The sequence below is a fragment of the Lethenteron reissneri genome, chromosome 9, assembly GCF_015708825.2.
Source record: "Lethenteron reissneri isolate LAM-NWPU_2019-01 chromosome 9, ASM1570882v1, whole genome shotgun sequence".
Lineage (NCBI taxonomy): Eukaryota > Metazoa > Chordata > Hyperoartia > Petromyzontiformes > Petromyzontidae > Lethenteron > Lethenteron reissneri.
In genome coordinates this window covers 13,186,941-13,327,947 of record NC_083787.1, presented here as the reverse complement: position 1 = coordinate 13,327,947, position 141,007 = coordinate 13,186,941, and the positions used below count along the sequence as shown (strand labels likewise).

The window sequence follows — 141,007 nt, the reverse complement described above, 5'->3', positions numbered from 1 at the left end:
AGATTACAACCAAACGCTGCTCCAAACAGTGGCCAGGAACGCGGTGGCGCGCGTCTCGCCACGGAGACTGTGCCTTCAATTTGTGTGACCAGCAAGGCGCCCCACACGCCTCCACGCGGAGCGAAAATGAGCAAAACGCAACACAATTTGTATTTGCAAATGTGCAGCCCCCCCTTTTATCACAATCCACTGCTGAATAAAAACACTTCCCCTGGGAATAACTGATCGTGCCTCACCGCGCCATGACGGTGTGGTGTTCTAGATGGAAAGGGGAGCACAGACGCAGGAGCAACGGAAGTAGAGGACAACAATAACGTTTGCTGCACTGCCTATTGCCGATCACTAACACAGCACAGCACTCGCAAGCAGCTTGCGGCAATAGCTGGCGTGCGTGGTGGGCGCCCGTCCAAGCTCCACCCAGCATGGATACCAACACCTGGTGAGATTTGGTGCACGCAGGAGGATTTGGTCGTCGGCCAATTTGTATCTTCTCGTTGTGTGGGAGACATGTTATGGACGGGAGACAGTCAGTCGGAGTCAGAGGAGAAGAGGAAGGGGGTCTTGAGCCTGGACTTGAGTTTTGGCATAATCATTGCCAGGGAGGCAGACAGCCAGGCAGCCAGACCCATAGAGGGAGAGAGAGGCACACAGACAAGGGCACGAGAAGGAAGCTGCAAGGGAGTTGTATATTGCTTGATGCGTTGACGTCTTGCTTCTTGTTATTGTATTTTCACTGGATACCGCACGACGATTGCCAAAACAAGCAGAAGGCCAGCGGGTGACACCGTCTCCGCCTGGGTGGGTGGGGGAACCGTGCGGTTCCCACCACCGAAGCCTGAGCTGGGCCCGCGTCTCGCCATCTCGCCGTCACCGTGGGCGAGCCATGCCTTCTGTTGTCACCCCACCGAGCATCTCGCACAACGGCGACGGCTCGCAAGATTCACACAGTGGCGAAAACAAAATTCAGACTTTTAGATAATCCCCCAGGCATTACGTTGAAATGCTTCAAAAGGCGAATGCTTTGCAGGAGTGGGTCTCAAACACTTCTGCCTCTTATTTCATCAGGGCTCTGTTACAGCACACAGATGTCATTTTCCTCACCAGAAAACCCGAGATGCCGTTTTGTTTTCTCGCTTTTAACGTTATAACCCACCGCGCCCCCCCCCCCCCCCCCCCCACCGCGTTCTAAACCTGCCCAGGCCTGGTTTGCATCAGCGCGGTCGTACACGTTCCTGTATGCTTTAATCAATCAGCGTGCCGTATCCCCGGGCCCTCCCCTTTCCTCCTCCCTTCGCGCATCGTGCCCACACTGAGCCGGCGCCCCGGGGCCACAACGCCTCGGCCCGCTGCGAAACGATGACGTGCGCGCGTCGTGGGCAAGCTTTGAACCTGAGTGCCAAATTCAGGAGGGCCGGATTGTAGGAGGCAAAGCGATCGCTGACAAGGCTTAAATCCCGCACGCCTACCCCCGCGTTCGTGCCAACGCCCACACGGAGGAGGGGGGGGGGGTACCCGTGGCAAACGGCCTGCGCTGTCCGATTACTGGAAACTGTTACTGGCAATCATTACTGACAATAGTTGCTTACATTTTCTACAATAGAACGCCGGAGGTGCCCCCCGTGTGAATGAACAAATCTGGTCGTCGCTCCCCCTAGTGGGCAAGTGGGATGGCAGTTTCCAATCAGATCAAAGACAAATGTCACATGGCCACGCGAGGTTTTATTCTCTGTAGACTGATTATTGTTCATTAAATAACAAAATAAATAAGTAGACAGTATGTCCACTTCACATATCCATCTCTGGACATGAACAATAAAGGAGCTTCTTCCACGGCCTTCTGGGAGCACGTAATTTCAGCAGCATGGTTTCAAGATGAGCAAAAACTATGTTTACGTGGAGAGACGGAAGTGCAGGAGACCGCCACCTTATTAATGTTGTTATTTATATTTCCCCCAAAGTACGTGTATGTTGAACTTCTTTCGCACCGTACGTAGCCAACTGTGCTAATTGGAGGTGCGGGGCAAGGACAATAAACAACGACGCCAATGATGACTATTATTGAGAGCCTCCGTCGTTCTATGAAACTGCCATGCCAGGCTGCAACTCATGTCAAGGACAATGACCGCCCTAAAAAGTTACTCGAGTGCCATCACGGCCGCGAGGTCTCTCTCGCCCTCCTTGCCCTTTCCGATCTCCCATTCCTGCCTCTTGCCCTTCTGTCCCCTTTTCTCTCAGATCACAGCCAGGGGGGCACTTGGTTTCCGATGCTTATCCCCAATTGCTTTGATATTATTGCGAACCCTGGTTCTGCTCTTCCGCGTCTATGTTGTTGTTGAAACCAGTTTTATTTTTAAATGAGTGTGGGGCTCAGGTGAACAAAAGCATCCTCCCCATTGTTAAAGACCCTGGTTTTGATCTTCCACCCTAAATCGCATCCACTGCACAAACCATGGCAGATGCGGATACCTGATGCGGATACCTGATGCACAAATGGAAAAACTCTCCAGTGTGCGACTGCAGTCATCCAGAACAGGACCGGACAACGTACAATGACGCAATGCCCGATCCACAAATACGAAGGAGACATCGCAGCGATCCACTCCGCTGATGCGGTTATCTGGCTTGACCAACTGAATGTGAAATCATAATTGTTTCTCTGCATATACATCAGCAGCCGTACTAAAAAAGACTCAACCTCTCACCACCTCCCGTGGGTTATTGCGATCTGCACAACATCCGCCGCTGACCTCCCCCTCTCTCCAACGCGCTCCTCGAAGTAGCAGCAGCCAAATACTCTAATTCCATGTTTCTAAATGTGGAGGGAAAAAACCGGAGGACCCGTAGAAAATTCCACGTGACCACGGAGAGAACAAACAAACTCCAAATATACGGGCGTCAGGGTTGGGATCGAACCTCCGACCTACTACATACCAGGAGAGGTAGTTAACATCTCGCCACCGTGGCACCCCTATATATATGTAAAGTACACGCCACTGTGGCATATATGTAAAAATATCCCAAGTGTCCATGCGTCCGTCACGCACTGCATCTCACAATCGGATCGTGGGAGGGAAAAACGAAAAGCAAAAAATGTTCCCCTTGCCGAGGACATTCTCAGAAAATTGGCGGCTTTCAGCATTTCCAACACTTTGACCCCAAACTTTCCAAAAAAATCACCTCGGAACTTCCAACGGCCAGTAACTTATAAACGATGACGTCATTGGAACGTACCTTCTACTTAACTGCTCAAACCGGATGAAATGATTAATAATGGGGTGCTGGCAAGTAGCTCAACAAATGTCACTGGCAAACGGATTGCACTTTCGATTAGATTTCTGCGGAACGTGTCAAGAGGTTATACACCTTTGTGCAATGCATTTGGTTGTAATAATGGAGAACGATTAGCACAGTTGGCTACATGCGGTGCGAAAGAAGTTTAACGTACATGCATAAGCACGCACTCTTTTTTTCCTCCTCCTCTCATTTGCCAATTCAGAACCTACCACTTACAACTTTTCGTCTCCATTTATAGGTCCGCGTGAAACAAAGTTTTCCAGAACCAGAGTCCATCACGATTTCGTTAATATGCCGCTGCAGGCAGATTCCGAGCGAGGGTAACTCGGACTTCAGTTACATCCCAAGCAAATGAGCGGGCACGGTGAGAGCCATCGCTGAATGCGTCCGACCATTTCCAATTGTAGAAACTCAGCCGGTTTTAGGCCTGGTTGGAAGGTGGCTTCTGAACACCAGGTGTCGTAGGCTTGGGCTGGGAAGGGGCCAGAAGGCAGCGGTACAGCAATGGAACCCTAAACCTATCTGTGTGGAGCTCTCAGTATGTACGTGTGTTTTTAGTGGGCAGCGGTAGTGTAACGGTTAGCGCATTGTGCTACGAAACCGGTAACCCGAGTTCGATTCCCGCTCACGATCAACACCAGTGACGATTATTGGAACTGGTTCTGGGCCTCCCCTAGGCCGCCTCAAATGAGTAGCTGGTGTTGTGTGTAAACATCGCCACTGGGGAGACAAAGGAGGCCGGGTGTGCTGCTGGCCACCCACCCCCTCATGTGCCGTGCCGGCTTTCATAGGTGCTCGCAAATAGCGCTTGCCCCAACAAGCTGTTTTGGCTATACGGGGTGTCTTTGTCTTTATGAGAGCACCACGAGCCCAAACCCTCAAGTGACGTGGTCCCTCCCCCCCCTCCTGAAAGAGCGTCGCGAGGACTCTGGGGGGTGCTCCCGGGGTGAAGGAAGCAACGACCGCGCACCGTTCGTTTGTCTCCTCCCCGCCGCTTCTCCCCCTCCACGTTGCGAATGTTCGAAATGCGCGACCATCGATTAAAACAGACTCTTTTTTACACCGTGCACACACGGGGGCACTTTTGTCGACGGACAAACGATACCCTTAAACAAAAAAATTCAAATCACGAAGGGCTCCGGGGGCCCAATCTCGAGATCACAAACAGCTCTCGTCCCCCCCCCTCCGCGCTCCCCCCCGCCGCCCCCCCGCCGAGCCGGGGCCACCCCCCCGCCACCCCCCCCGCCACCCCCCCGCCGCCCCCCCGCCGAGCCGGGGCCACCCCCCCGCCGCCCCCCCGCCGCCCCCCCGCCACCCCCCCGCCGCCCCCCCGCCGAGCCGGGGCCACCCCCCCGCCACCCCCCCGCCGAGCCGGGGCCACCCCCCCGCCACCCCCCCGCCGCCCCCCCGCCGAGCCGGGGCCACGCTCCATCGACCCAAGACAAGGCTGCTGCCACGTGTCAACAACAACCAAAGTGAGACCAGTGAAGAATTCTAATAGAAGTATATATTTGTATACTCACCGCTAAAATAAACAATGCTGCAATGGAGGACCAGGATAGTCAAACAACCCCAATGATCACGATCAGCGTCTCATGGGCATGCCTTCATCCAGTAGATGATTGACAACGGCTGTGCATGTTACGGAAATCTTACATGTAAAAAAACTAGACAAAGATCCCCCGTTTAACCTCAACAGACTGTTAGGGCATGTGCCGTACGCGAGCACCTATGAAAGACGGCACAGCACACAAGGGAGTGGGTGTCAACACCACTCATGGCCGCCTTTGTCTCCCCCCGTGATGATTTTTACGCACTATACGAGGTACTCATTTGAAGCCTGCCACGACCTAGTGGAGGGCTCAGGACCGGTTCAAATATTCATCAATGCAACTGGTTGGGCGTGGAAATCGAACTCGGGTCGCTGGGTTCGTAGCAGTGCGCAAATCGCAAAACATTACCGCTCCCTAAAATCATTATTAGTAAGACAACGAATACACACACACATGCATCTGTCAAGATGCAGTTCTGTCAGGGCCTTCCATAACACAGACTTCCATAAGCCATACGAATAATAATTAATGGCATCTTCATGCATACACTATTTACATTGTAGGTGGCTTGTGTAACTCCTGCTTTCATAAACCATGACAATAGCTCATGATCACATTTTATTTAATATTAAAAACACACGCGCATATGCGCTGACTTGAGGCATTCGTCATCACACTGATAGTGGCTTGTGTAACTTCCATAAGCTGTACCCCATAACAAGCTTTTTATTGGTCACGGTCACGCCAATTCAACCTCCAAAAGCTGAACAGGACTAGCGTTGTGCCAACGGCAAATGGCTGAACAGTAGAGGCGCGTGGCTGGGAGACACGGCAAGCGGCTCGGTTCTGATGGCGTGGCCCACACAGGGCCCAGCGCTCGCTTCACTGGTGGGGGTTCCCTCTACCACGTGCCGCCACCACCACCATGAGGAGCCAGGGTTGCCAACTGTCCTGATTTTCCCCAGGATGGTCTTCTTATTGAGAGAGGCAGTGTTCCTGAAAAATCTGTGAGACTTTCTGGAACATGAAATAACCTGACAATTGTCAGTTGTGCAATAGCAACGATGCACCACTCGGGACGATGCAGTCGCACGGAGTTCGCCCCTTTTATAGTATTGCGAGATCTTGTATATCCGAGTTTTTTTTACCTCAGAAGTGGCCACCCAATGTGTGTGATTGGTGTTAGCGTTGGGCTATGGTCAGAGGTGGTAACTCTACATGAAGCCAGTCATTAGGATACCGCTTCTAAGAACGGTGGGCACGGTTGAGCACGGCGGAGAAAACAGAGAGGACCCCATACCACCGAGAAATTGTCACTCAAATATTCTGACGCAGGGAGAGGGAGTGGATAGGGTGCCGGGGAGGACCCATCCGCACGGGGCGCTGTGCCCGGCACCTGCTGGCACGGGAGCCGGCGTGCAGCCGTGATGGAGAAGCCATCAGCCGTAATGCATCGCCTGCGCGGCAGCCACGGCGGGCTTGTGGTTTAGGTCCTTAAAGAGCACCCGGTGGATTCTCGAGGGCGGCTAATCACCGGCCTCGGTGCTTAGCGGGCTCGCGAAATGGGCCGCACGTCCGTGCTGGGGATGCACGGCTGGGTTGCCCATGAGCTGCACTGCCACAACGGGTTTCCACAACTGATCAGGTGAGTTGGTTCAAAGCACAAACTGGGAAAGATGAATAAAATGTAAAATATTATGCACTCATGATAATACAATTTTAAGATAATAAAAAAATATCAATAGCTTGAAAATATCTTTTTTGCCTGCGTTGTTTAAACAATCCCAGCTGCTCCAAAACGTGCAAATGAGATTTATTCCACCGGCTCTATATATAAAATCAAGCCAGTCCGTGAGGTCGTTACCATGGCAACTGAAAACGAAGATGCTTAAAAAGTACTTTACCTGCATTTCACACCCAACAGCGCGTCTCGCGTGCGGAGCGAGTCACTCGACTGTTCCCCTGATTGAAGGTGTCAAATTAATGTTCCCATTCCACATGCAGCGCCACCCCTCCCCCACCCCCCAGCAGAGGTGCGAGTGTCGTAGCCACCACCACTACTGCTGCTACTGCTGCCCGAGCCCCTCCTGCAAGCGATACACTGCTGTCCCCGTGCCAGAGGCGATGGCAGAGAGGAGCTTGGGTGAGCGCGCTTGTCGACGACAGTGTCCAGGAGCGCGCACGCACACCATGCGCGCACGCATGCACACCATGTATTACACGCGCACACGCACACCACGGAGGCTAGGCCTAGATAACTAGAGGGGGTCGTAGTGGCAGTGGCGCAACAGGCCACTTGACGTTTTAGGCCACTGGGCCTGTGCTCAGCAACTGTATTTAAAATAAAGAAAAAGGAAACTTGGATACATTCTTTATCTGTGCACCACGGTGGTGAGATGTTAACTTCCTCGCCTGGTAGGCAGGAAGTTGTGGGTTCGATCCCGACCCTGACGCCTGTTGTATATTTGGATTTAAACCGACATACATTGAAAGTATTTGGCTGCTATAAATTTCCATTCAATACGCCAACAAGTTGAGCTATCATTTGTGCCCAAGTCGCTTCTGAAAATGAGCTTGATAGCTCAGTGGGCCTTACCTTTAAAACAAAATAGTTTTCAGTTCTCACCACTGACGAAATTAACGCACCCGGTGGCGACAGATCTCGGAAGCTAAGCGGGGTGTCGAGCCTGGATATGGTTTGCATGGGCGACCACCGTGAAGGTCGGATTGGCAGGCGGTGGTGGTGGGAATGTCGGGGAAGTGGCGGGAGGGACGCACAAAATGCAGCCGCTGTGAGGGTTAATTAAAGTAACGCTCTCGAAGCACGCGAAGGCTCTTTTGTAGCGGGCCGTCGGGGCATCTCAAGTATATTTCCCTCGTGTATGGAAACATTCGTTAACCGCGAGAATTAATCAATCCCGATTTCACGACATCAACGTGAATACATTAAAAAAAGGCAAGCCCTGTACGCATGCCAACGGACACATCCGGGCGGATGAAAGCTCATTCATTAACGAGCGAAATACGAAAAATATTTACATAACCTGATAAATGTGAAAATAAATACCACGTTGGCACGGTTTGCAAAGTACGATATTGTTCAATTACAGCCGGAGAAAGCCGCAATGATAAAAAAAAAAAACTTACATTCAGGCAACATATCAAAGTAAACATCAGTTCAAATTCTTCTTTAATAAAAGTTCCCCATGTACGACCTTTGCTTTGATTTTCCAGCCATTTCATACAATCTCAGAGTAAGCGCATCACTGCAAAGTGCAAATTAAGAAGGGATTTAAGGAATCCGGAGGACCTTTATACTCAGAATACGACAGATCCCTTTGGATTTAAAAATATTTCACAGAAGCCACTTTGAGCCAGATTACTAAAGCGTGCCATCGCGCGGCTCCGCAAGACAGTGGCAATATCGCGACGATAAAAAAAAACAACACGGACCATGGGCGAAACCGATGAGAGGCGAGCAAGGAGACGCTTAAAATTCGCAGCGCTCATTTCGGCTCCAACGCCGCTCGCCCAGCTTCGGTGGATCGCGTCCGCACCCGTTGGGGCAGGGTGCGGCGTGACGAGGGGGGGGGAAGCGCGTCCCCGCTCATTAGAGAGGCGCGAAAACAATAACGATTTCACGCGATCCACTCGGGCGCGTCACGCGCGGGGACTGGCGGCGAGGGCGACAAAACTGGGCAACAGTGACATCCCAAGGCGGCGCCACACACTGCAGCACGATCAACGGCGGCAGCGGCGGCGTAGCCACCACAGGGACTCGGTATACGGAGACCCAGCTTGGCGCTCAGACACCGACCTTGACGCTCAGTCCGTGAAGCTAGACTAAAACTATACTATTTGTATTTTACCAGGTCAGGCCCACTGAGCTGTCGCTCTTTTGCAGGAGCAACCTGGCTATCACAAACGATAGCTCAACGACGTGGCTTATCATTATGTGGAAATTTATATGTCAATTCTAAATGTGGAGGGAAAAACCGGAGGGCCCGGAGAAAAATACACGCGACCACGGGAAGAGACATGCAAACTCCAAATATATAGCAGGCGTCAAGGTCGGGATCGAAACCATGACTTCCTGTGTACCAGGCGAGGTAGTTAACATTTCGCCACCATGAGGCAGGCACTCAAACACAGACCAGCGCTCAGACACTGGAGCATCAAGACTGGCACACGGACGATGATCTGGGGCTCGGACACTTAGAATGATACTCGGACACTGGCACCAAATAGAGCCGGAAATTGGCACTCAGATAATGAGTCCGACACACAAACACCGAGACTGGCATTCGGACACCTAGACTGGCATTCGGACACCTAGACTGGCACTCAAGTGGGATGCAGACACTCAGACACCGAATGCGGCACTCAAGGCACTGATCCTCGCGCACAGACATAATCGCCAGCACTGGCACCGCAGTGTGACAGCTCTCGGACGTATTCGTTAAAAGCTACATTTAAAACGTAAATCTTTCAAGTTGGACGGACTAAGTCGAAATTCTTCAACCAAACTAATACATTTGCTGTGCTCACTCCGTGAAAATTCTCGTGGCTACTGATTTTTGTTTCTGTAATATTGCGGCATCTACAGACGGCATGACACGGCACAGCGACGCGCCCGTTGCTTGTGCAGCGGCGGCAGTAGCAGCCGGAAGGCCGTCACGGCTGTGGTGCGAGCACGTCACCAGTGCACCAGTTCAATTCGAAGCGTATACGTGGGGGACCGAGCAACTTTTATTTTTTGGAGGTATTGTGTTTTTTCCGGATGAGTTTTACTCTGCGACGTGCCCTTTCAAACGCAAATTATAGCAGCGGTGCAAGGAGCGTTATGACTCGGCGCGATCGCAAGCACGCGAAGTGCTCGCTCACGCGCTCGCTCACGCGCTCGCGCGACCCCAACTCTTGAACAAACACGGCCGGTGCTCGGCGGACCCCCCCCCCCCCCCCCCGTAGCCCGATCGCTGGACCAAACCCAACAGGAAATCAAAATGCCTCGGCCTTTATTACGCAATCGCACATTTGTAACAACGCGAGCGCTGTCGCCGGTAAGGCGGGTGGCGGCCGCCACTGCGAGCAAGCCCGCCCGAACATGTGACCCGCTTACCTCCTCGGAAGGGAGCTCCCCCCCCCCCCCCGCGCACGGCTTCGAGTATTTTCTAAGTTTCCTTTTTGAAATACAGTATTCCGCCGAGGTCTCACTGTAAAAAAAAAACACAAGGACAAAGCGAAATTAAACATTTGTGAATGAAAATATTGCGACAGAAATGTCACGTTTTTTTTGATGGGCAAACCGATACCAATCGCTCACATGTCTCTCCTTACTCAGAGGGTTATTTATTTATTTCCCCTCCAGAGACTTAGGTATAAAAAAAACGACCGCGAAGATATGACATGCATCACACAGGAACAACAACAAGAAAAACCCCGTACATACTGACCAGATGAATTATTTACGGCAGAGAGAGAGGTGCATGGCCTGCCGGGCCAAGACCCGCGCAAGGGAGGGGTTAAAATTGGATCTCTCGGGGGACAGGGAGCTCCCCGAGGAGTAAAAATTTTGGTGCGGCAGCGCGTCTCTGCAGAAATGGCGCCTTGTTAGTCATCGCCAGCGATTCCTTTCCCCGACCGCCCCCCCACCCCATGCGACTCCCTTCCAAACCCAACCCACGGCCCGAGCAACTCGGCCGAGCCGGCGCCGCCGCCACCGCCACCGCCGCCGTAGCGCGCACACCCGCGCTCGGAGTGCCGGCAGCGGTCGTACCGACGGCACAGTCGCCCTGCCCGATCCTCGCTCACGCCGCACCGATCGGGGCCGGTCCAGCCATGCGCCAGGTTTGACACGGCCACTATCGCAACAAAATAATAAAATAAGTAAAGGGCGGGGGGGGGAAAAAGAGATGAGACTGCTCGCCCGACAAAAAGCCAAACATCATCGGAATGGCAGCAGTGACCAACGTGGAGACGTTTAGATTTCACTTTGTGCGTTCCTTGCCATATTTATTTTGTTCTCAGAAAATAACTCTGTGAAATAGAAATTGCGTTGCCAAAATTTCCGGCATGGGTAGAAGGTGGTCGGGATTTAGATATTTTTATACTCCGTGTCAAAAGCATGTTGTTTCAGGATTTTTTACAAAACTTTCTTTCACAAATTATCGAGTCGCGGCGACCTGGGTTTCCCTTCATTACCAAACGCATCTCCCGAACATTTTCATCCCCGCCAGCATCCTTTCAACCCCCACCGCCAAAGCGGTCGCTCCTCAAATTTTATTTCATCGCTCATCGAGCGGGCACGACCTCAGCGAGAGACCGACACTGGCACGTCGGCGGCGTTGCGAGCTAAGTCCCATTCGCAGCGAGTCGCGCGGCGCGAGGGGCAGGACAGAACCTCGTCGGCATGCCAGAGCAAGCGAGCGGGCGAGCGAGCGAGCGAGCGAGCGGGGGGCGTCAGCCGCCGTCCCAGGCAGACCCCACGCCTCGTCGTCGCGCATCACCGAGGGTCGCGGCAGCGCACTAAGCAGAAGCAGACGGCCTACTCGCCGGCGCGGTTCGGGTTACCGCGGCGTGGAGGAGACACCGGTGGAGAGAGCGCGGCGAGGAATTAGCCCAGCGGGCCGCGGCAGAGAGAACCTCGCTCGGGTCGCGACCCGACACGGAGAAACATCGCGGCCCCTCTCCGACTTTATTCTTTCTCCACTCTAATCTCGCACGGCGCTCAGTTTGAGCTTTTGAAAGATATACATTACGTACCTATGCAAATCTACATGCCAAATAAAGACTTGCAAAGCATCGGCATGAAATCTTCGAGGCAAATTGTAAAGATGGCGTTTGGTATTACATGGTGCGCCAAGAAAGTAAATGAAATGCTGCACCGCAGGTGTGCTTAGGGGACAAAAAAATATAAACGTAGTAGGAGCATTAAACCCGTGAGAAGCTAGCGTTTAAATTCAACAGAACGTTTCGATATCGTGCGCGCGCCAACACGCATGCCGCCTGCCCGGTTGGGACTCGAGTCGCGGGAGTCCATTGCGACGAGGAGCGCGCGAGTGAGAGGGGGGAGCCATGCATCACGGCACCCGATTGACTCGTCGCGTCGCAGGTAAGTTTGTGATTTGATTTTTTTTTGTCAGCGCCGCCGCTCCACCGGCATGAGCGCGCTCCGCTCATCACTCACTCACTCGCCCTCGGCTGCTGCCATTTTACGATCAGTGCTTGACCCACTCCGCCATTTTCTCACGCCAAGACAAGCTCTAATATCGCACAAGAAATGTGCATCCGCGCGCCGCCAAGACCTTTGCCGCCTTCCAGCTTTAAGTTACAGGTGGGTCACGCTCAAAAGGTCTGCGATTTTTCTAAGCCGCATTAATATTTGATCAGGCGTTTGATGCCAAACCAAAGACAGGAGTCACGCACGCGGCGGCCGGAGGACGGGCGCGCAGGCGGTCAACGGAGGATTTGTTTATCGTTTATGATTGTTTTTCCCCTGCGTTTAAGGATGATGATGATGTCCGAAGCACGAGCCGAGCGAGTTGGGTCTGCGTGGAGAAACTTCCTTTAGGGCAGGCGCGGAGGCGCTGGGGGACAGAGGCAGGGCTGCCACCTCCGCCGCCGCTGCCGCCACTGCCGCCACTGCCGCCGCTGCCGCCTGTCCCCCAACACAAGTCCTGTGCATTAACTCTCCGCCACCGACCATCAGCAGAGTCTGCAAAGCTCACAGCCGGAATACAGCTGTCATTCATTTTTAAGCCACACGGAAAATCTCGGGGAAGCGTCAGTCACACCGCTAGGTTCACTACGAAGAGAGGTGCTGAACACCACGCATGCTGCGGCGAGGTGACCGCTCGCACCGTGCGAGCGTCAAAGAGCGATGAGGAAGAGCGGAGAAGAGTGATGAGGAGGAGCGATGAGTGATAAAGAACGATGAAGAGCGACGGTGCCGGATACTTGGGAACCATTTCAATCGCACCACGAAACTTCTCCATCCAAGCCACAACAAAAATTGACGTCTCAGAATTATAAAAGAAACTATAATAATTAAATGTTCTTCTGAGAGTGAATGTCCGAGTCGTTTGCATCGTACATGCACAGTGCGTGCGTGCGACACGTCCTTTGTGTCTAATCACTTGTGTAAAATGTTGCTAAAGTAGTTTGACCGAGAGAAGAGTTTCGATGAAAAATGATATCGGATATACTGATCAATTTGGCAACGCGCCGAACACTATTATGAGCTGTGTATTTTATGTATATGGAAATAACATTTGAAACAAATCTCAAGAAATGGTATCACATATGTTTTATTCATGCAGAAGTTTACATGCTTATACAATAAATGATATTTAATAACTTTTGAAATACGTATCATAATTTTTTTAGAACTGCTTTTTGCGTTCAGTTTGTTGTCCTTGCCCCACACCTCTGATTAGCACGGTTGGTTACGTACGGTGCAACGGAAATTCAACATACATACAAATGTTGAAGGATGTTAATAGTCCTACATGTCAACCAACTTGTGGAATCGACTAAGTATATTTTAGTTTAAGCGTCTTTGAGGAAAAATGACAAGCATTTGCACTGCTTCGCATTTTACTCAAAATCGGCATGAATCATGGCAGGAATCGTGACAAAGTATGCCTCAGTGGCTAGGAGATGTTAACTCCCTCGCCTGGTATTCAGGAGGTCATGGGTTTTATCCTGACCCTGACGTCTGCTGTATATTTGGAGTCTGTATGCCTCTCCCCGTGGTCATGGATTTTTCTCCGGATCATCCGGTTTTCCCCTACACATTTAGGGCCGCAAGTATGGGGGGGGGGGGGGTATGTGGCAGCATCATATGTGATGCATAGGGGCCCCGTCGGCCAGGAGTGGGCCCTGAATCAAAAGATAAACCAGTAAAACATTGTAAAAAAAAATACAAAAAGTATTAATTAAAAATGTACCTGCGGTCTACCATGGACCGAGGCCGACTAACGCATCTGGCGTCGTATCAAAAGAGTAGCATAAAGTAGCGCGATCCACCCACTGAGGAACTCCTTGACCAATGGGGCTGGCATGAAAGCAAGACGCACGATAACTTAATTGCAAGTATTGTACCTATAAATCTCATTATTAATACTGTCACTGTGAGACCGTCTTATTCTACACCCAATACATGGTGCAACTCAAATGATATATTATTGTATACGGGTTAAAAACATATGTAGCTATTTCAGGAAAAGTGAGTCGGGAGAAAGAAGGGGGGGGGGGGGGGCACAGTCGTATCTTGCATAGCCCCGTTGAAACAGGTAGTTCCGCCCCTGCATACATAAGTATAGTTTTTATTAGATAATATTGTTTTGGTCCATAAGCGTGTTGTTCTGGCATGTATGTTGAACTTCTTTCGCGCAGTACGTAGCCAACATGACAGCCATGCGTGTGAATATCACCACAGCCGCACTCTGCTAAAACGCATTTCTACCCTCGCCATGGCCTCCATTGTTTCCTCGGCCCTCCTCGCCAAACAGACCGCGGCAGTTACGCGGCTCTCCCGTGTCTCCAAATAAAGAGAGAACGAATGATCCACCGCTCAGAATTCAACCCCAGGGATATGATCGCGCGTCCCACCGTTGACGCGTTTACATTTCACAATTACGGTGCGACGCGACGGGCGCCGTGCCCGGCCAACGTCGGCGACAGGGCTCTTGGCCGCACCGTGCCGCTCCGTCCCGTCACGCCGACTCCCCGGGCGCTGTCGCAGGTAACACTCGCCGCTCCAGACGCCCCTGGGCCTCAAACGAGCGTCGCCCCCCGCGCCCCACGGATGTAAATGTCCGAGGTGGGCTCCGCAGCCCCGTCATTCCCTCGCGTGCGCGCAAAGACGCGCTGGCGACATTTTGCGAGTGCCGATCGCCGGTGTTTCACGAGCGCCCGGCTCGGAGGTGTGGCCCTGGGTGCGGCGAGGCAGAGAGAGTATTGTGGCTCTGGGTTTCGGAGCAAAAAGTGGGACCGTGGCTAACGCTGTAGCCGTGCAATCACACGGCAAGCATGGAGTGGCGGCGGAGCGGTTAGCGCAACACGCCGTGAAGCGTGACCAGGAATTCGTACCCAAGTTAAATCCCAGGCCACGGCTAACGTGAGCGGCGAGCTACGTCCGAACCGCTGCTGGGCCCTCCCCCCTCCCCCCCTTCGCCAACTCGCACTGCTGATTGGCAGCGAAGCATGACAAAATGACCCCCACGATTGACGCGGCATAAGTGCCCTTCATCCAGCAGTGGATTGACCAAAAGGGCTGTGCATCATTGTTATTACATAATCATGCAGCCAACGTCAACTACGCAGCTTAGTGTGAATTATGGAACATAAAACCCGGCACTTATGAGAGCACGAGCACATTCATTTCATTTCGGTTGAGTTTTTTTTATTTCGCTTTGGAATTCTTTTGTGCGAATATTGAGAATGGGGGCGGGGGTGGGGTGGGAGAGAGAAAGCAAAGCTACTTCTATTCCGGTTTTATTGCAGAGAACTCCGTTACCGAGCGCAACGTCTCAAGTCCGGCCACAAAAATAACAGGGCTGAGATTTTTAACAAACGGTTTCTAATTATCTCCACTGCGATTCCACGAGGCCGCAGCGACCCCGGCGAGGAGGCACGCGACACAACCGCAGCACCTGCATGGCTTTCCCTCGGGAAGAGCCGCCGAGCGGGCCACCTTGCCAAACGCAGAACACCGAGCAATGGGCGCAATTAATTTTAAAAAGGGAAAAGAGAAAAAATATTCAGGCCAGTTTCTTATCCCCACTGACATCCACACCACTGTTTTTCAGAGCCCATCCCATCCTGCATTTCTGCAAATTGAATCTCGCTGCAGGGAAACATTACCGAACAGCGATATTAAAAATCCAATTTGCTGGGCCCGGACCGCGGCGATCCTTCATCCCTTCTCCAGGACACTAAATTTATTATAAGAGAGAGCGCCCATCATAAAAACCTGCGTGAATTCAGTGGGCTGCACATATATGAAAAAGAAGGGGGAGGCGCTTGCCGAGCGGGCTCAGCCGCGGCTCCCCGCTGCTCCTATCTCTCAAGGTCATCCCAGATGCGCGCGGGGGCCAGCACGAGAGCCGTGCCCTGGCAGCCACGAGCTTTCCCTGCCGCCTGTTTGCGAGCCGCCATTTGTCCCGGCAATTAACCCTTTCCGCCGGCGCGTGCCCGCCGCTCCTCCCGGCTGAGCCACGGCGAGCGAGCGAGCGGAGCCGTTCGAGCCAGTTCCGCTCGCGACGACGACGACGACGAGGCCCCAGGGCGGACGGCGGGACGAGGGTGCGGCCGTTGCCGCGACGTGGCAGACGTGGGGCCGTGTTCCGGCTCGCGAGGCCACGCTGCCGCCCGCTCGCGTGCCCCTTCCCTGCGCTCGCCAGATTCGCGGCATCGGCGCGCCGAGGGTTAATGGCGGCTCGCGATCTGTATGACAGCACTGTCCGATCACATCACCTTTTTCCCCTCCTCCCCCCTCTTACCGCTACGCACAATTTTTTGGCAGGGGATGGCGGGGCGACGTGGGGGAGGCGCGGGGGCAGGGATGTTTGGGCGTCGTCAATCACTTGTGTTAGAGCGAAGGAGGAAAAAAAAACTTCTTGGGTTTGTCTCAAATGGCCTCAATCCATTTTATAGATATGAAATGTTAACTGCATGGACGCATAAATGGTATACAGTGTGAAATCACTAAGCAGAGATAACACAATATCCATAAACTTCACCGAGCCATACTTTACACTAGAATGCACCCAATAATGATAAACCTTAAATAGGACCGGCTTTGCATTTTTTTCGAACTTTATTTAAGACAATTTTAAAGGGAAAGCAGTAAAAAGAACATTTCGGGGCACGGTTATTAATAACATTTATGCCCCAATATAAAAGCTTATTGAAATGTGAGGAAATAAATTATTTATTACAAGAATACATGAATGCAATGACTGATTGTTGTAATTTCTTTGCATTAGGAATCGCCACTCTTTCAACTTCTGGGTGTAATTTTCCACGGGACCCTGCAGCAATTACATTCTGAATCGAGGAAATTACACCGTGAATTAGTGAGGCCGGAGAGGAGGAGGGGGGGCTGCCGCGGGCCAGGCCAGAGAGACCCCCTCCGACAAACACGCCAGGGTCGGAGGGCAAGACAAATTATCACCGGTAATTCCTGCGTCTTGAAAAGAAAAAAAACATTTGTTCAAATGAGGCAACCTTCGCGGTGACAGAGAAATATGTACACAGCCCCGCGCGCAGGCTTGAACGATGAATTCCATTGTTGTGAGATTTAAGTCTGGATTCTCAACAAGGGCTCTGCAAAACACACCCAATTCTGCCTTGCACACAAACCAGGAAAGAGTCCGACTATGTATGAAACGTTACACTTTAAAGGTGGCGTTTGTGTACGTTACGTAAAAAATATATTTAACGTTTTTTTAAAAAAAACGTAATGAGTGCGAGCTCACATTGTGTTATGCGTTTCGAAACGGTAACAATCGACCACGCGCACGCACAACACAAAAAGAAACGCCGCGCGATTAGCGCGCGCGGACACGTTGGGATTTCAATATCGACCACACATTAATCACACCGACGCACATTTTTCAGACAAATGTGATATATGGCGCGTACAATAACGCCAAATCTACAAAATCAAGTTACCGCCGCGTTATTGGTGGTCGTTTTAAAACGTGCAACATTTCGAGGCGATCTCGGGCCCCCCCACTGCGTGACGCCCTGCCCCAGTCGTGCCGCCTTCAACCCTTGCGACTACGCCGCCACCCGCTCCGAGCGGCCGTCGCTCGCGAGGCCGCACATCAGAGCGCTCGCCGCCTCGCTCAAAAGGATGTTCCCCCACCTGCGCTCCTCTTCCACTTTGGTTTAATTTTCCCCCTACCGAAAAAGCGCCGCTCTATTGGCACCAAACTCCACGTGCATCGCTCCCGAGAGCGATTGCATTTCAGGGGTCGTGGGGGTGAGACCCCGGTCAGAGCGCGGGGGTCAATAGGACTTAAATTCAAACAGCTCGAGCCGGTAACGCGAACCCACGCCTCCGCCGCCCACGTCAAGTTTAAGTGTGAAGTCAACGCGGCCGCAGCAGCGGCAGCTCGTGATCGGCCTCTCTCCCGTGCTTAACGAGGTCCGTCACCATCTGCATTCGCGTAAATAACCTTCGCCGGCACTAACGGCGCTTGGCCCCCCGATTCGCTCCATCAAAGACAAGCGCCGCGCGGTCTGAAGAGATCTCTCGCTCTCTCCTCGCTCCCTCTCCCAGCGCTGCACCAATGAACCCAGGTGCGCCGGCAGCCAATTTGGTGCGCAATCCACTCAGAGGCGGCCTCAAAGTGACACCCATCACCACCACCACAGCGACGTTTTGCATTCACTTTGCTCTACAGACAAACTACATACGTTTAACACGTAGGCTTTCGCGACCAATATCATCTATAATACTGTACAGGTTTTTTTTGGGTTAGATAGCGTATGTAATAATTTTAACCATTCAGGATAGCTACAAGCTTAGTGCTGCTTGGAAGCGAATTATAAAGTAACACATTGTGTAAATGCATGCCTATACAGGTCACCATACGTCAATGGGCAGACAAGAACAGGTACTGCTGCTTTATTGCACACAAATGACAGGAGGTACAAGAACAATGTGCACGCACAATGTGCACGCATAATGTGCAGGTTTATTACCATATGAATAACTCAACCGGTACTGGATGCCCATTATAATTTATATGCATTCATTAATTCCCCCCCCCCCCCCTTCGCACCTGAAGGAATCACAAGTGACGTCATCACATCTATCCCTCTAAGGAACAAAACAGGAGGATTTCTCCACAAATCTGGCTGTCCGCCTGATGATGCTCGTTGTAATTACTGGCAAAACATCGTTCTCAGATTGTAAACGTTGTGGGCTTACTCTGCAACACACAACCGGTGTGCTGTACTAGTAATGAATTGGCACGTTTTGTTTATGCGACAAACCTTACTAATTGGCTATGCCTGGTGGTGGCGGGTTTAACGATACATTTATATTTACGTGATCTATCTAAAAAAAAGAACCTGTATTATGGATTAAACTACATAAGGTATAACGTTATTCTACAAACAATCTATTAATTACATGTTATTCCGTGTACGCACAGGACACCGGGATATAACATTGTCATACATATATGTAATTCTACACACTATGTAGGGCATGATTTGGCGATACTGAGTCCGCAGTGGTGCAAGAGCACAAACGACTCGACACGTTAGTCAATAACACCACCTTAAGGAGGGTCATTGCCCAAAACATCACCTATTATACGTTTCCTTTCAACGCAGGTTCATTGACAAACGAGTTGAGTTTTTGTTAATATAGGCTAAAATGTGACTTTGATAATATATCCATAGGCGATAATGGTAATCTGCATACACGCGCACACTCTCTCTGTAGCATATGTTATTACACATACCATATATAGGATACATTATTCAGTTACACACCATATAGGTCGTACATGCCCCAGCTATTAAGCAGGGCCCTTACCAAACGTGGCATTGCTCGTTGTTTACATTCACTCTCGGGCTGTGGATGACGAGCAAAGTGGCATCCGTCACGGGTTCCCTTCGCTTGCTCCGCTCGCGCAGGTTCGGCGCTGGCCATTAGCAACGCGTTGTGGTCCATTCGACACGGGTTGGGCGACAGTGGTCAGCGTATCGTGCCACGAACCTCGTGGACCCAAGTTTGAGACGTGGCCGTGACACACGCGAGTGGCGAGTGATATCAAAATCGGTTCCGGACACCCCTCCATCATTAAATTGATATATCCTTACACGACCACTGCTTTGATGCTGTCCGATCTAAAATGTTGTACCTTAAGCATTACATATAAATACAAAATTGCTGCGAGCGGGCGTGAGAGAAGCCAGGCAGCCTGGTGCAGAGCAGACGTACACATCCACGTGACTTCAGAACACTCCGTCCGGCAACATGAAAAATATTCCCGCAACCCGGCACACCACGTCCCATCAATCGGTTCTCCTGACTACGGCTGCACGGCTACCAGTCACGGTGCCAACCCACCTACTCCACTTTACCGGTGACCCAGAAAACATCCGTCCAGAAGAGCAAGCTCCGTCGCATCGCACGAAACTTCCGGCTTTCACACTGAGGGCCCAAAAAACGACACCGAGGAGGGACGGCAGTGACGGATTAAGCTAGTGCGGGGCCTGTAGCATATGTTATAAAGGGGCCCTAAATAAAAAACACACGTAAATATTAAAACACAAATTTTTTACATGCATAGTAAAGTTATTGTATTTTTTTCATTATCTATACAGCCAGATAATCGCTAACCTTAAACACCCAGTCGATCATAAAAGTTTAAGGCAGTATAGTACTATAGGAATAGAGCAAGTGCAGAATCACTGAACAGGAATTGATAGCTTGAAAGCATTTAGCATGGGCCCTTGAAAGTGTGGGGACCATAGCATATGCTACTTTTGCCCCGAGGATAATCCGGCACTGAGGGACGGCAGTCAATCCCCCTCAGATCGAGGTCCATCGAGATCCCGAGCCAGAAACGCTTCCCATGCTGGGACCGTTTTCAGGGAAGCATCCAGAGCCGGAGGTGGGGGGGGGCAAAAGGTCCCAATTACTTCACCACAACACCACACGCACACTTAGCCTTTATACGTCAGACACTTTGAAATTTTTCAGAAATATAAAATGTAAAAAATATTCATGTTGGTTCAATCAAGAATAAGTCATTTGCCCCCACCTGCCCGTCTCCACCTGGACCCCCCCCTCCACACCACCGCCGCTTGTGAAGTATCAACGACGACGGTCACCTGCAAACAACCCCGCCGGACCCTGCAGGCCCAGGATCAACACTCGAGCGACCAGACTCGTAGTGACAATATTAACGAGAGCATCGAAAATGATATGATTATCGCTTCAATAAAATAGTCAAAATATATCTACATATTGCCATGCATTCATTGATATGAACAATACAATTTTGGGTTTACACATTTTTTTATTTTACATTTATATTAAGTACTAGTGGTGCAGCGGTTAGTGCAAGGCACTGCAATGTGATGTCCATATTGGTTTCTAACCCTCCCCCCCCCACTTTAGCAATCCATTCGCCAGTGTGGTGAAGTATGATGAAACAACTCGCATGGCTAACACAGTCTGGAGAGACATTCACTCAGCAGTGAATTGACAAGGGCTGAAATTATATACATGTATTTTGTTTATGTATGCATGCGCTTATTTGCTGACTAAAAGTGTACCATGATATTAAATCGTTTTACAAATTAAATAACACACAACGCTGCACTAGGGTTGATTATTCAGAGTGGGTCATCTATTGAAAGTACATTGTTACGGCAATTAAAATTTTTAACCCATTAATAACTATAAGCAAGCGCGCATTTTTTAAAATGTTCTGGCACATTTGTCTTAATTTTTACTGCTGCTGATTTACTAACATGCACTGACCCCACACTGTGGTTCCCTCTGGACCCTGGGCATACACGCACACACACACACCACACTGCAAGGCATTCCACACATTCCTTGTGGAAAATAAAAATGAAAAATTGGTTCTTCTTCATGTTTTCTACAATAATTGCTCCATACGAGTCGGCTCTTTTTTTACATTTTATATTAAATCCTCCGCACAGACCTTTTCTTACAAAACCAATTGTATACATTTCAAGAATATTAAAATGCATGCCTTTGAGACCACGAGCACAAGGATTACGCACGCGTAATGACAAGCAAAACTTTTCCAAATTTTAGTCCTGCCATTTATCGTACAACACGCATGCACATACACGCACACATTTGCGCATGCAGGATATTCCGAACACAAGCGGCGCCTGTTTTTAGGGGACCGCGACTGCCGGCCGATTAGGGCCAGGCCTGCAGAGGGATGCTGGCGGCATGCTAATGGGGCCGCGGCGGATAACCGCACCAGCGCGGCTTGCCGACTCGACGAGGCTCCGCGGAAAGCTTCATTACCGGGGCCCGTGTTTTGGGAGGCCTGGGGCGAGCCCAGGGCTCGAGCCACTCCTGCCGTTCGTCCCTTCAAAGGGCTGCCACCCTAAGCAAATCATACAGTTTTCCGCCATCAAAGGGCCCTCAATCTCGCTCGCTGACGTGCGGTTAAATGGGATACGAGTGTGAAAAATTAAAACTTAATTCGGTCGGCTATGGAAAGAGAAATACTTAAAAGGCAACGTGGTCAGACTTTGTTATGTCGAAGGTTCGCTCTCTCCGGATAAAATTTGACCTAAAAAAATCCATCAGAAATAAATTGAAAAAACCCCCTGCCCATCACACAAACCAAAATATCACGTTCACTTACGGAATCAGAAGATGAAAGAGCCCCTCCTAGTGTAGACTAGCAGTCCACGGAATAACTTTTAGAGGATCAAACAAGGTCGAGGCAAAAAAAATGAAATCTACGATGGCTGAGCGCCTGCTGAAAGTAGCTCATTTTAAAATATAAATTAAGGCCTAAAAGCAGACATTCCATGCAGTTATAAATTCCGAATTCAGCTCAAATAATTTTATTTTTCATGCTGAGGACCCACAGAGAACACGGTGCCAGATCTGAACAATGTATGGATTCACAAACGCTGAACGCCACAATGAACTTGCAATGTGCTTTCCGCATCCCTGCAATGCCACAAACAAGCGCTGTGGCCGGCCGTCAAAGAATCTGCAGCATTATTTATTTCATGGGACCGAGACACTCGGTGACCCCATAAGAGGGGAAAGGGATCAAAAAAATCCTTCACCAGCCCCAGAAGCAGCATTGGTCCAGGCCATCTTTAGGGGCCACCTCACTTCCCCGCTCCGTGCAATAGATGGTGCCGCCACAGAACCCGTCTCGTCTCATTACAGTTAATTCAACGGAGTTCTGCGTGCGGGTAAGCGGGGGTGCCCAGAGACGAATGCCTCCTTCCAAATGCCCTGCGCACAATAAGCACCCGTGCCGAGAAAAAACATGAATACTTCGGCCCTCACTGCTGCATCCGAGAAAGTATGCGTCCCTCCATCTGGAATGAATATTTTAAATGGCCTCCAGATTTTTTTTCAGCCTTTGAATCTATCTGTATCACATCCTCCTAATAACCTTTTAATAGAGATGTCAGTCAAGCACCTGGCGTTTGGAAACGCATTTTATTTCGCCACTGCGGCTAAAGCAAATAATGACACTGCAGTTCAAACAGGCGTTTGCAAGCAAGCAGAGGGCTGGCCGGGCTATTGAATTTGTGCGCTGCATTTAAATAGATAAGGGGCTTTTACAAAATAACGCGGGCGGCGAAAGGAGTGGTCGCAGGCAGAGATCATCTTAAAAGCACAGACTCGGAGTCGCCCGAGCGGATCAAGTTGTGGGGATCAGATTCCCGGGAAAACTGCTAAGTACACAAACCGTGTCACCGGAAAAAGCGGGACTCATCTCCGCACCCTGGCCTGCACGCTCGTGTATTAAAATGTCTAGACAAAAGTCATCTTTTACACAATAACACAAAGCTTTAATGGCAAAATAATATTGATCGATTGCAATCTGGCCCCTTTTATTTTTTCATAAAATTCCATTCGCCCACCCCCAGCATGAGGAATTTATCCCGCTTATCAATATGTAATCACGCCGTCAGGCGAAACAGAGTGCGTGCAGTTAAAGTGTCTGTGGGAATCCTTGGCGCTAATGCGATGACACAAGGCTGTACAGCTTACGGAATTGTATTTAATGAATGCACTTTGGCCATTTCGTTTGTTGTGCATGTGCACAGGGTTCGAGTGCGCACGTATACGTGCGTGCGTGCACGAGGCGAGGCGGAGGTACAGTGGGTAGTGCACCACGCTACAAACCCCGTCGCCCGAGTTCGATTCCCAACCGCGGTCAACATCAGTGGGGAATATTTGAACAGTTCTTGGGCCTCACCAAGTCCACTCAGCCTTAAATTACCACCTGTTCTGCGTGCGAACATCGGCACTGTGGAGATAAAGGTGGCCGGGCATGGTGCTGGCCACAACACCCCCCGTGCAATGTGCCAACATTAATATGTGCTCGCAAACAGTTCTTGCCCCAACCATCCATATGGGTACATACGGGGGATATTTGTCTTCCACGCGTGCGTGCACGTGCGTACGTGTGTGCTGCAGTCGCGTCACAGTGGGTCAGCCGCATGTGACAAAAACTATAAACACGAGACGGCGTTTCGGCGAATCGCTCCACAATTTTGTGCACAGACAAGTGACATCCACTGCACGCGCACCAAAATAACTGCAATCACCAGCAAACCTGCACGACACCACATACCTGTTTTCCGCACACACCTTTCGAGCGGTAACGCAGCTGCGCATTCACCCTGTTACTACCGCGCGAAGGATTCTCTCGGAGGGCGCGAACATCGCATCAGAGGCACAGCGCGTCCAGTTTAAGCCCGCATCAGGTTTCGCCTTAAAAATCCACTCCCGCGTGCAGTTATTCATTTCACGAAACCAAGCGCGGTGCTTTGGGACCACCCAGTGTCTGAGAATACAAACTGCAGGCATCGCTGCTCCGGCACCGCACTGCAGGGCCAGGCCTCATGTTTCCACCCGTGTAATCGAGCACACGCGGCGCTAGCCATCGCGTTGGCGGATGTCCTCTCTGGGCGGTTGTCAGTGGCCTGCGCTCACCGCGACGGGCTAACGGGCTCGGCGAGGCTGTCGTGAGGCCACCCAGCAATTCGTGGGCGTGCGTTTTGTTTTTTCAAGAAAGTGCGTAGCACGACGGAGCAAGATTTCAAATCACCTGATCGATGGAGATATATAGTTTCTTCAAGCTGCCAACATGTCACTTCTCTCGCGATGGAAATATAGACAATGTTAAGGCATGCCTCGTTGTCTCGTGCGCTCGTTCCCGAAGGGGCTCCCAGCGCGTGTGGTGAAACATCAAGACGCTGTGCCGAGCACCACGCGGTACGACCCCAAAACGCATCAGAGGGCCACGCGGCGGCAGCACATCCCCGAAAAACCGCACACGCGGTCACGAGGACGAGCTGCTCGGACACAGCCGTGTGAATTTCTAATGAGCACAGAAGTCGTAGTTTTTGTCCTCGCGCGATTACACGCGGTGTCAGGCGCTGCCGCGAGCACATTTCCGGCACCAACCTGAGAGCTGGGTTGTGAGCCACAAACGCTCCACAAGATGGAAGAGTCGACAGCATCGTTAACGAGCACTAAAGCCAAGGAGCGAAGCAATGTCCTGCAAGTGCGTAGTACGAACAACAAGCAAGGAACGTCCACACTACGGTACTGCCCATTATCGATATCAGCATTATAAGCCACGATCAATTCACTGTTGGATGAAGGCTTACCCTAAGCCATCGCAATCTCTCACAGTCCTGCGACGTAGCAACTACATTACAGCATGGTACTTTCCACAAAGTGACTATTAACGAATGACCCAGAACCGTGACTCCCAGCAGCAGAGAAACTCCCTCCCTTTTAAACGGAGTTGCCATTATTCTTCAGTGGTGGTTAGCCCAATTATAAGTAGTGGTTACTCACACTTTACCCCACCACACATGATTTTTGCTGCTCGGCTGATGGAGACAAAGTCTCGTGTTTCTAAGATTTCAGGCGTTTGCCCTCGAATTAAACTCTGCACCTCCCCACTGGGAGTCCACTTTCAGCCCCCTCGCTACAACTAGAATAATAAATAAATCTCTATTTATGCTTTGTTAAAAGCACTCACACGTACGCATACATTTCTTACGTTTGCCGTAATTTCTGCCGAGCACTTCGCATTTCACAAAAAATACGAGGAATGCCAACCGTATCTTCTGCCAGTAAGAACAGGACGTCGCCACGGCCACTGTTTGGGGCGTACGGTTTCAAACACAGACACCTCGCGGGCACCACACCCCCCCCGCGTCACTCACCGTTCTCACCTTCACTCGGCACAGCGAGCAACGCGCCGACAATCCAACGGTGCCGGAGAAACGTCTCGGCGCCGAGAGCTGCCATACCCGTCCGCGGCTTTGCCCGTCCGAGCCAGAATCTCGCTCCACGTAGCATCGCTACTCTCGCCGAGCCAACGGACGACGACGACAATGACTCTGTCCGGCGCCAGCTCACCGCTCAACAATAACCGCCGACTCTTCTCCCTCTTTTTTTTTTGTACTCCGTACCTCTGGGGGGAAAAGAGAACATACTGATGTAGCAGATTGCAATTGGTGAGCTGTTCGGCGCTGAGAATATAAGATTGTTCACCGAGGCCCACATGGGAGTTGCAGTAAGTGCATGCCCACTTGTTGGATTCACAGCCACTCAATGCCCTCCATCACAAATGCAAGCCAAGTGGCTAAAACCCGATTGAAAGGCTTCGGCGAAAAAACCAGAGTCAGGCAGACGCTGACCATTGCAAAGTGAGCGTAGAAGTCCGATACCATTAAGATCTCCCACAGGGCTTCGTTCGTTCGTTCGTTCGTCCGGGAGGGAGACGGTGGGTTTGGAAGCCGCGTGTTATTAACCCTAAACTACTTTGGCAAGCTGCTCTTTTTTTTTTTACTGTTTTGTTTTTTACGCCGAATCGGTCAACAAATTACAGAAATTAATATAGTGTAAAAAGTTAGCGCTGCATGAAGTCTGTTTTTTGCAATATTTCTCGTTGCAATGAAGCGAGATTCGTAGCACGTGCCGCCTCATAGCAAGCGCACGATTGCCACCCCTCGCCGGCACAACCACAGGGTGAGAGTCCGGTTCACGGCTCCACGAAGCGCGAGAACCCCCCGTGTGGCAAGAGGGACTGGCCCTGGTCCAGGGTCACTGGGAGGGCACCGCGTGCTCTTTGAGCATCGACGTAAAAGAGGTTGCCCCAATTCCCGAGCCACGGCGACACAGCATTGGGCGATTTTGTTGCGAGCCATTGAGTCGCTCGGTTCCATTGAGAAAATTCTGCCGCCACTCTTTAAGTGCTTGGGATAGATTTTTAGCTTTGTTTTTTCCCCCCTCCCCCAACTAACATCCCATGTCATGAAGACATTTCCACGTTGAACTTTCACAGTGAGCAGTATGTCCCCTTGCGTAAGAGAATGCCCTGCAAGACGAGGTGACAGGACGACGTACAACGTCACTTCGATAGCCCTCTTTAACCCACACGAGGAGCACACCTTTTATATGCCCCTGAAAATTGTTTTGTCACATGTCAACAGCTCCGAAGTTTTATTATTGGAGCTGGAAGATGGCAAATGAGGTGAATATCTAAATTCAATGTCATATTTTACTCTGCAGTCATCAGTAACTGGGCTCAGGCCATGAACTCGCTCAACTTGAGAACCCGTTTAAATCACTGGTGGCTGAAAGTCAGATTTCAAACCCAGGATCTCAGGGCTTGTCAGCTCGGTGTCTGTCCTGAGCTACTCAGCCGCCTCGCCATGAGATGGATTTCAAGCAGTGCTCATTTTTTTCTAAATTATTATTCCATCAGCAGTTTGTATATTTGGAGATTAAATAAAGCAATAGCTTTTACAAAACATATCTGAAGCAGTTTGCTTTGTCACTACGTTTCCAATAACATTAAATGTCATGGTAAAACACCCCCCCCCCCCCCCATCGTGGTTATTGTCCCCATTGTTGGTGATGTATACAATTGGCACAACATCCCAAAAAATAATATGGAGAGTAGCATTTGGCAGCATTTGAAAGAGACCGAGATGACCTTCCCTGCAGTGATGCAGAGCAAGAAAAGTGGTCTCCAGCACTCCTGTCCCAGATGTGGATCCCCCTAACACGAGATCCAAACATCAAGTCCTAACCCCCAACTCTGAAGCCGACCCTTACAGCTAACCTCTGTCCGCAACCCCTAAACTGAGACAATAGAAATTAAAGTGGCGGCGTCCCTTCATATTTCCTCAACCAAAAGCTCAACAAGGGGGAAATTGGAAAGGACCCTCACGAGTAAAAGCAAACCAAGGAAGGTCTCCGATTGGACAAAAAATATCATCTACAGTGGGCTAAAATTTTGTCGGGCCAGATGTCACTCCCCACGAAGCCCTGCACAGATTCCTCAAGCAGCAACTTGGGTTTTCCGTTGACTCAGCAGCAACAATTCTCATGGCAGCATCGCCCTTGCTGCTGTCACAACCCACACGGAGCACACGCTGCCTGGCAGCGCACGTGGGCAGAGGCAGCGCGAGACCGGACGATACGCGCCTGGGCATGTCTGACTTGGCCGATGATGCCCTCTGGGTGCCCCGCGCGGGAAGATGGGAACACGTGGACCCGCAGAGACTGGGATCACCAAACGCCCCACCTTGTGGTGCTGTCGTTCCCACGACAGCCAGAGAGCGGCACCTTCTTGTGCGGCCTGACTTCTCGGATATACGAGGGGGGCGGGGGACTTTGGGGCGGGTGGGGGGGTATAGTTACATCACCGTGGGAACAAATCTCGTCCCCGAACCTTCATGGGGTCGCAACCCCTGGGAAGCGATGCGAACGATTAGAGATAAAATTCACCGAGGGTCACGGGAGACGTCACGGCTCCGAGGCAAAGGGGACGCTTTAGTGGCACCATCCAATCAGACATTACGCAGGGCAGGAATGCAGGATCTCGACCGTGTAACCGTATATTTATATGTAAAAGAAAAATTAACTGCATGATACATGGGGCAATAATACACGGCACTTTAGAATGATCCAGCGGCAATCTCGAGTTACATGAAACATTAAGGAGCTACAAGCGCAGAGTCCCCACTTGCACGCAGCACGCTTTGGTGTGCGTTCCATAAATCCATCTGCTCCATGCATTAATGATGACTGCCTCAGCAGCAGCAGCAGTGGCGGCAGCGCCCTACCAGGACGTGCCACGGGCCCCACACCACCGCTCTGCACGTTCCGTGCACCACCAACATCGTCGCAAAGACTCAACGGCACTTCAGTTGTGCGCGTCAAATGCGGTGATGGGGCTAGGGGTCGGGGCAGGTCCGCGGTGATTAGTAGATGCAATAACGTGCCCAGCAGGGCACACTGATGGATTGTCAGTGTCAGATTAGGGTTTTTTTTAGGCCTGGTAATTTGGAACTGTTCGCACGATTGGAAGGTGAAGACGAAATTCTAAAAAACATGCCCGATCCAGTCGGATATCGAAAGCCAAGCGAGGTTTGGGCCTGGTTAATGCTTGGATGGGAAACTGCCTAAGAAATCCAGGCGTTGCAGACTTGGGCTGCAAGGAGATGACAGTACAGCAATGGATTGTTGAATCCATCTGTGTGGAGCTTTGGGTGTTATCCCCTCGTATATACGGTGCGTTAACTCCTGGCATTTAATTCTCCTCCTACGCACATTCATGGCCAAACATCCCGAAGTCTCAAGCCTTGCTAATACTTTCCTGGATAATAAAAGGGCATTTTTATCTCCACAGCAATTCCTCGACATCGCAGGGGTGAGGTTTCTGAAACTCCCCATTGGTCGGGAAATCGGGGGTTAGGTTCCACGGCCGCGGTTAACACTTTCATCGAAGCCTCACTACGCAATCCTATTCATTCTGTAAACATGAGGAAATATGTACAGTAACGTAGCAACGACAATACTTTTAATTACCTTTAATGTTGATAGTGAAGTCCCAGATGACAGTGACGATGATGTTAGGGGGGAGGCTGTCCTCATAACTGGCTGAACTAAAACTCATTCTTATTTGACCAGGCAAGGCCCCACTGAGCTACACAGCTCGTTTTAAGTGATAAGCTCAACCAAGTGGCGGATTATCATCACGTGGAAACGCATCGCGGCAAAATACTCTTAGACGCGTTTCGATTATTAACGTGGCGGGGGGGGGGCTTGAAGACGACGACCTCCTGCGAAATCGCAGGCACCCGAGATTTTGTTGACCGCTTCACCTCATCGGCGGACTCCTTCACGTCCGCGACGCGGCTCTCACATCTAAGAACCGAGAACTCTGCCGACCTTGCGGCGCCGTTGAGTCGCCATGGTGGGGGCCGCGTGCTGTCACGCCGCCCTTGAGAGGAGCACATCGGCGCACACGGCGCTCTCCTACTCACGACTGCCTGCACGTCGCTCAAGGACGCGGGCGGACATTTGAAATCGCGGGTGGCACAAAACCCCAAACCGTGGTCACGCGAAACTGTACGAAACCGTGGTTGGCAACAGGGTGCGTGTGTGGTAGATCACGGTGCGTGGATTCTCGAAACCTCGCATCCGCCGTGGTGGTGGTGGCTGGGCGAGGGGCTTCCGCGCGTTCTCAACTCGCTCAAAGCCTCCCGTGAACCACGTGACTCGTGTGTGGCCACGCCCCCTGTGAAAACAGACGCTGCTGCGTGCGCCTTCGTGCAGCTCGTTTCTATAATAATAATAAACTCCTGTTTTATATATAGTAGCGCAATTCCTACAAGGCCTCAAAGCGCTTTACATGAAACATTGAAGTTATGGTGAACTCTCTTTTACCTCTTTTTCTCCCGCTCCCCCCTCTCTCACCACCACCACCCTCTCACCACCGATTTCGCGGCCCGGTTATATCCCTTCTCCTCCTTCCTCCCCGGCCGCTCCTCCTCTCTTCCCGCTGTTCACCTTGAACCGGGCCCTCCAAGAGGCTTCGTCCGCCTTGGGAGTCTTCCGTCCCGGCAATCCCTTCCCTTCCCCCCTCGTCCTGCCCCCATGTCTGGCCGACCCTTCTGCACGAGTTTCCGCTCCGCCCAGTGGTGAGAATTTAGCGACTCAAGTTGCTGACCACCCCACTCGCCTGTGGGTTCCTCGCTCTTGGCGAGTGAGCGAATCCAACACGGCGCGTTACAAGTCGACATTGTTGTTCACACGTTCCTTCGGAGTGGGCGGCAGGTAGCAACTTGGTTGGACGGCGCGTCACGTGGTGCTGAGCCCGCCCGAAGCGCTCTACGAAATACAGATCGAGGGCGTGGCTATGCACGACAGACAGACAAATAATCCCTGGTGGGCAGTGTGGAGCTGTTGTTCCTACCTGTATAAGTTCCATTGCACCTCGGGAACTAAGCATGGTTAATGCAGTGTGATGATTGCGAATGATGTGACGGGCGAGTGGTGAGAAATGGTAGTGGATGAGAACATTGACGCCTTGACGTTTCGAGCAATGATCCTTCTCTAGAACACGTCCGTGACGAAATGCTATTAAGGGCCATTGCCCGGAAACGTCACTTGTTACATTTTCAGACCACAGCTGTTTGTTTGCGTGCTTGTGAGTCACAGCCACACGCAGCAGTAGTAGCAGCGGCGGCGTCACCAAATAGTTGACCTAACCTTGGGAGATGGCCGGGTTGCAAAGCTGAAAAAGTTCCATGGTTGTGCGAGTTCCCCCAACTCCGCAACTAATCATCGCGGCGCGCCCACGCCCCTGGGCGACCGGGAGCCGGTTCCATCCAGTCGCAACAGCTGTCGAGTGCGCAGGCGGTGCGACTGCGCGGGGCCCCACGGACCAACCACGTTGCTTCCCATCCGGCTCACGCACTCTTTACCAGGTCACGTGCTCATTGCCGGCTCCACGTGCTGGTTACCGCCTCTAGCTAATTACCAGGTCACGTGCTAATTACAGGGTCGATCGAACTGGATGCAGTGCGAATTATGGATTCCTGTTATCAGGTCGCGTGTCCTTTTGCTGGAAAGCAGCATGGTTATCAAACCTCATCCCCATGTTGATCTGACAAAAGTATTTGGCAAGGGCTGTGGTGGTTTATGCAGAACGGACACGAGTCATACAACCATTAGTTGTGCTCTTTATAAAACATCCCACAATCACACGTACAGTGCCAATGATCTAAAACACGTTTTATTTTGAAAAACCCGACAGTCTTTCTACCCACCACACCAAATGCGTGTTCTTTAGGTGCAAAGCGTTTGGATCTATACATGAATGCATGGCCTAAATTACGTTCAAGTGGAATAATCCAAGAGCCTTGTTATAAGTTAAGCTTATTCTTTTATGCATAAAAAGAATTCCCAATGTACTAGCTAATCAAACTCATTTGTGAAACTCAAGTCAATGAAAAATTATCAAATGCACATCAGTTAAGAATACTTGAGCATGTGAATATACAGCAAACATTATTATAGCCATCAACTGTACTGCATTCAATTAGTCCCAGATGTTATATGCAGGGCTTAATTTCTCACCGAATATATTCCTAGTCGCTGGTAGACTAAAGGTGATACGTGACGAGTAGGCACAGCCATGAGAGGTATACTGGATGTGGTGCACCGGGTGTGTTGAAATATTTTCTGGGTCACAGACCCGGACAGACCCAGCTGATGAGATTAGGGCCTGGTTAGATATTATGTAACTAAAATCATTACGCACACACACACTGGAGGCATACGACCGTTTTATACAACGAATGCAACACTCGAGACAAAACACATCCATGGACAGCACAGGCGTCAGACAGTGTCGAATGGCGGAGTCCAACGGGAGCCCACTGGGCTCAGATCTCACTTCTTCTCCTTCGCCTCACTCTTCTTGGCATCGGCCTTCTCCTTCTCCTCTTTCTCCTCTTTCTTCTCCTTTTCCTTCTTCTCCGCCTCCTCCTTCTTATCCTTGCGTGCGTCCTCCTTCTCCTGGCCCTCCTTGCGCTCCGCCTCCCGGTTCGCCAGCTTGTTGTTGATGAGGTTGTGCAGCGCCACCACGGAGCGGATGAGCGCCGCCAGGTACACCACCAGCATCTGGTCGTTGGTCTTCAGGTAGAAGGACTTGATGAACTCGCGCAGGTCCACGTCGGGCAGTAGGTTGAACACGTCCTGCAGCTGGTAGACAATCTGGTGGTTGATGGGCATGGAGCCGGCAGCCACACGGTCCAGGTAGGTGCGGATGTCACCCAAGCGTGACTGCAGCCCCCGCAGGCCATGCACCTGGTTGGTGATACGCTGCGACAGGCTGCCCACCGTTGTGTCCTTGATGTCCCTGCAGACACAACACAATTAAAACCTTCTCAAGAAACGTTCCTCGGCAATGTGTAGACACATAGTTGGAAAACAAAAATGTTAATGAACACTGCTAAAACATGGTAACAAAAATATATACGAACACAAATCATAATGTAAAGCCCTTGGTCGAGCTAATGCTGAGTGAAGGCTTCCCCACACCGTGTCGTTCACAGGGATTGTTTGAACATGTCACCACACTGGTTCGTGAACGTTAGTAAAGGCTGGGTGGCTCAGGAATGGTTTAGGAATCAATCTCTACAGACTAAAACGAAACAATTTTTTTTTACCCGGTAAGGCCCACTGAGTTCCATAGCTCTTTTTAAAAAGCGACCAGACCACAAATGATCTGTCAGCAAAGTGGCATATCACGTGGACATTTATAGCAGCCAAATACTCTTAAACGCACGCACGTTTCTAAATCTGGATTTAAAAACCAGAAGACCCAGATAAAAATTTACACGACCACGGGGAGAACATGCAAACTCCAAATATACATACATCAGGGTCGGGATTGAATCCACGACCTCCTGCATACAGGTGAGGGAGTTAACATCTCTCCACTGATGTTAGCCATGGATGGAAATCGGACTTAGGTATGCTGGGTTCATAGTGCAGTGTGCTGATCACTGCCACTGCAGCACCCCCACACCATCCATACAATATATTTAAACAAAACCTTGGTAATTACCTGAGCAGATGTTCTACGCCCACCTCCTCTGCCTCTTCTGCACCAATCTCACTGGGCACGTGTTCAAATGTTTTGGAAGTTGGAGTTCCATCCTGAACAAGAAAAACACTCATTTATATAACGTCTATAACTAAAATATTGGGGAAAATGTGCATTGATTCATGTATGAACTTTAAAAATGCAGCAGATGCACGAAAAAGAATCAGTGCGTGTACGACTAAAAACTGACTTGATAGTTAAAAGCCATTGGGATTCAAGACAGAATGACTTACATCATGCACTTCTTCAACTGCAATGTACGCTTCCGTTGGAAGACCAAGGTCCTTGGGTTTCGCGTCAATTATTACCAGCACCTGAGTTTGTTTGAGGCAGACAACAATTACGGTGTAACAACAAAGCACTAAATACGGTAATAACGAACAGGTTTATCATATATACAATCGACACACAAAAACGATACTTTGTGCATTATTTAATTACCGAGTTGCTGCAATATCGCTTCATGAGCTCATTGATGGCGATGTCATTCTTGTGAAGTTTTGGCCCCGTGTGGTACCACCCCACAATTCTTTCCCTGGCTGTAAAAATACAAATGCATCAAGGCTTAGAATAAAGATTTACAAGTATAACTGAGTTTCAAATTAGAAGATAAATTGCTTGACCTATACAAATAAACGTTAACTTTTCAATAGATTTCACAGCCAAGCAGCCGTGTAGCTGACTATATGCGACATGGTCTTCAATTAAATAATACAAGTGAGGAATATTTTACAACCATAATTTTAAAAAATCTTACTCAAAAACTAGTATCAACATTCCTCGGTGATCAGCGGTGTTACTCGTGAATGCATTGTACACGCGAGTTCACAGCACTGTCCTCACCATTCACTTTCTTGAACATCCCAGACATGTTCTCCAGGTAGTCGTGGTCAAGGAACCAAACCGAGTCATCTTTGTCGTCCTCGTCGAATGGAACTGCAGGTGCACATAGGCTCAGGGTAAGATACGGGTTTGACTCCAGGGGCCGAGTTGGTCCATGGGCTGCAACTTACATTGTTAGGTATTTGTCTCCAGCTCGTAACAGCAAGGGGAATTTGAAGTCCTTTACATGTAGTTGAATACAAACATTGTACCCATGCAAAGATCATAGCTGACAAATGATTCGGGCAAAGTGCTTTTAGCAAGCACTTATCAAGGCCGCCACTGTAATGCACACCGGACCAGGTACTAGTTTAAAGCTAGTCGACCAATGGAAAACAATACAAGTTAAGATACCGTTTGGTATATGAAGCTTATGGCGGGACCCCGGGGTCCCGAATAAACAGAAATCAAAATCGTAATTAATTTACTTTTGGCGACTCCGTCTCACCGCGCACATAGACGCCGCGACCCACCTGGCGCGGATCATTCTGTTGTCATGTCGTCCAAGCGCAGCGAGGACGAATGCGCAGAAGAAACACAACTTTGAAACTGTATTAGCGCATCGTGGAGAGCTCGTCGAGAGGAATAGATTGCCGTATCGTTCGTTTTCAACAGACATCAAATGACGTCGCAACGCAGTTTATGCGAGAGCCGGGGGCTTATAGGACCCCGGGGTCCCGCCATAAGGCTGGGAATCAAACTCAGGTTGTTGAGTTTGTAGAAGTGCCCTAAGACTGACCCGCCATTAAATGTAAGCTTCAAAGTCCGACTTAATTTACGTTATGCTTTTCCCTCACGTGACGAGACAAAGTGACACTATCTGTCAGAGAACGTCCATTAAAAATATTACGTATCAAATTTATCCACGGAAATATTAAATGACTTCAAGAGGCCTATATTTAAATTACTGGCATACTTTGTTGCGTTATTTTAAGTGGCATCTAATTTAAACCCACAGTTACAATCTAAAGGAGGTATGCTTATCAGAACTTGGTGAAGAAAACCCCTATAATTTAACTGTGGGTTTTTGTGCAGTCATCAACTCACGACACTTGACCGTACAGGACAAAAACAACGTTTTGCTACCTCGGATGGAGCTGACGTAAGCAATATCCCATTCACTGACAAAGTGGCGCCCGCTTTGAATGAAAAGGCACTCACCGGCAAAACTGTTGGATACGTCGAGCACTCCCTTGTACCAGGAGCCGAGCAGGACGCCCACCACTCGCTTCTGGTTTCCCACCTTCCCGATCCTGCAGGGCAGGAGACAAACGCGGCCCGGGAGATGAGGAGGCCCACGATGACTCGGCATTGACGGTATCGGTTTCCCCCACGCCCAACACATCGTGCCTCACTGCGCCCGCACGCGTGGCGGGTACCCGCCGACCCCGTGTGAGTAACCGAGAGGCAAGCCCCGGGGTCTCAGGGATCCTTGCGGACTCGGGGGGGTGGGGGGGGGGTCTCGGGATCCGGTGACCCGCGCGGTCCGGGCTTCGCCCGTCTCCCGAGCTTACTCCCCGGGCACCGAGGGCCAGGCAAGACGCAGGTCGCGTCCGGGGCCTCCTCGCACAACGCGCGAAGATCGCGACGACGCGCCAGCGGTACCTGTTGAAGTGGTCCACCACGCTCAGCAGCACCAACGGGTGCACCACCACCTTGTCCACCGTCTGTTCGGGCATGGCGAGGCGGTGGCGAGGCGGTGAGGAGTCGGCGGCGACGCGGAGACGGCGGCGAGGGGATGACGGGTGAGGACACCACGGAGACGGGTCTGCCTACAGTGACTGCGCATGCGCGACTGGAAGCCGCATCACACTTCCCAGAGCGGATAAGCGCGGGCCGGATCCTCTAGCCAATCGGACGCGAGCTCCGCGACACCACGTGGGAGCCTTTAGCCATCCCCCACGGACGAGAGTCGGCCCCGGTGCTTGTGCCGTGTAGCGAATGTAAGAGCCGGGCGCACGCCTACGGGTGCCGCGCAGCGACCAATGTCGATTGTTTAATCTGGGGGCGTGAGCACGTGGGCCCGGTGACAATGACTCGTCGGGTGGTGCATTGTTTTGACAGCTGCATTCAACTTCAAAACAAAAGCAACATTTTGGCCGGATACACACCCGTCAACCGCTTACCAGTGCCCTACCTCGTTACAGACCAATTCAGACCTCATTGGTCACCCCGTGCCCTTATAGATCTCAACGTCACCCTACAAAGTCCCATCACAAGGGGGCAACACAGACACAAGAGATGTTTTGTTGTTGTCGTATTGAAACTGTACACCGAATGGACCTGAACACTCAATTTTCCTGTACAAGACTACGGCTAAACCGCATGGGTTGACAGGTATTGGGATTATAAAGAGATAAGTGCAAGGGTGTAGACTGCGAGACATCTGCATGTTATAGTAGGGGTGCGGGGTAAACTGTACGACCCAGCAGTGTGCATCACTCACGTGTTCAGCAAAGTGCGATGTTCCTTGTACGCAGTTATAGATTACACGTTTATATCTGTGTCATTACGTGATTACTGTGTAAATTCAGACCGTGGACACTTTTGTAAACATGTTATACCTCAAGCGATTGTCTAGGTCATTTAAAAAATAAAAGATTGATCATGATGGCAGAGGTATTCCTACAGCAGTGGCTCGACCATGGCTGACGATGAATAAAGAATATGATGAGTCCGCAATGGTGGTTGAGTGAAACGATACTGAATGACAAGTGTTGAATTGTTTATTTTGAAGTAGTTTCTTGTGAACAAAACTGGTAACTAAACAAGTGATCAAATGCCATTCTTAAATATTCAATGTTATTTGACAACGCTTAGCTATTCCATTGCTGCTTAAACTCGTGACAGAATGGTTGCTATTCCAAAAAATGGTAAGGATTAAACTTAAAAAAATGACATTCCATCCATACAACACGAGCAACCAACAGCTACAAGAACTCACAAATCGCGGAGCGTTAACCAATCTTTACACACGGACATCCCAGCCGTGAATCTGCGCGTTGTTATGCACAAGGGTGGGCTCGGAACGGGGGTCCCAACGCGCTGGTCTCCATCACTTCTGTTCACGGAACTTGTACTGCAGTTCACTGACGTCGTCTTGAGAAACCTTAATCCAGCCGGTCTGACACATGTGGTACACTGCCAGGAAAAGAGCAACCACACACAACCAGCATGTATTAGCAGTGCAATTGTAAACACAGTCCTCTCGTATGCAAGACCTATAGAAGCTACAACTGACCAACCCGCATTAACAGTCCAAATGAGAAAACGGATATTCATGTCTGAAACTATATATATTTACATATATGTCATATACATATATATTTCTGTTCAATCATTAATAGTGGTGGGTTTTCTTGATTTATGTTCATGCATCGCTTCAAATGCAGTCCTTAGCACCATATGTGATTAAGAACACATCTCTATTACATTATTCATCTACATTACTTTGCACTATGCTTAATACAATTCTTGATTATGTGTAAGCAATAAAGTGGGGCCCTTACGGTTTACGACGCCACCAGAATAGGCATCACGGTGAGTGGCACTAGCGATGGCACGCCGACCCAGGTCGTAGGCCTCTTCCTTGGACAGGTCCTCGCGGTAACCGCTGTCCAGAACACCAAAGGCGTATGGCGAGCCAGAGCCCACCGCAAACATCGAGCCTGGCAGGCGCATACCCTCATCGTCCACGTAGTACAGACCCGGACCCTGCATTGACACACATTCAACATTAATTTATGTTGAACTTCTTTCGCTCTGTACGTAGCCAACCATGCTCATAGGAGGTGCGGGGAAAGGACAAACTAAACATAAAAAGCAGTTCTTATTAACTGTTTTCATTTCTTGAGACACCTTTTTTAATCAGACTGCAAAAAAATCAACAAGAAATTCCAGCTTTATTGCTGGCTTTCAAGTGATCGCATCTATGCCCGCTGAAAACATTGGAATCACAATGTGTGTCTCACCTTCTTGTCCCAGCCACAGATCATGGTGCCCATGGAGAGGCCCATGCCTTTGTACTGGTAAACCATGTTTGCCAGCAGCTTGGAGGCAGCTGCCACAGAGATGCGCTCCTTGTTCCTTAACTCGTAGATCCTAAAAGGGGACGAATAAAACATATTAAACACTTTCTCCCTTTAAAAAAAGACAGCTGGTCTCAGCGGCCTCATACCTGTTTATATATATATGAAAAAAATATGTTTTATATACATCTCCCCACATCAGATGGAGTAATAGGATTGTAGTAAGCACACTTTGCTTTAAATCAAGCCACCTGGGTTTGAGTCCTCACCACAGCTAACATATCTGAATTGGTTATGGATCCCTTTTTTCACCAACCTTCAATGACCAGTGTGTTAAAGTATGATCAAACAACCCATTCGACCAACATCGCTTGGGAAGGCCTTCATCCAGCAGTCGATTGACAAAACGATATAATCATTATATTCCACACAATTAAACCTAATTACTACTTGAAACGATGAAGGTAGTTTGACTGTCAATTATGATGAACACAAACCCACCTGCACTGCTTGGCAAGGACTCGCTCCCAGTACATGCAGTCAGCTGCTCCTCCAGCCATGGTGCCCAAGAGGTATGGATTAATCTCAATCACCTTCTTCACAGTCTGTGAAGCTGAGACGAGGAGGCACGGTCAATGTTTTACAAAGATACATACATATAATGCATTTCACTTTCATTTTAAATTATATGCTGGTTATTAGTTGGATAATCAATATGGATAAGAAATTATACAGCCTCCAAAAATATATATTCTGCTCACATTCAAGATACACATCTATTATATATTTTCAAACAATTCAAGCATCCGTGAATCGAAAATGCAGTATGCTTATTAAATAAGTGTAATATCTTCCCATATATCTATTGTTTTGTGTGCATTGGGCGCTTTCAGATGCGCTTCTGCGGGAGTCTGGAAAGGTCTTCCTTCCGATATAAGGAAGCCACCGGAGCTATGAACTTTTAAATCATCATCTAGATTGACAAACTCATTTCTTTGAACTGCTTGTTGTTAAGTTTGTTGTCCTTCCCCCGCACCTCTGATCAGCATGGTCGGCTACGTACGGTGTGAAAGAAGTTTAAAATACATCAACAGTTCTCAGATATGAAAGTTGCTGGTATTTATTTTTATACCAATACAAAAGCAGTGGCAATGTGAAGAAAGCTAACTAACACTCCATTTTTTTCAGAATATCCAAAAAGGGAACCCGAGTACACGATCACGTCTTTATAGGGGTTATACCATGTCAGAAATATAACCCAGAGCGCCCCGGTGAATGAGCCCTCACCGATGTAGGAGCCCGCGGTGGCTCGCGAGTCGACGGCCACGATGACCCCGTGCTGGAACTTGAAGGCCAGGGTGGTGGTGCCGTGCTGGAACTGAATCTTCACGTCGCTCTCGCCCGACGCGAAGGGCCGCAAGAATTCCACCGGCTGTAAACACGGGGACAGGGTCGAAACAATGTATGCGCAGCCCAGAGGAAAACACCAAATCCGGAGAAAAATATATAATCCATAGTACGGATATAGGCAGTCCAGAGGAAAAACATACATACTGTCCACAAAGTCCAGAAACTTTCAGATCATTGACAGTCAAGACTCATGCAGAGTCCACGGACAAATGCAAACCAACAAACACCCTGTCCAGAGAAATAGCTAGCCCAGAAAGACATAATATAATTAACAGATAGAACCATTGTCCACGGGCAACTTACACGGTCCACAGAAAATTCAAAACCCAGAGACAGACACACAGCACACAAAGAGTCCAGAGAGAGACGCGCGGCCCAAAGAGACCGAGTCCGGACACAGTCTCCACAGCTCGGAGACAGCCACTGAGGGTTCTAGCCACACGCCAAGAGGAGGAGGAGGCCACGTTGTGGAGAAGCCGGCAGCGGCAGACACAGCGGCCTGCTCAGAGCAGGACTATCCCAACAGAGGCCCCACCGATCTCCCGCACGTTAACTACAAGTCGTTAACTCGTAACAAATACACATTTGCCACGTGTTACTCCCCCCCCCGCCCCGCACAAATATCCACACTCGAGCCGCTGCAGCTAAGACACTGGGCGGCAAGAGATTCCCACCGCTCGTCACGCCACGCCGGCCGGGCCTCATCGGCCAGGCCCCAGGTTCCCCTCGCCCGCCCGCCCGCCCGCCCGCCCGCGTCGCGGGGACTCACGTCCTCCCCGGGCGGCATGGCGAAGCGCGGCTCCGAGAAGCAGCCCATGTCGAGCTCGTGGAGCTGCGTGCCACGGTCTCCGCCGCGGGCCCCGAGGCCCGGCAGGCTTTCTGCACACTCACGGTAGCCGCACACGTCCGCCAGCGCCATGACTACAGCAGTGAGTGGTGGCGGGGGCGGGGGGCTGACGACGCCGACTGCCCGGCGTGACCGCGAGGGGGCGCGCGCCTGGGCCCGACGTGGCCACGGGGAGGGGGGGGGGGTGCAGGGATGGTGGAGTTGCTGTGTTTACAGGGGCCACAGGGGACCGCACTGAAGGCCAACAGGGGCTACAGTGCTACACTGAAGGCCAACAGGGGCTACACTGAAGGCCACCAAGGGCCACACTGAAGGCCACCAGGGGCCACACTGAAGGCCACCAGGGGCCGCACTGAAGGCCACCAGGGGCCACCAGGGGCCACACTGAAGGCCACCAGGGGCCACACTGAAGGCCACCAGGGGCCGCACTGAAGGCCACCAGGGGCTACACTGAAGGCCACCAGGGGCCGCACTGAAGGCCACCAGGGGCCACACTGAAGGCCACCAGGGGCCACACTGAAGGCCACCAGGGGCTACACTGAAGGCCACCAGGGCCGCACTAAAGGCCACCAGGGGCCACACTGAAGGCCACCAGGGGCCACACTGAAGGCCACCAGGGGCCACACTGAAGGCCACCAGGGGCCACACTGAAGGCCACCAGGGGCCGCACTGAAGGCCACCAGGGGCTACACTGAAGGCCACCAGGGCCGCACTAAAGGCCACCAGGGGCCACACTGAAGGCCACCAGGGGCCACACTGAAGGCCACCAGGGGCCACACTGAAGGCCACCAGGGGCCACACTGAAGGCCACCAGGGGCCGCACTGAAGGCCACCAGGGGCTACACTGAAGGCCACCAGGGCCGCACTGAAGGCCACCAGGGGCCACACTGAAGGCCACCAGGGCCGCACTAAAGGCCACCAGGGGCCGCACTGAAGGCCACCAGGGCCGCACTAAAGGCCACCAGGGACCACACTGAAGGCCACCAGGGGCCACACTGAAGGCCACCAGGGCCACACTAAAGGCCACCAGGGGCCACACTGAAGGCCACCAGGGGCCACACTGAAGGCCACCAGGGCCACACTAAAGGTCACCAGGGGGCCAGACTGAAGGCCACCAGGGGCCGCGCTAAAGGCCCCCAGGGGCCAGACTGAAGGCCACCAGGGCCGCACTAAAGGCCACCAGGGGCTACACTGAAGGCCACCAGGGGCCGTACTGAAGGCCACCAGGGGCTACACTGAATGTTACCAGGGGCCGCACTAAAGGCCACCAGGGACCACACTGAAGGCCACCAGGGGCCACACTGAAGGCCACCAGGGGCCACACTGAAGGCCACCAGGGCCGCACTAAAGGCCACCAGGGGCTACACTGAAGGCCACCAGGGGCCGTACTGAAGGCTACCAGGGGCTACACTGAATGTTACCAGGGGCCGCACTAAAGGCCACCAGGGACCACACTGAAGGCCACCAGGGGCCACACTGAAGGCCACCAGGGGCCACACTGAAGGCCACCAGGGGCCACACTGAAGGCCACCAGGGACCACACTGAAGGCCACCAGGGGCCACACTGAAGGCCATCAGGGGCCACACTGAAGGCCACTCGGGGCCGCCAGTGGTCCCGCGAGCCTTGGAATGAAGAGCACTTAACTAATCTAAACTTTTAATTTATTTTACAAGGTAAGGTGTCCAAAGGCCCGAAATGTTAAGCGGACAGAAACACCCAACACTGTCAACACCGCACTGTTAACGTTGTGATATGTATGTGTGACTGAACGCGATTACAATATTTGAATTTAATCAGAATATTTATACTGGAGGAATCCGATGAGCTATAAAGCTCTTTTGCACAGACGTCCAGTAGGAGCGGGTCAGAACGTTAAAGAAACCAACAAAAAAAATACGATTAAAGTGAGAAGTACAAGAAAGATAAACGAATCACCCAAAATAATACAAAAAAAACTAAACTTTCCCCATCCTAACAGGCAAAGCCCACTGAGGTATAAACTTCTTTTTCAGAAGCGACCTGGCCACAAATGATAACTCAACAAAATGGCTTATCACGTGGAAATGTATAACTGCTAAACAAATCGAAATCATCTCAATGCATGTATCTAAATGTGGAAGAAAAACCCGGAGAACCCAGAGAAAATGAGAGCATGGTTATCATACGAGCAGTGTGGTGATTGTGGGTGAGTTTTAGTGAGTGGGTAAGTGGGTGACAGAGTGGATATAGTGAGGGTGTGAGTGGGTGACTGGACGTGTTGATGTGACCTGCAGTGTGGTGAGTGAGTTAGTGGGAAGGTGACTGAGTGTGTTGTTGTGACCTGCAGTGTGGTTAGTGTGTGAGTTAGTGAGAAGGTAAGTGAGTGAGTGTGTTGTTGTGACCTGCAGTGTGGTTAGTGTGTGAGTTAGTGAGAAGGTGAGTGAGTGTGTTGTTGTGACCTGCAGTGTGGTGAGTGAGTTAGTAAGAAGGTGAGAGAGTGTGTTGTTGTGACCTGCAGTGTGGTGAGTGAGTGAGTTAGTGGGAAGGTGACTGAGTGAGTGTGTTGTTGTGACCTGCAGTGTGGTTAGTGTGTGAGTTAGTGAGAAGGTGAGTGAGTGTGTTGTTGTGACCTGCAGTGTGGTTAGTGTGTGAGTTAGTGAGAAGGTGAGTGAGTTGTTGTGACCTGCAGTGTGGTTAGTGTGAGAGTTAGTGAGAAGGTGAGTGAGTGAGTTGTTGTGACCTGCAGTGTGGTGAGTGAGTGAGTTAGTGGGAAAGTGAGTGAATGAGTGTGTTGTTGTGACCTGCAGTGTGGTAAGTGTGTGAGTTAGTGAGAAGGTGAGTGAGTGAGTTGTTGTGACCTGCAGTGTGGTAAGTGTGTGAGTTAGTGAGAAGGTGAGTGAGTGAGTGTGTTGTTGTGACCTGCAGTGTGGTGTGTGTGTGAGTTAGTGAGAAGGTGAGTGAGTGTGTTGTTGTGACCTGCAGTGTGGTTAGTGTGTGAGTTAGTGAGGTGAGTGAGTGTGTTGTTGTGACCTGCAGTGTGGTAAGTGTGTGAGTTAGTGAGAAGGTGAGTGAGTGAGTTGTTGTGACCTGCAGTGTGGTAAGTGTGTGAATTAGTGAGAAGGTGAGTGAGTGAGTGTGTTGTTGTGACCTGCAGTGTGGTGTGTGTGTGAGTTAGCGAGAAGGTGAGTGAGTGTGTTGTTGTGACTTGCAGTGTGGTGTGTGAGTTAGTGAGAAGGTGAGTGAGTGAGTTGTTGTGACCTGCAGTGTGGTGAGTGTGTGAGTTAGTGAGAAGGAGAGTGAGTGTGTGGTTGTGAACTGCAGTAAGGTGAGTGTGTGAGTTAGTGAGAAGGTGAGTGAGTGAGTTGTTGTGACCTGCAGTGTGGTGAGTGTGTGAGTTAGTGAGAAAGTGAGTGGATGTATTGTTGTGACCTGCAGTGTGGCGAGTGTGTGAGTTAGTGAGAAGGTGAGTGAGTGTGTCGTTGTGACCTGCAGTGTGGTGAGTGTGTGAGTTAGTGAGAAGGTGAGTGAGTGTGTTGTTGTGACCTGCAGTGTGGTTAGTGTGTGAGTTAGTGAGAAGGTGAGTGGATGTATTGTTGTGACCTGCAGTGTGGTGAGTGTGAGTTAGTGAGAGGGAGACTGAGTGTGTTGTTGTGACCTGCAGTGTGGTGAGTGTGTGAGTTAGTGAGAAGGTGAGTGAGTGAGTTGTTGTGACCTGAAGTGTGGTAAGTGTGTGAGTTAGTGAGAAGGTGAGTGAGTGTGTTGTTGTGACCTGCAGTGTGGTGAGTGAGTGAGTTAGTGAGAAGGTGAGTGAGTGTGTTGTTGTGGCCTGCAGTGTGGTGAGTGTGTGAGTTAGTGAGACGGTGAGTGACTGAGTGTGTTGTTGTGACCTGCAGTGTGGTGTGTGTGTGAGTTAGTGAGAAGGTGAGTGGATGTATTGTTGTGACCTGCAGTGTGGTGAGTGTGTGAGTTAGTGAGAGGGAGAGTGAGTGTGTTGTTGTGACCTGCAGTGTGGTGAGTGTGTGAGTTGGTGAGAAGGTGAGTGAGTGAGTTGTTGTGACCTGCAGTGTGGTTAGTGTGTGAGTTAGTGAGAAGGTGAGTGGATGTATTGTTGTGACCTGCAGTGTGGTGAGTATGTGAGTTAGTGAGAGGGAGATTGAGTGTGTTGTTGTGACCTGCAGTGTGGTGAGTGGGTGAGTGTGTGAGTTAGTGAGAAGGAGAGTGAGTGTGTTGTTGTGACCTGCAGTGTGGTTAGTGTGTGAGTTAGTGAGAAGGTGAGTGAGTGTGTTGTTGTGACCTGCAGTGTGGTTAGTGTGTGAGTTAGTGAGAAGGTGAGTGGATGTATTGTTGTGACCTGCAGTGTGGTGAGTATGTGAGTTAGTGAGAGGGAGAGTGACTGTGTTTTTGTGACCTGCAGTGTGGTGAGTGTGTGAGTTAGTGAGAAGGTGAGTGAGTGAGTTGTTGTGACCTGCAGTGTGGGAGTGTGTGAGTTAGTGAGAGGGAGAGTGAGTGTGTGGTTGTGACCTGCAGTGTGGTTAGTGTGTGAGTTAGTGAGAGGGAGAGTGAGTGTGTTGTTGTGACCTGCAGTGTGGTATGTGAGTTCGTGAGAAGGTGAGTGAGTGTGTTGTTGTGACCTGCAGTGTGGTGAGTGTGTGAATTAGTGAGACGGTGAGTGACTGAGTGTGTTGTTGTGACTTGCTGTGTGGTGAGTGTGTGAGTTAGTGAGAAGGTGAGTGGATGTATTGTTGTGACCTGCAGTGTGGTGAGTGTGTGAGTTAGTGAGAGGGAAAGTGAGTGTGTTGTTGTGACCTGCAGTATGGTGAGTGTGTGAGTTAGTGAGAAGGTGAGTGAGTGTGTTGTTGTGACCTGCAGTGTGGTGAATGTGTGAGTTAGTGAGAAGGTGAGTGAGTGAGTTGTTGTGACCTGCAGTGTGGTGAGTGTGTGAGTTAGTGAGAGGGAGAGTGAGTGTGTGGTTGTGACCTGCAGTGTGGTGAGTGTGTGAGTTAGTGAGAGGGAGAGTGAGTGTGTTGTTGTGACCTGCAGTGTGGTGAGTATGTGAGTTAGTGAGAAGGTGAGTGAGTGAGTTGTTGTGACCTGCAGTGTGGTGAGTGTGTGAGTTAGTGAGAGGGAGAGTGTGTTGTTGTGACCTGCAGTGTGGTGAGTGTGTGAGTTAGTGAGAAGGTGAGTGAGTTAGTTGTTGTGACCTGCAGTGTGGTGAGTGTGTGAGTTAGTGAGAAGGTAAGTGAGTGTGTTGTTGTGACCTGCAGTGTGGTGAGTGTGTGAGTTAGTGAGAGGGAGAGTGAGTGAGTGAATTGTTGTGACCTGCAGTGTGGTGAGTGAGTGAGTTAGTGAGAAGGTGAGTGAGTGAGTTGTTGTGACCTGCAGTGTGGTTAGTGTGTGAGTTAGTGAGAAGGTGCGTGAGTGAGTGTGTTGTTGTGACTTGCAGTGTGGTGAGTGTGTGAGTTAGTGAGAAGGTGAGTGGATGTATTGTTGTGACCTGCAGTGTGGTGAGTGTGTGAGTTAGTGAGAGGGAGAGTGAGTGTGTTGTTGTGACCTGCAGTTTGGTGAGTGTGTGAGTTAGTGAGAAGGTGAGTGAGTGAGTTGTTGTGACCTGCAGTGTGGTTAGTGTGTGAGTTAGTGAGAAGGTGAGTGGATGTATTGTTGTGACCTGCAGTGTGGTGAGTATGTGAGTTAGTGAGAGGGAGAGTGAGTGAGTTGTTGTGACCTGCAGTGTGGTGAGTGTGTGAGTTAGTGAGAAGGTGAGTGAGTGTGTTGTTGTGACCTGCAGTGTGGTTAGTGTGTGAGTTAGTGAGAAGGTGAGTGGATGTATTGTTGTGACCTGCAATGTGGTGAGTATGTGAGTTAGTGAGAGGGAGAGTGAGTGTGTTGTTGTGACCTGCAGTGTGGTGAGTGTGTGAGTTAGTGAGAAGGTGAGTGGATGTATTGTTGTGATCTGCAGTGTGGTGAGTGTGTGAGTTAGTGAGAGGGAGAGTGAGTGTGTTGTTGTGACCTGCAGTATGGTGAGTGTGTGAGTTAGTGAGAAGGTGAGTGAGTGTCTTGTTGTGACCTGCAGTGTGGTGAGTGTGTGAGTTAGTGAGAATGTGAGTGAGTGAGTTGTTGTGACCTGCAGTGTGGTGAGTGTGTGAGTTAGTGAGAGGGAGAGTGAGTTAGTTGTTGTGACCTGCAGTGTGGTGAGTGTGTGAGTTAGCGAGAGGGAGAGTGGATGTATTGTTGTGACCTGCAGTGTGGTGAGTGTGTGAGTTAGCGAGAGGGAGAGTGTGTGTGTTGTTGTGACCTGCAGTATGGTGAGTGTGTGAGTTAGTGAGAGGGAGAGTGTGTGTGTTGTTGTGACCTGCAGTGTGGTGAGTGTGTGAGTTAGTGAGAGGGAGAGTGAGTGTGTTGTTGTGACCTGCAGTGTGGTGAGTGTGTGAGTTAGTGAGAGGGAGAGTGAGTGTGTTGTTGTGACCTGCAGTGTGGTGAGTGTGTGAGTTAGTGAGAGGGAGAGTGAGTGTGTTGTTGTGACCTGCAGTGTGGTGAGTGTGTGAGTTAGCGAGAGGGAGAATGAGTTGTTGTGACCTGCAGTGTGGTGAGTGTGTGAGTTAGTGAGAGGGAGAGTGAGTGTGTTGTTGTGACCTGCAGTGTGGTGAGTGTGTGAATTAGTGAGAGGGAGAGTGAGTGTGTTGTTGTGACCTGCAGTGTGGTGTGTGAGTTAGCGAGAGGGAGAGTGAGTGTGTTGTTGTGACCTGCAGTGTGGTGAGTGTGTGAGTTAGTGAGAAGGTGAGTGGATGTATTGTTGTGACCTGCAGTGTGGTGAGTATGTGAGTTAGTGAGAGGGAGAGTGAGTGTGTTGTTGTGACCTGCAGTGTGGTGAGTGTGTGAGTTAGTGAGAAGGTGAGTGGATGTATTGTTGTGATCTGCAGTGTGGTGAGTGTGTGAGTTAGTGAGAGGGAGAGTGAGTGTGTTGTTGTGACCTGCAGTATGGTGAGTGTGTGAGTTAGTGAGAAGGTGAGTGAGTGTCTTGTTGTGACCTGCAGTGTGGTGAGTGTGTGAGTTAGTGAGAAGGTGAGTGAGTGAGTTGTTGTGACCTGCAGTGTGGTGAGTGTGTGAGTTAGTGAGAGGGAGAGTGAGTTAGTTGTTGTGACCTGCAGTGTGGTGAGTGTGTGAGTTAGCGAGAGGGAGAGTGGATGTATTGTTGTGACCTGCAGTGTGGTGAGTGTGTGAGTTCGCGAGAGGGAGAGTGTGTGTGTTGTTGTGACCTGCAGTATGGTGAGTGTGTGAGTTAGTGAGAGGGAGAGTGTGTGTGTTGTTGTGACCTGCAGTGTGGTGAGTGTGTGAGTTAGTGAGAGGGAGAGTGAGTGTGTTGTTGTGACCTGCAGTGTGGTGAGTGTGTGAGTTAGTGAGAGGGAGAGTGAGTGTGTTGTTGTGACCTGCAGTGTGGTGAGTGTGTGAGTTAGTGAGAGGGAGAGTGAGTGTGTTGTTGTGACCTGCAGTGTGGTGAGTGTGTGAGTTAGCGAGAGGGAGAATGAGTTGTTGTGACCTGCAGTGTGGTGAGTGTGTGAGTTAGTGAGAGGGAGAGTGAGTGTGTTGTTGTGACCTGCAGTGTGGTGAGTGTGTGAATTAGTGAGAGGGAGAGTGAGTGTGTTGTTGTGACCTGCAGTGTGGTTAGTGTGTGAGTTAGTGAGAAGGTGAGTGAGTGTGTTGTTGTGACCTGCAGTGTGGTTAGTGTGTGAGTTAGTGAGAAGGTGAGTGAGTTGTTGTGACCTGCAGTGTGGTTAGTGTGAGAGTTAGTGAGAAGGTGAGTGAGTGAGTTGTTGTGACCTGCAGTGTGGTGAGTGAGTGAGTTAGTGGGAAAGTGAGTGAATGAGTGTGTTGTTGTGACCTGCAGTGTGGTAAGTGTGTGAGTTAGTGAGAAGGTGAGTGAGTGAGTTGTTGTGACCTGCAGTGTGGTTAAGTGTGTGAGTTAGTGAGAAGGTGAGTGAGTGAGTGTGTTGTTGTGACCTGCAGTGTGGTGTGTGTGTGAGTTAGTGAGAAGGTGAGTGAGTGTGTTGTTGTGACCTGCAGTGTGGTTAGTGTGTGAGTTAGTGAGGTGAGTGAGTGTGTTGTTGTGACCTGCAGTGTGGTAAGTGTGTGAGTTAGTGAGAAGGTGAGTGAGTGAGTTGTTGTGACCTGCAGTGTGGTAAGTGTGTGAATTAGTGAGAAGGTGAGTGAGTGAGTGTGTTGTTGTGACCTGCAGTGTGGTGTGTGTGTGAGTTAGCGAGAAGGTGAGTGAGTGTGTTGTTGTGACTTGCAGTGTGGTGTGTGAGTTAGTGAGAAGGTGAGTGAGTGAGTTGTTGTGACCTGCAGTGTGGCGAGTGTGTGAGTTAGTGAGAAGGTGAGTGAGTGTGTCGTTGTGACCTGCAGTGTGGTGAGTGTGTGAGTTAGTGAGAAGGTGAGTGAGTGTGTTGTTGTGACCTGCAGTGTGGTTAGTGTGTGAGTTAGTGAGAAGGTGAGTGGATGTATTGTTGTGACCTGCAGTGTGGTGAGTGTGAGTTAGTGAGAGGGAGACTGAGTGTGTTGTTGTGACCTGCAGTGTGGTGAGTGTGTGAGTTAGTGAGAAGGTGAGTGAGTGAGTTGTTGTGACCTGAAGTGTGGTAAGTGTGTGAGTTAGTGAGAAGGTGAGTGAGTGTGTTGTTGTGACCTGCAGTGTGGTGAGTGAGTGAGTTAGTGAGAAGGTGAGTGAGTGTGTTGTTGTGGCCTGCAGTGTGGTGAGTGTGTGAGTTAGTGAGACGGTGAGTGACTGAGTGTGTTGTTGTGACCTGCAGTGTGGTGTGTGTGTGAGTTAGTGAGAAGGTGAGTGGATGTATTGTTGTGACCTGCAGTGTGGTGAGTGTGTGAGTTAGTGAGAGGGAGAGTGAGTGTGTTGTTGTGACCTGCAGTGTGGTGAGTGTGTGAGTTGGTGAGAAGGTGAGTGAGTGAGTTGTTGTGACCTGCAGTGTGGTTAGTGTGTGAGTTAGTGAGAAGGTGAGTGGATGTATTGTTGTGACCTGCAGTGTGGTGAGTATGTGAGTTAGTGAGAGGGAGATTGAGTGTGTTGTTGTGACCTGCAGTGTGGTGAGTGGGTGAGTGTGTGAGTTAGTGAGAAGGAGAGTGAGTGTGTTGTTGTGACCTGCAGTGTGGTTAGTGTGTGAGTTAGTGAGAAGGTGAGTGGATGTATTGTTGTGACCTGCAGTGTGGTGAGTATGTGAGTTAGTGAGAGGGAGATTGAGTGTGTTGTTGTGACCTGCAGTGTGGTGAGTGTGTGAGTTAGTGAGAGGGAGAGTGAGTGTGTTGTTGTGACCTGCAGTGTGGTGAGTGTGTGAGTTAGTGAGAGGGAGAGTGAGTTGTTGTGACCTGCAGTGTGGTGAGTGTGTGAGTTAGTGAGAAGGTGAGTGAGTGTGTTGTTGTGACCTGCAGTGTGGTTAGTGTGTGAGTTAGTGAGAAGGTGAGTGGATGTATTGTTGTGACCTGCAGTGTGGTGAGTATGTGAGTTAGTGAGAGGGAGAGTGAGTGTGTTTTTGTGACCTGCAGTGTGGTGAGTGTGTGAGTTAGTGAGAAGGTGAGTGAGTGAGTTGTTGTGACCTGCAGTGTGGGAGTGTGTGAGTTAGTGAGAGGGAGAGTGAGTGTGTGGTTGTGACCTGCAGTGTGGTTAGTGTGTGAGTTAGTGAGAGGGAGAGTGAGTGTGTTGTTGTGACCTGCAGTGTGGTATGTGAGTTCGTGAGAAGGTGAGTGAGTGTGTTGTTGTGACCTGCAGTGTGGTGAGTGTGTGAATTAGTGAGACGGTGAGTGACTGAGTGTGTTGTTGTGACTTGCTGTGTGGTGAGTGTGTGAGTTAGTGAGAAGGTGAGTGGATGTATTGTTGTGACCTGCAGTGTGGTGAGTGTGTGAGTTAGTGAGAGGGAAAGTGAGTGTGTTGTTGTGACCTGCAGTATGGTGAGTGTGTGAGTTAGTGAGAAGGTGAGTGAGTGTGTTGTTGTGACCTGCAGTGTGGTGAATGTGTGAGTTAGTGAGAAGGTGAGTGAGTGAGTTGTTGTGACCTGCAGTGTGGTGAGTGTGTGAGTTAGTGAGAGGGAGAGTGAGTGTGTGGTTGTGACCTGCAGTGTGGTGAGTGTGTGAGTTAGTGAGAGGGAGAGTGAGTGTGTTGTTGTGACCTGCAGTGTGGTGAGTATGTGAGTTAGTGAGAAGGTGAGTGAGTGAGTTGTTGTGACCTGCAGTGTGGTGAGTGTGTGAGTTAGTGAGAGGGAGAGTGTGTTGTTGTGACCTGCAGTGTGGTGAGTGTGTGAGTTAGTGAGAAGGTGAGTGAGTTAGTTGTTGTGACCTGCAGTGTGGTGAGTGTGTGAGTTAGTGAGAAGGTAAGTGATGTGTTGTTGTGACCTGCAGTGTGGTGAGTGTGTGAGTTAGTGAGAGGGAGAGTGAGTGAGTGAATTGTTGTGACCTGCAGTGTGGTGAGTGAGTGAGTTAGTGAGAAGGTGAGTGAGTGAGTTGTTGTGACCTGCAGTGTGGTTAGTGTGTGAGTTAGTGAGTAGGTGCGTGAGTGAGTGTGTTGTTGTGACCTGCAGTGTGGTGAGTGTGTGAGTTAGTGAGAAGGTGAGTGGATGTATTGTTGTGACCTGCAGTGTGGTGAGTGTGTGAGTTAGTGAGAGGGAGAGTGAGTGTGTTGTTGTGACCTGCAGTTTGGTGAGTGTGTGAGTTAGTGAGAAGGTGAGTGAGTGAGTTGTTGTGACCTGCAGTGTGGTTAGTGTGTGAGTTAGTGAGAAGGTGAGTGGATGTATTGTTGTGACCTGCAGTGTGGTGAGTATGTGAGTTAGTGAGAGGGAGAGTGAGTGAGTTGTTGTGACCTGCAGTGTGGTGAGTGTGTGAGTTAGTGAGAAGGTGAGTGAGTGTGTTGTTGTGACCTGCAGTGTGGTTAGTGTGTGAGTTAGTGAGAAGGTGAGTGGATGTATTGTTGTGACCTGCAGTGTGGTGAGTATGTGAGTTAGTGAGAGGGAGAGTGAGTGTGTTGTTGTGACCTGCAGTGTGGTGAGTGTGTGAGTTAGTGAGAAGGTGAGTGGATGTATTGTTGTGATCTGCAGTGTGGTGAGTGGTGTGAGTTAGTGAGAGGGAGAGGAGTGTGTTGTTGTGACCTGCAGTATGGTGAGTGTGTGAGTTAGTGAGAAGGTGAGTGAGTGTCTTGTTGTGACCTGCAGTGTGGTGAGTGTGTGAGTTAGTGAGAAGGTGAGTGAGTGAGTTGTTGTGACCTGCAGTGTGGTGAGTGTGTGAGTTAGTGAGAGGGAGAAGTGAGTTAGTTGTTGTGACCTGCAGTGTGGTGAGTGTGTGAGTTAGCGAGAGGGAGAGTGGATGTATTGTTGTGACCTGCAGTGTGGTGAGTGTGTGAGTTAGCGAGAGGGAGAGTGTGTGTGTTGTTGTGACCTGCAGTATGGTGAGTGTGTGAGTTAGTGAGAGGGAGGAGTGTGTGTGTTGTTGTGACCTGCAGTGTGGTGAGTGTGTGAGTTAGTGAGAGGGAGAGTGAGTGTGTTGTTGTGCACCTGCAGTGTGGGTGAGTGTGTGAATTAGTGAGAGGGAGAGTGAGTGTGTTGTTGTGACCTGCAGTGTGGTGTGTGAGTTAGCGCGAGGGAGAGTGAGTGTGTTGTTTGTGACCTGCAGTGTGGTGAGTGTGTTGAGTTTAGTGAGAAGGTGAGTGGATGTATTGTTGTGACCTGCAGTGTGGTGAGTATGTGAGTTAGTGAGAGGGAGAGTGAGTGTGTTGTTGTGACCTGCAGTGTGGTGAGTGTGTGAGTTAGTGAGAAGGTGAGTGGATGTATTGTTGTGATCCTGCAGTGTGGTGAGTGTGTGAGTTAGTGAGAGGGAGGAGTGAGTGTGTTGTGTGACCTGCAGTATTGGTGAGTGTGTGAGTTAGTGAGAAGGTGAGGTGAGTGTCGTTGTTGTGACCTGCAGTGTGGTGAGTGTGTGAGTAGTGAGAAGGTGAGTGAGTGTAGTTGTTGTGACCTGCAGTGTGGTGAGTGTGTGGTTAGTGAGAGGGAGAGTGAGTGTAGTTGTTGTGACCGCCAGTGTGGTGAGTGTGTGAGTAGCTGAGAGGGAGAGTGGTGTATTGTTGTGACCTGCAGTGTGGTGAGTGTGTGAGTTCGCTGAGAGGGAGAGTGATGTGGTGTTGTGACCTGCAGTATGGTGAGTGTGTGAGTTAGTGAGAGGGAGAGTGGTGTGTTGTTGTGACCTGCAGTGTGGTGAGTGTGTGAGTTAGTGAGGGAAGAGTGAGGTGTTGTTGTGACTGCAGTGTGGTGAGTGTGTGAGTTAGTGAGAGGGAGAGTGAGTGTGTTGTTGTGACCTGCAGTGTGGTGAGTGTGTGAGTTAGTGAGGAGGGAGAGTGAGTGTGTTGTTGTGACCTGCAGTGTGGTGAGTGTGTGAGTTAGCGAGAGGGAGAATGGAGTGTGTTGTGACCTGCAGTGTGGTGAGTGTGTGAGTAGTGAGAGGAGAGTGAGTGTGTTGTTGTGACCTGCAGTGTGGTGAGTGTGTGAATTAGTGAGAGGGAGAGGTGAGTGTGTTGTTGTGACCTGCAGTGTGGTGGTGTGTGAGTTAGCGAGAGGGAGAGTGAGTGTGTTGTTGTGACCTGCAGTGTGGTGAGTGTGTGAGTTAGTGAGAAGGAGAGTGAGTTGTTGTGACCTGCAGTTGTGGTGAGTGTGTGAGTTAGTGAGGGAGAGTGAGTGTGTTTGTGTGACCCTGCAGTGTGGTGAGTGTGTGATGTAGCGAGAGGGAGAGTGAGTGTGTTGTTGTGACCTGCAGTGTGGTGAGTGTGTGAGTTAGTGAGAAGGGAGAGTGAGTTTGTTGTGACCTGCAGTGTGGTGAGTGTGTGAGTTAGTGAGAGGGAGAGTGAGTGTGTTGTTGTGACCTGCAGTGTGTGGTGTGTGAGTTAGTGAGAGGGAGAGTGAGTGTGTTGTTGTGACCTGCAGTGTGGTGAGTGTGTGAGTTAGCGAGAGGAGTGAGTGTTGTTGTGACCTGCAGTGTGGTGAGTGTGAGTTAGTGAGAGGGAGAGTGAGTGTGTTGTTGTGACCTGCAGTGTGGTGAGTGTGTGAGTTAGTGAGAGGGAGAGTGAGTGTGTTGTTGTGACCTGCAGTGTGGTGAGTGTGTGAGTTAGTGAGAGGGAGAGTGTGTTTGTTGTGACCTGCAGTGTGGTGAGTGTGTGAGTTAGTGAGAGGGAGTGAGTGTGTTGTTGTGACCTGCATGTGGTGAGTGTGTGAGTTAGTGAGAGGGAGAGTGTGTGTTGTTGTGACCTGCAGTGTGGTGAGTGTGTGAGTTAGTGAGAGGGAGAGTGGTGTGTGTTGTTGTGACCTGCAGTGTGGTGAGTGTGTGAGTTAGTGAGAGGGAGAGTGTGTGTTGTTGTGACCTGCAGTGTGGTGAGTGGTGAGTTAGTGAGAGGGAGAGTGAGGTGTTGTTGTGACCTGCAGTGTGGTGAGTGTGTGAGTTAGTGAGAAGGTGAGTGTTTGTTGTGACCTGCAGTGTGGTGAGTGTGTGAGTTAGTGAGAGGGAGAGTGAGTGTGTTGTTGTGACCTGCAGTGTGGTGTGTGAGTTAGTGAGGGAGAGTGTGTGTTGTTGTGACCTGCAGTGTGGTGAGTGTGTGAGTTAGCGAAGGGGAGTGAGTGTGTTGTTGTGACCTGCAGTGTGGTGAGTGTGTGAGTTAGCGAGAGGGAGAGTGTGTGTGTTGTTGTGACCTGCAGTATGGTGAGTGTGTGAGTTAGTGAGAGGGAGAGTGTGTGTGTTGTTGTGACCTGCAGTGTGGTGAGTGTGTGAGTTAGTGAGAGGGAGAGTGAGTGTGTTGTTGTGACCTGCAGTGTGTGATGTGTGAGTTAGTGAGAGGGAGAGTGAGTGTGTTGTTGTGACCTGCAGTGTGGTGAGTGTGTGAGTTAGTGAGAGGGAGAGTGAGTGTGTTGTTGTGACCTGCAGTGTGGTGAGTGTGTGAGTTAGCCGAGAGGGAGAATGAGTTGTTGTGACCTGCAGTGTGGTGAGTGTGTGAGTTAGTGAGAGGGAGAGTGAGTGTGTTGTTGTGACCTGCAGTGTGGTGAGTGTGTGAATTAGTGAGAGGGAGAGTGAGTGTGTTGTTGTGACCTGCAGTGTGGTGTGTGAGTTAGCGAGAGGGAGAGTGAGTGTGTTGTTGTGACCTGCAGTGTGGTGAGTGTGTGAGTTAGTGAGAAGGTGAGTGGATGTATTGTTGTGACCTGCAGTGTGGTGAGTATGTGAGTTAGTGAGAGGGAGAGTGAGTGTGTTGTTGTGACCTGCAGTGTGGTGAGTGTGTGAGTTAGTGAGAAGGTGAGTGGATGTATTGTTGTGATCTGCAGTGTGGTGAGTGTGTGAGTTAGTGAGAGGGAGAGTGAGTGTGTTGTTGTGACCTGCAGTATGGTGAGTGTGTGAGTTAGTGAGAAGGTGAGTGAGTGTCTTGTTGTGACCTGCAGTGTGGTGAGTGTGTGAGTTAGTGAGAAGGTGAGTGAGTGAGTTGTTGTGACCTGCAGTGTGGTGAGTGTGTGAGTTAGTGAGAGGGAGAGTGAGTTAGTTGTTGTGACCTGCAGTGTGGTGAGTGTGTGAGTTAGCGAGAGGGAGAGTGGATGTATTGTTGTGACCTGCAGTGTGGTGAGTGTGTGAGTTCGCGAGAGGGAGAGTGTGTGTGTTGTTGTGACCTGCAGTATGGTGAGTGTGTGAGTTAGTGAGAGGGAGAGTGTGTGTGTTGTTGTGACCTGCAGTGTGGTGAGTGTGTGAGTTAGTGAGAGGGAGAGTGAGTGTGTTGTTGTGACCTGCAGTGTGGTGAGTGTGTGAGTTAGTGAGAGGGAGAGTGAGTGTGTTGTTGTGACCTGCAGTGTGGTGAGTGTGTGAGTTAGTGAGAGGGAGAGTGAGTGTGTTGTTGTGACCTGCAGTGTGGTGAGTGTGTGAGTTAGCGAGAGGGAGAATGAGTTGTTGTGACCTGCAGTGTGGTGAGTGTGTGAGTTAGTGAGAGGGAGAGTGAGTGTGTTGTTGTGACCTGCAGTGTGGTGAGTGTGTGAATTAGTGAGAGGGAGAGTGAGTGTGTTGTTGTGACCTGCAGTGTGGTGTGTGTGAGTTAGCGAGAGGGAGAGTGAGTGTGTTGTTGTGACCTGCAGTGTGGTGAGTGTGTGAGTTAGTGAGAGGGAGAGTGAGTTGTTGTGACCTGCAGTGTGGTGAGTGTGTGAGTTAGTGAGAGGGAGAGTGAGTGTGTTGTTGTGACCTGCAGTGTGGTGAGTGTGTGAGTTAGCGAGAGGGAGAGTGAGTGTGTTGTTGTGACCTGCAGTGTGGTGAGTGTGTGAGTTAGTGAGAAGGAGAGTGAGTTGTTGTGACCTGCAGTGTGGTGAGTGTGTGAGTTAGTGAGAGGGAGAGTGAGTGTGTTGTTGTGACCTGCAGTGTGGTGAGTGTGTGAGTTAGTGAGAGGGAGAGTGAGTGTGTTGTTGTGACCTGCAGTGTGGTGAGTGTGTGAGTTAGCGAGAGGGAGAGTGAGTGTGTTGTTGTGACCTGCAGTGTGGTGAGTGTGTGAGTTAGTGAGAGGGAGAGTGAGTGTGTTGTTGTGACCTGCAGTGTGGTGAGTGTGTGAGTTAGTGAGAGGGAGAGTGAGTGTGTTGTTGTGACCTGCAGTGTGGTGAGTGTGTGAGTTAGCGAGAGGGAGAGTGAGTGTGTTGTTGTGACCTGCAGTATGGTGAGTGTGTGAGTTAGTGAGAGGGAGAGTGAGTGTGTTGTTGTGACCTGCAGTGTGGTGAGTGTGTGAGTTAGTGAGAGGGAGAGTGTGTGTGTTGTTGTGACCTGCAGTGTGGTGAGTGTGTGAGTTAGTGAGAGGGAGAGTGTGTGTGTTGTTGTGACCTGCAGTGTGGTGAGTGTGTGAGTTAGTGAGAGGGAGAGTGTGTGTGTTGTTGTGACCTGCAGTGTGGTGAGTGTGTGAGTTAGCGAGAGGGAGAGTGAGTGTGTTGTTGTGACCTGCAGTGTGGTGAGTGTGTGAGTTAGTGAGAAGGTGAGTGAGTTGTTGTGACCTGCAGTGTGGTGAGTGTGTGAGTTAGCGAGAGGGAGAGTGAGTGTGTTGTTGTGACCTGCAGTGTGGTGAGTGTGTGAGTTAGTGAGAGGGAGAGTGTGTGTGTTTGTTGTGACCTCGCAGTGTGGTGAGTGTGTGAGTTAGCGAGAGGGAGATGGAGTGTGTTGTTGTGACCTGCAGTGTGGTGAGTGTGTGAGTTAGCGAGAGGGGAGAGTGAGTGTGTTGTTGTGAACCTGCCAGTGTGGTGAGTGTGTGAGTTAGTGAGAGGAGTGAGTGAGTTGTTGTGACCTGCAGTGTGGTGAGTGTGTGAGTTAGTGAGAAGGTGAGTGTGTTGTTGTGACCTGCAGTGTGGTGAGTGTGTGAGTTAGTGAGAGGGAGAGTGAGTGTGTTGTTGTGACCTGCAGTGTGGTGAGTGTGTGAGTTAGCGAGAGGGAGAGTGAGTGTGTTGTTGTGACCTGCAGTGTGGTGAGTGTGTGAGTTAGTGAGAGGGAGAGTGAGTGTGTTGTTGTGACCTGCAGTGTGGTGAGTGTGTGAGTTAGTGAGAGGGAGAGTGAGTGTGTTGTTGTGACCTGCAGTGTGGTGAGTGTGTGAGTTAGCGAGAGGGAGAGTGAGGTGTTGTTGTGACCTGCAGTATGGTGAGTGTGTGAGTTAGTGAGAGGGAGAGTGAGTGTGTTGTTGTGACCTGCAGTGTGGTGAGTGTGTGAGTTAGTGAGAGGGAGAGTGTGTGTGTTGTTGTGACCTGCAGTGTGGTGAGTGTGTGAGTTAGTGAGAGGGAGAGTGTGTGTGTTGTTGTGACCTGCAGTGTGGTGAGTGTGTGAGTTAGTGAGAGGGAGAGTGTGTGTGTTGTTGTGACCTGCAGTGTGGTGAGTGTGTGAGTTAGCGAGAGGGAGAGTGAGTGTGTTGTTGTGACCTGCAGTGTGGTGAGTGTGTGAGTTAGTGAGAAGGTGAGTGAGTTGTTGTGACCTGCAGTGTGGTGAGTGTGTGAGTTAGCGAGAGGGAGAGTGAGTGTGTTGTTGTGACCTGCAGTGTGGTGAGTGTGTGAGTTAGTGAGAGGGAGAGTGTGTGTGTTGTTGTGACCTGCAGTGTGGTGAGTGTGTGAGTTAGCGAGAGGGAGAGTGAGTGTGTTGTTGTGACCTGCAGTGTGGTGAGTGTGTGAGTTAGCGAGAGGGAGAGTGAGTGTGTTGTTGTGACCTGCAGTGTGGTGAGTGTGTGAGTTAGTGAGAAGGTGAGTGAGTTGTTGTGACCTGCAGTGTGGTGAGTGTGTGAGTTAGTGAGAAGGTGAGTGTGTTGTTGTGACCTGCAGTGTGGTGAGTGTGTGAGTTAGTGAGAGGGAGAGTGAGTGAGTTGTTGTGACCTGCAGTGTGGTGAGTGTGTGAGTTAGCGAGAGGGAGAGTGTGTGTGTTGTTGTGACCTGCAGTATGGTGAGTGTGTGAGTTAGTGAGAGGGAGAGTGTGTGTGTTGTTGTGACCTGCAGTGTGGCGAGTGTGTGAGTTAGCGAGAGGGAGAGTGAGTGTGTTGTTGTGACCTGCAGTGTGGTGAGTGTGTGAGTTAGCGAGAGGGAGAGTGAGTGAGTTGTTGTGACCTGCAGTGTGGTGAGTGTGTGAGTTAGCGAGAGGGAGAGTGTGTGTGTTGTTGTGACCTGCAGTATGGTGAGTGTGTGAGTTAGTGAGAGGGAGAGTGTGTGTGTTGTTGTGACCTGCAGTGTGGCGAGTGTGTGAGTTAGCGAGAGGGAGAGTGAGTGTGTTGTTGTGACCTGCAGTGTGGTGAGTGTGTGAGTTAGCGAGAGGGAGAGTGAGTGAGTTGTTGTGACCTGCAGTGTGGTGAGTGTGTGAGTTAGCGAGAGGGAGAGTGTGTGTGTTGTTGTGACCTGCAGTATGGTGAGTGTGTGAGTTAGTGAGAGGGAGAGTGTGTGTGTTGTTGTGACCTGCAGTGTGGCGAGTGTGTGAGTTAGCGAGAGGGAGAGTGAGTGTGTTGTTGTGACCTGCAGTGTGGTGAGTGTGTGAGTTAGCGAGAGGGAGAGTGAGTGAGTTGTTGTGACCTGCAGTGTGGTGAGTGTGTGAGTTAGCGAGAGGGGTAACTATGTTAGTGAGTGAGTGGAGTGAATCGGTGAGTTCAGGATCATCGAACGTCCTGAAGTCTGCTTCATTCTGAAGTCTGCCCAGCGCAGTGCAGTCGGACACGGCAGAATCGTCACTCTCACTTTGGCAGAATGCGTGGTTTGGCAAAGCAACCGAGAGCACGCCGTCACAATGTGTGTTGTCGTACAGCAGCAGCGTTAACTTTTTCCGAGTTAAAAGACGGCTTTGACACACAAAATGAAGCCAATCGTCTTTGATGTCTCCTCTGCGTTATGCGCAGAGGTTACAATGTGTAATGGGCAGCAGAGGGCAGCACCTCCAGCCATGGTACCACAACTCCCCCGCCACCTTGCAGCATGGTGACGTATGGCCACATACGTCTCAAGGCCGAGCAATGCTCTCATCCAAACTTGTACACCATGGGTTCGTGTGACTCATCGCAGCCGCTAGGGGCCGCTATACATTCCGCAAACCAAGAAATCCGGTCTTTTGTTCACCACGGGTGCAACATAGAACATAGAACACGTTTGACGGGCGTGCAACCTCAGATGAACTTCTTTGGAACGAGGAAGGTCTTCTTCGCCCTGGACTCAAACAGGGACAAGGGAGACGACATCACGGATGTCTGGGGGGAAGCGAGCTTCAGACTATTTTTACAGAATAAGTTACACGCTTGTTCTGTTACACCGCTACGATGAAAAACACCGGTGTATTGCCAGTTTATGTTTCCACGCAGGCGTGAAATTAACTTGAAGACATCATCTTGCACAAGTGTTGTAACCTCTTCACACCTGCCCCGTGACACCTGGATGGGGAAAATAGATCGGTGACTAATCCCTCCGCGATCCATCTCATTACATGGACGCATGAGATCCTGATGACGACCGCTCAAAAATCCCATCAAAAGCTCATTTCCTTTTATGGGCAAATCCTCGCATGCATCATCCGCCTCGGAGGAGTTGACGTCCTTGGGTTTGGGCGGTAGGTGGCCACGAAGTGTCCGAGTCGAGTTCAAGTCCCCCGAATGGGGTGCGTGTTTGTATCCACGCAGGTGCACAGGGGCGTCATCGCTGAACTTATCTGCCGCGGATGTCAGCTCCTGTTCCCGTGCCTCTTTGTCACCGAACTGTCTGGCCAGAATATTTGTAGGAGGGGAATTTCCCCATCAATAGCAACGAGCACAGACAACTCCACCCCTGGGCTTAGCCGGGCTCACGTCACACACCTGGGTGACGTCATGCAACCAAGGCGCATGTGTGGAGTAAGGTAATATTAAATTAACTGCTGCCATCTATATAGACGCGCACACGGCAGAGTGGGTCCGCCTGGCTTCCGCCCGTGGGACTCGCGCCCGTCCTCCGTGCCGTGGGAGCGAGCGAGGCCCGCGATGGGGACGATGCCGGTGGTGGTGGTGGTGATGGCGGTGGTGGTGATGGGCGCGTGGTCCTTGCAGGATGTACCTACGGCGCGCTGGCCAGGTTAGTGGAGCCGAGTTGAGCCACTCAGCTTACAGCTGGAGCCACACTGGTGGAGCCAGATACAGCTGGGACATTGTGGAGACAGGCAGCTTACGGATGGAGCCACACTCAAGTGGAGTCACATACGGGTGGAGCCGCACACACGGAATGACAAGTTGAGCCACACAGATGCAGACACAGGCGAGACAAGTGGATCCACACGCACCTGGGCGCGACAGGAAACGCCCGCCATGCAGACGCGCTTACGGGTCGTGCTCCATCCACCACGCTGCGTTTTTTGCGTCAACAGCCGAGCGGAGTTAAGTCCGTAGAGTTCAAGTGGCTTTTATAGTACACGTTTGTTTGGGTTGGCGAAACGTCGTACTCGGATTGCTTGTGTTGTGGATTTGCTCTCCAACCCACCGGCGTGCTGTACGAGTAACGTATTGGCTGGCGTGTTCTGTTTACGGGATAAACCTTACCAATTGGCAGTGTCGGGTAGCGGCGGGTTTAACGACACATGTTTATTTACGCGATCTAACCCCAGAAAACTGAACTATGGATGATATTGCTCGCGAAAGTCTACTACGTGTTAAACTCAAGTGGCTTTTGTTTGAAAAAAGAACCACGTGGTTTCGGACGCGTCCGCAAGTTTTTATCGTGGTCATCTCGGAGGCAACAGATGTCATGGACGAGCCTGCTCTCTCATCATTCCAAATCACGTGGCCAACATCGGCGGGATGTCCACGCTCGGGGGAGGGCAGCCAAGTACGGGTTCAGACTGGCCAGAGGAATCGGGCTGAATGAGTGAGACCGGTGGGTCGATTCTGCTCATGGGTGGACTGCTCGTGGAAATGGTTTTGGGGACACTGATCGGTTTAGTCTGGCCTGACAAATTATAATCAGTTGGGGTCGGGTGGACAGTTTTGGTTGACACTGAGCAGGTGACTGGTCAGTGCGATGGCTGCGTGACTTATAATTCACTGTTTTTGTGTTTAGTTTGTTGTCCTTCCTTCGCACCTCCGATTAGCACGATTGGCTACGTACGGTGCGAAAGATGTTCGACATAATCCATACATTCACTGTCGGTATCAAACACACGTCTTTCCCTGGAGCAAACGCCCAGTCACCGTGCTGTGCTCAGGTTTAGGCAGGACGTGTCTCCGGTCATGCGACTTTGGCCATGGATTTGTGTCAGACTAAACCTGCTCACGCTTGCCAGGCAGTGTGCAATCACATCCTTTTGGCAATTCACCGTACAGTAGACGACGCGTGTGTGAGTGCATGTGATGCTGTGTGTAGTGGTGCAGCAATTGTGTATAGCCACACTGCACTTTGGACCCAGCGACCCGACTTCAATTCCTAGCCACGGCAAATGTGGCGAATTGTACCGTTCCTGATCCCCTCCTCGGTCGACTGAGCATCATATGAGTAGCCTGTGCAGTGTGTAAGCATCGCCACTCGGGGGACAAAGACGGCCAGGCATCGTGCTGGTCACCCACCCCCTCTTGTGCCGTGCAGACCTTCATAGGTGCTCGCTAACAGCACTTGCCCCAACAATATGTAAAGGTTATACCAGGAAACATCGTCTTTGTCTTGTCTGCTGCAGTGTCAAAGTGGGTCAGTCACACTGTTAAAATTACATGAGATGGTATTTCAACGAATTGTTTCCATAATTTCACAATCGCAGATGACTCCTGCTGTACAGGAAGTTCTGCAATAATTGCAAATCTACGAGCGAATCCGCACATTCATATCTGTGTTCTGTAAACGTGTCAATCCTTCAACACAGCGCCGTTGCCTTGCTATCATCACACATAGCAGTCGACCGTTGGGGAACAAACGTCGCGACGGATGTGACGTCTTGTTTAAACCTTTGCCAGGTTTCAACTTTGTCTCTTGTTGCTGTTGTGCAGTGGTCCCAGTCTGGCACATACTGGAGATGCGCAAAGAGCTCACGCTGCACCTGTGGCCACGCAAGGAGGCTCCGCTCGGGGACCGGTGCCAGGTGTGCAGGGTGAACCCCAACCTGAACCCCAACCTGAACTCCAACCTGACGGCGAACTGCACTTACAACTCAACCGACCTGCACATCAACCCCAGCGCCAGCATTCACGTGGGGTTCACGTGCCCCGAACCGGAGAAGCATTTTGCCATGAACGCCTCGCTCAAGTACCGTAAGAGTCTGCCACTGCTCGCCCGACACTGCAATCAGCAGCCAGTCTCGTTCCACTGTTGGATAAGAGGGCCACTCCAGGATGATGATGCTACCCCAAAACCTCCCACAGTCTTTGGGCAGCTGTAGTTGGCACTATGCGTTTTGAACCCAACAAACGGAGCTCAATTCGTAGCCACGGCAAACATCGCTGGCGATCAATATCCAAACGAGTTCTGGGATCCCCCTTAACAGACTCGTACTAAGCGCTGATTGTGAGATTAAAACACCTTGGAGAGGCCTTCATCTAGCGGTGGATTGAAAAGTTGATGCAATAAGTACCCATTCACCGACCATGACCAAACGACGGCCACCCTTCCCATTGTTCCCGTCCTCTGTCGGGGAGCCCAGTGTTCAACCCAAAGCATCTGGGCCAGGTTTCCATGCGGGTCCCCATGCTGCCCAGGACCTTCCCGCTCTCGCTGGTGGAAGTGAAGTGGAAGCTGATGCTGTCCACCAAGGGCGAGGAAGGCTCCCTGGAGATCCTATTCCCGACCCCTCGCCCCTCGACCATCAAACCGCCCAGCCAAAGGTACCGACCATATCGCACAATAGCGGCCTCCACGTGCAGCGTGGGGTCCCACTTAAAGTTTTTATTGTTCCTTTTAGTTTCATCAGTTCATGTTGTGGTAATGATGCATCGCAACTACAATGTGCATTTACTTGTATTTATATAGCGGAGGCCTTCATCCAGCGCCCTTGTAATAACGGCTTGCGATGTTACGGCACAACATTGTCGATGTTACTACGCTGGGTAAAAGCGACCGGATATCAAGTCGCTGTACAGAGACTGTACCAAAACGAGCGTTATTTTACCCAACCGTGAAACAAGAAATGTAAGAGAGCCCCCATGGCGCAAGTAGAGCGTGACTCGTGTGCGTGGTGTTGTGGTTTGCAGTAACTGCAGTGCGTGCACTCGGCAAGTTGGCTGCTCACTCACCAAGCAGAATGCCACCACACATAGACGCGAGGGCTTCTGGCGTATAGCAACGCCAACAACCCATTCTCAGAAACTGCGTGTTATTTTTATAACAATGTGGCAAGATGTGGGCACCACGGTGGCGAGATGTTAACTTCATCGCCTCGTATGTAGGAAGTCGTGGGTTCGATCCCGATCCTGATGCCTGTATATTTGGAGTTTGCGTGTTCTCTCCGTGGTCGCCTGGATTTTTCCCACGGGTCCTCCAGTTTTTTCCTCCGCGTTTAGAATCAACGTGCTTTTTAGAGTATTTGGCTGCTGCTATAAATTTCCACGTGATAAGCCACTTCGTAGAGCTATCATTTGTGACCAGGTCGCTTCTGAAAAAGAGCTGCAAAGCTCGGTGGACCTTGCCTTGTAAAATAATTTTTTTAAAAATTATTCTGAAGTGGTGGCCTCAGTCAAACTGCATTGCATGAGTGACCGTTGCCTGCTCTGAGGCTTGGCCCTCCACCACCAGGGCACGTGGCGCAATGCCGCGCAATGCCGCGCAATGCCGCGCACTGTCCACCAGGCGACGCCATCACACCACGTTGAGCAGGCTGAACAAGACCGTCACGCTGTTTTTTTTTAATTGGTAAACTTGTTTTTATTTTATTTTACCAGGTAAGGCCCACAGAGCTATTATGGCTCTTTTTCACAACCGACCTGGCCATCACAAATGATTGCTCAATGAAGTGGCTTATCGTGTGGAAATGTATAGCAGCCGAATACTCAAATACTTACGTCTGAGGTTGGGCAGAGTTAATCGACGTCACAGGTCCCTGGCTCCTTTCAGTCAGAATTATCTCTTACTCGACTCTATGATAAAAAAAAAACATGCTACAGCCGATTGACAAGTTACGTTTCTTGCGTATGTGTGTGGTGTTAATAGCTACACGAAGTTTAACTGCCCGTAATATATAGGTTGTTTTGGTTAGATCGCGTAAATATAAATGTGTCGTTAAACCCGTCGCCACCCGACACAGCCAATAAGTGAGGTTTATCATATAAACCCCAAAAAACCTCTTATGGATATTGGTCACGAAAGCCGAGGTGTTAAACCGAAGTTTAACTGTTTAACCATTGAAACAGGAGATGGATTTAAAGGCGCTGTTTAGATGTGTGTGTGAGGCAGGAGTAGAGGGAGACCAGGGATGACATGAAAGGTTGAGGTGGAAGGAGCCGCAGGGATGATGATGGATGTGACGAGTGAAAAGGCACACAATCGAAGCCCTGCCCCCTGTGGTAATCGGGTTTTCGGCTTAGAAGATGTAGTGATCCATGTTCATAACCCTATAACCTTTTTCTCAACAGGTGATTGAATATTGTGAAAGCGGTGGCTCCATGTTTTAGAGGCAGAACTTCAAAAAATCATGCATCGAGATTGGTGGGAGACACGCAGAGGCTTTTAAGTTGTTTTGTTTTCTCTATAATACCTCAATAAAAATTGAGTGTCCCATCTATGAATGGATCGGCAAGTAGTTTACCTGCACCCGTCTTGTAACAACGCAAGGCGCTGTCGTTGTGGCCGGCGTTCAACATCGCAGGCCGCCGGGCGTTGCGGGTGGCTCGGACCAGGCGGGGCCCTGCGACGAGGGGGAGCTGCACATCTTCACGAGCGACTGGGTGGCGCAAGTCATGACGGTCGGCTCCTTCTGCCAGCACGGGGCTGGCAAGGAGGGCGGCCTCCAGAAACTGCTGTCGAGAAACGGCACGTCTGTTCGGCTCCTGCTCCCGCCCAAGTCTCGTGCCAAGCGTTCACCCTATCCCTCCGCCGTGGAGTTCAGCGTGTCCTACCTGGCCCAAGAGATTCAAGGCAAGCTCAGAGTCGCTTTTGTAACGTCGCCGCGCAGGTTTTTGCGGTTGTGTTCTAGAGCCCTCGGATGGGTTATCGGGTTGCACCGCGCGTTCAACCGGAACACCACGTCGGAGACCTCGGCGAATAATCGTTGTTCAGCAAAGTACCGGCAAGTGAACTTGTTTGTCCCGCGGATGAGGTGTCGAACGTGGACCTCCACAACCCATTGTCTCGTCCACGTGGCCGCAGATCAATACATCGTGTTTTACGAGCTCGGACGCAACGGCTCGGAGGTGGTGCAGAGCGCGGGCTGGCCCCGCGGCGTGCCGGACCTCATGTCAGGCAGCTGGTTGGTGAGCACGGTGGCGGTGAAATCCAGGAGCATTCCCGACTACGCCACCAGGGTCACGTTCCTCAACGCGAGCGCGCCCAAGTGCCGGCAGGGCCACGTCACCATGGCCGTGGAGCCCTTCACTTCTGCCCAGCCGCGCCACTCCCTCAACGAGGTCGGCACGCTACACGCGCCATTAACACCGGCTGTGAGGAGCAGGTGTTCCCCTGCTCTGCACAAGCAGTGAACGCGAGGTGACGAGACTCGCAAACCTGGCGTTTGGCGGCAGCGCGGGCTTACCGTGTCCTTTCCGTGCGGCTTGTCACTTCAGGGAAAGTCGTGGCGAGAGGACGACGCATGGCCCCAGTTGGTTGGGCTCTCCAGTGACACCTTCTACCTCAACTTCTCCAACTGCAAGGTGGAATCAGGCAGTCTTCTCTTCAAGGCACTCATAGAGCCAGGCGTAAAACCACCGCCAGGTAAAGTGCACAGGCGCCCCCCGCTACGCAACGCTGTCGAACGCCAGGTCGTTAACGTGAGAATATTTGTCGGATGCAAGTCTGTGCTCGTGTCAACAGTGAGAATGTTTTCTGTCACCGACAGACTCCAAGGCGCTGATGATTGGTGGGATAGCTGGCGGCGTGGTCGCCAGCGTGCTGCTGATCGTCCTGGTGACGGTGTGCTGCGTCTGCAAGTGAGCCCCAGATTGATACCTCCCCCAAAGTTTTTGTTACAACTAAACAAGGGAGTAGAATATTATTTGGAGCGAACAGCGCTTTTTTTGTGTGAACCAGGAGGGATCGTGCAGCCTTGGCAATCTCCTGGCTCCCTGTGGGCCGAGGGGGCCACATGGACGTCGTGTTCACACAAATACGTGACGCCATCCGCGAACTCGATTTTTGCGAAAAGCGGTGAGCGGCCACTTCTCGTGGTGCTCGTGGGCCGGTCACCGCACCGTGGTCCGTGGGCCGAGGTGTAATGGCGGCCAACGCACTTGGAGGGATCTCATTCTCCTTCACGACCTCCGATAGATGTATCTACCTGTGAGCAGCACCCTGTGGTTGCATTTGAAGTTTGCCGATCCTGCAAAAAGAGAAGCACTGAACAACGCCCACAATTCTTCTTGTTCGTCTTCTAAGCCAAGTGTCATGACCACGTTGAATAGTCTACTTGGATATTTTCACCGTATTGTCCTATTCTGACACTGGCAATTTACGACTGACGCCGCCGCTCCCGCACACAGGAAGCGTAGGCGAAAGCCCCCAAATACGAACGACGCAGGAGGAGATGGAGGCTTTCGGGGGCAGTACGAAGGCTTCGTGCCACGTGGGATGCAGAGTGGACGGACGCGCAAGGCCAGCGACTCCTCCATATACGAGGTACTGCTTCAGCCCCAGCCAACCGGGGGGGTGCCATGCGAAACTCGATAACCCACATAAGTTGAGTGTCCAGCTGGAGGGGCTACTTGTTTCGTATCGTGGGGAGTTGATCGGCAACGTTCGGGGATGAAGTGTTGCCCCATCGCACACGTGGATTTTCTCTGGGTGCTCCAGTTGACTCCCACACGTATGAACTCATTGGCTGTAAAAATCCTAATACACAAGCAGCTGGTTGTTGCAGATTGTGCAGTGTTGTGACAGTTTGCATGGATAGTGCAATAGAAAAACACAGTTATTTATATCTTCACATCGAGTTTGGATAGTAAGCCAGCGGACGGATTCAGGAGCAGCATGCAAATGTGGCGGGCAGTGGCGTTACCATGTGGTCTATGGGTTGAAATTAGTGACCACAGTCATACTGCGGACGGAAATTTAATTGTTAAGGTCACTGCCACCAACCTATGCAGAATTGAAGCAATAGGCTTTGGGAAGTGTTCAAATTAACTTAGGGTGGGTTATCTAAAAAGTTCAATATATACGTGGGTTATCAAGTTTCCCAGGACACCCTTAAATTCAGAGCGCACCACCCCTCACCGTTTCTTGCGGTCACATCCTCTTGAGCAAGGGACACCCCTTCAGGGTTAACTACAAATGAAACTCAGCAAAGCTATTACGAGATAACTTGTTTATATATGAGAATAGGTTTTCCCCTTCTATATATTTTCTCTTGTTCATTTCCCTAGGTCATACCCGACGAGGCTGTCTACAGCTTCCACAAAGCGAAAGACAAGAATCCCCCGACCCCCAACGGACAGGAGCAGGTCCTCACCGAAAACGAGTTCTATCGCGCGTTCCACCACCTCTCGCCCCCGCCGCTGCCAAGCCGCAATACGCCGTCCACCTCCATGGAGATGGTGGCCTACGACCTGCCCCCCACGGACGACCACGAGGACGACCACGAGGACGACCGAGTGGAGGAGGAGGAACGCGGGCGGCAGAAGCAGCAACTACGCCCTGGGGAACCCCTGCTCAACCAAGTAGGGATTCCTAAAGCGACCGATGAAGAAGCCGTACAGAAATAGCCACCGAGTGCAGGCCGACGTCTCTCCGATGTGTGTCCAGGCTGTGCCGCGTGCTCTTCGGTAGGATGGCCAATGTTTAGCTGCACGTGGTCCCAGAGGAGCTCCCAGCAACGTGGAACAAAAACGTGAGACATCGTGTGGAGCAAAGCGTCGGACGCACACCTGCAAAAATCTAAGCGATGAGTATCTCCAGACAGGTGCTGTGCTGCTCTCCTGGAGCGCACCTTCCAGGAAGACTTTCTTTTTTACATGCCGTGTATAAGTGAAGGAGAATGTGAGACGTTCTATTCAGTTCCTGAAGGTCCCAGCACGTGGAGCAAAATGTCGCACATCGCGCGGAGCATGTGGTACAACCCGAAAACGCATCGGAGAGTTGTACAGCACAAAAATCCATCGTGGAGCCATGTGTGTCCCGTGTGTAATCTACAAGACTGTTATCATCTTGACCCAGAGTAATTTAAGGAATGTTTATTCGTTTTCCCATAGTAACAGTTGAAATAATTGGCCAAACTTTCTTAAAACCCTCCACCTCTGTCTACCCAGGAGTATAAATGGGCACACCACAGTTAGTTGATCGGGAATCCGCGTGTGGTGGGGTAAAGCGTGGGTACTGTCATCTCTTCCAAGACATCTGGCCATTGTGGAAGAGGTCACAAATATCCTCGAGAGGGACTCCATTGAGCTCCTCTCGAGGACATTCCACCAGTGGTGGAAGAAATTGCAGGGCTCTGCCTTTGTGTTTTTAATTAATACAAAAGTTTTATTTTATAATTCCAATGTATAGCAGAAACTCAAAGTAGGTATAGACAAGGTTGCTTTGTTTACAAAGTGTCGTTTTATCGTTTGAAATGTGTACATAAGAAACTGCGTTAGCAGAACAGTAATAATGCGTCAACTTTGTGTGCGAAAAACTAGCACATCGTGTGCCTTGCTGTGTACGAGTTCCTTATGGGAACTATTTAGAATGCCGTTTTGCTGCCGTGTGTGAGTTTACCCTGAATAAAAAATGTAACTTTTTCTCGGTACACCTCGTTGCTTGTAAAACACTGAAGGTCACAGTCAAACGGCCAGTGATGCGGTTTTGACGTCCGGTCTTGACCGTGCGACAGACGAATCTGGAGCCGGTTCAATTCTCGTCCAGGAAGAAGGAAACGTTCAGCAGAACATCTGCAGGGAAACCGGTGCAGAATGCAAGCGCGATTCACGGCCGATACAGCAACAGCATTGGACACACGTGGACACGATATTTCTAATCCTGGGCACGTAAACCATAACTTTCCAGTGGGCCATGGATTAAAACCAGTGTGTGAGCCAGCAGACCACGTCATGTCGAATGTCCTTATGTCTTCACGTCATAGTGTTGCACGCACAGATTTTTGTCTGTCTGGACAAGTGAACATTCACCTCCACCTATTTTCTCCCAGGTCTTTGATCTCATGTATTTGATTTCGATAATATTTCTCTTGCCTACAGCTCTCTCGACTCCATCTCGTTTATCGTTCATCTCACTAACCTGTACCGGAGCTCGGTCGGCCACCCAAATAAACTTTGAGCCACCAGATTAAAAACTGCCGTGCCAATAATAGCACAACAGATATTTACAATGCTAGCCAAACACTTGCTAGGACTCTAAAGAATAAATACAACAAAATACAACAAAACACAATAAAATACAATGTGGGCTCTCTAAAGGAGGCCTCTTCCACCAGCAGTGGTGTGAGCGACCTTTTATTGTATAAATGTGACCTCACAAGACGCTGGGGACATTGATGGGGGAAAAGAGTAAGGTGTTGAATGTAGACAAACAGGCAGGGAGTCACGCATGGACGGCTGGGGGAGGGAGTTCCAGACAATGAGGGCAGCCGAGGATATGAGCAACCTCTCATGGAGCAAAAGTTGACCGAGGGCTTCAATAGATGCGTTCATGTGAAATGACACGACTTGCCCTTTGAAATGTTTGAGATGAGATGTCCATACGTTGAACTTCTTTCGCACCGTACGTAGCCAACTGTGGTAATCGGTGGTGTGGAGGAAGAACAAACTAAACCAAAAAATCAGTTCTAAAGAAATGAGTTTGTCAATCTTGACGATTTAAAAGTGCATCGCTCCAGTGGCTTCCAAACATCAGACGAGCATTCCAGACGACCGCAGAAGCGCACCTGAAAGCACGCGATGCAGATGTGATGCAGATGTGATGCAGATGTGATGCAGATGTGATGCAGGTTCACTCGTCGCCGTATGCAAGCCACCCGAGAGGCCTCGCCGTAAAGGGCGCCAGATCAAAAACTAAAAATGTTCATGACTACTCGCCGTGAATGAAGTCGCCGTCTCGCTTGGAGGAGAGACGAGCCCAGGCCTGTGGGAGGCCCTGGATGTAGCCCAGGTCCTCCTCGCCGACCCTTTGCAGCAGCAGCCTTCGCTTCATGAACCTGACGCAGTGTCGGCGTCGTTAAGCTCCACGTGCGAAACAAATTGGTCGATCGAGAGAAATTGCAAAGTCCCGAAACCTGTAGAAATGTTGGAGCTGTGGTATCTTAAAATGGGACGTGTGCAGTGAAAACTAACGTGAAGAGTATTGTGTCTAACGATGCCTCAATTCATTGATCACACGTAAGAAATCCATCGATTATGCTTCAGCAACAAGAGAAGTCGGTTTATAGGTAGCCAACATTTATGATTCCATTAACCAACTTCTAAGTGAGGGTTAAACATATTACAGGAACCCAATGGGTGACATTAATGATAAACAGAATATAGTCAAAAATTACAGAACTCTAAAAAACTATTTTTATTTTTTTACCAGGTAAGGTCCACTGAACTATAGAGCTCTTTTTCAGCAGCAACCTGGCCACAAATGATAGCTCAACGAAGTGGCTTATCATGTGGGAATTTATAAAAGTCAAATACTCTAAACGCATGTTTCTAAATGTGGGGGGAAGAACCGGAGAAAAATCCACGTGCCCACGGAGAGAACATGCAAACTCGACATATACAGGTGAGGTAGTTAACATCTCTCCACCTTAGCACCCCTCAACAATGTGATGAGGATCAAGTTAAGCTCCAGATGTCACATTTGGAAGTAAATTATGCACCTCACAGCAAAAAAAAAAATCTATCACACAAAATTTTCACGAACATCACTGGAACAAAATAATTCACAATTAGGAAACACTCAGCACATTTTAATAGCACTGCCTTAAATTGAAAAATACATAATACTCGATGTTTATAATATTTTAAAGAAGTGTAATTGACGAACGTCTAGGGTTTTTTAATTGTGCTTGTGCACCACTGCCAACGCAGCAGTACCACCAAAAAATTTGAATTGAGGAAAGGTTTCTCTACCCATCGACCACGCATAACCAATCACATTCTGGAAGAGACTCTTAATCCTAATGTCAACTTGTAACGCGCACAGCATATGCTCACTCTGATAGAGAATGTCTCGGAGGAGTTAGGAACCACAGACAAGCGGGAATGTAGCTACGTGATGAGCCGGTGGCAACAATTACCTAAGCTCTGCAGTGCTCTAGATATTAAGGTGTCATCAGCTAATTAATCAGTGTCTACATGTGGAAGGTAACCGGTGCACCTGGAGAAAATCCACGCGTGAATTTTCTCCAGGTGCACGCGGCGACCGCGGGAGGGGAGGATACTCGAGGCGCCGCATCCGCTCCACATCCTGCAGCCACGCGAGCATGTCGGCCAGCGATGGCCGCAGGGCCGTGCGCTGCAGGCAGACGGCCAGGGCGGGCGCGTCCCTCTCGTATGTGGCCCAGCAGGTGCCGAACTCGCCGCTCAGATGGTCCCGCAACTCCTGCAGAACCTTCCTGCAGCGAAAGCGCACGCGAACGCGTGTGTTTGCGCGTGTGTGTGTGTGTCCGGCAAACACATTCCTGCGGAGGGAGCAGTAAGGAACTTTTGGTTGCTTGGTCAATGGCCAGGGTCAACGGCGGCATGGTGTATTCCGCAAATATGCCCGACTGTGAGGGCGGGCACAAGCTGGCGTGAGTAGGTTAAACGTTGAGTTTTATAAGGGCACCACGGGGTGACCAGCCCCTCCCCACCCAGCCCCACCCCTCCCACCCAGCCCCTCGCCACCCTCCCAGCCCCACCTCACCCAGCCCCTCCCTCCCCACCCTCCCCTCCCCACCCAGCCCCACCCCTCCCATTTTTGGATGCACGACAGACGGACACAATAATCCCCTGTGGGCTGGTGGAACCAGGAGGTTCCTACCAGTAAAACAACCTCCTACCACCTCCTCGTGGTGCCGGACGGCAACGCTGTGGTGGGCAGTGCCGTGGGGGGAGGGCCAATTTAGATTGACCATTCCCCTCATGGCGTTTGTAACCACCACAGCAGCTAAATGGGGGCTCTGGACGGGTGCGAGGGGCTGGTAACGTCTCCACCTTCAATAAATTACCACTAAACCACGTATAAAATATCTAATTAATAAGCTTGTGCCGGAGGCCCCAGGGGACAGGCATCTATGACGTCTCCTGGCGTCAAATGACACGTTCACAGCAAGATGTTAACGACCTCGCTTGGTTTACAGGAGGTCGCGGGTTCGATCCAGACCCTGACGCCTGCTGCTGTATATTTGTAGTTTGTGTCTCTCTCTCTCTCCCCGTGGTCAGGGTTGCGATTTCCGCACCAATTTCCGCAAACATGCTGTTTTCGACCGCATTTTGCGGTAGTTTCTGTGACCCTCTTCCGCACAAATTTCCGCAATTTGCGGTGATTCCTGTGAAGACTTCCGCAAATCGTGACTTCGATTCCCGCCTTTCTCGGTGCCGTACTCGCGCGGTTGGCGCACATATCTTGCGTATGCCCATTTGGCTCTGCTGACTTCTGGAAAAAACGATATGTATATATGAACTATGGATTCCTGCATTCAGACAGCGTTGTTGGTGCGCACGAACTGTGAAAAAATCAATGAGAGCCGCGAGCTCTTGTGCGTCGAAGTACTTGTCGATGCCGTCGATGAAGCACACTTGCCACAAGTACACGACGCCACCGTTGACATGTTTGTCGCCGATAGGAATCCCTACGGTTGCATCTTTCCGGATCGACGCAACCCCCGGCGCTGTGCTCAGGCCCTTTTGCCCAGCCCCATGATGTCTCCTAGCGTCTGCCATTCGGAGCCCTCGCAGTACTCGTAGCGACAAAGGAAAAACAAAAAACTGTAGCATTTTCTTTATTCATATTCTGTCGATATGCAAAACTATTCATCGTCGCTCAGATTGCAGCGCGTTGGGAAATCCACTGGTAATTTTGGCCAAGCGCTCAGATACCCACGCTGTTTTCGATACGCTCAGATACACACGCGTTTCCGCTCAGGTAATATCCTTGTCCAGCGTACGCTCATTTGCCTCTGTCGTAGCTACTTTATACCTCCTGCGAATATATACACTTTACTGCTAACGATTAAAACTTTGGCGCACAGGTCGGTCGGCTGTGAGAGGGCTTTCTCTCTGCAAAACAACATCAAGCCCGAGGAGTGGTTGCTCCTCTCGTGCAAGCAGTTGAACGCGCTTATAGTTTGCGCCCGCGACAAGCCAAAACTCAGCATCTTTCACGCCGAAGACGACATGAAGCGCTGGAAGAATGCGAAGAAGTGAAAGTACATGTGCTCGTAATCACGGCTCCGCATTGAATAAAGTATGTGGTTCTTGTGCGGAAATGCGGAAATCATATATTCATTCCAATCAGTAACTCAAAGCCCTACGTGATGCTGGGCCTTGCATGTATCCTTTCCAATAGAACGCATTAACGTGTTGTTAAAAGCGCGCGGTCATAGGAGTAGTCTTTCCACCGTTTGCGGTTGACTTTGGCAAAAATGCGGGAAAATTTGAACCCTCCTTCCGCATTTTCCATGCGGAAATCGCAACCCTGCCCGTGGTCGCATGGATTTTTTTCCGGGTCCTCTGTTTTTTCCCTCCACATCTAAAATCAACGTGCCTTTAGAGCAGCGGTGGGGAACCTTTTTGCCAAGGGCCATTTGTATATGTATAACATCATTCGCGGGCCATACAAAATTATCAACTTAAAAATTAGCCTGTTATATTTGGTCAAACATTTAATTAACTCACCCCTAATGTGATGGCTGGAACTGCTTCTCTTTGGTGAGGCGTGTGATGTTAGCTGGTATTGATGATGTTGCTGCTACTCGCAACTGCTTTCCCAGGTTTGCTCCGAGATTTATTGAATTTCGAGTCCCGCCTGGGGTTGCCTTGGCAGGGCCACACCAAATGATTTCGCGGGCCTCATACAGCCCGCGGGCCGGACGTGTCCCACCCCTGCTTTAGAGCGTTTGGCTGCTATAAATGTACACAAACGATAAGCCACTTAATTGAGCTATCATTTGTGAGAGCCAGGTCGCTTCTGAAATAAGAGCTGCGTAGCCCAGTGGGCCGCCTTTCCTGGAAATTTTACATTAAAAGGATACGTTAAAATAGTGACACGTGCGGTATTGACGCACAAACATTTGAAAATGATCTAAGCTCCTTTCGACGATGCGCAGACTTTCACGGGGGGCCGCGAGCCGCACGGGACTCGGCATTGATGTTCTTGGAGGGCCCGAGGCACTTCTGTCTCGTTGGTACTGCTGCTGCTGCTGCTGCCCCCCCCCCATGCTACTACCACCCTCGTCGCTGTCACTCGCTAAAGCTGATACCAACAAACTGTCTCCGATCAAGCATAGACAGCACCGCATTGGCTTCTCATGCGCTACTCTCGACTGAGCACGAGATTGTGCGAAAAACACCATTTGAAGATTGTTATTGCTTCGAAACAATCTCGAAACGTTCATCTCCGGTGTTAATTTCTCTCACCTTACGAATAAAAAACGATTGACAAGACTGTGCCTCTTAGTATAGGCACTGTTGCTATCCTTGCTCTATAAATACATTTATTCAAGAAGATATCTTGGTTGCGCCTTCCCTGGCCCAGCGTGCGCGACCGCCCGGGCCCTGCCGGCCACTCACATCTGCTCCTCCACCCTGGCCAGCAGCTCCTCCATGGCCTGGGCGATCTTGTAGCCGAGCCGGGGGCCCAGCTCGGGGAAATCCCTCAGCGGGGTCGCGTCCAGGTCGACGTCGCGCAGGCACCGCAGCTGCTCGGCCCGGTTGGCCAGCGAGGCGAGGGGGGCCTCGCACGACGCCACGGCCGCATCCCACGCCCGGGAGTCGCGCCGCGCCACGGACAGAGCCCGTTTCAGGGAGGCCTCGGCGCCGGCGAGCGGGGCCCGAGGTGGCAACGAGGGCGACGATTCCGGCGTGGCCCGCGACCTTCCGCACTTCATGACGCCGCCGCCGCCGCCAAAGTTTCGTGGACGACCCTCGGCCCGAGTGCGGGCGAGCGAAGCTCCACCGGGTTGAGCTCGCCTGCGCGCGAGGTCACCTCCTCGGTGGCAGTCGTCCACCACCACCACCAGCCTTGCTGCTGCTGCCTGCTCGAGGTTCAGCGAGAGTCCAACTCACGCGTTCACTGGGACGTTGTCGCTCGCGTATCCTGAGGCGTGTCGCCTCGGGCGCGACGGTGGCGATGTGGGGACCAGGCGCTGGCAGAGAGGGAGAAGTTGGGCGCGGAGACGACGCACAGGGAGCGCGGCGGGGAGGTCGAGAGACGACGAGCGGAGAAGAAGTGGGTGGAGACGACAGCGGGCACCGACCGGGCATCTGTGGAAACTACTGCGCATCTGTGAGAGGCCGCTTCATCGTGATACCAGGGGACGGGACGGGCGAGGTGGAGGGAGATCTTGCCCGGAGCTCGCGACCCGCTGCTGTCTCCACGTGTCGACTGTCTGTCCCCACCCCTTTTTTCCTGATGACGACCGCTTGTGTTGCGATCGAAGCGCCGTAGTTTTTTGCTATTTTCTTTGAATCTCTCTACGTGACTTTACCGAAAGACCCAATGAATGTCTCCACACGTGTTGACTATCTCCATACACAAGGGGGGAGGAGGGGCAGAGGTCGCGGCGGACGGCGACTCGCGCGGGTCCCGCGGCGGCTTGCGCGCTTCGTTATTCACACGGTGGGGCTTAGCATCGACAGAACGAAACATCGCTTACGTCACCACACTCAGCAGCGGTGACGTCACCACACTCAGCAGCGGTGACGTCACCACAGTCAGCAGCGGTGACGTCACCACAGTCAGCAGCGGTGACGTCACCACACTCAGCAGCGGTGACGTCACCACACTCAGCAGCGGTGACGTCACCACACAGCAGCGGTGACGTCACCACAGTCAGCAGCGGTGACGTCACCACACGCAGCAGGGTTAAGATCACCACGCACATTACTGTCACATCACCACTGACATCGCCACCGCATCACTAACACAGTCATCAGCATTAACATCACCACTAACAATGCTAATACCACCACATCACCACACCAACAGCACCACAACATCAACATCATAAACAGCACGACCATCACCACCACCACGTTACCATCTTCACAATCAACAGTAATAACGTCACTACGTCACCACGCCACCGTCACGAACATTACCATCACATCGTTAACATCACCACTTCACCATTAAGGTCACCAATATCATTACGAGCTTCATCACCACATCGTCAAAATTCGCACTACATTACCTTCACCCAGGACTAGCACCACCGACATCACCACGTCACCATCAACAGCACTAACATTGTCACCAAATCAGCATTAACAGCACGAACATCACCACATCACCACTACACCCACAGCAGCATAAAAAAACATCACACCAGGAGCACATCCCCCCGCACCCCATGCAATGTTGGACCGTACTATGCTCACCAGATTATTGACAGCACGACCACCGCCGTCATGGATGGATGGTTCACCTACCTAAATGTCCACCTCCTACAACTCTGGTTGTCCTATGGATGGTCTCGCTCCGTCACATGAATGTGGAATTTCCACAATTGGCTTGGAGCCGTGGAAATATTCGACTTACCTGGCTACACTACGAAGAGAATCACATTACATACATTAAAAAACCACCATAAATACAATTTACACCAGTTTGCCAAAACATCTAGACCTTTATTTTATATTTCAGAAACAGTTTAAAATAAATCCAGTCATAATTTTTACTTAACGTGTTATTGAATACATTCATGAAGCAGCAACTTTATTTTAAGACGGGGGCTGCGTGTCACCCGCATTGCGAAGGTGGCACGTGCTGTTATCGGAGGTCACAATTCCAGACGTAAATCAAAACACAATTGCGACAAACCACGGCCTCCAGGCAGTGACAAGTCTATGGCTCCAGTTCGGAGACACTACGAACTCTGCCGCGGCATTTCCAGTCTGAGGTGATAATACGTGCAGGTAGATTCACCAAGAAACTGGACTCCGATGGCAGTGGCGTCGTCATCATCATCATCGCTAGAGGCCCATGGATTCGCATGGACACCCATTCGCATAGAGATCCGTAGACTCACGGAGAGACCAGTAGACTCGGACAGAGACCCAGAGACTCGCATAGAGACCCACTGACAATTTTGAATGTGATGGTCGTGACTTAATCACCACAAGAGGTGGCAGCCTGAGCAGCTTTCTGAGAGAACTGGTGTGGTGCTGGCTGCCCAGTCGTGGCGGATTATCACCACAAGTTGTCTTTGCATTTCAGTTATCAATTCGTCCACCTGCATATGTTAGCTGAGAGTGGAAAAGTTTAATTGGACTTTGTAGCTTCCGCTGGTGGGAGCCAGGAGCTGTTGGAATCCAAGAATGAGAGCACAAATCGAAACCATGAACAAATATTTTGTTTCTCAGAGCTGGTATTTAGCCAGACCAGGGGAATACAAAACTTAAAATGGCTTGGGTTATTTTGTGCAGTCATTGGTGACTGGGCTGAAACCATTGACTCGCTACACTTGAGAAGCCGGTTGACTCACGGGCAGCTGCGCCTGGGTTTGAACCCAGGATTTCAGCGGTTGCCAGCTCAGCGCTCTGACCTACGAGCCGTTTGGCCATCTCCCGCAAATAGTGACCTTAAACACTGTGCGACCTGACGTCCTGCCCATCCCTGTAGAGAAGAGGCAAGACACTTGACTGTGGCCACTGCCCCTTGGGGGGTGCACGGCCAATCAACACAGCTGCTGAACACGTGGGGAATGGGCCTTGAGGAAGTGGGAAGAAGCTGACAACAACAATATAGGTCTTCTGTGACGGTGCTGCTGCCGGCATGACGTGACGTTGTGCACGCAAGCACCAGCAGGCAATTTGTGAGGTAAGACGTGGGCCTCCAACTGGAACAATTGCATGCAGTGGCCTAGCGTGGTTGGCACAATCCCTGGTGCAAAACAAAAGAATATCGGGCTACCCCCTGGCCAATTCTCCTCCCTCCTCTTCGTAGCCCCGGCATGCGGGCTCCTTCCCACCTGCGGGGGCCCCAGTGCGATTGCACCGCCTGCACACTCGATAGCTACACCACTGTGAAAACAGAGCCAAGCATCTGCAGCCACGACAAAAGCACATGCTTTGAGATGCTCGATCTCTCGTCTAGCGCAACGTTCAACAGAGTGTACATCTCGACCAAACGACAGAGATTCCCTTGCACTCCCTCTGACTTGCATACCTCACAAACTGTGTTTCACATTTTATTCCCCTAACGTAAAACTAAACATTTAATAAACATACAAGTGCTTTGGTGCTGCATGTCCTTGTCTTGAAAGTTTGTGTAGCTGTGAGGAGGGCATCTGTGGGGAGGTGGGTGTGAGGAAGTACATGAGGAGAGGGAGGTGAGGGGAGGTGAGTGTGAAAAGGTAGGTGTGAAGAAGTAGGTGAGGCAACGTGGGCGAGGCGACATGTGTGTGTGTGAGGGACAGCTTTGCGGGAGAGGGCAGCTCGACTGAGGAGGCAATGCCACCGCGCTCCAGGCAGAGGTCACCCTCAGTGGGGAGCGTAGGAGTCCACGTCCTTTTGCTGAGACTTTTTTTTCTGCTCCTTTGCGCGCAGCCTGAAACAATAACAACAAGAAGAGAGCGAGCGCCATCAGCTGCAGCAGCTGCGTGGAGGATGCCCGACTCTCCGTGGCGGCAGGGGAGACACCATCCTCTTGCCTCTGCGGTTCGTGGATAAAACGTCGCGGCCTTCCGCTCGGGTGACGTGTGCCGGACTGACCGGGCGCAGGCCCGTGAACAACTAGGACAACCGCCTGCCGTGTTTTACAAACGAATGGCATACATGAAAATTTAAATTTCTTTGTTATCATGAAAGAGAACTGCAAAGTGTGTGCGCAAGGCTGAGAGCATTGTAAATGAAGTATGGTGGTCACAAGACGCCCATGCAAGGCATAAGGAGAGTTATGCCTTCCTGCAGCACAACTTCGTGTGTTGCTACATCAAAGAGTTTGCGTGCATAGCGTGCTACCCATTGCGTGAAGGTAGGTGGTCTGTGCAGGTGGTGTGGATATGATGTGGAGATGATGTAGAGATGACGTGGAGATGTACAGAGAGGAGCCCCTGCCGACCTCTGGCTGCGCGTGGCCGTGAGCTCCATGAGCCGGCTCTGTGTGGCGTAGAGTTCCTGCAGGCCCTGCTCGTAGTTAGCGGGCGGGCGCCCCCCGGCTCGCTCCATGGAACTCTCGCCCAGGTCTACCTCGTGCGACAGCTGGTTGGTGCGCGCGCGCAGCTGCTGGATCGACGAGTACAGCTCGCCGTTGTCCTCCTCCTGCAAGTCCGGTTCGTTCGTTGAGGGGAGAACTCGAGAGGCAAGGATAGCCTCAATTGCAAGAGTGACCCGGACCGCCAGTCACCAACACCACAACAAGTGGCAAAGTAAACACGAGTACAATAATAAAACGAAGAGAAATCAGTTCACAAATATAATTAATATTAACCTACATGCATGTCCTGTAAAAGAGTTTGCTGGGACGAATTGCTTACAAACAAGTTGCATAAATATCAACATAACATGTTGGGGTGATTATCGCACTCCTGTAGTATGTAAGCAGACAGGTTTACTTGTCAAATGCAACTGCAAAGTGAAGTCACCACGCTGAATCGATCGCTCACCGTCCACTTGTACATTAGGCGCGAGAGTGACCTCGTACAAGTGTGCAACGACGGAATTCCGGGTGTGTGGGTCGGAGAAGGGGTGAAAACCACCGCGCAAACTCTTTGCCCTTGGTACAGTGCGCTCGAGTGTCACGGAGACGGGCACGCACAGTGATCGTCACGTAAATAAAAACTAAACTATTTTCTATTTTACCAGGTAAGGTGCACTGAGCTATGGAGCTCTTTTTCAGACGTGATCTGCTATCACGACTGATAGCCCAATGAAGTGGCCTATCGTGTGGACATTTATGGCAGCTAAATATGTTTTTTATAAATGTTGAGGGAAAAACTGGAGAATATGGAGAAAAATCCACGCGACCACAGGGAGAGAGACACGCAAACTCCAAATATACAGCAGGCGTCAGGGTCTGGACTTTTCATGACCATAGAGAAACTGCCGAGGCAGGAAAGGCCCCGGCACGGGGCTGGGTGTCGGCGTAAGGGTGTCAGGACCTTTAAGCTGCTGATGTCGATGTGAATGAGCAGAGAGGCCAGCTCGATGTCCTCGTTGTAGCCGTTCTTGAGCGGCACGGAGCGGAATCCTTGCAGAGACAACGAGGGGGCGACTCACTTAGCGGGCTGCCGGGTAGTGTGGGAGTCGTGAGCGATTGTATACGACGATGATACCGGCATCAGATCGCATCTATACAAGTCAACCATAAACGACGCCGGTGTCACATTGTACATCATGTTAATATTTCATATAAAACGTATGAACTAGGCAAGGCACAGGATCACCCTGGATTAAGGTAGCTGCTAGGCCACTGAGCGGTTACGACGCTGATGACCCATACGGACAGCGGCCATGGCGTCGATCGGGCGGGCGGTCGGCCGGGCGACCGAGGTCGAGGTCGTTAGAACATCGAGGTCCCGCAAGGCAAAGTCGATGTCATTCAAAAATGACCTCGGCCGATGTCGCCCTGCTGTGCCGATTGGGTGCCTCTGGCACGTGACGCGAGTGGCGACACACGCTAGTTGACCCCCGCGCCCGTCACTCTCCTGGAGTCTGGGCCCACCACGAATTCCCAGCCTGCCCGACCTTCCTCCTCCCCGCCACACTGCCGCCCACCGCACACGCTCCCCTGCCCCCCTAAGCACACCTGTCTTGAGGCCGCGCACGGGGAACGTTGCCTGCGCCAGGAAGTTGGAGTCGCTGAATATGTCCTCCTCGTAGACGACGAACCGCAGGAAGGTGAGCTCCGGGAAGAGCACGTCGAAGATGATGGAGCGCACGGCCCACGTGGGGCTCAGCCCGTTATCGGCTGTGGGATGGGTGGGATGGTGGGGGGGGTGTACGAGAGAGAGGGCACACACGAGAAAGCATGAGAGAGCGTGTGAGAGAGTGAGTGAGAGAGCGAGTGAAAGAGCGCGTCAGAGAGCGTGTGAGAAAGGCCGTGAAAGGGCGTGGGGCCACCGATAATGTGACAAGTGGCCGAGCTTGTCGCTGGCACACAGGGACACTTTATAGTTGTCGTTTGCCCGCAATTTCATCCGATTGTGCTGTTGGTGTCATACGAAGAAGAAAATTCATTCGGAACTCTCTTACTGGAGAATGTCCATCAGAAGTGGATATCACAGAGCTGCTTCCCTTCAAGTGACCTCTGTTTCACACACATCAGGGGGCAGCACTCTGCCACCTGCCCTGCTCCGGCGTAATGTTTGTTGAGCATAGGTAGCAATATCATGAGGGTTTGTTTTGTCCAGATATTGGCGACCGGGCTGAGACCAACAACTCGCTATACCCAACATCAAAATGTAATCGCGGGCTGAGGCTGAAACCCAGAATTCGAACCCGGGATCTCGGCGGTGGCGCCTACCACGCCTCTGACGTCTGAGCCGCCCGGCCGCCTCCGAGGGCGCAACTGCTGACTGAAGACGGGGCGAGGAGCTCACGAGGCGGTGGGCACAGCAGAGCGAGGGGCACCACACGGAGACACCAGAGAGCGGCTCACGTGGCGCGTGTGTGTAGGACTGGTAGTTTAGAGATCAGCGCACTGTGCTACGAACTCCGCGACCCGAGTCCAATTCCTGCCCATGGCCAACATCGGCGACGAATATCTGACCTGGTCCTGAGCTTCCCCCTCCCATTTTAAAATTATTTTCGTGCTATAAATGTCAAAATGGTGGGCCACTTTGATGCTGTTTGTTGTTGTAACGTTCTTACCCGCCCCTACTGGACATCCGTGAAAAAGAGCTTTACAGCTCATTGGGTTCCTCCAGTAGAAATAAAGATTCTGATTTTGACTGGGCATTAAAAGAGTATATGATGCTGTGTGTGAACATAAACACTGGGGGAGACAAAGGCGGCCGTGTGCGGTGTTGGCCACCCGTCCCCTCGTGCGTGCGTCTGTGTATCACTCACGCACGACCTCGGTCTTGAACTTGTTGGAGTCGAACTCGGCACCGCATATCTCCACCTCCACAAACGGGTTGCTGATGCTCCGGCTGCTCCGGGGCAGGCGCCTCGCCCCGTACAGCTGAGCGCACGCGCACACAAGTGGACACACGCAAATACGTGCACACGTACACATGCGCACCTGCACACACGCATGCATCCACGTGCGCACGCACACAGGCGCAAGGGCGTACAACAAATAAAGATCCCTTCATTCCTTGTGCAGCCACACAAATGGCTTGGACGCATTGAATGTGTGGCTGTGCTATGCAATGATCACTTCGCTGCGCTCCCTCGTGTTGTCCAGTCAACCTTCGCTGAGTGAGAGGTCACTCATTCTCCTCTGCTGCTCCTATAGCTTGGAATTCCCTTCCCCCAGCCATCCGCACTGTCAAATCCCTGCCCCTGTTCAAGTTGAGGCTCTGCCTGTGGCTGACCGAGTGATTTGATGAATGTGATGGTGACGAGGAGACATTGGAGATAGGGGTTGTGGTGCTGCAGCATTAGGGATGTATGTACGTAGAACTTCTTTCGCACCGTACGTAGCCAACCGCGCTAATCAAAGGTGCGGGGGAAGAAAAAAAAACGAAACACAAAAAGCAGTTCTAAAGAAATGAGTTGTCAAGGTTAGTGTTCAGCGTTAGTGTTAAGGTTAGGATAAGGGTTTAGGTGTAATTGTATGGTTAGGGTTGGTGTTAACATTCGGATTAGTATTCGGGTTGGGTTTAATATCACGGTTAGGCGTAAGATTTAGGGTTACAGTTAATATTAAGGGTTAAAATGTAAACTAGCGTGAGAGTTAGGGTTCATGTGAGGACCAGGTTTGGTGTTAAGATTCCAATCAGAGTCAATAGTAGGGCAGTGTAAGCAGTAATATTAGGATTCGAGATAGTAGGAGGAATTAGGGGTTGAGTATAACGCTTAGGGTTCGAGTGGGGATTACAGCTCAGATTATAGTTGCGGTAGGGGCGAGGGTTATGGTGGAGGTTAGGGTTCTGGTCGGGGTTAGGGATGGCACTCGGGGGAGTGGTCACTCCGTACGATGAGCTGGATGCTGATGCCCTGCTCGGGCCGCAGGGTCAAGCTGTCGCGTGGGTTGAATCCGGGGTCCAGCATGCACTCGGGTTTCAGCAGGTAGCCGCTGCGGCCGTTCATGCAGAAGAACGCCTCGTTCAGCTGCATCGGCTTGTCTGTCCCACCACAGCGTCACACCACAACCAGCATAACATCGCAGCCGGCGTCATACCCACATCATCGCGCCAAAACGTCACCACAGCCGGCGTCGTACCACATCGTGACACCACGTCACACCACAGCCGGTGTCACACCGCAGCTGGTGCTATATAACAGCTGGCGTCGCTCCGCAGCTGATGTCACATCACAACCAGCGTCACACCACAGCCACCGTCATACCAGAGCATTGCAATTCACACCATAATCACCATCACTAGATACACGGGCAATATCATCACCAGTTGCCACAACATCATCATCATCATCATCATCCTTTGTATCATCTTCATCATCCTACTCCCCATCATCATATACCTCACCATCATCACCAACTCACTCATCATCACCAACTCATCACCATCACCTTCGCTATTATCACAATCATGACCCTCACCATCATCAACCCCATCATCATCAACTTCACTACGAGGCCCAGCATAAAACGGGCCGCTGCTGCCACTCTCCACGCGTCCTGCTCGCCGCAACTCACCGGGCGTCTGGAAGTTGAGCGCCACCATCTGGGTGCCGCAGAGCCACATGGGCACGGGGTCGTAGTTGGAGGAGTCGATGCGCTGCCCCTTGGGGTAGATGCGGCTCAGGTAGCGGGCGTTGTGGGCGAGGAAATCGCGCGCCCGGGCCCCCGCGGACACCTTCTCCGCCTTGCTCTCGTTGAGCGACGACATGTCGCGGCAGCTGCTCTTCTCCTCTGCTCGTGGTCAACGGCGCGGGATGGGGAGGCGGGAGAGGGGGTCACCAAGCGGCGAGACCCCCGTGGATTCATCGCAGCTAGGGTTGGGCTTCGGCATCACAAGAACTGATTTTGACGCTCCACCACCACCGCGCAAGATTTGCTGACCGGGGTTGCTAATCGCGGGAAAAGAAATAATTATTGTGAAAAATGTGTATACCGTGCACTGGAGTGCCGCCAATACGTTCAATTGGAGACGTGATTTTAGAACATTTTAAGGATGCTGAACAACGATGGGACACGCACACAAATTGCTATGAACAGGCTATGGGGGCAAGTACTGCTCACAAGCACCTATGAAGCCCGGCACGGTACACGAGGGAGTGGGTGGCCAGCACCGTGCCCGGCTCCCTTTGTCTCCCCAGTGCTGATGTGTACACACAGCACCAGGTCCTAATTTTAAGGCTGGGTCGACCTTGGGGAGACCCAGGACTGGTGGAAATATTCGCCACTTGTTATTGGTTGCGAGCGGGAAATTAATTTGGGTCACCGTGATTCATACTGCAGCTAACGCACGAGCACCCGTACACACGAACACATACACGCACAGAAGTGCACGCACGCACGTACTGTCGAAGGGCACCGGGCGACAGTACACCACGAGCTCCGACATCTGCAGAGCCACATTGCGGCGCCGCGACTCCTCCATGCACGTGTGCATCTTCACGGACAGAGGGACGGGGAAACACGGAGAGGTCACGACCTCGGCACGGAGACTCCACCTGCGCTCCTCAACCCCATCGCGAGCGCCGTGACAACGCAACGTTACAGCGCGACCAACTGCACCACCACCGGAGCAAGTCCACAAATACTCACTGGGTGGCCACCTGTCCTGGGTTTGACTTGGACAGCTCGGGACTAGGTGGCAGGAACTGACTTGCACAGAGATCTGTTGATGGTATTGTGTTGAACTTTATTACAGAGTGTTGCTAAACCTTGTGCCGACTGAGACACGGGTCTAGGTTCGGTCTGTGGAAAAGGTGGCAAGCCCCAGATAGACACCACACACCTCAACATCATCACCACCATCACCACCACCTCATCAGAGCCCACCTCCACTTCCTTCAGCGGCTCCAGACACTCAGCACGGTACAGCGCATGTTGTACCGCACTCGCAAACCATACAAACACTGTATTTATCAGGGCACTGTATAAGAGGGGAGGATGGGAGCCGAACCCCGAGGGGAAGTTGGTAAGGTGTCCGCGAGGAAACCGTTTGCTTTAGTAAGCAACGGCTTGCTACACAATTCTGTGCACACACGAACGCGATAAAAGCGGGAAGTTGGGCCTGGAGAAGTTCCTCCTTCGTTGAGGCGATGTGAAGGCTGCGGGCCTGTGCCCACGGGCTGCGCGGTTGCCAGGCTAAGGGGGCTCTGCGGCGAGGATGTCGATCGACTCCCCGCGATGGCTGCAGTGTTGATTGCAAACGGAGGGCGTTGGTGTTTGCTCCGTTTGTTCCACTTTTTTGTTGTTGCAACGAACGGAAATGCAGCGTTACAGTTTGGCTTCTGGTGGGGAGACATTTGGCCGTGTTCCTGGTTACGGCTGGAGAAAATAAAAATTGTAAAAAAAAAGTGGACAAATCCGCTCATAAATGGTCTCTTTCACACTTCTGCCAGGGTGCCAGCTTCCTCGTTTGGAGCAAAATTGTGTCGTACAGTGCATATCCAGACCTCATCGCACGACGCAATTGCAGTCCCAAAAAGGCTTTGAGTAACGTAGGGCTCTATCGTAAACGACACGACTTGCACGGCTGCAGTTACCGAAAAAATGTGATTCTCAGATTCGTCTAGAATATCTGTAATTGCAGAGATGTAACGGTTTGTATTCTTGGCAACGGCATGGACCTGGGGCTGGCCCGAGCGCTCGCCGCCGTCACTGCCACTTCTCTCGCACATCCATTGTCCCCAACACGACCATCATCATCACCGCCACCATGACATTGAGCACCGACATTTCCAGAACCACCACCACCAACAGAAGACTCATGCATTCGGAGCCTCGTGCTCCGAGAAACCGATTCTCCCGACGGCGACCGTGATCCTGGACCGAATGCTCCGGCAGTGGCGGTAGCAATGCAGGGGTGCATGGGGGTGGTGGGGAGACCCTCGTACCCGGATGCCAGCGTGGTTGGCGGTCTCGCGGATCTTGGTGACCCACGAGAAGAGCTCCTCCTGGCTCGTCACGGCCACGTCCAGCGGCCGCACCACCGGCTGCATGACCTTCGCCTCGATGGTGAAGACGCAGCGCTGGCTGCCCTTGCCCTGCTGGTGGACGGCTACGGCACACGCGGGCAGCGGTCGTCGGCGTCGCCACCGACATCGCGAGCATCGCAAACGCCTATGCCGCCACTTTTAATAACCCCACCCTTTATCTCTACCTCTCGTCACCTTTCGTCCGTTTTTTTATGATTGCCGTAAATCGCCATGGAATAAGGCGCAATTTCAATCTATATAAGGTCTCGAGTGTCACTGTCAGAGCCGCCGTCACCACCAACAACATCGTCTTCAAAAGTCATCGCCGGCATCACGAGCATCAGTGTCGGAATTGCCATGACGAGCATCTTCACCGAAATCGCCAGCATCGTAAAAGATCAGGAGTGTCACTGTCAGAACCGTCACCACCAACATCAGTATCATCATCATCACGAACACGACTGTCAGAACCACCATCACAAACATCACCGAGCATCATAATCATCACCAACTTTACCAAAATCAAATTAAAAATGTCCTCAAAACACCAAGGAGGCATGCACAGTATATACCTGTTGTGTTTACAAAACCCTGGGTACCTCTACGAAGAGCTAATTTTGCCCATTTACTACTTGTAAAGTAATGTTTTGAGTGCTCAACCATACTAAATTTAAACACCAATAGCGCACATAACTTGAAGGTATAAAGTAACTCTGACATAGAGTACTTGCTTTGCTGGGTCAGATCGCGTGAGATAAATGTGTGTTTTAAAGCACTCCTCCTGCCCACAACGCAGCCAGTCAATGAAGCCGTCGCGTCCCGTCGAAGCGGTGATACAGTGTCACGTTCGTTCACGTGAAAATGTATAATTTTGATTGATTGGCAGGAACATCACAAAAGCACCGCACGGGCTTGTGAGAGCTCATTGGGCCGCTCGGCAGGGTGGAGCGAGCGGCACCGTAATGTGGAACCGTAGCCCGGCACGCGGCGTTCCTGCACAGCGTGGAGATGCCGCTGAGCCACGGGTCAGCGCTGCGCCTCGCGCGCGGTTTGCTCTTTGACCTTTCAGCTGTGACATTTTCACTTACATTTTTGTACATTTTTGAGGTTTCCCCAACCCCCCCCCCCCCACCTCATGCGGGACACTGTACATCCGCTCACAGAATACACTGCCAGCAACTGAACCGTAGAGAAGTTCGAACTGCTGCATGATTATAATAATTATTTAATAATGGGCGATATCTTGACTTAAAGCTTTTGTAACTGCAGGAATTCATATTCTTGGGTCTTTCGGTAAAGTCACGTAGATAGGTTCAAAGAAAATAACAAAAGAATAACAAAAAACTACGACGTTTCGATCGCAACACAAGCGGTCGTCTTCAGGAAAAGGGGGGTTCGCTTTGAAGGCAAACTGTTTATAAGGGTTTGAAATGGGTGTAGCACAAATGTCAGCAGCCAATGATAATGTAAGTAGACATACTCTTAGGTTTTTTCGGTAAAGGCACGTAGGTAAAAATTATAATAAAATAAAATAATAATAAATCACGACGTTTCGGAGGCAACACAGGTGGGACCGTCAGACCTGAAGACGGAGACTTGTGTTGCCTCCGAAACGTCGTGATTTATTATTATTACATTTTATTATTATTTTTACCTACGTGACTTTACCTAAAAAACCTAATAGTAAGAATCCTTGCAGTCACGAAAGCTTCAAATCTAGAAGATAATGTAAGTGGTGGACAGTCAACCCGACGGTGGTTAGTTTTCCACCAATCAAAGGGCTGGCAGGTGAAAATTTGCATGTTAATGAGATATTAGCATGTTAATGGAAGACCGCAGAGCCGTAACCAAGTTATCGTCGTGCAAAGTGGCTGTGTGAGTGTGAACCCTGTGAAAGTGTAAGGTTTGAAATGGGCGTAAAGCACAACTAACATCGGAAGGTGGTAGGATGGGAACATCATAGCCAATTATGAGTCAAACTGGCTGATAACGTCCTTCCAATGATTGCTCAGCTTGTACCCATCTTCTCGGTTGAAGTTGTGTCTGTGTCTATATATATGGATGGCTTCATGAACGAATCTTTGTTGATAGCCAGTGGGCTTGCAAAGTACCTTCGTCTTAGAGAAATCAATTTCGCGTGAGCCCACCGCATTAAAACAATGATCAGCCACGGCCGAGGTATTGGTCCTACCGTGTTTCAGATCTGCCTTATGCTCACGAACACGGTCCGAGCCATGTCGCTTAGTTTCCCCAATGTAACTACTTCTGCAGACACAGCTTAGTTTGTAGACGCTGGGGTATTGCATGTCAGGGATCACATCCTTCACAGATGGGATCAGATCACAAATTTTATGTACTGTGTTAAATCGAACCTGGATCTTGTGTTTGCTCAAGATTTTGGAAATATTTTTAGTGACCCCTGCTATGTATGGCAAGGTGATGGTTTTGATTGGACCTAAGATGGTTCTTTCCCAACGGTTGGGGTTATAGCTTTACGGATTGTGTAGTCCGAATATCCATTCCTCTTGAGGGCTTGGTGTACGTGTTTCAGTTCACTGGCTAGGTGATGACGGTCGGAAATACATCGAGCTCTATGGTGTAGAGTTTTGACGAGGAAATTCTTCTGGGATGGATGGAGGTGGGAGTCAGATTTTAGGGAGGCATCCGTGTGGGTGGCTTTCCTGTAGACAGTGTCCCATTGAGCCATCTGGTCTCTTTTCGATTAAAACATCCAAGAATGGTAACTTGCCTTCCTTTTCCACCTCCATGGTGAATTTGATGGCTGGGTGGATGGAATTGATGTGGTTGAGGAATTGGTTCAGAGCTGGTCGGCCATGTGGCCAGATGACGAACGTGTCATCTACGTACCTCTTCGACAAGGACGGACGTAGAGTGGATGCCTGGATGGCATCTGTCTCAAATTTTGTCCACGTAGTTTTCATGTTTTTTGTTATTTTTTGTTATTTTCTTTGAACCTATCTACGTGACTTTACCGAAAGACCCAAGAATATAATGCAATATAATGCACACCATGTAACATATCGTCTGATAATAATACAATTATTGTTGTATTTCATGAGGAGTCTGTGGGAACCTCCGCAAAGAGTGACGGAACCAGCACCAAGCACCAGGAGGGCGCCCGACATAAAAAAACACGGAACATTTGGCCGACGTTGGGCCGACGTCGCACATTTACTGGGTGGCGAGCGTGACGCGACGCCGGTGGGGGGGGGTCTCACTGATATGCGTGGTGGGGATGTCGATGGTGCCCTTCTGCAAGCTCCCCAGTGGGTTGCTGCCGTCCGTCTCCTGTGGGGGGGGGGAGGGCGGACAGGGGGGCGGTGGGGGTAGCCACAAGGAAGGGTTGCGGTGACGCCGGGGACACGGTGCGCGGGCAGGCTATGCGGCAACCGGGAGGACGCGCGCACGGACAAAGAAGGAGGCGGAGAAGAAGGAAAAGGAAGAGGAGAAAGAGGAGAAGGAGAAGGCCGATGCCAAGAAGAGTGAGGCGAAGGAGAAGAAGTGAGATCTGAGCCCAGTGGGCTCCCGTTGGACTCCGCCATTCGACACTGTCTGACGCCTGTGCTGTCCATGGATGTGTTTTGTCTCGAGTGTTGCATTCGTTGTATAAAACGGTCATATGCCTCCAGTGTGTGTGTGCGTAATGATTTTAGTTACATAACATCTAACCAGGCCCTAATCTCATCAGCCGGGTCTGTCCGGGTCACAGACCCGGACAATATTTCCACACATCCCGTAAATGCCCCTCGCTGTGACTCCTCATCGTCACGATCCTACTGCGGCCTACCAACACAGGCCCACTGAGCTACGCACAGCTATCAGCGCTAGACTGGAGGAGGGATGCTCGGAGAGGATTGTGCCGCCGGACGGGAGGTGCAGCGAGGAAGCCCTCACCTCTTGCTGGGCGAGCGGATTCGCCACTTCCTCCACGTAGTTCGAGGGGAACCACAACTGCTTCTTGCCGCCGTAGTCGCCCTTCCACCTGCACGGAGAGACCCCCTCGCTGTGACACGCCGCCGCAACGCTCGAGAGACGCAGCCCACCGGAACGTGCACAGGACGGACGCAGAGCCCTTGTGCTCACGCGCGCGCGAGTGTGACCGTGTCTTTCCCGAGTTACTAAAAAGAACGAAAAACTATCAACTATTTTTACCACGTAGGCTTTTGCGACCAATATTATCCACGAGGTTTTTTTGGGGGGGGGTTAGATCGCGTAAATATATAAATGTGTCGTTAAACCTATAAAAACCTCTAAAATGGATAAACTTTTTATATCACCAGGTAAGGTCCACTCAGCTATATAGCTCTTTTTCAGAAGCAACCTGTCCACAAATGATAGCTTAACGAAATGTATAGTAGCCAAATCCTCAAAATGCATGTTCATTCTGAATGTAGAGGGAAAAACCGGAGGGCCCGGAGATAAATCCACATGACCACGGGGAGAACATGCAAACTCAACTATACAGGTGTCACGGTCAGGATCGAAACAAAGACCTCCTGCATATCAGGCGAGGTAGTTAACATCTCTTCACTGCGGCGCCCCAAGCAAGTTGTCAGCACTCTCCGCATTACGTGTGCCTTGTTTAGCAATCATCAGGTCTCCGTGTCCCCGTGTCTCAGTGTCCCCTCATCCCTGTGGTCCCACGTCCCCAAGTTACTGTGACCATTTTAACGTCTACCCTCTTGTCCCCTATGTCCCCTGTGTCCCCCCAGTCTCCGTAACCCTCTACCCCCATACCCCTGCGCTCCCGCTCACCAACCCTCGTCCTGCACGTCCCCGTGTCCATACGCCCCCCGCTCACCAGCTCTCATCCTGCTTGTCCACGTTGCGGATGATGGCGTTTCTCAGGAAGGAGAGCTCGTCACTACGCTCCGTCTGGTAGTCGTACAGCGTCTTCACCATGACTCCCTGCAGCACAGGCGCCATCAAGCAAGTGCGGGCTCAGGTCACTGGGTTCGCAATGGGTCATGTGGGGTCACGCAGGGTTACTCCGAGTCCATTCAGAGTAACACGGGATTACTCCAGGGTCACACAGGGCCACACGGGGTCACACGGCTGCACTCGGGCACAACAGCTCAGTAGGGGCGGTGGGGGGGGGGGGGGTGCGAGCCTACCGCGGGTTTGGTGGTGTTGTTCGCGGTGACGTAGAGGCTGTCGGAGCGGTAGAGGCTGTTGAGATCGGCCATCTGTCGGTGGGAGAGAACCACAACGGCTGGGTTTCTATGGCTGCATCCACAAATTCACGTGGCACCTGCGACCTCCGCTCCGTACAGGCGAGCCAGAGGTCATTCCGTGAGAAACGAAGTGCCGGGGAAATCTTCAAACAGCCTCAACGGGAAATCCACAGTCCAGCTGCAGGGCGGGGGTTGCAGTGGTCGGCGCACTGCGCTGCGACCTCAGTGACCCGAGTTCAACGCCCGGTCACGACTAATATCAGTAAGGTAAGTTGAACTTCTCTCACACCGTATGTGGCCAATCAGAAGTAATGTCAGAACCGGTCCCAGGCCTCTGCTATGTCAACTCGGCCTTAAATGAGTACCTGCTACTGTGAGTCAACATCAGCTCTGACACAAAGATGGTCAGATATGGTGCTGGCTACCCCACTCTCGCATTCGCCATCCTGGCCTTCATAGGTGCTCGCTAACAGCACTTGCGCCAAACGTCTGTGTAGGCTTCACGGGATACCTTTGTTTTGCATACGCAGTTTGTAATTTAGATGTTGCCGTTGCAGCGATTAAAATGCACAGGAGGGGGGATAGTGGCCATTGACATTATTCTTGTGGGCCAGCTATTTATAAATGAATCTCGTTCTTGGTTTGAATGTCGATGTTGAATTATTGGCAATAGAAAATTAACAATGCATCATCATCATTATCATCTTCGACTTGGCATGGAAATAACACCTAAGGCCGCCGGGTTTTCAGCACAGTGCGCTAACCATTGCACCACCCCTCCCCACTCCACACACCCATCGGCCCCCATGTCTCCCACGTCTCCACGAATGCCTGCAATGCTTTTGGAGGCCCTTGGAAAAATCCCAGGTGAGGCCTCATTCTGAGGCTTCCTCAAATGTGAGACCTGGGGACAAAACTGCCCCACCTGCCTCCCTTTTCCCACGGCCATGTCCACGTGCAACCCGCACGTCTCCCTGCGTGTGTCTCACGCCACCTCACATATCCCCCATGCACCTCCACGCGTCCCCAAGTGTCCATGACAGGTGACATCGTTTCCCCGTATTTCCCCGCGTGTCCCCCAATGTGCGTGCCCACCACTCCGCCGCCGCCCTCCCCCCCCCCGCACCTCGGTGCCGAGCTTCTGCAGCGTCTCTTCGTTGATGGGGTAGCGGAGGCGCGTCTTGCGGTAGAGCGGCTGCTTCTCGTAGTACGACACGAGCTCGACGAGGCTCTCGAACTCGGCCGAGCTGCCCAGCAGGAAGAGCCGCCCCTCCTGCTGCACGCGGCAGTGCTTGATCTTGCCCTCCGAGCTGCACACGCGAGCGTGCGAGCGCAAACGTCGCATAACAGCAGCGGTGACAAAGAGACAATGCTGGGGCAAGTGTTGTGAACGGAGCACCTATGAAGGCCGGCGTGGCACACGAGGGGGTCAGTGGTCAGCACCGCGGCCGACTGCCTTTGTCTCCCCAGTGGCGATGGTTTTTACACACCACACCAGGTACTCATTTGAGGCGGAGTCGATCTAGAGGAGGCCCAGGACTGGGTTAGATAATAATCATTGGTGTTGGCCGTGAGCGTGAATCAAACCCTGGTCCCCGGTAAATGGCGCGGCACGCTAACCACTGCACTAGCGCTCCCCACACACGTATGCACAAAGACAAAGATCTCCCGTATAGCCTTAACAGACTGTTGGGGCAGGTGCTGTTCACGAGCACCTATGAAGGCTGGCACGGCACGCGAGGGGGTGGGTCGCCAACACTACGCCCGGCCGCCTTTGTTTCCCCAGTGGCGATGTTTACACACCGCACCAGGTACTCATTTGAGGCTGAATCGACCTAGGGGAGGCCCAGGACCGGTTCAGATAATCTCCACTGGTCACCGGGTTCGTAGAGCAGAGCACTAACCACTACGCTACCACTGCCCACACACACACACACACGTACACACACACACACGTACACACACACGTACACACACACACATACGTACACACACACACGTACACACACACACACACACGTACACACACACGCGGACGGACGGACGGGAGACGCTCACCGGAAGGTGATGGCGAAGGAGCCCGGCTCGCTGCGCTTGCGCACCAGGAAGGCGCCGTCGTGCGGGACTCGCATCAGCATGAACTCGGCCTCCCCGCGGCTCATCCCGCTGTGGTACCAGCTGCGACGCACGGGAGACGACAGCGTGAGCCGCACGCGCGCAAGCACACGGCGGTTGGGGGGGGGGGGGTACAGCACTGGTGTGTGTGCGGCCGTCGAGTGAGCAGGCGGTGCAACTGCACCGGGCCTCGAAGGTCGGAGGGGGATCACCCGGCTCCGACCCACAGGGAGGAGGGAAGACCCTTGCACCGGGTCCCCCCGGGTCCCCCCGGTGCCAACCGCACTACGCCGCTGTCCGCGAGGGTGCGAGTGGCGGTGCGTGTGTCTGCGTTTGAAGGTGAGGACGGTGAGAAATGTTGAGGAACGAGCGCCGGTGTTTGTGTGACGATGCGGGACTGCTGCCGAAAGTTTGAGAATCGAAGTCATATTTGGTGCTCATCTCCTGTTTATTCTATAGCAAGGGCGCATCTATCCCTAGGATAACAACGAGTGATCTGTGTGCCTATTGCTGTGAATGCTGGGGTGTATGTTGCTGTTATCTTGACAATGTATGTACCATTGAACGTGAGCTTCTTTCGCAGCGCATGTAATCGGAGGTGTGGAAATGTGACCGTTGGTCCGTGTGCGTCGGTGTTTGCCTGACAACGCGAATTGTTGGTATCTGGAGTTTGGTCTAGCAGGGAGCAGTCGCTACGCCTTAACCCGCGACCTCGACGAAGAAGCCGCTGCCGGTCCTCGGGGGTCGAAGTCCGCTGCCACCGAGCGCGGAGCATCGGGAGGGACCAACACGGAATAGGCGCCGATAAGCGGACACCGAACTGTGCAGCCAGATCAGCCGAACTTGCCCCAGCGATCAACGGACGGTGGGAAGGTGTAGCTGCCAAATCGCACGGCACATTCACGAATTGTTGGTATCTGAGAATGACGATGACGACGATACGATCGTCGGCCTGCGCCTCCGCCGTGAAGCCGGTGTGCCTCTCACTCCTTCTTCTCGTGACCATTGGGCTGCGGCACCGGCTCGGAGAGCTGCATCTCGATCTCCTTCCAGCGCAGCGGCACCTGGCGGTAGTAGGCCACGAGGTTGTACAGCGAGTCGAACGGGAGGTTCTCGAGCAGCGAGTAGCTCACCACTTCGCCGTTGACGTCGCGCTGGCTGTGGATGCGGCAGTGCTGCACGCGGCCCGCGTACCTGCCGAGGGGGGGGGGGGGGGGGTCGTGCGAGGACACTCCGGGGTCAACCGCGATCCGGCGCTTGGCTCGCCCCGGACGGCAATTCGTAACCGATATCTGGTTTGGGTCGCGTAATGAGTCAGAACGAAAACTTGCGTTGCTGAGACCCTCCTGCATCCGACGCAGTCAAATTAAATTATCGCGTGTACACAAGCGACTACCGCTTCAATCTCTACGATTGTTGCAGCTCGCTCACCGGTGGATTCGTGAAAATTAAATACTTTTTTTGTTATTCCGGTGAGCAGAAGAAGAACTCTCACAACCCAATTGAGCGATTAGATTGGCGAAGTTTCGCTTCAAACCACGCCGAGGATCATCAGGACAAGATCCGGGAAGTCAGAATAACAACTCAGGAAGTCGGGTGGTGAAGGTGTCTTAAAACGAGACAAATTCGGTCAGATCACCACGTGGCTCAAGCCCAACGTCTAACAATGAATCATCGCAGTCGCTGCAAAAAATCTCGACGCGTTAAGTCGACCATAGAGTCTCTAGCGCTTCCAACGGAGGGTGACGGCGTGACTGCTCCGTCTGTCGCGGCTCGGGGGGGGGGGGGGGGAATGGCCAGTGACTCTCGCCACGGGGTGATCCAACATGAACACAACTGTCGTGTCGAGTCGTGGTGCTGTCCGGGACTCTCCATGGAGAAAACCGGACAAACTTATTCAAGAGCGGCCCAAAACTGAGAGAGAGAGAGAGAGAGAAAAAAAAGGAAGTGCTAAAAGGATGCGCGTGCCTCCCCTCCCCCCAAGCTAACGATGTGTGACGTCTCGAGACAAGACCTGTTTCCGTGGTCTGTAAAGTAGGTGATGCTATCGCCCATATTAAATACTTCCGAGAACGTGTTCGTGAGCGTTGCAGAATCCGCGCAAGCACATTATTTTTCTTCCTTGTTCTAGTTTGTCTACAATTTTTTCCCTGCAGAGTCAGATTACGATCTCGCGATCGGCGCCGCAAAACACAGACTCCACTCGGTGTCTCACAGAGAGATTCAACAAGTTCTTGACTTCCTTGAACACTGTCGCAGAAATTAGATTAGCACGCCACATCCTTCTCACCTTGTTTTGACCCCATCGTACCCTACAATCCTACGAACTGTTCATGCAATTATAGGACTATAGAGTATGAAACTATAGGATTATTATGGAAATGTATACTTTAGTGGTGAGTGCCTTGTGTACCTCCGATTAGCACGGATGACTATGTACGGTGCAAAAATAAGTTCATCATGCGTACATATATTATGCAAATAATCCCTACTGCACGCCCATCTATCAATGTTGCAGAAAATAATGGGGGAGAATTCATATTCTTGGTTCTTTCGGTAAAGTCACGTAAATAGAAAAAAAATTATTAAAATAAAATAACAAAAATTTAATTGAAATAAAAAAATTGTAATAATACAAATAAAATACAAATTAATTGAGAATAATAAAAGCTGAAAAAACCCACAAGAAAAATAAAAAAGATATAGTAAAATAAATAAAAAAGGAATTTTTTTTTTATAAAAATGAATTGGAAATAATAAAAGAAAAAACCCCACGACGTTTCGATCGCAACACAAACGGTCTTCATCAGGCGGAGAGAAAAGAGGGGGCAAGCCTCCAAATGTTGCTGCTTATAAGGGCTCCAGAGTGAGCGGGCGGGGGACCAGAGCGGCGCTAGCAACACGCCAATGCAGGAGCAGAACAATGGGGGAGTTGGGAGGAGGAGAGCTTGTGCAGAGCAAACAGCATGGACGGGGCAGCCAGTCAGCCAGCGCTCATGTAGGAGCAGACAATGGGGGGGAGGAAGGGGGCAGAGACAGGGGGAGAGAGAGGGGGTGGGGCAGATATGGGGGGGGGGGGGGGGCATTGCACCTTCCACACTACTGACGGTAGAGGTTGACAAGAAAACACAAATCGAGTCATGACCCAAAATGGTTGATGACATCTTTCCAATGATTGCTGAGTTGAAAACCGTCGTCTCGGTTGAAATTGTGTCTGTGTCTGTATATATGGATGGCTTCGTGAAGGAATCTTTGTTGATAGCCAGTCGGCTTGCAAAGTACCATCGTCTTAGAGAAATAAATGTCATGTGAGCCATGATCAGCCACGGCAGAAGTATTGGTCCTGTCGTGTTTCAGATCTGCCTTATGCTCACGAACACGGTCCGAGACATGTCGCTTAGTTTCCCCAATGTAACTGCTGCCGCAGATACAGCTTAGTTTGTAGACGCCGGGATATTGCATGTCAGGAATCTTGATGGGATCTACGGCTCTCTGTGTAAGTCACTGGATGATTGGCCACGAGACCATGGACTAGCTATGCTCGAGACGCCCTGTTGTAATGACCTTCATCACCCTCCTCGATTCAAACCCAGGATCTGAGCGGTGCCGAGCCTCAGTGCCCCGGCCTCTCACCGGGCCGGCCTCCTTCGTGTGTGTTTTGTTTTTTGGGCTAAACGCTCGCCCTGCCACAGAGAGACAGAGAGGACGGGGGGGGGGGGGGGTCCGTCGCGTGCTGGTGGACCCCACCGTTGGTTGGCTCTCACCAGAAGGAGATGGAGAACTCCCCGCGGAAGCGCTCGCTCTCGCGCACCAGGAACGCCCCGTCCTGCTCGGCGCTCTCCGCGCAGAACTTTTTCAGCAGGCGCTCGGCCTCCTTGCGGCCGCCCGCCATGCGGCCATGGAACCACGACTCGGAGAAGTGCAACTCCTCGTGGCCGCTCCCCTCCTGCGCGAGCGCACGGCCGCACAGGTCAACGCCATCGTGCAACCACACAGACACACAGACACACAACCACACAGACACACAACCACACAGACACACAGACACACAACCACACAGACACACAACCACACAGACACACAGACACACAACCACACAGACACACAGACACATAGACACACAACCACACAGACACACAACCACAGAGACACACAACCACACAGACACACAGACACACAACCACACAGACACACAAACACACAGCCACACAGCCACACAGACACACAACCACACAGACACACAACCACACAGACACACAGCAACACAGGCGCACAACCACACAGACACACAACCACACAGACACACAACCACACAGACACACAGACACACAACCACACAGACACACAACCACACAAACACACAACCACACAGAGACACAGACACACAGACACACAACCACACAGATACACAGACGCACAACCACACAGACGCACAACCACACAGATGCACACCCACACAGATGCACACCCACACAGACGCACAACCACACAGACGCACAACCACACAGACACACAACCACACAGACACACAGACACACAACCACAGAGACACACAACCACACAGACACACAGACACACAACCACACAGACACACAGACACACAACCACACAGACACACAACCACACAGACACACAACCACACAGACACACAACCACACAGACACACAGACACACAGACACACAGACACACAACCACACAGCCACACAGACACACAACCACAGAGACACACAACCACACAGACACACAGACAGACAACCACACAGACACACAGACACACAACCACACAGACACACAGACACACCGACACACAACCACACAGACACACAGACACAGACACACAACCACACAGACACACAGACACACAGACACACAGACACACAACCACACAGACACACAGACACACAGACACACAGACACACAACCACACAGACACACAGCCACACAGACACACAGACACACAGACACACAACCACACAGACACACAACCACACAGACACACAACCACACAGACACACAACTACAGAGACACACAACCACACAGACACACAGACACACAACCACACAGACACACAACCACACAGACACACAGACACAGACACACAACCACACAGACACACAACCACACAGACACACAACCACACAGACACACAGACACACAACCACACAGACACACAGACACACAGACACACAACCACACAGACACATAACCACACAGACACACAGACACACAACCACACAGACACACAGCCACACAGACACACAACCACAGAGACACACAACCACACAGACACACAGACACACAGACACACAACCACACAGACACACAACCACACAGACATACAGCCACACAGCCACACAGACACACAACCACACAGACACACAACCACACAGACACAACCACAGAGACACACAACCACACAGACACACAGACACACAACCACACAGACACACAGACACAGAACCACACAGACACATCGACACACAACCACACAGACACACAGACACAAACACACAACCACACAGACACACAACCACACAGACACACAACCACACAGACACACAGACACACAACCACACAGACACACAACCACACAGACACACAGACACACAGCCACACAGCCACACAGACACACAACCACACAGACACACAACCACACAGACACACAGCAACACAGACGCACAACCACACAGACACACAACCACACAGACACACAGACACACAACCACACAGACACACAACCACACAGACACACAACCACACAGACACACAACCACACAGACACACAGACACACAACCACACAGACACACAACCACACAGACACACAGCAACACAGACGCACAACCACACAGACACACAACCACACAGACACACAGACACACAACACACAGACACACAACCACACAGACACACAACCACACAGACACACAACCACACAGACACACAACCACACAGACACACAACCACACAGACACACAACCACACAGACACACAACCACACAGACACACAGACACACAGCCACACAGACACACAACCACACAGACACACAACCACACAGACACACAGCAACACAGATGCACAAACACACAGACACACAACCACACAGACACACAACCACACAGACACACAACCACACAGACACACAACCACACAAACACACAACCACACAGAGACACAGACACACAGACACACAACCACACAGATACACAGACGCACACCCACACAGACGCACACCCACACAGACGCACACCCACACAGACGCACAACCACACAGACGCACACCCACACAGACGCACAACCACACAGACGCACAACCACACAGACACACAACCACACAGACGCACAACCACACAGACGCACAACCACACAGACGCACACCCAAACAGACACACAACCACACAGACACACAACCACACAGACACACAGACACACAACCACACAGACACACAACCAAACAGACACACAGCAACACAGACGCACAACCACACAGACACACAACCACACAGACACACAGACACACAACCACACAGACACACAACCACACAGACACACAACCACACAGACACACAGACACACAACCACACAGACACACAACCACACAGACACACAGACACACAGCCACACAGACACACAACCACACAGACACACAACCACACAGACACACAGCAACACAGATGCACAACCACACAGACACACAACCACACAGACACACAACCACACAGACACACAACCACACAGACACACAACCACACAAACACACAACCACACAGAGACACAGACACACAGACACACAACCACACAGATACACAGACGCACACCCACACAGACGCACACCCACACAGACGCACACCCACACAGACGCACAACCACACAGACGCACACCCACACAGACGCACACCCACACAGACGCACAACCACACAGACGCACAACCACACAGACACACAACCACATAGACGCACAACCACACAGACGCACAACCACACAGACGCACACCCACACAGACACACAACCACACAGACGCACAACCACACAGACGCACAACCACACAGACACACAACCACACAGACGCACAACCACACAGACGCACACCCACACAGACGCACAACCACACAGACACACAACCACACAGACACACAGACACACAGACACACAACCACACAGACACACAGACACACAGACGCACAACCACACAGACGCACAACCACACAGACGCACAACCACACAGACGCACAACCACACAGACACACAACCACACAGACGCACAGACACACAACCACACAGACACACAGACACACAGACACACAACCACACAGACACACAGACACACAGACACACAACCACACAGACACACAGACACACAGACGCACAACCACACAGACGCACAACCACACAGACGCACAACCACACAGACGCACAACCACACAGACGCACACCCACACAGACGCACAACCACACAGACGCACAACCACACAGACGCACAACCACACAGACGCACAACCACACAGACACACAACCACACAGACACAACAACAACAACCGCCATTCACCACTAAGTGACGGTGACGTCACCACGACGCTTGTGCCAGGCTATGTGCACAGACACACGACCACACAGACATACGACCACACAGACACACAACCACACAGACACACAACCACACAGACACACAGACACACAACCACACAGACGCACAACCACACAGATAACGCCAATTTTCCACCACACTTAACCACACACATAACCACACAACCACACACACACACAACCATAAACCTGTACACACACACAACCATACACCTGTACAGACACACAACCACACTAACTTACAGACACACAACCCAACAGACACACAGCCAAACAGATACACAGATACACGATCATACAGACACACAATCACATGACTGCACAGGCACACGATCATACAGATACACAACCATTGACTCGAACAATCCCGTGAGTAGTGCTGTGCTGTTATGAAGCGTTGCATGATGTCGTTTGAAGTGGTGTAATATGGCGCGGTGCGATGTGGCGTGGTGCGGTATGGTGTGGCCGGGAGATGACGCATTGTAGTGTGACGTCAAATCACGTGGAGGAGCGTGGGGTGTGGCGGGGCGCGGTGTGGCGGAGGGTGGCACCATGTGGAATGACTCGTCATGTCAGAGTGTGGTGTGGCACGGCGTAACGTGGCATTGTGCGCCCTGGTGTCCAGCGGTGCGGTGTGCCATGCGGTGAGCCGCATACATCCTTGGCCTGCTCCTCCTGCTCCTCGTCTTTGCTCGCGTTGAGCGACGTCTCCTCCGAGTAGTAGAGGCAGTTGCTCGTCAGCACGAAGAAGTGCGGATTCCATTCCTGAACAGCAACACCGCGATCGTTGTCACAACGCCAAGATCGCCATCACTGCACATTCGTGCCTGGCTAACCACGTCCATGACACCGTCCAACCGAGTGACCGTTCCACGAAGCATCTCTGCGTCCCCGCTCACCTTGTACAGGGGGTCCTCCAGGTACATGATGCCGTTCTTTATCGAGTCGCTGATGTCGTACTCCGAGCTGGAATGGTCCTCCGACAGCTGGTGGTCGATGGTTTTATGCTGGGAGACACAGGCGTGGGGCAGAGACGCGGACATCACCGCGGTGCGATCCGCAATCGCTTTCAGGTTGCATCGCCGCGCCGAGTTAAGTGTGCGTCGTACAAACCCCCCTCTCCTCCTCCGCTCGGCGGAGCGACCCGCTCCACACTCGACAAATTGGGTGCGGGCGCTTCGCTGGAACGTCGCAGCCGAGCGTCGTCGTGGGGCAGTTGTCGGAAATAGTGAAAATGTCCTCCAGTCTGGGGCCATGTCGCCCTCACGCAGTCTGACTCGGCGCAGTGGGACCCACTCCTCTCAACGTCGGCCATTATTGGTTCCGCGAAACCGGTCGTTAAGCAAATATTGGAAATACCCGTTAAAGGCTTGATTCATTCTGATAGCATCGAAAGTTATCTGTTTCCACCAAAAAAACGTACTCTATCACATGTAAACAATGGGTATTAATAAATAAAGATACTAACAACGGTATAAACACATAATATTAAAATAAACACGGTTAATCAATGCATTACCTAATATTTACTGTACCTACAATAGCCCGTACGTGAACAAGGGAATGGTTGGTAAGCGAACACATTGGGCTCTATGGAGGCACTATACTACTATATACACTACACTACTATACACTACACTACTATACACTACGCTATACACTACACTACTACACACTGCTATGTACACTACACTCCTATACACGACACTACTATACACTACGCTATACACTACACTACAATACACTACACTACTATGTACACTACACTCCTATACACGACACTACTATACACTACGCTGTGCACTACACTACTATGTACACTACACTACACACTACACTACTATACACGACACTACTATACACTCCACTATCTGGCGAGCGGAATCAGGTGAGCGGTGTCTGGTTGCAGGTGAGTGGCGAGCGTGCCTTTGACCGACCCACGAGCAGAGCTCGTTAACACGTGCTGCAGTAACAGTAACACGCGCTGCGTTACAACACGAGCTGCGGTAACACGCGCTGCGTTACAACACGCGCTGCAGTCACACGCGCTGCAGTAACACGTGCTGCAGTAACACGCGCTGCGTTACAACACGCGCTGCGTTACAACACGCGCTGCGGTAACACACGCTGCAGTAACACACGCTGCAGTAATACGCGCTGCGGTAACACGCGCTGCGGTAACACACGCTGCGGTAACACACGCTGCGGTAACACACGCTGCGGTAACACACGCTGCGGTAACACGCGCTGCATTACAACACGCGCTGCAGTAACACGCGCTGCGGTAACACGCGCTGCGTTACAACACGCGCTGCAGTAACACGCGCTGCGGTAACACGCGCTGCGTTACAACATGCGCTGCAGTAACACGCGCTGCGGTAACACGCGCTGCGTTACAACACGCGCTGCGGTAACACACGCTGCAGTAACACGCGCTGCGTTACAACACGCGCTGCAGTAACACACGCTGCGTTACAACACGCGCTGCAGTAACACGCGCTGCGGTAACACGCGCTGCGTTACAACACGCGCTGCAGTAACACGCGCTGCGGTAACACACGCTGCGTTACAACACGCGCTGCGGTAACACACGCTGCGTTACAACATGCGCTGCAGTAACACGCGCTGCAGTAACACACGCTGCGTTACAACACGCGCTGCAGTAACACGCGCTGCGGTAACACGCGCTGCGGTAACACACGCGCTGCGGTAACACACGCTGCGTTACAACATGCGCTGCAGTAACACGCGCTGCAGTAACACGCGCTGCGTTACAACACACGCTGCGGTAACACACGCTGCAGTAACATGCGCTGCGTTACAACACGCGCTGCGGTAACACACGCTGCAGTAACACACGCTGCAGTAACACGTGCTGCAGTAACACACGCTGCAGTAACACACGCTGCAGTAACATGCGCTGCGGTAACACACGCTGCGTTATAACATGCGCTGCGTTACAACACGCGCTGCGGTAACACACGCTGCGGTAACACGCGCTGCGATATCTGCGACGTTATCACAGCAGCAGCAGCAGCTGCCGTTGTTGTCGTTGTTGTTGGTGGTAGTGGTGGTGGTGGCAGCGGTACCTTGATGATGATCTTGCCCTTGAGCTGGCTGGGCGAGGGCAGCTCGTCGCCGTGCGTCTCCAGCGGCCGTGTCAGCAGCATGTCCCCAAACACCTTGCGGAAGATGTCGGCCATCACCTGCTGCTGGGCCAAGCTGCAGTGCTGCTCGATGGACAGGATGAGCGGGAATCTGCGGGAGAGAGCCGAGGGAAAGCGGGGGGAGAGCGGGGGGAGAGCAGGGGGAGAGCAGGGGGAGAGAGCGGGAAGGGGGGGGCGAGTGGGGGAGTGCGCGGGGCGCCAATGTCAGTGGTGATCAGAGCTAAAAATTGAGATCTGTGAATTTCTTTTTCACGGGTCAAAAAGTATAGGTAAGTCAGAAAGTCACTCAATATAGATGCAAATAAATATAAAGTATAGAAGTACATCAATACCTTCAGATTTGTCAATACCAAATGCAATCTTGGGGAACAGCAAAATAACAACAAAAACAGCCCCTGATCACACCAAGACACGATAAGCCACTTCGTAGATCCTCATCGCTACCAGAATCAGGACGGACAGCATCACCATCAGGTCGCGTGGGGGGTGAGAGGTCATTAGAGTTAGAGGTCACGTGGGGGTCAGAAGCTACCAGAGGTCGTTAGAGTATTGCGGGGCTGAGAGGCCAATCGAGGGAGAGGTCACGAGAGAGTGAGAAGTCCTGTGGGGGTGAGAGGTCATCAGAGCGAGAGGATCTGTGGGATTCAGAGGTCACGAGAGGTCGTGAGAGTGTGCGAGGGGGCCCGGCACGGAGACGCACTCGGAGGTGGTGAAGGCATGCTGCTTGATGGTGAACACGACATCCGAGAAGCCGATCTTGGTGGTGAGCGTGTGCCCGTGGTAGATGATGGGCATGTTGTCCGGCCCATCCCAGCAGTCCACTGCGAAAACAAAGAAAAAAGTACCCCCCCGCCGCGTAGCCCACATACTTTGTGAGGGCAAGTGCCGTTTGCGGGTCGCCTATGAAAGCCGGCGTGGAAACACGGGTCTCCGCCGGGTCGGCGGCGCGGCTCGCCGACTGCTGCGCCACCGCTCCCCACCGAGCGAGCGTACGGACGCAGAGCGGCGTCGCTCCCCGCCGGGCGAGGCACTCACGCTCGATGCAGCGGCATCCCATGCGCAGGCAGCGTGCGTACGCCTCCGTGGACGACTCGCTGGAGATCTGGTCCCCCGTCAGGTACCTGCACAGAGCCCGCGGCGGGCAGAGGGCCAAACCCGGGCAAGAGGAGAGAGCATGGCGGTGAGCGTGGCGGTGAGCATGGCGGTGAGCGTGGCGGTGAGCATGGCGGTGAGCGTGGCGGTGAGCGTGGCGGTGAGCGTGGCGGTGAGCATGGCGGTGAGCATGGCGGTGAGCGTGGCGGTGAGCATGGCGGTGAGCGTGGCGGTGAGCATGGCGGTGAGCGTGGCGGTGAGCGTGGCGGTGCGTGGCGGTGAGCGTGGCGGTGCGTGGCGAGAGTCGGCGGGTGAGTGTGGCGGTGCGTGGTGAGCGTGGCGCACGGACGTGTTGTGTGAGGAGGAGATGAAGTAGTGAGAGAGGGGGTTGTTGAGGTCCTCGGGGTGGAGCTGCTCCAACTGCTGGTCCCACACGCTGTTCTCCCATGAGAAGAGGAAGTCCAGGAACTGCGCGCGCGACACACGGCGTACACCTCGCAGTGACACAGCGTCACTCGCAGTTCCACTCACAGTGCCACTCACAGTGTCACAGTGCCACTCACAGTGTCACTCAAGTGTCATTCACTGTGTCACTCCACTCACACCGCCACAGAGTGACACAGCGTGTCACCGACACCGTCGCTCACTCGTGCCATGACTGACACAGCCACACAGCGACATTGGCACTTGCTCACGAAAACAGCTAACCACTCCCCCACTCGATCGCCCCTCCACTCGCTCGCATCACCGTCGGAGGATGAGGTGCACTGAGGATGTCACCGCGTCAGAAGGTGACCCATAAGGAGGTGAGGCGACCCAACGATAAGAGGATCAAGTAATGAGGTGACTAAAGAGGTAACCGAGTGAGGGGGTAGCTCAAGGGGGAGATGGTGCAATGAGGTCACAAAAATGATGGGTCAATGAATAAGCGGATGGCCCAGTGAGCCGATGACATAGCGAGAAGGTGACACGGTGAAGAGGTCCCTCAGTGACTCGATGACACCGTAAAGAGGTGGCCACATAGCTCAGCGATTCAGTGGGAGGGTGCCCCACGGAGGAAGTGACACAGTCAGGAGATTTCACTCAATGACCTGGAGGGAGAGGAGGGGACGGAGTAGGGGGCGAGGGGAGGGGGCACCTCGTGGGGTTTGAAGTAGGCCCCGTCCTGGCTGCGCTTGGGGTCCGGCAGCACCTTGTTCATGAAGTTCCGCACTCGCTGCAGGTCGGCCGCCCACGCCTCCTGCAGCGGTCGCGGCAGCGGCGGCAGCGGCGGCAGCGGCGTCAGCGGCGTCAGGGCCAATGGAGCGAGGGAGTGGAATCGTGGAACCGTGGAATCGCATCACAAGGGGCGAACGAGGCCGCCGAAGGTCGCTCTGCGCGAGTCCCAGGCGAAGGGGCTCGCCCGCCAAAAACGTCGCCTTGCAGTCTTAAGCGCTACGGCCGCGTCCGTTGTGTTCGTCGTCGTGTGCGTAGAAGCGAGGGCCCGGGGCGGAGGCCGACTCACCTTCTGGTCGAACAAGAGGAACCGCTGGAAGTCCATGATGGTGATGGTGTCCCTGTGCGGGCGAGAGAGAGAGAGGGAGGGAGGGAGGGAGGGAGGGAGGGGGCGACGGAATCAGACCCCCGGCCCCGTGCCGCCATCGCCGCACTCGCCCGGCCGCTCACGGCCACGCGGCAGCACCGCGGCGTGCGATGGCGGAGGACGAGGAGGGGGGACGAGGAGGGGGGAGGAGGGGAGGGGAGGAGGAGGAGGGGGGACGAGGAGGGGGGACGAGGCGGAGTGAGGAGGCGGCTCGTGGCTCCGGTTTTTAAACCTGCTCCAACCTGGAGGCACGAGGCGACGCTCGCAAGGAGGTGATGGGAGGCAGCGCGTGGAGAGGTGCAGGGAGGGGTGGAGCAGAGGAGGTGGAGAGGGGACAGCGAACAGTGGGAAGAGGTTGAGGCAGTGGAGGTGGAAGATGTTCGAAGCCAGGAGCCAATTTCGTGAGAACCCCGGAGGCGGCGGTCGCCGTTTGTCACGACGAGTCGAGCTGCGGGGAAATCATCGCCCACTGTGGCTCGCTCTCCTCCAGCACTCACTCGTCTGGCCTGGTGGCTCAGCTGCAGATGAGCAGCTCGCAATCAGAAGGTCGCGAGTTCAAATTCTGGTTGGAAGTGGGCGGGGGGGGGGGCGACTCATCCTTCCGGAGGTCGATAAAACGAACACCACTCTGACGGGAAGTCAACGGTGGTTGTCCTACGTGATGACTCGTCCCAGCCATAGGAATGCGGAATTTTAGGCCACTTGGCTTGGGGGCTTGTAAACAGGCGAAGGGCGCCAACGGCTTCGACGGTTCGTGCTAGCAGGAGAGCGCTCTGCAGTTCACTCGGCCGTGGTGGGGTGGGGGGGTGGGGACCGCGGGGTCGTTACCGGAGCACGAACGACACCGTGGGCTGGTCGCTGCGGTCCGTGATCTGCGGCAAGATCTGGAGTGGAACGGAGAAGAGGTGCGGGCACCGCAGAGGTCAGAGGGCGGGCGCCACGCACGCCGTGGCATCGCGTGGCACCCGGTGACATCACCGTCGTTAGCACGAAGATGTCACGTGAGATATCTCGTACAAAGAGATCATGTAAAACCCCGAAATACAAAGATCCCCCGTGTGGCCTTTAACAGACTGTTGGGGCAAGTGCTGTTAGCGTGTCAACCTGTCAAGGCCGGCTCGGCAGACTCGGACGTATTGGTATCACCAATGCTGAAGTTTAACACACCGCACCAGGTACTCGTTTAAGATGGAGTCGACCTAGGGGAGGCCCAGCACCAGTTCAGATATTCGCCACTAGTATTGGTCGTAGCACAGTGTGCTAACCACTACACTGCCGCTCCCCACTGCACTGCAATGCACACACAGCTACTTCAACAGATATCGTAAAGACACATGCATCAACATGTACAAGTGTCGGTGTGCACACAAACGCAGACCGGCCCGTCTGCTCGGAGAGGGCGACTCGCAATCGGAAGGGTCAGGAATTCAAATCCTTGCCATCGTGGCCTCTGGGATCGATATAATTGCGGCTATAGCCAAGGGCTCAATGCCCGTGCGAGGTCACTGTGGGATTTGGCGTTGGCCGTCTCGACGCCCGTGGGCTGCGAGGCCGTGATGCCGACGCACCGACTTCTGCTCGTCGAACAGGAGGTTGACGTAGAACTGGGAGAACTTCTCGAACGAAATCGTCCCGTCCTTGGTCTCCACGGCCTGGACGCGGCACGTACAGGGGGACAGCAGCGAGCGTCTGTCAGGCAGTACACAGACCGCCCGTTCCCTCGCTTCGACGCCGCGTTCAACCACCACACGACAGGGTCACAACAAGCACTCACCCACTCACTCACTCACCCACTCACTCACTCATCCACTCACTCACCCACTCACTCACTCACTCACCCACCCACACTCTAACTCACTCACTCATCCACACACTAACCCACACACCCACTCACTCACCCACTCACTCAACCACTCACCCTCCCACTCACTCACTCACCCACTCACTCACCCACTCACTCACTCACCCACTCACACTCACACAACCCATTGACCCAATTATTTCACTGTGGTGGTAGGGTTGCCACCTTTGAGCAAAAAAAAAAGAAAACCCGGGACAACAACATCGGAGGAAGAATATCTGACAATAGCAAAAGAGCAGAGAACTACGTTGTGAATCATCACGAGCGTTACTCTCATCTGGGTTACCCCGCAACTGACAAAGGCCCGGGGAACTGACGTCCCGGGAACCCGAGCAGATTCCCCAGGACGGCAGCCGCATACTCGGGCAAGCTCACGGTCCCGGGAATAATGAAACAACAACAACAACAACACAGAAGCAGGTGGTAACTGAACGTGGTGGGGAAGGCACAACGCTCGTGCAGAGCCTCCGCGTAAATCTCCGCGAGACTCGGAGTGGAACCGGTGGGGGGGGGGGGACGAACATCCCGCCGTCTCTCGCTGGCACGAGTTGTTTTCTCTCGCTCTGCTCTCTGAGCCAAGCGACACCGTGTTCATTTGAGTACGATCTGCACGTAACCGGCACAAATCGTAAACGGTCGTCCGCGCGCGTCCCTTTCAGTGGGCGGATCGATCCACCGCTCCGCGCGCCGTGTGTGGAGGTCCGGGTAGATGCGTCTGGGGTAGCCCCACCTTAAATAGGGGGGGGGGGGTCATTGGGGGGGGGGGGGGGGTCGAGAGCAGGGATCGAGACTCTTCCATCAGGGGTCAGCCGCCCTCCGCACCCTCTCTCACCCTGATCCGATCTTTGAGCACCTTGGGGTTCGTTGCTTTGTAGTTCAACTGGGACAGCATCATCTTGAGCTCCTTCTCTGTGATGCTGCAGCCGGGGCGGGGGAGGGCAGAGGGGGGGGGGGCACTCAGCAACGCCGCAAATGAAAATGGGACACAGCAGGCAGGAGCCAAACTGGGCAGCGCGCAGGGGAGGTAGCCAGGGTGGGGGTGGACTCCCCGAGCGAGCCAGATGCTCGCCCTTCCCCTAGCCGACAAGCCAGCGACGAGCCAATCAGCTTCCAGGGCTAGCCTGCCCACTGGCCCTTTAACTGGCCACGTGTACGAGCCCGACTCCGAACCACGTAAGCAACCAGCCACGAGTACTCAGCCCGGCTCTGACCCGAACCCACGAGCCAACCAGATGATAACTCCCCCAGCAGAAACTCGTAATCAGAATCTTTATCTGTCCTGGAAAAATCCGATGAGCTTTGAAGCTCTTTTTCTCACAGATGTCCAGCAATCTCACAGATGTCCACAAACATTTTTTTTTCACCCGGTACACCACGGCCAGTATATCTCCTACCACGGTTGTGACACGTAAACACGTGCCTCCGCCGATCGATGAGCGACCCACCCCCTCCCTCCACCGTCGCTGCGCGCTGCGTTTAGCGACGGTGGCGGTCTCGCGTCTATTTGTGGAAGAGCCGCGGAGTCGAAAGCCCAAAAACGGGGAAGTTGCGCCGCTCTGTCAGCGGTGAGCAGCCCGGCCAGGGAGGCTGCCTGGCTCCAGGAGGCAAGGGCGGGGTGGGGGTGGGACAAGGCCCTCACAGAGGGACGGACAGCGCATGCCTTGGACACCGACATTCCCATTCCTGACTTTTGTCGCCGTTGTAAATCTCCGACAAATGTGACGGGGGGAATCAGAGAGGGTGCCACCCGTCGTGTTGGAGAACAGCCCACGGAAGTTCACATCACGGAGCTACCTCTGAGATCTCTTCCGCTGACCTGCCCCTACTGGTCATCGGTGAAAACACATCTTTATCGCTCATCAGATTCCCCCAGTGTCAATAAATATTCTGATTCTGTTTCTGACATGTGCTTCACGCAGTACGGGCTAGTGGTTTCCTACCATCTTGCTACAGAGAGTGATGCCCATCGTACGACACGCAAACCGATTGATTGTTTTGTTGTTGTTGTCGTGAAATCGTCGGTGACCGGCTCGACCCCCATCGCCTCGCTCGACCTGAGAATCCGGTTTAATCGCGGGCGGCCGGAACCTGGATCCAGTGCCAGGATCTCAGCGGCGCCGTGCCCCGCTCACACCTGAGCCCCCCCTCGCCACCTCCCCTCCCTCGAGGTTGAGCTCGGACTGGTCAACGGCGAGCGACGGCGCTGGGGGCTGTGTTGCCATGGGGGGGGGGGGGGGGGTGCGCAATTCGTGAACCGCGGCTGTGCGGAGGCCGCCGCGTTACCACTTGGTGCTTGGCTTCTGCAGGGGGATGAACTGTTTCTGCAGCCACCTGGGGGTGGAGGGGGGAGTGAGGGGAGTGGGCGGGCGGGGGCGGGCAGGTTGGAGAAGGGGGGTGGGGGGGGGCACAGTGAGTGAAGCTTTCGAGGGAACGGAGCGGCATGTGAAGCCCCATTCCTCTCTCGGCGCCTTGACGCGCGGTGGCCGCTCTCGTACAGGCAGAAGGCCACGAGGCTGCGTCACCCGATCTCCCCCCCTCATCTCCCTCCTCTCTCCTCCGACCATGAGGTTATCTGGCGCAGAAGCCCTGGTGCACAGGAGGGTCAACCAAGGAGCCACGAGGAGCCTCGCGGCCCAGCAGGTGCGCCAACTCTCAGGTCGTTATTGCTGCCCGCTGGACACGGAACGTCGGCCCAACGATCACAACCACATGGCAAAGTTGGGTCCATCTGTGTGGGGGGTGAAATATGGGAGGTTATAGAGGGGGGTAATCACCACTCAGTCTGGATGGACGTTGGGGCCTTGGCACAGTCTTCCATGAGGAACTTGAGGCCGTTCATCCACTTGTTCACCTCTTTCCTATCCACGGCTGTGGGGATGAGGGGAGGAGAGGGGGGGCACATCAGTGACGCAACCTCCAGTGGATGTTCTCAAGCACACAAATCCTTCCGCTCTCCTTGGATGTACCCTGCGCTGGGTGCTGAGTGTTCTGGGTGCCGTAGTCTGACTGCTGCACAATGAGCTCTGACTGCTGCACACTGAGCTCTGACTGCTGCACGCTGAGTTGTGACTGCTGCACGCTGAGTTGTGACTGCTGCACACTGAGTTCTGACTGCTGCACCCTGAGTTCTGACTGCTGCACGCTGTGCTCTGACTGCTGCACACCAAGTTCTGACTGCTGCACGCTGAGTTCTGACTGCTGCACGCTGAGTTGTGACTGCTGCACGCTGTGCTCTGACTGCTGCACACTGAGTTCTGACTGCTGCACGCTGAGTTGTGACTGCTGCACGCTGAGTTGTGATTGCTGCACGCTGAGCTCTGACTGCTGCACACTGAGTTGTGACTGCTGCACACTGAGTTGTGACTGCTGCACGCTGAGTTGTGACTGCTGCACACTGAGCTCTGACTGCTGCACGCTGAGTTGTGACTGCTGCACACTGAGTTGTGATTGCTGCACGCTGAGCTCTGACTGCTGCACACTGAGTTCTGACTGCTGCACTCTGAGTTCTGACTGCTGCACGCTGAGCTCTGACTGCTGCACGCCGAGTTCTGACTGCTGCACGCCGAGTTCTGACTGCTGCACACTGAGTTCTGACTGCTGCACGCTGAGTTCTGACTGCTGCACACTGTGCTCTGACTGCTGCACGCTGAGTCCTGACTGCTACACACTGAGTTCTGACTGCTGCACGCTGAGTTCTGACTGCTGCGTGCTGAGTTCTGACTGCTGCGTGCTGAGTTCTGACTGCTGCACTCTGAGTTCTGACTGCTACACACTGAGTTGTGACTTCTGCACGCCGAGTTCTGACTGCTGCACACTGAGTTCTGACTGCTGCACGCTGAGTTCTGACTGCTGCATGCTGAGTTCTGACTGCTGCGTGCTGAGTTGTGACTGCTGCACGCTGTGCTCTGACTGCTGCACACTGAGTTCTGACTGCTGCACACTGAGTTGTGACTTCTGCACGCTGAGTTCTGACTGCTGCACTCTGAGTTCTGACTGCTGCACGCTGAGTTCTGACTGCTGCATGCTGAGTTCTGACTGCTGCGTGCTGAGTTGTGACTGCTGCACACTGTGCTCTGCTGCTGCACACTGAGTTCTGACTGCTGCACACTGAGTTCTGACTGCTGCACACTGAGTTCTGACTGCTGCACACTGAGTTCTGACTGCTGCACGCTGAGTTGTGACTGCTGCGGGTGCCGAGCTGCACTCACTGCCTCCCTGCTGGCTGGCGAGGCTGAGCGTCTTGAGGCGGAACTCGCTGCCGTAGAAGATGACGAGGCACAGCGAGTCGTCGATGTCGTCTCCGCAGCGCTCGAAGTCCCGCGACTGTTTCCCATTGCGGATCTCCTTGATCTCGCGGATGTCGACTGCCGAGCAAGAGAGGGAGCGGTGAACGTGGGGGGGGGGGGGGGGGGGGGCGCGACTCCCACGGAGCACGCAGCCCCCAACCGGGAGCACGCAGCCCCCAACCGGGAGCACGCAGCCCCCAACCGGGAGCACCCCGAGTCGCGGAGTACACAGACAGCAACACCACCACCCACATCTGTCCCCCACCCACCACCATCACTCCCCCACATCTGTCCCCCTCCACCACCACCCCCCACATCTGCCGCTCCAATATCTGCCCTTTCACACGCAAAAATAAAAAAGATAATTTGTGTTACACGTGGTCAGGATCAGAATGTTTACTTAGACTGCAGGAGGAATCCGATGAGCTGTGAAGCTCTTTGTTATTCAGAGATGTTCAGTCTGGGGCGGGTCAGCGAGTAACAACAGCGAGCAATACGAGCAGCACAGTAGGAGTGCAACATTGGGAAAAAGGTGAGCGAGCAATTAATTAGAAATACATTACAAGTAACATGTTTAGTATAAGTCCGATTGACCAAGCTTGGGCAAGGCAGAAACAACAACAACAACAAAGCGCTCCCAGAGCACACCAAGATAACACCGCACAGTAGTTCCTCAATTGAATGGCACAGTAACATTGAACCATCGCATCAGCCGCGCCACGTTCTGGGAGGGACGTGTCATTTGAGCAGCATTGCTTCAAAGCAGGCAAACTCTGCACCGGGTTCGACTCGCAGCGTCTCGTCAGCCAAATCGCACCAGCGCTGGCCAACTGCGAGGCGTAGTTGTGCCATGGTCCACACTCTGCGGTCAGAGTGGACCAGGGTACAACTGCGAGGCGCAGTTGTACCCTGGTCCATTGGCAGCGTGGCGCGTTCTCACACTCTGCGGTCAGAGTGCAACATTCACCAAACTGTAGACGCCGGCTGGTTGTCCGCGAGTGGTCAAGGGCACAGTACGTGGGCGCTCGAGGAACCGCAGGGCCCACCAACCCCCCCCCCCTCCGCCCGCCTGGGTCAGGACTCGAACCTCCACGTCTCTGTCCGCTTCTGCTCTCCTCGCGCCGAGCCGCCCACGAGTGGACGGCTCGGTGCGCAGCTCGGGCTGTCGCTCGGGACAACTAACACCGAGACCCAGTCTGCTGCTTCCAATCGGTCTGTCGGGGCCTTCCAGACCTGTATTTAACAAAGGCGGCATTTGTTCAGGCACGGAAACCCTGCGGCCCGGTCTCCACATTCTGGGTCGCATCAACAGGGTCAGGCTCACTGAGACAAATACTCCCGGATGTATCGGCAAGGGCGCTCCGCCTTCCAAACACGTGGGCCCTCTGGGAGTCCGTTTTTGGATGCGGAGATACAACACTGATTTGGTCATTTTATGACCCAGGCCTTTTCCAGAAGAGCGCAAATCACTGCCGTGGGAATTGCCCCCTTTGGCCGTGAGGTCTTTCACCCTCGCGAACTTTACCCCCCCCCCCCCGTGCCCCGCCCCCCACCTCCAATCTCTACGTGCCTCCCACAAGCACCGATCTCCTCTCTCGGGACCAAAGGTGAGAGCTCACAAGGGGCCGTCCATAATTGACGCCACGCGATATTGGCCGATTTTTTACCCCTACCCCCCCCCCCTCGTCACACGGCGTCACAAAAAGTCAGACCACCGTCAAATATGACGTCACAAAGCTCTGCCCCCACCCCCAAAACCATATTTCCATTTAGAAAATAAAACATGCTTCAAATCACTTTAAACTATTGTCATTGTAGTGCGTATTTAATGTGGCGCTGCACTCTGGTGTTGTAGGAGAAAACATGTATTTAAAAGGAGGCGTTTGAAAGCTGAAATTTAGCATAAAATTCACTTGAAAATATTCAACGTCTAACTAAAACTGCAGATGTTCAGAATATTATATTGAAATTATCTTATAATTATAAAATATTTAAAGTAATTATAAAAAATACTTGAAACTTTGTAGTATAACTAAGCAAAATGTAGAGTATAATGATAACAATCATATATTTATTCCACAGAATGAAAAGCCCTGGTAGAATCATTAAAATAAAAATGTTTAATAACAATTATTACAATTTTTTACAAAATGTTTGCTTCTCCATTCTCCCATGGAGAAGCAAAATGCTCCTTCATGGAATAAATAAAAGGTGACCTTAGTAAATTTAAATAATCAAATAGTTAATAATGAAAATTAATCAAAACTAGTGTTGTTATAACAATTATATTGTTTATATTTATTTAAAGTTGCGCATTTTTATGTGACGTCACATTTCTCAACCCCCCTCCCTCGTCACACATCGTAACAAATATCTGACCCCCTCCCCCCCCCTAGGTGTGTGACGTCATTTATGGACGGCCCCCAAGTCACCCCGAGGGAATGTCTGATACTTTGCAACACGGCCTATGGTGCCAACAATAAGGGCCATTTCTTGGAACGTCGCCTATTATACGTTTGACCTTGTGTTTTAAGGCCATGCGGCGTGATTCACGAATATGTTGGGGTTCTCTGGAACCTTCTGGGAACGTCCCGGCCAAACATTAGATCTGACGGATTCGCGCTGTTTAACGATAACCGGTAAGCTGGTAATCGTTTTTCAAAATCCACGAGCGGTTCTGAAAGTCAGGAAGTCATCGATCGTCGCCGTGGTAAATGTCGTCATGAAATCACCGACAGGCATGCGCGAAAGTACATACGGCACGGCGGCCGAAGTCACAGCGAGACAAAGGCGGCCGGGCGTGGCGCTGGCCACCCACCCCCTCGTGTGCCCTGTCGGCCTTCCTCTGCCCTCGCTAACAGCACTTGCCACACAAGTCGTTTAAGGCTATACGGGGGATATTTGTCTTTGTGTGTTTTTGTATATGTGTATATGTGTGTATGTGTAAATGAGTGTGTGTATATGTGTGTGTGTATGTGTGCGTATGTGTGTATGTGTGTATGTGCGTATGTGCGTGTAAGTGACGAATATCTGAACGGCCCTGGACCTACCCCTAGGTCGACTCCGCCTTAAATTAGCACCTGGCGAGGCGTGTAAACATCATCATTTGGGGAGACAAAGACGGCCGGGCGTGGTGCTGACCGCTCACCCGCCTCGTGTGCCGTGCCGGCCTTCACAGGTGCTACTCGCTAACAGCACTTGCCCCAACAGTCTGTGAAGGCTACACGGGGATCTTTGTTTTTGTGTTCGTAGGTGCTACTCTCTAACAGCACTTGCCTCAACAATCTGTGAAGGCTATACGAGGGATCTTTGTTTTTGTGTGTTCGTAGGTGCTACTCGCTAACAGCACTTGCCCCAATAGTCTGTGAAGGCTACACGGGGTATCTTTGTCTTTGTGTGTGTTCGTAGGTGCTACTCGCTAACAGCACTTGCCCCAACAGTCTGTGAAGGCTACACGGGGATCTTTGTCTTTGTGTGTGTTCGTATGTGCTACTCGCTAACAGCACTTGCCCCAACAGTCTGTGAAGGCTACACAGGGGCCTTTGTTGGAGAAAAAAGCAGAAATGGTCGAGATCTGTACGGGCAGCACTTCCCCTGGGCTCGTGGAGGGAGGGAGGGAGGGATGGAGGAGGGGGCCACCCATTTACCCGAGCGCGGATGCGAGTTCTCGCGAGCGTTCACCCTCAGCAACTGGCTCCCACAGCACACCCACTCGCAGGATCCCTCCTCACAGTCGTCACTCGCAATAGCATTAGCGCAACGAGGACTATTCTTGTACCAACTCTGAACCTTAGCCGAAATCTATCCTCCTAAGCCTAACATCGAAGCACTCCCCCATCCTTCACCATTCCCCCTTATTATTGTCCCTGCCCTTGCCTCCAACCCTGCCCTTACCTCTAACCCTGCCCTTGCCTCTAGCCTTGCCTCCAACCCTGCCCTTGCCTCTAGCCTTGACTCCAACCCTGCCCTTGCCTCTAGCCTTGACTCCAACCCTGCCCTTACCTCTAACCCTGCCATTGCCTCTAGCCTTGCCTCCAACCCTGCCCTTGCCTCTAGCCTTGACTCCAACCCTGCCCTTGCCTCCAACCCTGCCCTTGCCTCCAACCCTGCCCTTGACTCTAACCCTGCCCTTGCCTCTAACCCTGCCCTTGACTCTAACCCTGCCCTTGCCTCCAACCCTGCCCTTGACTCTAACCCTGCCCTTGCCTCCAACCCTGCCCTTGCCTCCAACCCTGCCCTTGACTCTAACCCTGCCCTTGCCTCCAACCCTGCCCTTGCCTCCAACCCTGCCCTTGACTCTAACCCTGCCCTTGCCTCCAACCCTGCCCTTGACTCTAACCCTGCCCTTACCTCTAACCCTGCCCTTGCCTCTAACCCTGCCCTTGACTCCAACCCTGCCCTTGCCTCCAACCCTGCCCTTGCCTCCAACCCTGCCCTTGACTCTAACCCTGCCCTTGCCTCCAACCCTGCCCTTGACTCTAACCCTGCCCTTACCTCTAACCCTGCCCTTGACTCTAGCCCTGCCCTTGACTCTAGCCCTGCCCTTGACTCTAACCCTGCCCTTGACTCTAACCCTGCCCTTGACTCTAACCCTGCCCTTACCTCCAACCCTGCCCTTACCTCTAACCCTGCCCTTGCCTCTAACCCTGCCATTGACTCTAACCCTGCCCTTACCTCTAACCCTGCCCTTGCCTCTAGCCTTGACTCCAACCCTGCCCTTGCCTCTAGCCTTGACTCCAACCCTGCCCTTGCCTCTAGCCTTGACTCCAACCCTGCCCTTGCCTCTAGCCTTGACTCCAACCCTGCCCTTGACTCTAACCCTGCCCTTACCTCTAACCCTGCCCTATCCTCTAGCCCTGCCCTTGCCTCTAACCCTGCCCTTGCCTCTAGCCCTGCCCTTACCTAGCCTCTAGCCCTGCCCTATCCGCTAAGTTTAACTGAAACCCATTAGAACCTTCGCTTGCCTCCATCTCTATCCCACGAGCCTAACAATTCTCCTAATCTCTCCGCCAAATCTATGCCCCGAGCCGAACCGCGAAACCAAGCTGAGTTCGCTGCCCCCGAGACCGCGCAACTCCGGACCGCGGAGAGGAGAAGCGACGAGAGGGAGGCAGGGAGGAGGAGAGGGAGGAGGAGAGGGAGGATGAAGAGGAGGGAGCGGAGAGATTAGGAGAATGATAAGGAAGACAGGGGAGGGAGGAGCGTGTCTAGAAGAGAAAGTGGAGCAAACGAGAAGTCAGGCTCCTCATGCACACCCTGACAGACCGCTCCCGCCTCACTCCCGTCTCACGGACGGGGCCCACGCCAGAGCGAGTGGCTGCCGCCAGCAGCAAGCAGCACCACTCTGCCGAGACCCACGGGGGCCTGGGGACCAGCGGGGGGCCTCCCCCCATCCCCCCATCCCCCGAGGACACCCACGTGCCCCCCTCCTGCCCCCCCCCCCACCATTTCCCGATTTCAAAATATTCCCCACGTGCCATCGACACGCGTACCGACTACCTCACACTGGCTACTGAGTCGACCTAGGCGAGGCCCAGGACCGATTGAGATAATTGTCACCGGTGTTGACCGTGAGCGGGAATCGAACTCTGTTCGCCGGGTTTGTGGCGCAAAGTAGCGCTAACCGCTGCCCCACCGCTCCGCACCTCCACACGCACCCCAAGCCTTGGCTCACGCACGCCTCCTCACAGCGCAGCGGACACGCACAGCCCTTTGCACCTTCACCCCTGCCCGCACGTCTTGCTTCGTGACAATGTTTAATTACCGCATACACCTTGCACACAGCCCCCATAACCCCTCCCTGTGCAGGCAGACGCAACGCGGTACGCACGACCAAGACACGATGGCGTCACGTGGAGTTGACGATGGTTGTGATGATACAGGTGGCGGGGAGCGACCAGCAGTGTCCCGAGACCCCCCCCCCCACGCACTCACCTTTCCCCTCGACGCGCTCCACCGTGCGGCTCCACACCACCTGGCGGCTCCGCATGTCCACCTGCAGGGTCCGCTTCTCGGGCCGGGCGGAGCGGCGGAACAGCGTGAGCACGGAGCCCAGCCGGAGCTCGCTCAGCACGGAGTTGGCGCTCTGCTGCTTGGGGGGGGGCCGCCACATCGTGGTGCGCGGTGGCGGCGGGGATCTTCGACTTAACGCAACCCCCCCCCGCCGGTTCCTTTGCTTCGGGTGGGAGGCTGCGTGCTGGTGACACACGGGGGCGCACACAAAGGGGGTGCCCCGAGACTATGCGATGAGCGTCACCCACCCCGGGGTGGGTTTGGAGCCGTGCGCGCTCGCCGTGTCGCCTTCACCCCCGGGCTACGCGCTGCGGGGCAATGCGAACACTTCCTGCTGCCCGGCGACCCGAGCTCACCCCACCCCCCTCGGCTCCCTCCCCCTGGGGGAATCAGCGGTAAGGATGCGTCCCAGGCGACTAGGGGGTAGCGTCTCCCCATCGCTGCCGAGATGGAGTCGCGTCGAGTCTTCCTGTGATAATGCACAATCGATTCGAGAGGTTCGGGCTGCGTAATAATTTGGCAATAGATTTCTGTTGTGAAGCCCTCCACCACCCCGACAGCCAATTACATGTCACGTGGCGTACACGCGTTTAACGTTCCGACGATTTGCGGTTTTCGCTCTCACTGGTTACGCAATATTTGACCAAATTGTTCTTCGGTGTTCGCCCACCCCGAGAACCTGACCAGCCAGGCTCACCACCTGCTTAGCTTCGAGACGAAACCCCAGAGAACACACCAGAAGGCGTTCATGATCCACTCCTGCACCGCCAACCTCCTAGGCCACGAGCCTGTGCTGTGAATTCCACATTCCGATCGCGCAGGCGAGTTCAGCCAACACAGCCAGTGGCCCCCAGACCTGGATGCGAACCCGTGCCCCCCCCCTGTGCGGCGCCAGGGAATTCGAGCTCAAGACACAGACGTCGCAGACGGCGGGGAAACACGTGTGTTTATTCAGTAGAGCCACTCTGTCATGGAACTCGTTTTTAGGGTCCTGCCACATGGAAGGTTTTTTTGTTTTCCAGATGGTTCCCAACCAAACCGTGTCCATACACCGGGGAGGAGAGCACAGAGGAAACTCGCACGACGCCGTCTCGTACAGAAGGCAACAGATGGAGACGAGTCAACTTGCCGTACCGCCTGCTCCTGGCGAAACGGGGAACGGCACCGCACCTCGACCCCCACGCGGAGTCTCACAACACGCGCGTGGCGATCCCCCCCACCAACCCTCGCTGTCTCTGCATCATCGCTGGACGACAGGCAGCCACGTGCGGGCCAGAGGGCCGCCCGTCGGACCTCTTGGTGGACAACGCGCGGCACGACCGGGTTATCTCACGGGAGACGCCAGCTCTCTTTCTGGCGAGTGCGGCGTCTCCCCACCCTCCGCCTGGCAGCTCCCATCTCCTTGCTTCAGGTTTCCCAGTGGCAGCATCATGTGCGCGCACACACACGTACACACGTGTACACACATGTACACACGTACCGAAACACGATTCCGCTTGTTTACCCAGGGAAAAAACCTCCCAAAGCTTTAAGACTTTTAAACCAGGAGGGTGCTGCCAACCGTTCGCAGTAGGAGGGGGGGGGGGTATAATATTGCTGCTGTCTGGAATCTAAATTGAATTTGTGGCTAATTGCTCAACATCGGGTAGGGATGTTTCATGGCCAACAGCAGTTGCATTGTTTGAGTGGGGATTTTTTGTTTTGTTTTTAAGCTATGGGAGTAAATCCGAGAACCTCCTGAGCAAGGAGTCGAACCCAGGCCCTTCTCTGTTGTGTGGGGCCACGAGCGCGATCCCCGGGGCCCCCTGACCGTGCAACAACAAAACGACAACCAACCCAAACCGATAAACGCGCGGTGGTGACACAGTGGAATCTGCCTTCTCATTAACTCTGGGCAAACCGGGGCGGCGGAGGTGGCGGCTCTCATCCCAGCGGCCCGGCGCTCTGCGGCCATTTACGGGAAACAAACCGGTCCTCATTTGACGTCACCGGTGATGACGCCAGGGCCCGGCTCGGGAGCGCCGGCACGGCTCCCCGTGCTGTAATTTGCATCTTGCGCTCAGCGAGTCGGCGAGGGAAGGGGGGGGGGAGAACGTCTCCGCTGGTATCGCCGGCGACCCCGTTCGGAGGAACGGGCGTGAGAGTCACCGCGCTCTCAACTCCGGGGTCACCGAATCCGCGAACGTGGTGGGTGGTGGGGGGGGGAACGTAACGAGAGAAGCTGTGAATGAGAAGGTTGATGTCACCACCGGGAGGAGGTAGGGCGGGAGGAGGAGGAGGGGTGTCTAGAACACGTAATCCTCATCCACCATCGCGATGGCCCAGGCAAACTTGTCGCGCTGCGTTTTGTTGTAAATCTTCTCGATCGGAACTCCAAATTTCTTGCACCTGGCGGGGCATGACGGGTGCAGAGAGAGAAGGGGGGGGGGGGCAGGGGGAGGGGGAACACGGAGATCAACAACGACGAGAGGCGCCGCTCGGGCACGGTCACCGCGTGCACGACGGGTCGCTCGGCGTGCACGACGGGTCGCCGCGTTCACGCCGCACCACTTCTCGGCGTTCACGCCGCACCGCTTCTCGGCGTTCACGCCGCACCGCTTCTCGGCGTTCACGCCGCACCACTTCTCGGCGTTCACGCCGCACCACTTCTCGGCGTTCACGCCGCACCGCTTCTCGCGGAGCTTCGCCGACCGCGGCGAGCGCGTCCCGTGGAGGCTCCGGGTGCCGCCGTCATCCGCCTCTCGCGTCCCGCCGCAAAGATTCCTTCTACCCGACAATAAACGTGGCACATGCGCCGCGCCGCCGACGTCGGCAGCGGCGACACGAGCGCGAACAAACTCGCGCTCAACGCGGGCGACGTTTCGGGCGACGGCCCTTTTCCGTAGCGGGGTTAGGGGGAAGGGCCGTTCGCACGCGAACGTCGCCTGGCGGCGCGCACGTGATGCGTGCGTTCACGCAGCTCTCACCGAGGAGCCTCGGTGGCCTCTCACCTGCCGAGGTGGCGGCGCATGGCGCTAGCGCCCTCCCGTGGCCACGCGACTGCCACGCTGGGGCTCCGAGCGCGCGAGCGATTGCAGCGCTTGTTTAAGGAAATTCCTCGCAGGGATTCCCCTTCTCCTCGACTTTGTCAGGAGGATCCTGACAGGTTTTTCACAGTAGGAGGCTGCGTGTGACCCCAATTGAGTAATTCGCAGGTCATTTTTCAGCATTTGGAATTTTTGGCTAATAACAGTCATATTGTCCGGTTTTTTTTTAGCTAATGGGGAGGAAACTCAAGTACCAAGGAAGCAGACCCAAATAGAACAGAGGGGGAGAAAGCACAAACTCCATACACACAAGACACCCGGAGCTGGGAATTGAATCCAGGCCCTTGTCGCTTTGAGACACGCGTGGTACCGCTGCGTCGCCGCCAGGGGCGCTCCTGCAGCGGGTGGAAGTCTCCTGCGGAGGAGGGAGGGTGGAATGTCCCCGTATCGCTCATCGTCTGAACACGCAGGACGTGTCACCTTTGTCAAACATGTGTAGTGACGTATAATGGATCACTACGGCGCCTTGCGCCAGTTACTGATGGATAGGGGAACTGGGAGTGTAGTTGCCCTCTCTGCCAGCAGGGTACGCTATGTCATGGAACGGCCCCCTCGGGGGCATGGTTCTGGTGTATGGCAGAGAGGGGGCATCTGAGGACGTAGTAGCCCGGTTGGCTGGCAAGGGCACGTGACAGGACAGGGTAAGGATGTGGGCCAAAGGTGACAGAAGGGACACGTGGTGTATGGCCCAGAATCTTCTGGGAAGTTCCAGAAGGGGCCGTGGCCGAGGGCAGAGCCAGGCCGCGCTGGGGGAATAAAAGGGAGGTCCCGGGGTCCCATCGGGGCTGTCTGCTGGAATGGAACCCGCCGTGCTGCGTCTTCTCCTCGGTCTCCGGTCTTCGTGCTCGGCATCGTGGGTCAGGCAGTGTGCCGACTGACCTGACCCGTTTATGTAGTTATGCCGTGGTGGTTACCGGTTATGTAGTTACCCCGTGGTGGTTACCGTTTATGTCGTTACCCAGTGGTGGTCGTAGAATAAACGTGTTGCCTCCTGAGTTAATTGTGTCTCTCAAGTGAACCCACTACACATGGAACTAAAAACCTTCGAGAGCCAGAGCTTCCGTCGGGCTGCTACACCTGCTAAAGGTCGAAAGGTCGGTCGCCTTCCTGACCTCTTTTACCGCGACTACCATGGTTTCTGTTCCCATTAACTAAACTCGATGATTCTTCCCCCCCGTCTTTTATCTCATTCACCACACCGTGTTCAACCATTAAACCACCACTCGCTCAATAACCAACCCACGAACTCGCACACCCACCCACCAAACCACTCATCACACTGCAGGTCACAACACTTCTATTTCTGCTTCTTCTTTCTCGCACTACCCCACTTTGGAATTCCCTCCACACATCATCATCTTTTCCCAAGCTCTTACCACGAAAATAACCTCGCTGGCTTTAAGAAACCCATTAACCCTTATCCAATACAGCATTGATAGTGCTGCTTGTTGCTGGCCGCTTGACATTTTGAGCCCCTTGATTTGTGCCGAGCAGCCGTGTTCGTCACGGGAACACGGCAGCGGCGCGTTGCCGCGCATGCCACTTCGCGGAGCCGCCCGCGCCCACTCCCGGGTGAGAGAGGAGATCCGCGGGTGGGGGGGGCCCGATGGGGGCCACCAGCCCCCACCCATGGCCCCCCGTTTAGGGTATTTGGTTCGCGGTTTAAAAATTCCACTTGACAATCCACTTCGTTCATTTTGTTGCCAGGTAGCTTTTGAAAAAGAGCTGCCTAGCTCAGTGGGCCTAACCTGGTAAAATAAAACGTTTACAGTTCGTTTTTAGTTGCCCCCAACCCACCAGGCGACGGAGATGCGAGGGTCCAAGTAGTTGAGCTTCGAGGTGCCGAGCGCAATCTGCTTGTTCTCCTCCTTGTCCGTGACGGCTACCTCCATGTTGGCCAGCTGCTGCTCGATCCGCTCCACGGCTTTCTGCTTCGCCTCCACGATCCTGGGCGGCACGGGGCGGGAGACGGGGCAGGAGGGGGCGGGAGACGGGGCAGGAGGGGGCGGGAGACGGGGCAGGAGGGGGCGGGAGACGGGGCAGGAGGGGGGCGCGGGTCGGGCCATTTACACGACCTTCACATGCCGAGATGCGTTGGTGCACGCACGTGGGGAGTGGTGGCGCAGCAGTTAGCGCACTTCCATTCCTGCTCACGGTCAACATCGATGGACAAAACATTTAATCCGTTCCAGTGTTTCCTGCCCCTAGGTCGACTCGACCTTAAAAAAGCAGCTATGAAGGTCACGTAGGCCTTCATAGCTGCTCGCTAACAAACATTTCCCAACAGTCTGTTAAGGTTGAATGGGGGAGAGGGGGGTCTGCGTTTGTACGCGTGTACACGGGATACTCGCGCGTGCGTTACTTCTGCATCTTGGCATCGTTGTGCCGCTTGAGGTCGACCTTTGCCCTCGCCAGATCGTCTTGCGCCTCGCGCAGCTGCTCCTGTTTGGTGCCTACCTGCGTGGCATATACACACACGGGGCACACACGCGAATGCGGCACACACGCACGGGCCATACACGCACGCGGCACACACACGCACGCTCGGTACAGACACGCCCACTCGGTATAGACACATGCGACACACGGTACAGACACACGTGGCACACGCGGGCTGCACACACAAAAGCGTGTGGCGCCACACCCTCGTTTGTTTCCAGCCAGCGTGCTCTCCCGCGTCCGACGAGTGGAGTCACCGTTTACACGAAGAGTTCGGTTTACGAGGAGGGCGCGACGAGAGAGTGAAACGCAGGGTGTGCGGGCGAGAGGAAGGAGACACGGAGAGAACGAGATGCGAGGGCAGACGGAAATACTGCAGAGAGAGGCAGCGAGATACCGGCAGACAGAAAGGAAGACTGAGACACAGAGGCACAAACTCACTCGCACACACGTGGACCTCCAACACGTAGCGTCGACGCACCCCAACCCGCCACAACACCCTCACAGGCCTGGCCCGGAGGCCCATAGACCACAAACGGCCCTAAGAAGAGAACCCATTTAGATCCCACTGTACAGGGCCGCATAGAGGCCCCATGAGGGCCCCGTGGGGAGGGCCCCGTGGGGAGGGCCCCGTCTCCCGGCCGCACCTTGGCCTGCAGGTTGGCCATGGACTGCTCGTAGGTCTTGGGCGGCGTGCGCTGGTGGTTGCACAGGATGGCGACTGCGCGGTTGGCGCGGTTGTACGACAGGATCTTCGCGGCCACCGACTCGTCCGCTGTGGAGGGTGGGTGGTGGTGGGGGGGGAAGTTGAGAGCAATTAAATATTTTTGTCCCCAATTGGGTTTGTGCGTACGTGGTGGGGGTGGGGGCGTATGTGGTTGGGCATGCGCGCGCGACTCCAATTTAGATTTTCGCTCACAGGCAACATCAGCGGCGATTATCTGCATCGGTCCCGGGCCTCCCCGAGGTCTACTCGGCATTAAATAATTACCCGGTGTGTATATAAACGTCACCACTGGGAAGACAGAGGCGTGATGCTAACCTCACTAACTTCTTGTGCGCAGCGTTCGCCTTCATAGGTGCTTGCTAACAGCACTTGCTCCAACCGCCTGATGAGGCTATAAGGGACATCTTTGTCTGTGTGCGTATGCGTACGTGCATGCGTTTTGGCGCACGTTTGGTGAGCTCCGCGAGCTGCTCCTGCAGGGTGATGGAGGCGTTGTACGTGCGGAACACCTTGGCTGACAGTCCGTCCATCAGCGTCTGCAGGTGCTTGTTCAGCATCGTGGACTGTGGAGGCGCGGACCCACGCACGCACACACACAAGCACACACGCCACCGCACGCACGCACACACACGCCACCGCACGCACGCACACACACGCCACCGCACGCACGCACACACACGCCACCGCACGCACGCACACACACGCCACCGCACGCACGCACACACACGCCACCGCACGCACACACACATCACCGCACGCAAGCACACACACGTCACCACACACACGCACGCATGCACACACGCCACCGCACGCGCCACCACTCGCACACAAACACGCCACCACACGCACATACATGCACGCTAACACGCGCGCACACACACACACGCCGTGCACTCTAACACGAAATCCCTGCACCGGCAGCACTGGCGGCGAAGTGCCGGACGGCAGCGGTGCGGAGGAGACGTGTGTGTGCGTGTCTGCGTGCGTGTGTGCGCGTGCGTGTCTGCGTGCGTGCGCGTGTGTGCGTGCTCACGTTGAGCCTGTCGAACAGCTCGTCTCCCGGGCACTTGTTCTCCGTGAAGAGGTGCAGATTCTTAAACACCTGAAAGGACGACATCACCACCAACCACGCTCACTCCACCGCTGGGTACAGGCACCCCCCCCCCTCCCCTCCCCCCGTCATCTCTTGGCGCTGCAACCAAGGCCGTTTCATCGCTCCGTCTCCACGGCGGTCCTCCTGCTGCTACCGTCTCGCTGGTGCCCGTTTTCTGTGCGGTGCAGCACGGCGCGGGTTTCTATTGCGGCGCCTGAAGACGCTGTGCGGAAACATGTGGAGTGCTCTTTGTTTAGGGGGAGGGGCATGTATAGGGCTCCGTGTGAGCTTGTGGGTCTCTGTGCCAGTCTATGGGTTAAAATGTGAGTCCATGGGTCTCTGTGCGTGTACATGGGTCTCTGTGCGAGTCCATGGATCTCTGTGCGAGTCCATGGGTCTCTGTGCGAGTCCATGGGTCTCTGTGTGAGTTCATGGGTCTCTGTGCGAGTCCATGGGTCTCTGTGTGAGTACATGGGTCTCTGTGCGAGTCCATGGGTCTCTGTGCGAGTCCATGGGTCTCTGTGCGAGTCCATGGGTCTCTGTGTGAGTTCATGGGTCTCTGTGCGAGTCCATGGGTCTCTGTGTGAGTACATGGGTCTTTGTGCGAGTCCATGGGTCTCTGTGCGAGTCCATGGGTCTCTGTGCGAGTCCATGGGTCTATGCGTGGTCTCTTTTCCGATGCTCTTGCAACAATAACCCCGTTCGATTCAATAAACTCGTTCAACCCTCCTATACAACGACTTTGACGGCGCCGTTTGTCGCTGGCCGCTGGACGTTTTGGGCCGCGAGGGCCCCACGCTCGGCGGCGGCTGGGGACCCACCCGCTTCTCCACGGGGACCTTGTTGTAGTAGCGGATCGAGTCCTTGCCCAGGAAGTCGAACTCCACGACGTTGTGCTGCCCATCGAGCTTCTCGTGCAGCCGCACGTGCTCCACGCGCAGCGAGCAGCAGCCCACCGTGTCCGCCTCGCCCTCGTCCTTCTCGTTACCGGCACGCAGCGCCAGCTACGGGGCCCGCACGCGCACGCACAAGAACACCACTAAGGGGCGGTGACGTCACCACGGCGTTTGCGAGGTGCCCTTTGAGGCCAAGTTAAGTGACGTAGGCCCGCTTGGCAGGAGGCCACGGGCATTTCACGTGGCCAACCTCGGTGTGGTTCTTGAAAGACTCCCGAGGGGATGGGTTAGAGGCTGGGTCCACCAAGTGGAATTTTGCCTTCCCGGGGTCTCCAGCACACAAAGACAAAGATCCCCCGGATAGCCTTAATAGGCTGATGGGGCGAGTTCTGTTTGCGAGCACCTACCTATGAAGGCCGGCATAGTACACGAGGGGGTGGGTGGCCAGCACCACCCCCGATCACCTTTGTCTCCCCAGTGGCAATGTTTTTGCATGCCGCACCAGGCACTCATTTGAGGCCAAGTCAACCTAGGGGAGGCCCAGGATCAGTTCAGATAATCATCACTGGTGTTGGCCGTGAGCGGGAATCGAACTCGGGTCGCCGGGTTTGTAGCGCAGTGCACTAACCATTGTGCCACTACTCCCCACGCGTATGTGTGTATACGTTCAGCAATGGCCTGACAGCAGCTGACGCGGATGTAGACACAGACACATGTACGCGCGCGCGCACACACCGTCATCCTCACGGCGGTTTTTTGCTAGCCATTGATCAAAAACGCTCCCCGCATTGCGTTCTTTCAAATGCGCTTTTACGGCTGTCTGGAATGCTCTTCCTTCCGATATTAGGAAGCCACTGAAGCTAAGCACTTCTAAATAATCTAGATCGAAAATCTATTTCTTGAGAACTTATTTGTGTTTATCACATTGTCCCTTCCCCCGAGCCTCGGATTAGTGCGGTTGGATACGCACGGTGCGAAATAAGTTCAACATACACACATATACAACACACATTATCCACTACCCCCCGCAGACCCCCACCTTGTCGATGAAGTAGAGAGCCACGGCGCACTGCCGCACCTTCATCTCGCGCGATTTCCAGTCCCTGCGGTACTGCTCGCGGATTTGCGCCACGCAGCCCTTGAGCTCCCGCGCCACCTCGTACTTGTGCCAGTCTTTCTCCCCCTGCGGGTGGCGCAAGCGCGCCGCCGCCGCCGCCGCCACCACGAGGAGGGGGAGCAATGATCAGGCACACCGCCGCCACCACGAGGAGGAGGAATGATCACGCGAGCGAGTGAGAATTCCGCGACGTGGGCCGAACGTTCCGCGCGAGCCCCAGTGTGCCACCCGCTCACCTTGACCCTGGAGCTGGCGTTGAGCATCACGTACTTGTTCTGGCACTGCACGTTCTCGGTCCAGCTGGCGAGCCAGCTCACCGCACCGTCGTGCCGCACCTCCTTCCACCGGTGGCCCGCGGGGGGCTCGGGCACCTTGGAGTCCCTGCACTCGTCGTCGCCGCCATCATCACCACCGCCGCCACCGTCATCATCACCATGACCACCTTCGTCATCGCTGCCATTGGCCATCATCGTTATCGCCGACATCACCATAGCTACCACCGCCATCGCTACCGACCTCATCATCACCACTACCGCCACCGCGTTAACCATGGGCCTTCGCTGCTCATCGTTCGTCCACCACCCTCACTCTGTACCACTCTCCACCACTACGATCACCATCATCATCATATCACCATCACCGCCATCCGGCTGCCACACGCGCACCGCTCTCTCTCACCGTCTCTGCGTTCCCACTCTCCCTCACCGGCTGCAGTTGATGATGACGTCCTCGGGCTGGAGCCGCAGCTTCAGCTTGCCCTGCTTGGGGTGATCGCCGCGCCCGCGGAACAGCCCTGGCGGCTCCACGCGGAAGTTGGCGATGCGCTCGCGGTGCCCGTCCATGGTGCAGTAGCCGTACTCCTCCAGCAGCGCCTCGTTCTTCCTCTTCAGCTCCTGGGCGCAGATCGTCCCCACCGCCACCGCGCGGACGTTAGCGGGACGTCGGGGGCTGGCGCGGCGCGTGCGACCGGCACCGCGCCCCCCGGCCGCCTTTGTCTCCCCGGCGGCTGTGGGGGTTACGGCGCCGCTCGGTACCTGCTTCTCCTCCTTGGGCATGTTCTTGCGCTCCTCTTGCTGGGCCTTGAAGTACTCCAGCATCTCCTTGAAGTCGCACTTGTCCAGGTCTTTGATCATCTTCTGCTCGGATTTCGTCATCTCCTGCGATGTGGGAGGGGGGGGGCACAGGAGTTGGGAATTGGCAGCTGTCGCGAGCCGCGCCCCAAACCGCCGCTCCGCCAGTCTCCCCCGTGACTTGGGCGCAACATCAGTGGGGCAAGTGGTGTCTGGGGATGTGCCGGGCCTCCCCGAGGTCGACTCAGCCTGAAACAAAAACCTGGTCGGGTGCGGTTGTTTAACACACCGCACCAAAGACAGGGCACTCGTTAAAGGCTCAGGTGATCTAGGGGAGGCCCAGGACCGATGTAAAATTTAACTGGTCACTGGATTCTTACCGCAGTGTGCTAACCACTGTGCCACAGCTCTCGACACGTGTACAGCAACAGCTGCTATTCACCATTAGTGGTGACGTCGCCACGGTTGCTTGCGCCAGGCTAGGTGCACGTGGAGGTCGTCGCAAGCAATGTGGAAGATTCGCTGCTGGCAGGAGGTCACGGGACAGACCCAGGTGCCATGGGTTGATCGACTGAGATGACTGTCACATGCACCACCTGCGTCACCTCGCTGTGTTTTAGCCGCCCGGCGCTCTGCTCGTTGCTCCTCCCTGCCCTCCGCTGTTGTCCTTTCACGCGTGTGCGTGCGTACACACGTACACGCACACACACTCCTAATCTCCGGATCCTCACCTTCCTCCAGTCCCTGAAGAAGTTCTGGCGGAAGACGTCCCGTGTCGTGTATTCGTGCTCCAGCATCTTCGCGAAGAACGTGGCCACCTCCTCGGCCGCGACGCTCAGCTTCACCTCTTTGCCTGGGCCCAACGGGACGCGCAACGGCGTCACCGCCTGTCGTCATCGTCGTTACCACCTTTATCACCACCGTCACCAGTCACCATCACCGTTACCACCGTCGCCGCTGCCGTCACCACTGTTATCGTTATCACTGTAGCCACCGTCACTATCATTGTTATCATCATCATAACCACCGTCACCAACGTCACCACCGCCGTCGCCACCGCTGTCACCACCGTCACTACCGTCAGTCACCACCGTCACCAGAGCTGAATTTCAGACGGATTTATCAGCGATCCCGGAAAATAATTCGGCGCTCGGCACACCGTGTCCAGTATAGACGTCTTCTTGGTTCTTTCGGTACAGTCACGTAGAAGGGAAGTAATAAAATAATAAAAATAAAACATAATAAAACAATTCTCACGACGTTTCGGCCACAACGCAAGCAGCCGTCCTCAGGTGAAAACCAGGTCTGTCGAGGCGACAGCGTCTGAATTTCTGAATTTCAGACGCTGTCGCCTCGAATTTCAGACGCTGTCGCCTCGAATTTCAGACGCTGTCGCCTCGAATTTCAGACACTGTCGCCTCGACAGACCTGGTTTTCACCTGAGGACGGCTGCTTGCGTTGTGGCCGAAACGTCGTGAGAATTGTTTTATTATGTTTTATTTTTATTATTTTATTACTTCCCTTCTACGTGACTTTACCGAAAGAACCAAGAAGATGAATCCCTGCAGTCACGAAAGCTTTAAATCGAAATTCAATATAGACGTCTCGGCGGCCGTGATAACGATGACGAGTCGCGACGCGGGGGGGGGGGGGGGGGGGGGCAGCGCGGGGCCCTGACCGTCGTAGTAGAAGTTGACGGTGGGCGGCAAGGGCTCGTACTGCGGGGAGAAGAGCGGCCCCTTGTGCTCCAGGGAAGTCCACTTGACCCCGTCCTCACGCTTCTCTTCCTCCCACCTGGGGTGGCGGGGGGGGGGACGGTGGAGCAGCATTTGTGTGTGTATCGCAAGTGCCGTACACACAAGAGCACAAAGATCCCCGTATGGCCTTGACAGACTGTTGGGGAGAGCGCTGTTAGCGAGCAACCTATGAAGCTTGGCATAGCGCACGAGGAGGTAGGTGGCCAGCACAACGCCTGGCCGCCTTTGTCTCCCCAGTGGCGATGTTTACAAATGGCAGCAGCTGCTCATTTAAGGCCGAGTAAATCTACGAGAGGCCCATACTGCATTGACCAGGTGCTATTTTAATAGAGTTGACCCAAGCCGACCTGGAACACTTTCAGACACCACGTCCGAAGAGATGGTACCAGGCACTCGTTTGAGGCCGAGTCGACGGAAGGAGGCCCAGGATGTTCAAATAATCGTCACCGGTGAGTGCCGCGAGCGGGAATCGAACCCGGGCCGCTGGGTTCGTAGAGCTGCGCGCCGCCACGACACAGGTACCCGGCCACACCCACGCAACGCGCGAGCAAAGGTGGCCCCCCACTCCCACATGGACCCCGTGGGAGAGACCTGCACACCACCCCCACTCACCACTTCCACTTGGACTTCTCCTCCTCCTCCTTCACGCGTTTACGCTTCTCCGCCGCCTCGGAGAGCTGCCCCTTCGTCCTTGCTCGCCTCTTCTCCGGCCTCACCTCCTCCTCCTCCACCGCCTCCTCCTCCTTCGCCTCCTCCTTCTGCCGCTCCCCATCTCTGTTCTTCTTCTTCTGCTTCTCGTCTTTGTCTCTCGGTCTCCTCTCCTCTCTCGCGGATTCCTTCCTTCTCTCTTCTCTCTGCGAGGGTTTTTTCTTGTCGGTTTTCCCGACATTTTCAGCCTCCCTCTCCTCTTCCTCCGCTTCCTCCTCTTCGGAGCGCAGACGCTTCCTGCCCCTGGACTTCTCCTCCTGACGCGCGAAACACGGCCACCAAACACCACCGACGGCACCCTCCTGGGTTCCAACACGGATCTCAGCCACTGCTTAAAGTGCACTCAGCCTGGTCACCAATGATTCGCGCAGAGGCGCATCGACTCACAGATTCAAAAAGAGACCCATAGTCTTCCACAAAGACCCAGGACTCACACAGAGACCAATAGACTCATGCAGATAGTTGTGAAATCGGCTTCGTAATTTCAGCGAGTTGATGGTCTCAGGCAAGTCAACAACGACTGCGCTAATAAAACCTTGATCAGATTCAAATTGCTTCTCAACTTAACATGGCAATTACATTAGTCTCAAATCCTGCCGTCGACTGTGCGTGGACGAGCAAGCCGGCTCGCACCACCGTGCAAGAGCTCCGCACGGGGGTTTCCGTCTCACGACGCGACGACGCCGGTGCCACGATCGGCACAACACCGGGGGACGATCGTCACCACAGCGCCACCACGCAAAGGTGACAGCACGCCGGACATGAGGCATAACGTGGCACCGCACACCGCGTCGAGGATGCGCACGGGAGGGGTCATCACCTTCGTCTTGTCCGCTTCCCTCTTGCGCTTCCTGTTTTCGGTGTCGCTCAAATTTTTCTTTTGTAATGGCGACGGCCTGAAAAGCACAACGGCTGGCGTCACCACCACGCACACACGCGTACGGACTCGCGCACGTGTGTTCACGCACACGTGCGCGTGCATTCACATACGACGACACGCGCGCCGATTCAATCGCTCGTTGATCGAATGAAAAACACCCTAACATACCAGCGAGTACAGAGCTGGGACAACGGTGGTGGCGCCAGCTCTTCTGCCCTTGCCTGCTACCCGAGATGCAATTTGCATGAACGGCGCAGCGAACGGAGAGAACGCATCTCCCGCAGGAATGAGTTAGAAAAACGAGGAGACGCAAGACGAACAAGACGGTCTCTTATTGTTCCGTACGGGGCGTCACCGCTCTGGCGGCCCGTGGTCCGAGATCGGTGACCGCGGTGGCGCGGTCGGCTGTTCCCCGTTCGGCACCTCGGGGGCGAAAGCCTCACAGGGCAGAGAGTGCGGCGAGAGGCGATCGACCGCCAATCGAATCGTGACCCCGAATCGTGTCGCTCACTCTGCGATCCCAGCGCCATTGTCCCGCGCAGCGCGAAACCGCTTGCTGCGTCCCTCGTGCCCGCGCGCCTCGTCGCTCGCCAGAGGGGGTGGAGGAGGTGCCACCTCGTTCTTCACCGTGCTGCGGCCAGAGAAGGGGAGAGCCCCCCCCCCCCCCTGGGTCAACCGTAACCACTAGCCCCATCAAACACCCAGCCCCAACCCTAGCCCCATCAAACACCCAGCCCCAACCCTAGCCCCATCAAACACCCAGCCCCAACCCTAGCCCATCAAACACCCAGCCCCAAGCCTAGCCACATCAAACACCCAGCCCCAACCCTAGCCCCATCAAACACTCAGCCCCAACCCTAGCCCATCAAACACCCAGCCCCAACCCTAGCCCATCAAACACCAAGCCCCAACCCTAGCCCCATCAAACACCCAGCCCCAACCCTAACCCATCAAACACCCAGCTCCAAGCCTAGCCCCATCAAACACTCAGCCCCAGCCCCAACCCTAGCCCCATCAAACACCCAGCCCCAACCCTAGCCCCATCAAACACTCAGCCCCAGCCCTAGCCCATCAAACACCCAGCCCCAACCCTAGCCCATCAAACACCCAGCTCCAAGCCTAGCCCCATCAAACACTCAGACCCAGCCCCAACCCTAGCCCCATCAAACACCCAGCCCCAACCCTAGCCCCATCAAACACTCAGCCGCAGCCCTAGCCCATCAAACACCCAGCCCCAGCCCCAAATGCTATCCCCGTCTCTCCACGCGATTCGGGTCCCGGCGACTCCCCCGCCGTACGTGCCACGTTGCGGTCCCTGGCCACAAAGCAACGTGCCGGGCGAGCGGGCCCCGAACCCTCCCCCCTCTCCCCCCGTGTCGCCCACCCTCGCCTGCCGCCGCTCACCGGCGATCGCCTCCGGCCTCAACGGCGGTGCGTTCCGTGTCGCGCTCCGCTCCCTGCGACGCTCGCGCAGACACAGGCACACAGATACACAGACACACACGGCGCTCGTCTCATACCACCGCCGCCGCCACCGCCGCGAACCCGGGGTCCGAGGGGGCGATTCTCACGAAGATCACGCGCAAGTCACTTTACGGCCCCAAGTTAATCACAAATAACAATAATCGCAACAAGTAAATCAGCGCCACCGCACGGCATCCACTCCTCACTCTCGTAGACAGCGAACGCCTCCGAGGCGTCAGGCGGAGGAGCCGCAGTCGAGCGGGGAAGGCCACGTGGCGCAATCCGCCCTGCCGCTCGCTACGAGCCGACTGGGCGCTCGTCCCTCTCGCGGGATTCATCGCTCTCCGCAGCTCGAGGCGGTGGTTTCCCCCACGTTCGACTAACGCCGCCCCCGCGGGCCACGCGACGCCTCGGGTGGCGGGCGCCCGTCACGTCCTCCGGCGAGCGCGGCCGGCTACGCGTGGCGCGAGGGAAGTTCGACGCGCACGCACACACACACTCACTCACGTACACACTCGCATACATACACACGTATGGGACGGCCGCGGCGCGACCGGCGGCGCCGAGCGCACCACGCTGGTACCTGCTTGACGCCGCGCGAGGCCCCCGTGCTCTTCGCCACGTCCTTCCCTCTGCGGGGAGAGACATCGGATTCCACTTTCAGTCGGCGAGCGACGACAACTTCCACCCCTCCCCACCTACAAATCATCCCAACTACGCGCATGGCGGCCACGCGCCGCAACCGCTGCCCCCCCACCCCACTCCCGTTGGAGGCTTCTCCGGGGTCGCAAGGCGAGCGGCGAGAAGCCTCTCCGGGCGGGTGGGCGGGATGCACGGAATCAATGCCGACGCCATCGCGTGGCACCGCAGTGGTGACGCTCACGCCTCACAGCAAGAAGCGCCTGGGTTTCATTCCGGACTCGGGCACTTTACTCCGTTTCCCCCTGTTCTGCAGAGTGAGTGGAGTGTTTGTGAATGTGTGCGTGAGTTTGCATGCGAGTGTGTGCGCGAGTGTATGCGTGAGTGTGTATGTATGCGAGTGTGTGCACGAGTGAGTGTACGCGAGTGTGTGTACGCGAGTGTGTACGCGAGTGAGTGATTGTGTACGCGAGTAAGTGTGTACGCTATTGAGTGTGTATGCAGGCGAGTATGTGAGTATGAGTGACTGTGTATGCAAGCGAGTGTGTATGTGAATCTATGTGTGTATGCGAGTGTATGCGAGTCTATATGTGTGTGCGAGTGTGTATGTGAATCTGTGTGTATGCGAGTAAGTGTGTATGTGAGTGTGTGTTTGAGTATGTATGCGAGTCTATCTGTGTATGTGAGTGTGTATGCGAGTATGTGTGTGTATCTGGCAAAACAATCCCCTACCTCCTCGTGGTGCCGGACAGGCAATGCTTTCATGGGCAGTGCTGTGGGGGAGGGCCAATTCCGATTCGCCTTTCCCCTCATGGCGTTTGTAACCACCACAGCGGCCAAATGGGGGCTCTGGACGGGTGCGAGGAGCTGGTAACCCCTCTACCTTCAATTAATTACCACTAAACCACGACGACAAAATTTAATAAATAAGCTTGTGCCGGAGGCCCCAGAGGGATAGGCATCTATGACGTCTCCTGGCCTAACCAGGAGACTGAATCCTTACCCTCGGGGCTCCTCCAGAAACAACAACAAAAACACTACGTGTGGCCAAGTGGAATGTTCGAACGCTCACTGCGGAGAAGAGGCTCCCACTCCTCTGTCGGGAGCTGGACCGGTACCGCCTGGATCTCTGTGGTATTCAGGAGGTCCGGTAAACCGGCTCTGGCTCCTGCCACCATGAGGGGTGGACAGTTCTCTACTCGAGGCAGGAGATTGCCAAAACAACAGGGAGTGGCTCTTCTTGTGAACAAAATAATGAAGGGGGCGTGGGAGTGTGGCGGTGAGGTGTGGGAAGCTGTAAGCCCCAGGCTACTTTGGGCTCGCCTTCCCATCAACCAGAGGAGAGGAGTGGTGGTCGTGGTTACTTATGCCCCCACTGAAGATGAACATCAGTAGAGGGATGCAGGCAAGGCCGATGAGTCAGATGTCTTTTATGACTTCCTGTCACAGGTGCTGGCTAAAGTGGCCCCTCGGGATAGTGTCATCTTGTTGGGTCACTTCAATGCCCGAGTTGGTCATAATGCTGGCACCTGGTCTGGAGTGATCCGAAGGCATGGGCCAGATCAGCTCAATAACAACGGCAGGAGGCTGCTATATTTTTGTGCAGCCCATGGGCTCGTAATTACCAACACGCTGTTCCAGCATCGGCGCATCCACACAACATCATGGATGCATGCCGGGTCCAAGCCCAAATGTGGTTTCAGGAAAGGGCGGTCCTGCACAGATGCCATATTTTCTGTTTGTCTGCTACAGCAGAGATATAGGGAATTCCAACAAGACCGACATCTTTGCTTTATTGACCTGGTCAAGGCCTATGATACCATCAGTAGGCCTGGGCTCTAGGTTGTTCTTCGTGCTTTTGGAGTCCCTAACCTGCTGCTCACGATCATTAAGGACCTTCAGGATGGTGAGCGGGCCTGGGTAAAACTACGTGGCTGGGAGTCGGAGCCATTTCCTGTTCACTTTGGGGTGCAACAGGGATGTCTTCTGGCTCCCACATTATTTAACATCTATTTCGACCACGTATTTTGTGATGCCTTCAATAGCCATACCGGAGGAATTTCCATCTGGTACAGATACAATGGGAGGCTGATCAATGCCCGGGTGCAGATAAGGAATGGCTCCCTATTGGTCAACCACGTTATGTATGCCGACGACCTGGTAATTTCAGCTCACTCAGAGGAGGAGTTGGAGGCGCTGCTGCTGAAACTGGAGTGTGCCACTAAGAGGTGGGGCCTTACCGTCAGCCCCACCAAAACGAAGCACCTGCCTGGGTATTTTGTACCACCGGGCAGTCCACCCCCAAAACTCCCAATCGGTGATGGGGCAGATGTGGAGAGAGTGGAGAATTTTCCATACCTGGGCAGTGTGCTCATGACCGGCTCCGGTTGAACAGCAGAGGTCTCACTCCGAATCAGTCGGGCGGCATTATCTTTTCATCGGTTGCGTAACGCTGTGTGGAAGCTACCTGGTCTGTTGCTCCACACAAAGCTTCAAGGTCTTCTCGGCCACAGTCATTCCCTCCCTTCTCTACACTTGCGAAACGTGGACCCCCTTAATGGAGCATCTTCGCCGGTTAGAGACATTTAGGCTGGCGTGCGTACAATCCATCCTGGGTTTAACCAGGCTGGATTGTGTGAGGAGCTCACAAATCCTTGAAAGATGTGGACAAAGTCCCATCGGTGAGCTCTTCCTGGCAGGCAAGGCTGCGTTGACTGGGTCATGTTGCCCGCATGCCCAGCCACCGCATGCCTAAACAGCTTTTGTTCGGCCGGATCGAGGGGGCTAAACGGGCACGGCACGGGCTAGAGAAGAGATGGAGTGATGTGGTACAGGAGGACGTGGAGCTTAGTGGTCTTGTCGATGACTGATACCAGCGGTGTCAAGATCGGCCTCTGTGGAGGAGGCTCGTGAAGGACACTACTGGGCAGTTGGAGGCAGTCGCCCTCCAACAACAACGGAGGGTGGAGCAGCGACGCTCACAACAACGAGCGGAGCGCCGGGTGGCTAAAGCACAGCAAGTTGGCACAGTAGGGGGCACAGGTGGTGCATCAGCCAGTCATCTCAGTCATCTCTGTCAGTCGACCCGTGGCACCTGGGTCTGCCTCGTGACCTCCTGCCAGCGGGCATTCGAGACTTCACGTGGCCTCAAGGTGCACATGGCCTGGCACAAGCGTCGTGGTGACGTCACTGCCACTTAGTGGCGAATGGCGGTTGTTGTCGTGGTAGGGGAGGGGGGTTACCTGTCGGGCGAGGTGGGCAGGGATCGGCCGCTCTTCCCGCTGACTTTCTTGCTGCCCCGGTCTCTTAATGACGCCTTGGCTTTGTGTGCAGAGACGAGCACAACACAAACATGGTGGCGTGTCAACAACAACAACAACATCAACCACAATCTAGATTTGAAGCTTTCGTGACTGCAGGGATCCATACTCTTTGGTTCTTTCGGTAAAGTCACGTAGGTATAAAATAAATTAAATCACGAGGTTTCGATTGCAACACAAGCAATCATAAATTTCGATTTAAAGCTTCCGTGACTGCAGGGATTCATCTTCTTGGTTCTTTCGGTAAAGTCACGTAGAATAGAAATAATTAAATAAATAAATAGAAAATTTCTCGCGACGTTTCGGCCACAACGCAAGCAGCCGTCCTCAGGTGAAGAACAGGTCTGTCAGAAAGACAGCGTCTGAATGAACACCACCAGGCTTGGCAGCGTATATTTAAGCTGGGTTGGAGGGGGAAGAGCACCTTGACAAAGGAATTTGCATATCAAGAGGAATTTAGCATATTTATGGGAAATGCAGGTATGTGATTAGTACTACTTATTCCTGTGCATAATGCAGGATTAGCAGCATCAAAGGGAGGGGATATGGGAAATGCAGGTATGTGATTAGTACAACTTATGCCTGTCGTGAGAATTATTTTATTATGTTTAATTTTTATTATTTTATTATTTCCATTCTACGTGACTTTACCGAAAGAACCAAGAAGACAAGCAATCATCATCAGGTGGGAAAACCACAGCGAGAAAATGTTTTGCTGAAGTGGTAAGAGGTTTATACCATGGCATCTCTCTCCCACTTCAGCAAAACGTTTTCTTGCTGTGGTTTTCCCACCTGATGATGATTGCTTGTGTTGCAATCGAAACGTCGTGAGTTAATTTATTTTGTTTTATACCTACGTGACTTTACCGAAAGAACCCAAGAGTATCAACCACAATATCAACAACCACAACAACGTCAACAACCACAACATTAACAACATCGATGAGAACATCAACAAACACAACATTAACAATAACATCGACGACAACAACATTAAAAACCACAACAGAAACCACAACAGCAACACAACAGCAACCACAACAGCAACAACCACAACATCAACAACAACCATCACAACATCAACACAACTGCAACCACAACATCGACAATAATCACAACTGCAACAACCAAAATATCAACAGTCACATCGCAGCAACACTGGAGGGAACGAGTGGTTTCCCACCTTCCCATGGGCGAGTGTGAGAGTAGGGTGAGAGTGAGAGTAGGGTGAGAGTGTGGTGAGAGTGTGGTGAGAGTATGGTGAGAGTAGGGTGAGAGTAGGGTGAGAGTAGGGTGAGAGTAGGGTGAGAGTGAAAGTAGGGTGAGAGTAGAGTGAGAGTAGAGTGAGAGTAGGGTGAGAGTAGGGTGAGTGTGAGAGTAGGGTGAGAGTGAGAGTAAGGTGAGAGTAGGGTGAGAGTAGAGAGAGAGTCAGAGTGGAGTGAGAGTAGGGTGAGTGTTAGAGTAGGGTGAGAGTAGGGTGAAAGTGAGAGTAGGGTGAGAGTAGGGTGAGAGTGAGAGTAGGGTGAGAGTGAGAGTAGGATGAGAGTGGGAGTGGGGTGTCAGTAGGGTGAGGGTAGGGTGAGAGTAGGGTGAGAGTGAGAGTGGAGTGAGAGTAGGGTGAGTGTTAGAGTAGGGTGAGAGTAGGGTGAAAGTGAGAGTAGGGTGAGAGTAGGGTGAGAGTGAGAGTAGGGTGAGAGTGAGAGTAGGGTGAGAGTAGGGTGAAAGTGAGAGTAGGGTGAGAGTAGGGTGAGAGTAGGGTGAGAGTAGAGTGAGAGTGAGAGTAGGGTGAGAGTAGGGTGAGAATAGGGTGAGAGTGAGAGTAGGGTGAGAGTAGGGTGAAAGTGATGTGAGAGTGAGAGTAGGGTGAGAGTGAGAGTAGGGTGAGAGTAGGGCGAGCGTGAGAGTAGGGTGAGAGTAGGGTGAGAGTAGGGTGAGAGTGAGAGTAGGGTGAGAGTGGGGGTGGGGTGAGAGTAGGGTGAGGGTAGGGCGAGAGTAGGGTGAGAGTGAGAGTAGGGTGAGAGTAGGGTGAGAGTAGGGTGAGAGTAGGGTGAGAGTGAGAGTAGGGTGAGAGTAGGGTGAGAGTGAGAGTAGGGTGAGAGTAGGGTGAGAGTAGGGTGAGAGTAGGGTGAGGGTGAGAGTAGGGTGAGTGTAGGGTGAGAGTAGGGCGAGAGTGAGAGTAGGGTGAGCGTGAGAGTAGGGTGAGAGTAGGGTGAGAGTGAGAGTAGGGTGAGAGTAGGGCGAGAGTGA

General features: G+C 53.0%; 6 protein-coding genes and 1 long non-coding RNA gene across 11 annotated transcripts in view; 1 reads left to right on the top strand and 6 right to left on the bottom strand.

Moving 5' to 3' along the window:
- Positions 1-16,050: 16,050 nt before the first annotated feature.
- Positions 16,051-28,243, bottom strand: LOC133340309 (uncharacterized). The gene is made up of 3 exons (XR_009754871.1): positions 28,184-28,243; positions 25,812-26,062; positions 16,051-16,239 (listed from the first exon to the last, which is right to left on the bottom strand). It is a non-coding gene; the product is annotated as an uncharacterized LOC133340309 (long non-coding RNA).
- A 3,422-nt stretch (positions 28,244-31,665) lies between these two features.
- PSMD7 (proteasome 26S subunit, non-ATPase 7) lies at positions 31,666-36,233 on the bottom strand. The gene is made up of 7 exons (XM_061548424.1): positions 36,047-36,233; positions 35,603-35,694; positions 34,403-34,495; positions 34,001-34,098; positions 33,793-33,873; positions 33,521-33,612; positions 31,666-32,809 (listed from the first exon to the last, which is right to left on the bottom strand). Exons 1-7 carry the CDS (start codon positions 36,118-36,120, stop codon positions 32,341-32,343), a joined length of 999 nt encoding a protein of 332 aa, XP_061404408.1. The 5' UTR covers positions 36,121-36,233; the 3' UTR covers positions 31,666-32,340.
- A 920-nt stretch (positions 36,234-37,153) lies between these two features.
- Positions 37,154-40,841, bottom strand: LOC133340307 (proteasome subunit beta type-5-like). Its single transcript, XM_061548425.1, has 6 exons — positions 40,649-40,841; positions 39,757-39,901; positions 38,971-39,082; positions 38,413-38,542; positions 37,951-38,155; positions 37,154-37,582 (listed from the first exon to the last, which is right to left on the bottom strand). Exons 1-6 carry the CDS (start codon positions 40,796-40,798, stop codon positions 37,497-37,499), a joined length of 828 nt encoding a protein of 275 aa, XP_061404409.1. The 5' UTR covers positions 40,799-40,841; the 3' UTR covers positions 37,154-37,496.
- A 19,171-nt stretch (positions 40,842-60,012) lies between these two features.
- On the top strand, positions 60,013-68,742 carry LOC133340302 (uncharacterized). 4 transcript variants are annotated; one of them, XM_061548410.1, is made up of 9 exons: positions 60,013-60,074; positions 62,182-62,442; positions 62,832-63,012; positions 64,989-65,257; positions 65,489-65,745; positions 65,902-66,049; positions 66,174-66,264; positions 66,814-66,949; positions 67,693-68,742. In XM_061548410.1, the coding sequence occupies exons 2-9, from the start codon at positions 62,208-62,210 to the stop codon at positions 68,029-68,031; spliced, it is 1,656 nt and encodes a 551-aa protein (XP_061404394.1). In that variant the 5' UTR covers positions 60,013-60,074; positions 62,182-62,207; the 3' UTR covers positions 68,032-68,742. The 4 variants fall into 4 exon arrangements, with proteins under 4 accessions (XP_061404394.1, XP_061404392.1, XP_061404391.1 ...); XM_061548408.1 differs by lacking the exon at positions 60,013-60,074 and adding an exon at positions 60,092-60,286; XM_061548407.1 differs by lacking the exon at positions 60,013-60,074 and adding an exon at positions 60,296-60,584.
- Positions 68,743-68,926: 184 nt separating this feature from the next.
- On the bottom strand, positions 68,927-75,508 carry AIRIM (AFG2 interacting ribosome maturation factor). Its single transcript, XM_061548411.1, has 4 exons — positions 75,019-75,508; positions 71,688-71,861; positions 70,342-70,460; positions 68,927-69,198 (listed from the first exon to the last, which is right to left on the bottom strand). Exons 1-4 carry the CDS (start codon positions 75,333-75,335, stop codon positions 69,158-69,160), a joined length of 651 nt encoding a protein of 216 aa, XP_061404395.1. The 5' UTR covers positions 75,336-75,508; the 3' UTR covers positions 68,927-69,157.
- Positions 75,509-77,055: 1,547 nt separating this feature from the next.
- On the bottom strand, positions 77,056-119,899 carry LOC133340300 (1-phosphatidylinositol 4,5-bisphosphate phosphodiesterase gamma-1-like). Its single transcript, XM_061548404.1, has 32 exons — positions 119,487-119,899; positions 113,475-113,630; positions 112,041-112,134; positions 111,550-111,597; positions 110,099-110,183; positions 108,974-109,057; positions 108,234-108,289; positions 107,328-107,379; positions 106,962-107,063; positions 106,173-106,291; positions 105,767-105,852; positions 105,432-105,552; positions 104,654-104,822; positions 102,464-102,571; positions 102,222-102,329; positions 97,742-97,923; positions 94,965-95,171; positions 93,921-94,040; positions 92,989-93,172; positions 91,803-91,874; positions 91,490-91,596; positions 90,583-90,670; positions 89,907-89,976; positions 86,587-86,750; positions 85,043-85,133; positions 84,215-84,430; positions 83,533-83,681; positions 82,459-82,573; positions 81,197-81,358; positions 80,550-80,638; positions 79,511-79,710; positions 77,056-78,997 (listed from the first exon to the last, which is right to left on the bottom strand). Exons 1-32 carry the CDS (start codon positions 119,662-119,664, stop codon positions 78,931-78,933), a joined length of 3,849 nt encoding a protein of 1,282 aa, XP_061404388.1. The 5' UTR covers positions 119,665-119,899; the 3' UTR covers positions 77,056-78,930.
- A 1,360-nt stretch (positions 119,900-121,259) lies between these two features.
- The window catches only part of LOC133340301 (DNA topoisomerase I, mitochondrial-like), a 27,456-nt gene continuing 7,708 nt past the window's right edge, over positions 121,260-141,007 (bottom strand). Inside the window, exons 3-21 of one of the 2 annotated variants that reach the window (XM_061548405.1) lie at positions 138,683-138,761; positions 135,385-135,433; positions 134,742-134,794; positions 133,849-133,968; positions 133,278-133,353; positions 132,362-132,714; positions 131,671-131,786; positions 130,724-130,845; positions 129,957-130,079; positions 129,628-129,815; positions 129,159-129,303; positions 128,845-128,988; positions 127,731-127,913; positions 126,850-126,918; positions 126,265-126,379; positions 125,737-125,864; positions 125,013-125,107; positions 124,448-124,597; positions 121,260-121,952 (exon numbers count right to left, since the gene is read on the bottom strand). In XM_061548405.1, coding sequence (XP_061404389.1) covers positions 121,850-121,952; positions 124,448-124,597; positions 125,013-125,107; positions 125,737-125,864; positions 126,265-126,379; positions 126,850-126,918; positions 127,731-127,913; positions 128,845-128,988; positions 129,159-129,303; positions 129,628-129,815; positions 129,957-130,079; positions 130,724-130,845; positions 131,671-131,786; positions 132,362-132,714; positions 133,278-133,353; positions 133,849-133,968; positions 134,742-134,794; positions 135,385-135,433; positions 138,683-138,761 — 2,411 coding nt within the window. In that variant the 3' untranslated portion in view covers positions 121,260-121,849. The remainder of the gene's footprint in view (positions 121,953-124,447; positions 124,598-125,012; positions 125,108-125,736; positions 125,865-126,264; positions 126,380-126,849; positions 126,919-127,730; positions 127,914-128,844; positions 128,989-129,158; positions 129,304-129,627; positions 129,816-129,956; positions 130,080-130,723; positions 130,846-131,670; positions 131,787-132,361; positions 132,715-133,277; positions 133,354-133,848; positions 133,969-134,741; positions 134,795-135,384; positions 135,434-138,682; positions 138,762-141,007) is intronic. The other variant, XM_061548406.1, reaches the window with a different exon arrangement.

Coding starts and splice junctions, on each gene's coding strand:
- PSMD7 (XM_061548424.1), bottom strand. CDS start 36,120: ATGCCCGAACAGACGGTGGACAAGGTGGTGGTGCACCCGTTGGTGCTG. Junction 34,099..34,402: donor GATGTTCAAGAAAGTGAATG/GTGAGGACAGTG, acceptor GTATTTTTACAG/CCAGGGAAAGAATTGTGGGG. Junction 32,810..33,520: donor GGCGTAGAACATCTGCTCAG/GTAATTACCAAG, acceptor TTGTGTCTGCAG/GGACATCAAGGACACAACGG.
- LOC133340302 (XM_061548407.1), top strand. CDS start 60,455: ATGCAGACACAGGCGAGACAAGTGGATCCACACGCACCTGGGCGCGAC. Junction 60,585..62,181: donor TGCGTCAACAGCCGAGCGGA/GTTAAGTCCGTA, acceptor GCTGTTGTGCAG/TGGTCCCAGTCTGGCACATA. Junction 66,265..66,813: donor ACGGTGTGCTGCGTCTGCAA/GTGAGCCCCAGA, acceptor TCCCGCACACAG/GAAGCGTAGGCGAAAGCCCC.
- LOC133340300 (XM_061548404.1), bottom strand. CDS start 119,664: ATGTGGCGGCCCCCCCCCAAGCAGCAGAGCGCCAACTCCGTGCTGAGC. Junction 109,058..110,098: donor TGCTCAAAGATCGGATCAGG/GTGAGAGAGGGT, acceptor TGCCGCGTCCAG/GCCGTGGAGACCAAGGACGG. Junction 102,330..102,463: donor TGGAGGACCCCCTGTACAAG/GTGAGCGGGGAC, acceptor GTTGCTGTTCAG/GAATGGAATCCGCACTTCTT.
- LOC133340307 (XM_061548425.1), bottom strand. CDS start 40,798: ATGGCGCTGGCGGACGTGTGCGGCTACCGTGAGTGTGCAGAAAGCCTG. Junction 39,902..40,648: donor CCATGCCGCCCGGGGAGGAC/GTGAGTCCCCGC, acceptor CCGTGTTTACAG/CCGGTGGAATTCTTGCGGCC. Junction 38,543..38,970: donor GTCCTTGCCAAGCAGTGCAG/GTGGGTTTGTGT, acceptor GTCCCCTTTTAG/GATCTACGAGTTAAGGAACA.
- AIRIM (XM_061548411.1), bottom strand. CDS start 75,335: ATGAAGTGCGGAAGGTCGCGGGCCACGCCGGAATCGTCGCCCTCGTTG. Junction 70,461..71,687: donor GAGCGGATGCGGCGCCTCGA/GTATCCTCCCCT, acceptor ACACTGCGTCAG/GTTCATGAAGCGAAGGCTGC. Junction 69,199..70,341: donor AGACGGCGACTTCATTCACG/GCGAGTAGTCAT, acceptor GTTTCCCTGCAG/ATGTTCTGCTGAACGTTTCC.